The 144179-nt window shown below is 32.0% G+C and overlaps 5 protein-coding genes and 2 long non-coding RNA genes across 9 annotated transcripts; 2 read left to right on the top strand and 5 right to left on the bottom strand.

Annotated features, from left to right (window-relative positions):
- Positions 1 to 25059: 25059 nt before the first annotated feature.
- LOC143082781 (uncharacterized) lies at positions 25060 to 29751 on the bottom strand. Its single transcript, XR_012980469.1, has 2 exons — positions 29679 to 29751; positions 25060 to 25620 (listed from the first exon to the last, which is right to left on the bottom strand). It is a non-coding gene; the product is annotated as an uncharacterized LOC143082781 (long non-coding RNA).
- A 702-nt stretch (positions 29752 to 30453) lies between these two features.
- LOC143043234 (uncharacterized) lies at positions 30454 to 36854 on the bottom strand. Its single transcript, XM_076215662.1, has 3 exons — positions 36813 to 36854; positions 32077 to 32146; positions 30454 to 31567 (listed from the first exon to the last, which is right to left on the bottom strand). The coding sequence occupies exons 1-3, from the start codon at positions 36847 to 36849 to the stop codon at positions 31045 to 31047; spliced, it is 630 nt and encodes a 209-aa protein (XP_076071777.1). The 5' UTR covers positions 36850 to 36854; the 3' UTR covers positions 30454 to 31044.
- A 2173-nt stretch (positions 36855 to 39027) lies between these two features.
- LOC143043111 (uncharacterized) lies at positions 39028 to 50155 on the bottom strand. Its single transcript, XM_076215591.1, has 3 exons — positions 50026 to 50155; positions 46971 to 47028; positions 39028 to 39640 (listed from the first exon to the last, which is right to left on the bottom strand). The coding sequence occupies exons 1-3, from the start codon at positions 50078 to 50080 to the stop codon at positions 39088 to 39090; spliced, it is 666 nt and encodes a 221-aa protein (XP_076071706.1). The 5' UTR covers positions 50081 to 50155; the 3' UTR covers positions 39028 to 39087.
- A 1411-nt stretch (positions 50156 to 51566) lies between these two features.
- On the bottom strand, positions 51567 to 56975 carry LOC143042994 (uncharacterized). The gene is made up of 3 exons (XM_076215527.1): positions 56845 to 56975; positions 55810 to 55879; positions 51567 to 52738 (listed from the first exon to the last, which is right to left on the bottom strand). Exons 1-3 carry the CDS (start codon positions 56891 to 56893, stop codon positions 52216 to 52218), a joined length of 642 nt encoding a protein of 213 aa, XP_076071642.1. The 5' UTR covers positions 56894 to 56975; the 3' UTR covers positions 51567 to 52215.
- Positions 56976 to 64326: 7351 nt separating this feature from the next.
- LOC143042928 (uncharacterized) lies at positions 64327 to 65327 on the top strand. Its single transcript, XR_012968159.1, has 2 exons — positions 64327 to 64396; positions 64885 to 65327. It is a non-coding gene; the product is annotated as an uncharacterized LOC143042928 (long non-coding RNA).
- A 30057-nt stretch (positions 65328 to 95384) lies between these two features.
- On the bottom strand, positions 95385 to 109220 carry LOC143082754 (L-threonine dehydratase catabolic TdcB-like). Of its 3 annotated transcripts, XM_076258617.1 has the most exons (7): positions 109179 to 109220; positions 103350 to 103542; positions 101875 to 102071; positions 99992 to 100122; positions 97505 to 97653; positions 96521 to 96610; positions 95385 to 95807 (listed from the first exon to the last, which is right to left on the bottom strand). In XM_076258617.1, exons 2-7 carry the CDS (start codon positions 103525 to 103527, stop codon positions 95566 to 95568), a joined length of 987 nt encoding a protein of 328 aa, XP_076114732.1. In that variant the 5' UTR covers positions 103528 to 103542; positions 109179 to 109220; the 3' UTR covers positions 95385 to 95565. The 3 variants fall into 3 exon arrangements, with proteins under 3 accessions (XP_076114732.1, XP_076114722.1, XP_076114713.1); XM_076258607.1 differs by lacking the exon at positions 109179 to 109220 and having other exon boundaries at positions 103350 to 103568; XM_076258598.1 differs by lacking the exons at positions 99992 to 100122; positions 109179 to 109220 and adding an exon at positions 98704 to 98834 and having other exon boundaries at positions 103350 to 103567.
- A 96-nt stretch (positions 109221 to 109316) lies between these two features.
- On the top strand, positions 109317 to 119521 carry LOC143082770 (ER membrane protein complex subunit 3-like). The gene is made up of 7 exons (XM_076258627.1): positions 109317 to 109501; positions 112892 to 112949; positions 113521 to 113614; positions 114914 to 115018; positions 116012 to 116093; positions 118677 to 118756; positions 119260 to 119521. Exons 1-7 carry the CDS (start codon positions 109353 to 109355, stop codon positions 119460 to 119462), a joined length of 771 nt encoding a protein of 256 aa, XP_076114742.1. The 5' UTR covers positions 109317 to 109352; the 3' UTR covers positions 119463 to 119521.
- The last annotated feature ends 24658 nt before the right edge of the window (positions 119522 to 144179 follow it).

Below are 144179 nucleotides of genomic sequence, written 5' to 3'. Positions count from 1 at the left end.
ATATCAAGACATCCAACGATCTACTAGTGGCATGAGCAATCAGTGGGAAAGCCAGTGACATTGAAGAGCTTCTTCCGGTGGTCACGCGTGAAAGGGGACATAATCTGAAAATTTCAAGGTGGCGCTGTACCCAGCGTGTAAACAAAAACGTTGCCTGTGCTTCAGACAATAAATTAATTAAAACAACTTATCATCCATCAGTATTAGAGGTTAATTTTTCATTAGAATAGATTTTTTCACACGACTGCCAAATTAGGTATTAAAATAAGTGCTCCGTTACTGGAATATGATAAATCAAAAGACTACCTCCGGTGATTTCCAAAAAAACACGGGTAATCCCCCCGTCTGCAAAGAACTGACACAAATGCATCCTAAAGCTTTTCATTGGTTGAGATATAAATAAATGTGACCAGAAACATATGGGCACATGACTATGTACAGGATTCCCCGTCACTCTGAGTCTTGTTTACATAATTAATACTTCAAGCGGAGGTCAAAATTCAACATTTTTCAGACGTTTTAGGAGTTATTTCGGTGCAAAATTAAACAAATTATGTCATATATAACAGCTTTTATCCACGAAACTGATTGAGACAATTAAGGGTGATGATGTTTCAAGGATTTTGAATATATTTTACTCAAAAATGTGGATGGGTTGAAGGCTCTACACCGTCATTTATTGATATTTTCATGTTGCTCAAACTCCTCGTATCACATTTTCTGTAGTTATTTGATTATGCTGCAGTGTGAAACAGACTTATGTAGTACATTGAAACTGGTTTAATCTCTGAACGAAACTGTCCATATGAATGACTTCAGTTGTCTGGAAGTACCCCACTCTTTCCCCAAACTTTTCAAGAATTTTCAGTAAGTCACATCTTATTGACTGAATAAAAAGCCTACACAAGTGCAAAGTGTAAGCACTGGGTTAATCTTTGTTTGAAGCCATTTTTTAGGGTAATGGTTACAGTCATTCTTTGATTCTGTAAATATTAATCTGAAATGTTTCAACTTGTCAATTTTAAAAAGTACCAATCAACAAATATTGCCTGCCTTCCACTGTGGTACGATAATCTGATGCATCAATAATGTTCACTTGATTTTTAGTCGTTGTTCTTGTTGTTTATATAAAAAATACTAGGCAAGTGGAAGTTAATACTCGCACATGTTTATAAATGTCTGTCCTTATCATAGATATAGGAAGATGTGGTGTGTGTGCCAATTAGACAACTCTCCATCCAAATAGCAATTTAAAAAAAGTAAACCATTACAGGTCAATGCACGGCCTTCAACACGGAGCCTTGGCTCACACCGAACAACAAGCTATAAAGGGCCCCAAAATTACTAGTGTAAAACCATTCAAACGGGAAAACCAACTGTCTAATCTATATAAAATTTAAAAAAAAAACGAGAATCGAGAAACACGTATAAATTACATAAACAAACGACAACTACTGTACATCAGATTCCTTACTTCGGACAGGTGCAAACATTTGCAGCGGGATTAAACGTTTTAATGGATCCAAACCTTCTCCCTTTTTCTGAAACAATAGCATAACATCACAACATAGAAAAACAGACGATAAATATCAATTGACAGGCTTAACTCAATCAAAAAACGTACATTAATAATTAAGCAACCTGATGTACACTAACCATTCATGTTTCACTGTGTCTGGGTCCTGGGGCATGTTTAAATCTTGAAAACTTGGGATAAACATTTAATAGGAATGCCCAATGCCTAGTACATCCAATTATTAATACAAGTTATATGACCATTTAAAGCATAAACAACAAAATGCTATATCACTTCCAAGGTCTACTTTGAAGATGGCATATGAATGTCTCACTGATTTGGGTGATCCTGTTTTGTTGCATTGATATTAAATGCTTGACCCACATTTTTATTTTAAACCAATCTAAAAGAAAACAAAGCTTGGACACAGGATCTATAATTTAATCAGAATCATACCATTCCTATATCTGTGTGCTGATTTTTCTGCAATAGAATACTTTTTCACACATTTTACTCCATTCTAATAGCTCACAATTGCAATAATTTGCAAAATCATGTGATTACATAATAGGAAAAGGGCAGCAAGACATCTCATTCCTAATACTACACAAGGAGCAGGATCTGTTTACTCTTTCAGAGCACCTGAGATCAATTATATGTTGTGGGTTAAAGTTGCTCAGTTTTCTTTTTTCTAATTTGTATATTAGTTTAAACTTTTCATCAAAAAGTCTGAAAAAAGAGATATGTATCTACTAAAAACGATTTATTCATGTGCAGGGGTTACCAAACTTCCAAATCTACCTGGACGCAAAACAGTGAAAAGTCATGTCATGATAGGCCACTTGAGAGAATACCTCACTACGTCTAGGAGAAGTGAACGATTCCAAAACCTTTTTGTATAAGTCCTTTACACCTAATGAATTATTAAAGACCATCAAGTTGACTTTTTATATCTTTGATTTTTTTATGTCTCAAATACTACAGGACGTACCCGTATATGTTGTTGTTTTTTTTTTTTGAAAAGCGGGGGGGGGGGGGGGCTGCTGACTGACTTATATATATGAGGGGCCCGCTCCAGTGATTCCCTATTTAATCAATCAATTTTTTTTCTACGAAAGGGGGCCCTATTAATATGCTAGCTTTGCATCTATGTATCTCAGGTTTTTCAATTACATTAAGTTTTATTGTTGTTTCATGTACATTTACCCCACGTTATCAATATAAAATGGTTGAGTGTTTCACATTGAATATTGAAAAATATATAAATGTTTAGAAATTAAATTTTATTTAATGATCATTAATAAATACAAACTGAGTCATGATAAAAATAATGTTAAAATGAAACATATGTAAAAAAAAATTTAAATAATTTAAGAGTAAAACTATTATTGTTAAAAAGTCCAAGTTAAAGTAAAATCAAGTCAAATAGTCCTCTGTCCCATACATGTAAATCATCAAAATAGAAATCCTGCTCTTCTTATTCCTATTGTTATCTGAAAATATATAATTTATGCAGATATTATCAAACGAAAATAATTTCAAACTTCTCTAGAGTTGTTATATGAAATTATAATATATTTTAATTGTCTACTGATTTCTATGTGGTCCAAGAATGAGAAGATTCACATTTAAATTGGAGTTGAATGTCTCTTATTTGAATATCACTAATGGAAAACTAAAACGATAATAAAGACAACAACACCCATCAATTAACGCATGGTAAGAGTTTATACTGGTCGACATTTTCGGTTTTTTTTATTTTTTTTTTACATAAATAAGGCCGTTAGTTTTCTCGTTTGAATTGTTTTACATTGTCTTATCGGGGCCTTTTATAGCTGACTATACGGTATGGGCTTTGCTCATTGTTGAAGGCCGTACGGTGACCTATAGTTGTTAATTTCTGTATCATTTTGGTCTTTTGTGGATAGTTGTCTCATTGGCAATCATACCACATCTTCTTTTTTATATGTTTCGCCAACAAGGAAAACTAATCTGATGTGAATAATTGCCAATGAGACAATTACCCGAAATTGGAGTGGATGTATAGGCAATTTTATGCTACACGAAAGCCTTCAGACATGAGAAAATCCCATAATGCATATAATATGATTGTTTTCAGATGTTTGTTATCATTTATTTTAAATTGAAAACATTCTTATCTTAATCTTGAATAATCAAAAGGATGTTTATATAATTCAACAAAAATAAAGAAATTATTTTAGACTTTTTGTGTAAATAAATAATTTATTTTTAATGACTTTATATTATATGTCAAAGAAGGGGGTTTGGAATGTTGCAGGGGTCCTGGTCCCGAAATCCTGGGCTAAAATCATGTTCTTCCGAGGTCCCGAATTTAAAAAAATTAATCTCGAAAGGAAATCCCAGATCCCGAAAGGGTCAATCCTGAAATCCTGAGCTTAAAAACAACCAATCCAGACATCCCGAAAAAGGTTATGCCCTCCCTCAAGAAAAGTTATAATCATATTCAGCAACAGATGTTTGGAGAAATTTTCCATTTATTAATTCATTTACATCAGTATCTTAAATTCATCACCATAATAACATATCAATCTTTTAAATAGATATAAATAATGTTTAAATAAAGTATAACTTAATATGCAACATTAAATTATCTTACATGTATCTGTTATTTAAAAGGTAACTTTTCATTCAATCATCCATATCTTTAATTCTTCATACCAGTAATTGATATTAAATGTATCTACCACCAATAAAACCAGTCCACAACACTTAGCCAATACTGAATGTGGCAACAAAATTCAACAATAAATCACATAATTTGTTTTTTTTTTTAGCATGGAAGGAGGGGCAGAATTTATAATTTCCTACTGGTTAATATTTCATATACCTGAAATCTTTACAAGATATTTTACATGCCCATATGCACTATTCAGCAAAAATAATAGTACTGTTGTTCACATAAACAAGGGTCTGGATGGGGTGTTCTCTATTTCTTTATCCTTTAATCTTTAAGTTCATTTCTTTCTATTATTTTATACTTTTTGTCCATCATGTCTCTTTTCTCAATACATAAATTAGCACATCAATAGTTCAAATAATTATGACGTTTGGCTAGGATATTTTAATTTTTTTCTGGGATTCGTAGGAAGTCATCCCAGAAAAAAAATAAAATAGCCTTGTCAGATGTCATAATTATTTGGTCTAGCATGTCATTTGCTCTATTACTTATTTTATAGTCAATTTTCTCTATTCTTTGTTCCTTTTGTCATAGTTCTCCAATTCTGTAGACTTTAATCTATAGTTCCCAGTGGCGGATCCAGGGATAGGATTCTGGGGGGTTAGAATTCCTCCCTTTTTTTGGACGATCAATGCATTTGAATTGGGACATATAGTTGGAACCCCCCTTTATCCTGGGTAGGGAACCCCCCCTTTTTTAAAATGACTGGATCCGCCCATGGTTCCCTATTTTGTGAACCGTGTACAAACTGTAAGAAATGATGGGTAGAAAGAGGTTTAGGATAAAATTAAACTATAATTATGTAGTTGTTATATTTTTCTTAAAATTTTATTTTGTTTGTTTTGTTTTTTTTTTGTCACATACTTTTTGGGTTCAAAAATAAAAATATAAAACCATGCATATTAAACTTTTTACTATTCGAGACAACCAAACAAATCAGCACAAATGCTTGACACTACCGCAATAATTTAATTAACATTTAAATGCTAACATTGTCATGCCAAATTCAAGTTTTATTCAAAATTGAAGTCTCACACTGAGAAGGGGCGTTTATTTACATGTGGTCTGTGGAATTTACTGGATTTCAGCATCGAAAAGAGGCAAACATATAGCCATAACCCGATCTGATCAATAAATTATGTTATGGATAGTGTGTTCATATCTTTCTACTACTATTAAAAGTAATAATACTAGAATTTCTTGAGCTCAGAAACCTTGATCTGTTGAAAAATGGCGTCGATTTATGTGCTTCCTTTTCGCAGCCTCAGTTACAATTTGACACGGAGTGATGGGTATTTATGCAAATATTTAGGGACTCTATCATCATAGATACTATTTTTGGTCATTTTTTACTTAAATAGCCAATGGGATGCGAATGTGTCAGTTATTTTCAGAAGGGGAAAACACCCGCCATATTTTTATCTTCCAAAATAACAACGTCACTTGCCATTTTTAGATGTTTGTTTCTTGTAAAATAAAATCTCCTAAGAAGAAAAAATAGCATAGTCACCTGTAAAACTTACCTATATAACTAATTGATGATGAAATGACACAAGTTTAATTGTCTTTAATAATAAATTTCTTGAAAAATCACACGTACACGATGTAAACAAATTACCGAGATGGCGCGATACTGTCGCCGTCTATGTAAAATTCGTGATTGTCGCTCTTGATTTGTTGGCCGTTACATCATATGGAGACGCAGGACCACTTTCCCACTGAATGCGTTTACCATATTATCATATAGCTTAAATGCCCAGTAAACAATAAACCTAAATATGTGTATTGAGAAACAATATTAATATTGTTAGCATTAAACACAAATGGAAAATTTGATCTAAATACAGACTGTGTTCTGAAATGTACTATTTTTGATTTTTCTAAATTAACAGTATGGTTATTAGTACAACACCATATACTCAGTATTCAAAACAGTGTACATCACTCTCATTCTCAGAAATGAATACAAGATCGTCTGCAATAACAACATGCTAGCTTTATGATTTTCAATGTGTATATCTATGTTTAATTTCTGAATCTCATCAAGAAGATCGTTTATATAGATATTATTAGATAACAAAGGCGAAAGAATACATTCTTGTTTTAGACCACAATTTACATCACACCAATCTGTTAAGTTACCATTTACTTTAACACAAGGCTATAAATCATTATAAAGAGAATAGAGTGACTGTAACATTTTTGAGATAATACCAATTGAATTTAATTTACAAAATAATAAATTTCTATACATCCAATCGTAAGCTTTTTTTAAGTCAATGAATGCCACATATTCATGTTGAATGTTTGCGAAGTTTTCTAATTTCTATAAAAGTAGACACTGTCCTTAAATGGTCGAACGTACTACAATCTTTTCTGAAACCATTTTGATCGTCCCATAAGAAGTCAATATCATCAAGTTTAAACGTTTGACGTGATTTCAATTCACCACAGAACAATTTGTAGAGATATTGGGGCTAAAGTAATACCACGATACGACAAAGGATCCCTTGGAACTGATGTTGAGCTTTTCGGAATAGGCGTTATAATTCATTATAATCACACAAACGGATTTTTTTCATTGTCAAAACAAATATTAAACTCTACTGCCTTTAACATAGTTTGGTTCGTGTACAATTATACAACTAGTATTTCGTCGTATCCAGGTCATTTACAGTTTTTTTTAAACATATCAAAACATTTGAAAAATACTTCTTCAACATATATTTCACAATCTAGCATATCAACATATATAAAACATCTACATCATTTTCACAGATATTTACATCACTATCATGATTTTGATTAAACATGATATAGAAATCAGACATCCTTTTTTTAAGACTTCATCGTTTTCACTAGAAATTTGACCATAATCTAATTTTACTTTCATTGTAATATAGTGTTGGCGCTCACTACCTACACCAATTTTTCCTATTTTTCGCCAAAACTCTTTCATGTTGACGTTATGACTTTTGAACTGCTTCATCAAATAATTTCCTTTTGTTAATAAATACTTGACGAAACAACTTCTTCTAATTTCTAATTTTACATTTAAAGTCATGAAATCTCAAATTAAAAAAAATACAGATGTTTTTTTATAACTAAATGGATACTTTTCATTATAAAACTTATGTACACATACTTTTTTTCGAAAGAAAATTCTTTAATTTGTTCATATTTAGAAGAAGTTTACCTTATTTGATTTGCTTGATTCCAGGAAGCAATTCGCCGATATATTTTCCGTATGCAAATTGACCTCAGCGTGACCCTCTTGTAAAAATCCGGTGATCGCAATACGCATGGCTCTGTCTTTGAAATAAACTATTATCTGATTGTACATGTTATAACATAAGCAACACGACGGGTGCCACTTGTGGAGCAGGATCTGCTTACCCTTTCGGAGCACCTGAGATCACCCCTAGTTTTTGGTGGGGTTTGTGTTGCTTATTCTTTAGTTTTCTGTGTTGTGTCATGTGTTCTATTGTTTGTCTGTTTGTCTTCTTTCATTTTTAGCCAGGCGTTGTCAGGTTTTTTTTCGATTTATCAGTTTGACTGTCCCTCTGGTATCTTTCGTCCCTCTTTTAAACACGTGCTCAATATCCACTTTTAATTGTTGATTGTTTACTATAAGGTGTCAATCGATAAACTTCGGCTTCTAAACACGACATATAAGTAGCTGCCATATTTTCACTTCATTACAGACAGAGAGAGAAAAAAACTTAAGATAATACTCAGATAGCTTCGATGTACATGCTAAATTATTATTTTTCTGGTGGACGTTTATCTCAAAATCCTCATTTTTATTTTGATAATATTGAATTAGATGTTGTCAAAGAAATTCCATATTTGGGATTGACTTTTTCAAGGACAGGTAGCTTTGCAAGCACTAAAAAGATATTAGTTACTAAGGCATACCGTGCCATGTACGATGTACTTAAGAAGGGGAGAGTTCATAACCTTTCGGTGAGATGTCAGTATGATTTGTTCGATAAGATAGTGAAGCCGATTTTACTTTATGGGTGTGAAATTTGGGGGTTCAGTAATATGGATATTATAGAGAGAGTACATTTGAAATTTTGCAAGCTACTACTGAACTTGAAAAAGTCAACTCCAAACTTTATGGTATATGGTGAACTTGGTGTGTATCCCATGGTAGTCTATGTTAAACTGCGTATGTTAAATTATTGGTGTAGAATTGTCCACGACAAAGAAAATAAGTTGTCACACATTTTGTATAACTTTATGTTTTTAAAATATTCACAGAATAATTGTAAGTCTGAATGGGTTATGTTTATAAAAAATATTCTTGATACATGTGGTTATAGTAAAATCTGGTTAGCACAAACTGGCTTTAGCACAAAATGGCTGAGTAATAGTTTAAAACAGAAGTAATTTGACCAATTTCAACAAAACTGGCGTTCAGATATATGTAATTCGCCAAAAAGTTTATCATATAGATTATATAAGGATAAGTTTGAATTCGAAAAATATTTAGATATATTACCAGATAGAGATAGAGTTACATTTTGTAGATTTAGAACTGGTAATCATAGATTACCAATTGAAACTGGAAGATGGATAGATTTAGATAGAGAAATGAGATATTGTAATTTATGTCAATGTCAGGAATTAGGTGATGAATTTCACTTTCTTTTGAATTGTAGATCCCTAGACGACTCAAGAAAACTGTTTTTGGATAATTGTTATTGTAACAGAGTAAATATAATTAAATTTTGTAAATTATTACAAACAACACATAGAAATGAGTTAAAAAAATATATGCAAATTTATAAAGGTTATAAATTCAGTAGCAGGTCTTCCTGGTTAGCCTTTGTCTATTTGTTTTTCTATTATAATAACTTCTGGTATATATATTTATATAAATAGTAATTGTATCATACCTATCTTGTCATGTGCACAATTTATTTTGTATACGATGTATTATTATTTCATTCTTTGTACCAATGTGTATACAGTGGTTTTAAAGAATAAAATTGTCTCGTCTTGTCTTGAGACGTTGTAAGTCGGTCCTAGCTTTATCATAATTTCTGTCCTAAGAATATCTTAAAGGACCGATCTTAAGACAGTTTCGATAAACAGGCCCCAGTTCTCATAATGAAATTATGTAACAAATATATTTTGATAAATATGGATAAATGTCTTTTATTTACTCTCATTTATAATTTAGGCATTAAGCTTAATGCCTGCACACATTTTTCAGGATTTACTAGTAAGCTTAAATCCTAGGATTTAAGACTAATGCCTAACATCATTTAGGCAATAGACTTACTGCCTAGGCGTTAGCTTATTGCCTAGGATTTAAGCTTAATGCATAATTTCACTTATTGCCGCTAACATATACATGCATTGGTTCAAGAATTGGATAAACATTATTCTTCACCGGTCACTCGTTTCATATGACTTTAATCCATATTTTTTCGGATGCACAAACGTCGTTCCATAATTCAGTTAGCTCCTCGTTCCAACAAGGTATCGTACATCTCCTTCTATTAATATTGTCGGATAAGACAATTACTTTAGATGTTGATCTTGGAGACATCTCGATTTTAATTACTTTCACCTTTCATCATACATGTTGTTAAAGAAGATGGACGAAAGATACCAGAGGGACAGTCAAACTCATAAATCGACAATAAACTGACAACGCCATGGCTAAAAATAAAACGGACAAACAGACAAACAATTGCACACACAACACAACACAGAAAACCAAAGAATAAACAACACGAACCCCACCAAAAACTAGGGGTGATCTCAAGTGTTAATCTTCTTTTGCTTTACATTTGAAACTTCTAAATTTTTCTAAGATTAATGCTATAGATTTTTCTTATAGTGGGTTCCGAACTGAGCCAGTCTTCTTGTATATTATTTGATATAAAAACGTTAGCCATACATTTGCTACTACACGTCAGGAATTATATGGAAACGCGCGTCTGGCGTACTAAATTATAATCCTAGTACCTTTAATAACTATGGAACCTTAATTGGAAATCAATGCAATTGATACTTTTTTTAATTTTAATAATATTGTTCATATCTTATTAAATAAATTTAAACAACAGTAAAAGCACAAAATAGTATATCTTAGACATTTTGTATATGTATTTATTAAAGTTGTACAAAATCGAACATGTAAACTGTTGTTTGTTTATAGTTAACACGTGTTTGGTTGATTATAGTATGGTCGGTTCGATTAGGATATTGAGTTCATGCACGAGTGAACTCAGGTGGTTTAAAGTCATTCGAGCCATTGCTGTCAAAGTGTACAGAAGCATTTTATTAGTTTCTCTCCAACTTGTACTTTTCGTAATATAGCAAGTTCTGAACGTGAAGAAAGTCACCTCTATGACATTATGATACTGACATAACAGATAGAGACATGCTAACCAAAGTTGCAGACATAACCTTTGAACAATTTCTTAACATGTATTACGATTTACGGTCACCAGCAGGATTGGATACAGCGAAAGAATACCTGTCATGCGAGCTTGCTTAAGTTTCCGATGATGAGAAGAAGATTAGGTCCGCTGTAACACGGACCTTGACGCACCAAGTAAAACAAGTAACAAGAGCATTTTAAAGATCAAGATGATAAGTATTGTTTACATAATGTATGGTTTTTCATCATATTGAATATAAAACTTTATTGTATAAAATGAATATTTAGATACAATTCAGTACATGCAATTTGAATATGAAAAAGAATCCCTCTTCATGATCTGTTTAGGGAAATGAGAAGAACATTATATAAATAACACATAGCTGAGAGGGTGATAGAGCAGATTGTTACCCCGAGAAAACATTGTCAACCGCGGCGAAGCCAAGGTTGACAATGTCTTTTCGAAGGGTAACAATCTGCTCTATCACCCTCTCAGATATGGGTTATTTAATTTATTATACTGAATGTTCTGTTATTACTGTCGATTAAATTTTAAATTCAAAGTAATAAACTATGACACCTTGTACATAACCTTCCGTATTTAATAAAGCGCACACTTGATCAAACGTCTCCGTGAAGGGTAATAGAGTATTTGCCAAAGGATAGATTCGTATTTAATAAAGCGCACACTTGATCAAGCGTCTTTGTGAAGGGTGATAGAGTATATGTCATAGGATATAGTCGTATTTAATAAAGCGCACACTTAATCAAGCGTCTCCATGAAGGGTAATAGAGTAAATTGACACCCTCGTATTAGCCAATCAAAATCTGGCATTTTGACATGAAGTATAATAAAATTATATATTTGAAAGATAATGATACAAGTTCATTCGTTTTAGACAGGATTGATAATGTGTCAATATTCTATTCCGTTTATCACGATTCAACCAGTTATACTGTTATATTTAATAAGAACTATATAAAAAGGCTGAATTTGTTTCAGAAGCTAATCCAGAGAAAGGATTTGTAAAGGGGATCATTTTTGACCTACATGTAGTTAAACAACACGTTTGGGAATAAATAATTCAGTTCTTCTTTTCATGGTATCCAGTTCAGTATACATCAGATTTTTAATGAGTACTAACTATTGAAAAAGTTAATAAAGGATAAAAAGATATCAGACATGTGCAGCAGATAAAGTATATAGTTAACATGAGCTTTACCTAAAAAAAATAATACAGTACCCAAGAGTTTCAAATTGATTATTGTTGCCTAATTTACAACTGGGAATGATATTAGTAGATTTCTTTTAAGTTTAGTACTTTTTTAGTATCTATTTTTCTTAATCACTGGGCTGATTGATTGTTAAATCTACTGATAGTTATATTAAGGCACTGGGCTATTAATAATTTAATGCACTGGACAGGTTGTTATTGAAGCCGCTGGATTAGTTGTTAATGAAGCCACTGAGCATGTCGAAATATAAGCAATTTGGCTATAGTTATTCAAACCGCTGCACATGTTGTTATTGAAACTACTGGGCGGGTTTTATTGAAGTCACTCTTCGTGTTGTTATTGAAGACATTGTACAAATTGTAATTAATACCACTGGGCTGATACTTTACTTTGACGCCACTGGGCGTGATGTTATTGACGTCACTCGGCTTGTTGTTGTTGACGCCACTGGGCGTGTTATTATTGACGCCTCTTGACGTGTTATTGACACCACTGGGCATGTTGTTATTGACGCCACTGGGTGAGTTATTATTGACGACACTGGGCGTGTTGTTATTGACACCACTGGGAGAGTTGTTATTGACGTAACTGGGCGTGTTGTTATTGACACCTCTTGGCGTGTTATTGATGTCACTGGGCGTATTGTTATTGACGCCACTGGGCGTGTTGTTAATGACGCCACTGGGTCGTTGTTATTGACACCACTGGGCGAGTTATTATTGACGCCACTGGGCGTGATGTTATTGACGCCACTGGGCGTGTTGTTATTGACGCCACTGGGCGTGTAAATATTGAAGCCACTGGGCGTGATGTTATTGACGCCACTGGGCAGGTTGTTATTGACGCCACTAGGCGTGTTTTTATTGAAGCCAATGGGCAGGTTGACATTGAAGGCACTTGGCAAGATGCTATTGAAAATAGGACCGAGGAAAGGATGGTTACGTTAGAGAAGACTTTCCAGTTATCTGTTCATCGAAATTCAGAAATTAAATTAAATATTCAATGCTATTTTCCCGTTCTTTGTGTTTCGAGAGCACTTGTCTCTGCAAGTGGCGTCTCTCATGTAAGAGTTTGTGGTTATTTGATAAATATTTTATGTTCGTTTGAGTTTACGAATTAGAATTTAAATTTATTTAAAATGTATAAAGTAGATAAAGAAGTTTGCGGCGATAGACTGCTCTTTTCAATCTAGAAATTTTTCATAATATCAATATTGAATTCCGCTGAAACCTAAAATGTCATGTTTGTTTTAGTATGATTTGTTTTTAATTTTAAACATAAATAAATCAAAACAACAAAAAATATTAATATTTATTTATTCTCTTCATATTGAAAGATGGGTTTTGGGTTATTGCTTTGCTTATTTGTTCCATTGATGGAACACCTTTTGTTTCATCTACCACTTTATGATATACAATTTTACTGACAAATTGACTAAAATAGGTTGCAGTGATCCAATTACTATATATTATTCATCTCACTGAATGATCTAAAGAGAAACAGAGAGAAGTTTGAACTGTTGACTTTTCAAGTAGAACTAAACAAATGAGCCTTGTTGAAAAGGTTCGTGACTAGCAATTGATTCTTTGAACCAATATAATGAATTGACATAGGATAACATAAACCACCACTTGCTGTCAATACTTCTCTATGACGTTTTCCGTCAGGAGAGATAACTACAACGTTGTGTGAATCAAATCCTACCACGTACACATTACCATCGTTATTTACATCAATACTCATTGTGGAATGTTCATTGCAGTTTACCTTGTAGATTATAACACGTAACTGTATTTGTTTCACAGTTTGTATGATATATTTTGTCCCTAAATGTTGCAATGTAACAGTCATTTGGCATTTTGTCTTGAACTATATCACTTGTAGACTCTTCGTACAGATTGATCATTCGTATACCTTTGTCTTCTACGGAATAAATCAATCGATTATCTTTCAGTGATATGCCATAACTGTCAGAATCAAGTGAAATGGTTTTCTTGATTTGTTTCCTCTCCACGTCTATAATGGGAATACACTCTGATGTACCAGATGTAACAGCTAATGTATTGTCCTCGCTGATGTGTACTATACCATACGGGATAACGGGCAACTTCACCTCGAAGTCTTTTAATCCTTTGTCGCTGAATACGTTTACTGTCTGTTTAAAGTAGAAAGTAAACGCCATTCTACCATCCGACAGCATGCAACATCCGTATATGTATTTTACTAGGTTGTCAATGGTCTTGTGTATCGTAAACTTTATATTATAAATGGATCTTGATTGTATCATCATTTGAGCTTGTTTTGCCTTTTTCTCGACTAGAACAATATCGTACTGTTTCGCTTCAATATGCACTTCTCCAAAACTTTTTATATCGGGCATGACATTTTTGATAGAGGCGTTAATCTTAAATGAAAGAGAAAGTTGCCCCTTGTTTTCTACCAGCGAGTGTAGGAATTTATCTTTGCTATTTACGTCTTTTTCTATCTGCTTCATCGAAAGAAACAACTGAAAGTCCGTCGCATGTTGCTTAATGTTCGAAATATTTCTCTGGCATTCTGCTATTTCTTTTTCTTTGATCTCTAAGGATGACACTAACTGACAAATTTTCGAGTTTTCTTTTTCTTCGACCTCATAGAGATGTTTCATCAAATTTTCTTGTAGTTTGTCGAGATGGTTGTTGATCTTTATTCTGGTATTCTTTATTTCTTTTTCTATTTCCATTCTCTTTTCTTTCAAATTCGACCGATTGTCCTGTAAATGCTGACGAAATTTTTGTAGATTTTCTGCTACTTCAACTAATATCTCCTCTATCTCGGACAAGGCATAGGAGGTTTTGGCATTATCAATGACGTCATCTAAATTTACGATATCCCGGCATTCTGTATGACTTTCCACTATGCACTTGCTGCAACAGGGACATTCATGCTTCTTACAATAAGTTTGAAAACTGTCATCGTGTTTGCTACAATACTGAGTAATTTTCCGGACATCGGTTGGTAATTTCTGGTATTCAACGATAGGTATCACCTCATGCCTTCTCGATGCTTTAGACACACCATGATGTTTCTGGCATTCTGTACAGAGTCCCTCGTCACATTTTATACACCAGACTATGGATGGTTTGTTAATGTGACGGACGTCACAAACTCCACAGCTTTGAGATGATGTCGCCATTAAGAATAAACTACAAAATATTGTTCAATAATCAATAATAAGTCATAGCATTAGATGTGATTCTAAAGTTAACAACCTGTTAAAGACAACAACAACCCATCAATCATCACCGTGGTTGCTTCATTGGTAATAGTTTATATTCCGAAAAAGAAATTATTCTCACTTATCTAATATCTACAAGTATTAAATTTAGTAATTCAAAATTATTGAATGGAAAATAAAGGCCGTCTTTAATCAAATTGAATAATTAAATATGAATTAAATTTGATGCAGCCTGTGAAACCTTGAATATCAAATATGTTGAATTGATATTAGTTAGGCATTTAAAACTTTTCTAAAAGATAGTAGGAAATTGAAATGTAGGTTAAGATATTCAGTTTAAATTCTAATTCGTAAACTCAAACGAACATAAAATATTTATCAAACAACCACAAACTATTACATGGGAGAATCCACTTGCAGAGACAAGCGCACATTTTATTATAAATATGAGTATAATATTGTTGAAAGTTCATATAAATACACAGCTATTATGCAGCTTGTACTGGTTTCCCCATACTTGTGGTCCACAAATCTGAAAATAAATAATATGATTAATAATATTATTTATTTGGCAAAATACTACTGTACACTTTGTAAGCAATGGCTCGAATGACTTTAAACCACCTTAGTTCACTCGTGCATTTACTCAATATCCCAATCAAACCTACCTTACTACAATTATCCAAACACGTATTAACTATAAACAAACAACATTTTACATGTTCGATTTTGTTCAACTTTGATAAATACATTTAATTATGTTCGTCATAAAGTTCATTATCTTTTGGTTCCATATACGGCGATTGTTATTTTGAAACACAGATTTATTTCTGGAGAGCCAATTGTGTCCATCTATCATCTGGCCTTGCAGTCATAATAATTTTGAGCACGATTACCGTACTCAGAATCAGAAATCAACCAATCAACACACTGAATTTTGTGTTAAGAACCGTGTTTTCTCCAAGTACCGAGTTGATTTATGACCGTGAGCCTCGATTTCTAGTATAAGTTGGAAAATGTTCATTTATTATTGGTAATCTTATTTAAACACCACCAAACGTAATCGTATGTTTCAGTACAATTAAGGAAGACAACGATATTTAAAAAAGTTAAAATAAATCACTTAAACATTTAAGACATTGAATTATTATTTTCTCTTGAAATGAAAAGAGAATAAGCTCAATCCGGTTCGGATATAGGTACTTGTTTTTCGTGTTATATTTGTACAGAATTAGAATAAAGGATAATCGTCACTGACATTATTTTGTAACTATCTAAACATTTGCTAAAACAATTAAACAATTTTTATTTCAGTCGAAAAGCTATTTTTAGTCTTAACTGTTACTTCACTTTTTGTGTCTTTTGTGAATGTTTCTGGGTATAGCAATGGCCACTTGTACCTTTTTCTGAGCACAGAGATACATATATACCTACATGTAGTACAATTTTGCTCGTACATAATCATGAAGAAAGGAATAATCATTCTCTTACATATACTAATCTCATGTGTACACCAGTTTTAATTACCTGTACATGAAATATATTGAGTTCGCATGCGTAAACTTCATAAGCAATGTAATGCAATGTAAATAATGTAAGCGATCACTTGACCATTACATAGAATTGAATGAATATCTTTCAGTTTATTCCTATTACATTTAGACTTGGTAAAATTGTGTCAGAATTTAATCAAACTACTATATATATATTTTCTTTAGAAATAAAGTGTATGAAATTTCCTACATTAAGTTTCAAAAATCAAATTAATGTTACTGTATATTTTGAATAACAACTGTGTGTTTGTCATTGTTTGCACCCCTACCCCTCCCGAAGAAAACAAGAACCATTGAAACAAATGCTATGGTGTTTTCCTTGGAAAACAAGTGAAGTGTGCCTCGCATGCGACCATACGAGACAGAGGGATTGCCTTTTCGTTGACGGCTCCTGCGACGGCGTCAATAATTGTTTAAACGAGTTCTCCTTTAAAGTTAGTTTGATAGGTTTACTAGTGATAGGTCAATGATATTTTGTATATAAAGTCGCATTACTATAAGTACTTAACAATTTGACGACTATTTTGGTGATATGCCACTAAAGTCATGGTCATGCGAATTGGAATTAATTAGCATTTTTTTCTAATTCAAAGTTTCTTCTTAATTTAGTTTGATAAGATCTATTTGTGATAGATCAATGACATTTTGTATAAAATCACAATACTATCGATCAGTACAGGTTGACGACTTTTTTAGATCCTGCTCTCAGGACATGGTCCAGTGACTTTGAATTAAATTAGCAATTTTCAATTTTAAGAGACAATAACAATCAAAACCAAGGAGTAAACAAAGACTCACAAAACCAAAGGACATTTACATCAACAGTTATGAATAATAGATAAGAAACAACACGAACTCCACTAAAAACCGGGAGTGAAATCTGGTGCTCCGGAAGGGTAAGCATTTCCTGCACCGTATACAGCACCAGTCGTGTTATTTCTTTGTTCAGTTCGGTAATGATGGAAGGTTATTATGACTGAGGAAGAATATCATATATGATTTCTGACACACTTTTGTCATAATGGCCAATCAGCTCATGATGGCGACCGTAAAATTTCTTAAGTGATGACCCTAATTTGATTGATTCATAGCCCTGTCTTAGCAACTTTTGAGAAATCAGTATTCCTCGTTCAACAAAATCAACGTACATTGAGATAGTTCTAGAGTAACGTATCATTTGAGACACATATACTCCATATGCTGGTGCCGCTGGGATGTTGCTACACATAAATGAAAAGTTGCCTATAGGAAAACTAACATTAAAAGTTTCTTCTGCTAAAGTTAGTTTGATGAGAGATATATCAATGATAATTAATAAAATGTTGCATTACTATCAGTACATATCAGTTTGCCGATTATTTTTATGGACCTGCCTGCTATTACATTGTACAGTGACTTTGAGTTAGCAATTTTCAATGTTAATTTTTTCCTGCTTAAATTATATTTATAGAAACTACTTACAATAAACAACCATAAATGACTGTATGAACATCTTAATTTGTGTAAAATTGTAGACATATAAAATTGAGAAAGGAAATGGGGAATGTGTCAATGCGACAACAACCCGACCATAGAGCAGACAACAGCCGAAGGCCACCAATGTGTCTTCAATGTAGCGAGAATTCCCGCACCTGTAGGTGTCCTTCCGCTGGCCCCTAAAAATATGTATACTAGTACAGTGATAATGGACGTCATACTAAACTCCGAATTATACACAAGAAACTAAAATTAAAAATCATACAAGACGAACAACATTTTATTTTTTATTTTAGATTGCCCCCACCCTTTCCTTTAATGACAATGTTCATTAAAAAAGGATTACTGTATTTTAAATCTGTTTCGTCTCCAAAAATTGCACATAATCTAATTCTGATCGAGGTACCGATTTCATCAATTTATTAACTTCAATGGGTATATAAACATGTTTAAACATTGAGTTATTTTGTACCAGAAGTGGTACTTAACATACAAGTGTAGCTGATTGCAAAGCTTAATTTCCATCCCTATCCAATGTACAAAAAAGAATATACCCTTATCTTCTCGCGAAATGTCCCTACCTTGAAAGCAGTCGAAAACCTTGTTAATTGTTTTTGGTCATCCTGAACACGAATGGAATATTTTCTACTGGACGTAGATCAAATCGCATTTAATCGATTAAAGAACCATCTATTTATTAATGAATCTGGTTGATTCCACTCAGTAAAGAAAGTCCAAGAGAATGATATGATTGATATTTTGAGTCCGAAAAGGGATTTGTAAGGAAATTTAATCGTTGTAATTACTGGGCAATATTTTGAGTCTCGGACAATTAAATTGCAAATAACGTTAATATCTTCATCATCAATTTTATTCAATTGATGTTTTTTCCTTAAATATGCATAATAAATTTCACATTCTGAATATCTAGTTTTATGTACACTTAACCCATGAAAGGCCTATATTTACTATCGGCTGCATGTAATAAAAACATGATTTTACAACATGTGAACATTGATATTAGTAAAGGGGAACGAAGGAATGTTTAGATTGCGTGTAAAGGACGAATTCAGCTCAAATTGACATTGCATTGTGTGAACACTTCTTAAGCACAGAACAAAAGTTGAAATAATACTCTTTTGTCGATGCCACTGCTGGTGGAGTTTTAATTCCCCGAGTGTATCACTAGCCCAGTAGTCAGCACTTCTAGAAAATACTAAGGCTTTTCTACCTCAGAAATAGATAACCTTAGCTGTATTTGGCAACACGTTTAGGAATTTTGGTCCTCAATGCTCCTCAACTTCGTACTTTATTTGTCCTTTTTAAATATTGTAGATTCCAGCGTGACTGATGAGTCTTTTGTAGACGAAACGCGCGTCTGACGCAAATACAAAATTTAATCCTGGTATCTATTATGATTTTAATAACAAATTTATTTAGGTAATACTTATATTAGAGAAAATGGAAATCGTAATCAAAGAAGAATTAATCATTGAAATGTCAAATAAAATAAGTACCTGTTATGCTGAAATGTTGAGTCTTGTTTACCTGAAAGGTTATATATCACGCGACTGAATAAGAAATTGATGAATGACGGACCAGTTCAAAATCCATCTACACAGATAGGGATGTTACTATTTTTAATATTTTTACTACGGATCAGGGTTCTGTGAAAGGCTATAACCAGTATTCATAGAAACATTCCATTGACATATTGAGCTAAATACAGTGTAACTGTTTTATCAATGATGTCAAGTCGTCTACAAAAAAAAAACATTTGTACTAAAAAAAAGTGTAAAACTATATTTTTATATATGCAATCATACATTCCATTGTACAATGTACATGTATGTGCGTATCTATGTGTATACAAATAAATCTACACCTGGCCATGATGATCGGTTTTTTTGATAATCGCTTATTTACAAAATTCTAATCCTGACGTTATATAAAATGACTAGATAATTCCCTTTTTCATTTCGGGTTATTTATAGAAAAGAGTATCAGTGAAATAGTAATATATGGATGTATTTATTTTCTCTTTCATAAAATTATACGATATGAAAGATAGAATAAATACTTTCACATAAACATGTTTAATTACGGCGCAATCTGTCCAAAGTCAGGAGCCTCTGGCCTTTGTTAGTCTTGTATTATTTTTAATTTTAGTTTCTTGTGTACCATTTGGAGTTTAGTATGGCGTTCATTATCACTGAACTAGTATATATATTTGTTTAGGGGCCAGCTGAAGGACACCTCCGGGTGCGGAAATGTTTGGCTGCATTGAAGACCTGTTGGTGACCTTCTGCTGTTGTCTGTTCTTCTATGGTCGGGTTGTTGTCTCTTTGACACATTCCCCATTTCCATTCTCAATTTTATTTCAAATTACTATTGTACTGATTACATTTATCGAGCAAACTTTGTAATGCCTTAGATAGAGCAATTAAAAGAAGAGCCAGTGTTAACTGTGTAGTAAGATTGTGCATCATTGGTACTAAATAAGGAGCTTGTGATTGATAATATAATGAAACTATATATATAAGAAAATTATTAAAAGATAAAAACGGTTTCAATGCATCACTTTTTTACTAGTACTTTCACTGCTTCCGCAGATCTTCAGGTAATGTGACTTGTATATAAATAAAACAATTGATTGACGTTAACAATAGTATGACGTTAACAAATACAAGGGAGACTACTAATGTCATTTTAAGACTTTAAAATGTTACGTTAAAATTAGAATATCATTTATCATTTAATCCCGGGTTGAGAATGTTTATGAATAATTCTTCCTTCTTCCTCCGGAGAAAATCATTTTGACGATTGACCATATACAATGGAAATATTTTAAATCGTCCATTAGAACAACGATGGAAATGGTCGTTTGCCCTGATTTAGTTTGCGGACTAGAATGACTTTACATAGACAGCAAACCAACCATGAAGATTTAACACTCATCAGGGCAAACGACCATTTCCATCGTTGTTCTAATGGACGATTTAAAATATTTCCATTGTATATGGTCAATAGTTATCAAAAGTACCAGGATTATAATTTTATACGCCAGACGCGCGTTTCGTCTACATAAGACTCATCAGTGACGCTCAGATCAAAATAGTTAAAAAGCCAAACAAACACAAAGTTGAAGAGCATTGAGGACCCAAAATTCCAATAAGTTGTGCCAAATACGGCTAAGGTAATCTACTCCTGGGGTAAGAAAATCCTTAGTTTTTCGAATAATTCAAAGTTTTGTAAACAGAAAATTTATAAAAATGACCATATAATTGATATTCATGTCAACACCGAAGTGCTGACTACTGGGCTGGTGATACCCTCGGGGACGAAACGTCCACCAGCAGTGGCATCGACCCAGTGGTGTAAATAGTTATCAAAAGTACCAGGATTATAATTTTATACGCCAGACGCGCGTTTCGTCTACATAAGACTCATCAGTGACGCTCAGATCAAAATAGTTAAAAAGCCAAACAAACACAATCGTCAAAATGATTTTCTCCGGAGGAAGAAGGAAGAATTATTCATAAACATTCTCAACCCGGGATTAAATGATAAATGATATTCTAATTTTAACGTAACATTTTAAAGTCTTAAAATGACATTAGTAGTCTCCCTTGTATTTGTTAACGTCATACTATTGTTAACGTCAATCAATTGTTTTATTTATATACAAGTCACATTACCTGAAGATCTGCGGAAGCAGTGAAAGTACTAGTAAAAAAGTGATGCATTGAAACCGTTTTTATCTTTTAATAATTTTCTTATATGTTACCAGCATACGGACTTTCCTTAACTTTTTCTTATATATATATATATATATATATATATATATATATATATATATATATATATATATATATATATATATATGAAACATAACTAATTGTGTTTATTATTTTTTCAGTCTGTGCTTGAAAATTTAATCGCAAAAACAGATTGGTATTCAAGATATTGTAAGCAGATGCTGTACTATCATGAGCAACACAACAGTTGCCACATGTTAAGCAGGATCTGCTTACCTTTCAGGAGCACCTTAGATCACCCCAAGTTTTGGTTGGGTTCTTAGTCTTTACTTTTGTATGTTGTGTTTTGTGTACTACTATGTGTCTGCTTTTCTGTTTTTATTTTAGGCATGGCGTTGACAGGTTATTTTCAATTTATGAGTGTGCATGTCCCTTTGGTATTTGTTGCCCCTCGTTTAGATCTTCCGTCTCCCGGACATATACTTCCCTTGTCCTTGGCTATTATTAATTTTAGCATCTTGTGATTCAAAGATTTCATCTGTTTATCTGTGTCATTATCATCAAATTAATAAGCGAGAAAAATATCTTTGTTTCTTTGTTTGATTTTTTTTTATTTCAATTGCATACCTAAAATTACAAATCATTATTTGGAAAACAGACAGCAGATTGCGGTGAATAGAGAGAAAAAAACCAATGTCGAATATATACAATTAAGTTTTTTAAAACGAGGATATAATTGTTGCAAGAACGTCATATGGAAAATAGCCGTTGTAATTTTTAAAAACGATGTTCCATTAAGGACACCAAATATTAATTATTATCATGATCATTCTTTTTTTGTTTCCTTTAAACTTTCGGAAAGGATGACTTGAACTTTACAAATGAGAACAGTTGGTCAAAAAGATTCTTTCTAAGTAACAGACCCTTTTACAGAGATTAAGAACGGACATTCAAAACCTGGAATATCGTATTAACTGGTTCATTGGATTTGTTGTGTCTCTAGAAGGTTGATTCTTAAAATATATAATTATGCAGTTGTCCTCTGCATACAAATATACACTTTTGTTCTGGGTTACATATATTACACCGAATTCGGTATAATAAAGGGAAACCCACTCAAAGTATACCACACTACAAAAAACAACATAACAAACACATTGGCCAAATCAATAATGTTTATTCTTTTATTTTCGTGCGTCCCATTTTTGTGGTTTCAGGAAATCTAGCATTCTCGTGGATATGAGATTCCGTTGTTTTACTTAAGTCAGCATATATGGAAAAAATATATATATTTGAAAATTTGAATTCTGTTTCCCTGAAGCAACAAAAACTACGAAAATTGATACCCGACGAATAATTACGAATCTACAGTATTAGAAAGCATAATTCATATTCGATTGAAAATATAAGATGTAGCTGTTTAAACAAGATTCTCGTCTGTGACTTCCTAATGACACATTTGAAGATTTTTATTTATAGTGGACTTTGGTGTTGATTGTCATTTTTTAATCAATTCACAACTTTAATTTTACAATCAATTGGGATACTTCGTACTTTGCTTGATGTTAAGTATATACACATCATGATGTCCGTGGATATATATCAAATTGGAGCCCAATGGAATTGATTTTTCTATTTCAATACTTGTGTTCTTATTCTACGAAACTATTTAAAATAACAATCAAAGTGCAAAAGGTATACCTGATCATAAATTGGCGATTTAACATATTTAAACACATGTCAAAGCAGTTTGCGACCATAGACTAGTCTGCCGCTTTCAATCTAGAACTTTTTCAAAATGTGAATCGTATTTGCGCTGATAGAGACACTGTCACATTTTTATTTTGTAAAAAATTATTATCAGTATTTATCGTATTATGTACAGATATTAGGTTTTTGCTTTGTTTTTTAGTTCCACCTTGTGTTTCAATCAAATACTTATTTGTAATATAATTGACAAAATAGACAAAACAGGTTTCTGTATTCCAGTTATTACATTAAATTTTGTACATGTATATATGAAATATCTCAGATGAGATAATAATCTAATGAACTGTTAACTCTTCAGATAAAACTAAACAAATGAGCGTCGTACCACCAGTTCGCGACTAACAACTGGTTCTTAAAACCACTATAATGAATTGACATAGGATCTCCTAGACCAGCACTTGCTGTGATTATTTCTCTATGGCGTGTTCCATCAGGGGAGATAACTACAACGTTGTGTGAATCACTCCCCACTACGTACACATTGCCATCATTGTCTACATCAATACCCTCAGGTTTCTGCAGAACGCCTTTATTTTGAAATTTCCATTGTAGTTGACCTTGTAGATTATAACACGTAACTGTATTTTTTCCACTATTTGTGTGATATAATTTGTCCTTAAAAGTTGCAATGTAACAGTTAGATGGCATTTTGTCCCGAACTATGTCACTTGTAGATTCGTCGTTGAGATTGATCATTCGTATACCTTTGTTTCCTACGGAATAAATCAATTGATTATCTTTTAGTGCTATGCCATAACTGGACGAATCAAGTGAAATGGTTTTCTTGATTTGTTTCCTCTCCAAGTCTATAATGGTAATACACTCTGATGTACCAGATGAAACAGCTAATGTATTGTCCTCCCTTATATATACTATATCAAACGGGTGAACGCGCAAATTCACCTCAAAGTCTTTTAATCCTTTGTCGCTAAATACTGTTACTGTCTTTTTATAGTTGAAGGTAAAGGTCATTCTACCATCCGGAAGCATGCAACATCCGTATATGTATTCTCCTTGAGTGTTAATTGTCTCGTTTAACATTAGTTTCAAATTTTCAATGGATCTTGATTGTATCATCATTTGGGCTTGTTGAGCCTTTTTCTCGATTAGAACAATATCGAACGGTTTCGCTTCAATATGCACTTCTCCAAAACTTTTTATATCGGACATGATATTTTTGATAGAGGCGTTGATCTTAAATGAAAGAGATAGTTGCCCCTTGTTTGCTACAAGCGAGTGTAGGAATTTATCTTTGCTATTTACGTCTTTTTCTATCTGCTTCATTGAAAGAAACAACTGAAGGTCCGTCGCATGTTGCTTGATGTTCGAAATATTTCTCTGGCATTCTGCTATTTCTTTTTCCTTAATCTCTAAGGATGAAACTAGTTGACACATTTTCGAGTTTCCTTTATCGACCTCAAAGAGTTGTTTCAGTGAATCTTCTTGTAGTTTGTCGAGATGGTTGTTGATCATTATTCGGGTCTTCTTTATTTCTTTTTCTATTTCCATTCTCTTTTCTTTCAAATTCGACCGGTTTTCCTGTATATGCTGACGAATGTTTTGTAGATTTTCGGCAACTTCAACTAATGTTTCCTCTATCTCGCAGAGGGCATTGGAGGTTTTGACATTATGAATGACGTCATCTAAATTTACAATATCCCGGCATTCTGTGTGGCTTTCCACTATGCACTTGCTGCAGCAGGGACATTCGTGCTTCTTGCAATAAATTTGAAACTTTTCATCGTGTTTGCTACAATACTGAGTAATTTTCAGTACATCAGATGGTAATTTCTGGTATTCATTAATAGGAATCACTTTATGTCTTCTCGATGCTTTAGACAAACCATGATGTTCCTGGCATTCTTTGCAGAGTCCCTCGTCACATTCTGTACACCAGACTATTGATGGTTTTGTGATGTGACGGAGGTCACAAACTCCACAACTTTGTGAGGATGTCGCCATTCAACATAAACTACAAAACAATTTTCAATCATTAATGATAAGTGACAACAATAGTTGTTTTTAAGTTTAAAATATGTTTAAGACAACATTATCCGACTGATAACATCATCTATGGCTTCTTTTGAAATAGTTAATATTCCAAAATTGACATTAATCTCATTTATCTCTAAACCACACGTTCTTCATTTCCAGAAATGAAAATGTATCATATTAGTTGCAGCTTGTGTAACGTCCAACATTTAGTATAGTTGTTATCTTATTGTTCGTTTCTATGTATGTTGCATTAATATTGTCTTTCTTTTGGTTACACGTCAGTGTTTCTGTTGTTTCGATATTTTCCTTTTCTAGTTGATGTGTTTCCCTCGGTTTAATTTAGTCACCCGGATTTGTTTTCTATCATACGATTTATGACTTTTGAACAGCGGTATACTATAGCTACTGTTGCCTTTATCGACAGTGGAAAATTGAAATATACACTTAAATATTTGATAATTTAAATAACAAGCTTACTACATTTATCTTAGGGTTTCAAAAACGTAGAGTACTTGTTTTAAACACACAGTTATCTATCGCATTAGCATAGAGCCAGTCATTTCCATCAACCATATGGCATTGCGGTCATAAATATTTTGAGCACGATTATCGTAGTCGGACTCATAAGTCAACCATTTATCATTTAAGGATTTGAGTTTTCTAGCACAAATTTTGCCACCTGAATACAAGTAAAGACCGAGAGTTCTTATTATAGTAAAGTTTAATAATGTTGATTTATAATGTATTGTTAATTAACTAGACAAACTAATGTAATTATAAATAACTTAATGCATGTAACAGTTCAATCGGACAAATAGATCTATTTATTTACTTTTCTTAATCATTTCATACATATATTCACAATAATAATTTTGTTTGCACTCTAAATGACTGTTAACAAAATTAATATTGTAACTGTGTGATATATCTCTTATTTTTTTGCCAATTTTGTATATAAAATGTCTTATTTACCGAAGCTAGTCAACCTTTAGTACCCATTTGTTCATTTTGTTTTATATAGCCTCAGATGTTTGGTTTTTTTTCAATTTCTTTATTTTACATAATATAGGCATGCAAAGATTCATTATTTAGCTAAATATTTTATTTTTTATGCAGCATTTGATGTTTAAATATATTTTATCTGTAGTTCAAACTACCTTGATCCTTTAATGAAGTTAATTGATTTTCACATATAATAGTAAAATGGAATAAACTTATGTCCAGTAAAAAAAAATACAGGTTAAACAAATTTGTAGCTGTGTAATGATCATGTCCTACTTTAATCAGTTTTGTTATCAAATGCGGCCTGTCGATAGATTTATTTTCTATTTCTCGTTGTGATCATTTACATCGAAAATCGGAAATAATACCCCTTTTTTATTCGTTTGATTTAGGCAATTTAAGGTGAAGAGTAGTCAATATAAAATTGGGGAGACATTATTGTATTTTTGCCTTTCGCTGATTTTATTTTGTTAATACCAATCCAGTTTTCATGGACTTTTACTTTTGGCCAAAAAAGTGGTCTCCTGTTTGCCTAAGATGCACCCGAGCCAATTACACTCAACTGCAGATTCAGACTCGTAACAGGGGAGAAGAAGAGACAACTTGACTAAAGATGGTGGATTGCCACGTCATGAAATACTTTCGATGTCTTACTTATTTGGATGTGTTTTCTACATATAATAACAATACTTTATTTCTAGATAGTGAAACATTTTAGAGTTGATTTAAAGGGACTATTGTGGCACCGTTAAAGTCCACAATTCCTATAGCGGTTTTGTGGACTTTAGAGGAAATGTGTACTTTAACGGTGACACAACTATCGTCATCTGGGACCAGTATATTTACTATTACCTCATGCTAAAGTAGTTATCAAAGGTACAAGGATTATAATTTAGTACGCCAAACGCGCGTTTCGTCTACATAAGACTCATCAGTGACGCATGATATTTTTTTCTTTCTAGATCTCAATACTTTTGTTTCACTCAGTTTTGAATGAAAAACATGATAAATGGCGCATGCAATATTTTTTTTTATAAGTTTTACGGATCATGTTGATAAAATGTTAGAAAACCTTTTTTTTGTTTTTTGTTCTTTCATGATCAAATTTTTTTTTATACATTTCAGTCTTTCTCCACTTTTATAGACCGGTATCGGGACCGTTCTCCCTAATAACATGTTCGCCTTAGGTCCGTTCGCTCTGAGTTCGTTCGCCTTACTATAAAAATATTAATAATCAGGGCATTGAAGTTGAAACAAATTATTCAGATATTTCTATGGTATATATATCATGTATATTCTTGAAAATGGAAACATTGAAATGTTTTGTTAACAAATATCAATAAAGATAAATACATTGTATTCCAATATTCTACTCTGCAAATCAAAGGGAAAATGATAAATTGATTGCGGCAATATAAATATTCTGTCAATTTTTCAACAAACTTTGACATATTTTGTTCAAATACTTAAAATAATGCGACTAGACAACAATTACAAAAAAAATAAAAATCAGGGTGAATGGACCCTGGGCGAACAGGTATCAGGGCGAACAGGTACTAGGGCGAACATGAATCAGGGCGAACGGACCCGGATTCTTCTAGACCTACTATGAATAAAACATTTACAAGCGGAAAAGGATGTACTTTTCTCATACACAGAAATAAACAACAAATATAGCAAGAAGTAAATGAATCACGTATCTGAAAAAAAATATACTAATTGATAACTAAAATACAAACGCAAATAATTGAATAATTACCAATCTCCCCTTTACAACGTTTTTATACATATAAAAATAAATTATTTGTAAATCTCTCCATTTTTTATTTAAGACTTTTATATTTTGTAATTCACTTTACAATGCCATCATGGCTGCACGTTTAAATTACCATACGAAATAATTTTCTTATTCCATCATGTATGAGACGGCTAGTCCAAATAATTATGACAACTTGAAAGGCTATTCTATTTTTTTTTTTTTATTTGACGCCTTACATCAGTTGGACTTTGAGAGAGGATATTTACTACTTTATCAAAACGTTTTAGCTGATTTATCCCTAAGATGCTTCATTTGGGAGTATAAAATTTATGTTTTAACCAAACACGGTAAAATTTGACGGACCTGAATTTCCGATTAATATAAAACAAAGGTTCCGAAAATTCGGGTCTGTTAAATTTTACAATTTTACAATTATATAGTCTCCTAAAAAGAATTCAAATAAACGTTTTAAAAAAAGCAGTCGACAAGTTCCCGCCTCGGATGGAATTGTAACTTATCTTATTATTACTGTAGGGATTAATTGGAAGTATTTTGCACAAACAAAAACATGAAAGGTAAGAATTTTTAAATATGCAAAATTTTTTAGCTTTCAATGAAAATTTTATGGCTAAATTGGTCTCAAAGTTGAGAGCAAAATATGCTCTGAAAATCCAACCGAAAATGGTGACTCCAGCATTATCACGTCGCAGGAAGGCGTCAAAGAAAAATTTAAAATAGCCTTCCAAGACGTCATAATTATTTGGACTATGAGACGGCTAGCTTTTTAGAAAAGCTATCACTTTTATTTGAACACATTACACAATTAAAATAGAAAGTTACTGTTCTTGAATTTTTATTATATCTAATCAGACAATTAAACAAATCCTTTGTTTGGAGAAAGTCTATGCTAAATGGTTACTCTTACTTAATTTTTGTGTTAAGGAGGTACCCAACACTACAGGGAGATAACTCTGTAAAATCAGCTAAACATTTTAAAAACGTTCAATTCGACAATTGTTAATACAACATGACATATACACCAATGAGTGATTACAACAAGTATAGTTTGAAAGATCGGTGTTATAAAAATTCTTGTATATGACAAAGACATCATAAATGAAAAGAATAAATGGAATATATAATTATGCCATAGCCGGCTCAGAACGAAGGTTGAAATAATACTCTTTATGACATAGTTTACATCCTTAGACCAGACTTTTATTCAGTGAAACGGAAAACGTAATTAAGGAAGAATTGATAATAATTTACTTTACCTTTTTAGTATACAATATTCGTTCCCGTTTTGTTTACCAGGAAGGTTATTAATCATGTGACTGTATAAGAAACTGATAAATGCCGGGAATTTCAAATTCAATCTACACACTAAATATTACGTTTGTAGGGTGTATTATACATAGATTCAACTATTCTAAATGTTTCAACTACAGATCAGTGTTATGTGTAATAGCGTAGCTAGTATCCGTGAAAATAATACATTGACAAGCTAAACAAAAGACAGTGGTCTTGTTTTATCAAATAACTTACTTGTATCAAAACTATGTACAAATAATATATATTTTTACAATGAACATGTGTGCGTATCTTTGTGTTTACAATCATGTATATCTTATACATGTTTATTGATTCGAAGCTGTAATAATCATTACTGGAAATGTTGTATTGCAGAATAAGATGCATTGAATCACGTATTTGAAATAAGTGATTAAATTGATTGATTAATTAATTGATTGATTGATTGATTGATTGGTGTTTAACGTTACTTTCCATGTGCTTTCCATGGCGGCTAGTTTTTATTTGTGGAGTACCGGAAGCTGGAGTGCCAGGAGAGAAAACAACCGACACCTTCGGTAGAACAACTGACAATACTTATCAATTAAGATTGAAGTCGAGTCCTCATACCCCGCGCACGATTCGAAACCACTACATCAGTGTTTGAAGGCTAGTGATACAGTAGTTTGACTTCTTAGACAAATCGGAGATCGATGACATTTCATTAATTGTATTCAATCAGTTAAACTAAACTTTGGATATGTGGTAGGATATTTTTGAGTCAACAAATAACAATACATTAATACACAGAATATACAGAGAATAAAATGTTCTGTGTATTACAGATCACGCTTAAAATATCTTCTTAATTCTGTTAAAATTAGTATCATTTGTACGGAAAAGGAGGGATTGGGACATAATCTAGCACAGGTATCCTTAAGTATGTGCATGCCCACAAAAATTGAGCGCTAACAAACGTGTTTAACCTCGTCACATGTCTAAAGTCAGGAGCATGTAGATCAGTGATTGTCGTTGCGTCATGCCTGTCATAGTTGGGTTTTTTTTATAAAATAAGGCCATTAGTTGTCTATATTGAAATGTTTCATTTATCTCATACATTTATCTGTGCCCCTTTAAAAAACCGACCATACGACGTGGAGTTTTCTTATTGTTGAAGGTCGTACGGTTCCCTATAATTGCTTACATATTTTGAGCGTTAGTGGATAGCTGTCACCTAGTCAATCATACAACATATCCTTACTTTTATATATAATGATGTAAAATGTAAAACTATTTTATGAAAATGACACATATTGTTATTTCTCTTTGTCAGTTTAACATGCATACAGTTTACTTCTTTTTCTTCCGTTCGATTTCAAGTTGGGCTTCTAAGTCTTTGATCTGCTGTCTTAACTCTGGTAATATGTTACGTGCTATATTTTCGGAAGACTCTTTAACTTGGAGTTTTCCTTTTACATTATTATATTTAGATTTGAGGTCATCATTTTCCGCTTGCAGTTTTCTCACTATTTCGTCATGTAATTGTTGTTTTTCGTCGCTTTGTTTCTGTAGTTTTTGCAGACGCTTCCTTAATTGTTTAAGCTGTTGTTCTTTAACTGCAATTTCTTTCTCTTTCTCTTTTATATGCCTTTGTAACTCTGCAGTTCCTCCTTTTTGTTTTCGAGCTTCATTTTGTAATTTTTCTAACTGTTTATTAAGTTTTTCAAGCTCTTCTACTCTTTTATCATGTTGTTCTTGAACATCTGGAATGCTATCCCCGGATAAAGTTATTTCGACGGCCTCCGTGATAAATTTTTGAAATTCGTTTCTGAGTTCACTCACGGCGGATTTTATCAAAGCTTTACCCATTTGACTGAAAATATATTGAACACGATTTAAATTCTAAATCATACAGTTACCTCAAGATGTATTTTCATTTCTGTGTTTTTTTAGTTGCTGTTAAAATAGTTATTATGTATTTATAGCATTCCCTTTATTTGTTGTAAAATAACAAGCCATAAATCTTTTAAAATACAGGTATGATTTAAACGAATTATTTTGTTTCGAAACCTCCAAATCATACATTATATTTCAAAATGGAAGAATCAGTCCTAAATTTAACGTTGAAACTGCCCTTCCTCCAGCTAAACTTACAGACGAACTTATTTGCTCCTCCTTTATCGATTGATATTGGAAAGTGTTTGGGGTTTTTATGTTGTTTTTTTGTTGTTGTTGTTGTTGTAGTTGTTGTTGTTGCTTTAACTTAAACGTGTTGAACTGTAGTGTACCTAATGTAAGTGGTTCCGAAAACACTTAAATCAGCATTAGTATATACATGTGTTATATACTGAAGAAGAAAAAACTAGTGAACAGTTTACTTACTTCATTTTATGCATTTCGGAGGCAGTTAAACCAATAGGTTCGTCTAAAAAATCAGAGCTTGTTTCTGGGTCTGTAAAACATATTTAAGTGAAAAATGAAAACATAATGCACTCGTTTACCCCTCAGTTGTTAAAAGCTAAACATTTTATAATATAATCATCAACACTAATATATGTTTACCCTTGATACGTAGTTTTTGACAATATTTATGTTTTTGTGACGAAAGAGGTAGGGACAATTTGTCGGCAATTTGTTTCATTCGATAAGATAGGTAAATAATGTTTTAAATAGCCCGATAGATGCTATTTATAGTACATAAAAATACGTCACATCATTTATTTTCATACCTTGAACAGGTATTCCTACAAAAACAAGGCCATGATTATTGATTTTTTAATATTGATTTTATTTTTTTATATTAACATCCTTTATGCAAGGTGCCATACCATGTAACTTCTCAAGGAGCCAAATGATATCGAACTAATTCAAATCGTGATTTTCTCATTCTGAATATGTATATCTGTTACACAGTATTTGTCCTGGTCTTTTAAGGTTTTATCGTCTATAAGATTAGACAAGAAAATACATGTGCATGTATATATTTTAACCGCAGAACATCTTACATCAGTTGGTCATAAATCACCCTGTGTTACTACTTCATGTTGTATTGCCTTTTCTGTAATTTTAACAAATCGACCCTTCGTTGTGATACAGATGCAACAGTTTCTTGATGTTTTACCTACAATCACGATTTGTAGTGTAATTGATTTGTTCTGTTATGTTGTTTTATTTTTCTGATGAGTTATGTACCCGTGTATAGACGGTGGTAAAAATTTCAGTACTAGTATCTTTACAGTTTGTGATTTGGCGACAAAATTGTTGTTGACTGCATTTGTTACATATAATACCATGTTCAAAAAAGGTTTCGACGAAATGTGTTTTGTTGTTATGAAAATTGTATACAATGGCCTTATTTTAAGTCATGTGTATATTACACCCGCAACATGTAGGCTTAATTTCTATAGAATTAATTCTCGTGTTATTGGTTATGTACAGGCACCTACATCAGTTTGACGGCAGTTGTCCCTTGGATATATGTAATAACGTAAACACATGAATAGAAAGTAATTCAAGAGTATGGACAGTCATAGGATTGCACACAATAAGCGATACATTGTTTTTTCTTTGATACACGTAAAATTATTTACTAGTACACTTAACTGAATAGTCAAAATGAACCAAAATGACTCTATGAATCAACCAAACAACCGACAAAATATGATAGAAACTTTAAAATTTAATATAACAACACAAAAAAATGCAAAAGTTCTGAGCGAGGTTCGAACCCTTTCTTCAAAACCGTCATGTATTAGTAGTTCTGTGCTCTACTGGTGGAGCTACGGCGATTCTTATCATTATGAATCTTATTTAGAAACTATATTGGTACAATTTATCGATGTTACAATTTTTTCTTTAAAAAGTTGTTTTTTATGTAATAAGGACACACTAAACCAATTTCAAACAGTCATAAAAAGCATAACTTTTCTTTGGTTTGAAATGTCCTTCTTGGGGGATTCCCTGTTTTTTCCACATAAAAACACCCGAAAATCCGGATATTGGACTTTCATCCTTTTTTAGGGTTAAATTAACTATTGATCACACATATCATACTATATGTAAATCGAGATATTGATCAAAAAGCATTTTTATTTTTGGTTTTTATAGGAAATTTTACTCTGTTGGCACTTTTTGAAATTGGCCCTTCTGTGAAAAAAATCCTCGGCATATTGGCCCTACCTCTTTGCCTTACAATTACGAACCAGATGAATAATGTTAGAAAATTAAGCATGGGCATTTACAGATACAATTAATAACAGTATTGTGAATTAAGATCGAGAATACGTGTATATAATGCACTTACAATTTCCAAGGGTAAACTCACGAGTCGTGAATTATAGTCACCTATACAGCAGAAAACACTATGCTAAAAAGGGTTGTCTGTTTGATTGCGCATGAGGAATAATTATAAATACAACCCATTAACAATTAAAGTGTTGAATTCGATTATATGGAGAATACAAAAGTCTATGAACTCTCATAACAACTGTTTGCAGGAACTGTCGGTAGTTAGTGTCAATTCAAAACGACGAAACCTCTCAAACATAGTGTTATCCTTGTGTTTGATGTGGCAAACAAAGTTTTCAGCCTTTCATCCCATTTCAACCAAATTCTAGTCCCTAGATTCAACTATTGTAAGCTTGCCTTATATTAATAACATGTTTGCCACTAGACAACAATTTACTACATTTGATCACTGTACATTAACATATTATAAAAGAAATTATATGCAGTTTAAATTACGCATTCCCTGAATTCCGTTTAAAAAAAAAACATTAAGAAATATTGTTATATAAAAATCGTTTTATAGCGAACCCTATGATAGTTTTCCATAGATTCACCTGCAAGTTACCTGTCGATTTAAACTTTTGTAAGTTCTATTGTCCCATCTAACAAATACAACAGGTATTGTTCTCTGTATAGTTCATTCACCAGGACCTTTAAATTTCTTCTAGGAGAAATATATCACTCATTGATTAATTTACCTGACCAAAAAATTATCTTTTTTTTTTTATTGAAATACTTCTATAAACTCACATAAACTGTATGCAATATTGTATTTATTCAATCTATCATTAATATATTTTCAATCTGTTCAATATAAAATCTGATTTAATAATAAAAAGTTTATTTTAGACACATTTTTTAGTATTTTCCAATGAATTTGCATGTTTTTGTTGTTGTTAATTTATAGACTATGTTTATGAAGACCTTAATTTAAAAATAATAATATTCAAATTTTTATTTATCAAACACACAAAAATATTGATTATTTAATCAGAAATCAACTTTTAATTTTTAAATCAGTATTAATATTGAACACATTAAAAACGAGTTTTTGATATTAAATAAATACAACACCACATGAACATCACATGCAGTTTTGTGAGTCCTTTCTTAGTATTGGTATAAGTATTTTTCCATCATTGACAGTTCAATTTTTTGTTCAGGTAAATTAATCAATGAGTGATAGATTTCTCTTGGAAGAAATTTAAAGGTCCTAGTGAATAAACTACACAGAGAACAATACCTGTTGTATTTGTTAGATGGGACAATAGAACTGCCAAAAGTTTAAATCGACAGGTAACTTGCAGGTGAATCTATGGAAATTATCATAGGGTTCGCTATAATTATATTGGTTTTTTTTTTATAGAGGAGGTAACTGTTCTTGCTGTCAAAACTATCTTAATTTGACTGAAGGAAAATCGAAAACTACATTTTTTGTAAGTTCAAACATTTTAACTCCGTCACTTTACGCGTCGCTTAGTTTAATTGATTAACAGCAGTAAAAAAAAACTACAAGTCGACAAAAATCATCTTACAGATTTAAATAAAGTACAATAACTTATGTCCAAGCATCATCGTGCTTCAAGCTATAGGATTGCAGCTCTTAACACCAACAAACTGCAAAATACCAATCAATTGGAATCGGGAAATGGATTTTTTATAGTATCAACATGGATCATATATCATATTTGGTTGATAGGAAGGTATCTTAAAGTCATATGAAACCTCAAATCAAAAAATAAAATGGTGCAGATGTTTTTTATAACTAAATGGATAGTTGTCATTATTAAACTTATGTACATAATCTTAGCTATCTTGTGCTAAGAACCAACACTTTAACCAATGCAAGTTTGTTTTATAGTTTGTTTAATGTTGTGCTGTAAAACCACTTCTTGGCAAATGAGATAGTTGAGCATTCTCAATTCTGTATATATGTCTGTTCCAAACAAGGAGCATGCAGTCTAGTGATTGTCGTTGATTGCCGTTTTAATTTTATTAGTGTGATTTCTCTTTTGATTTTTTTTTATTCTCCTTATCTCGTGGTCTTTTATACCTTATTATTATCATGATGTTTGTTTTGTTCTTTGGTGAAGACTGTGCGGTGACCTGCATTTTTTTTATATTCTTGTTCCTTGGTCTTAAGTTGATTGTTTTGGTCTCATAAGCAATCATACCATATTTCATTATATTGATTTGTCGGGTAAACTGCACCTGAATTGATTTCCCACCAAGGCTATTTTAAGAAAAAATACTGCCATTCAAATGAATTCATAGGTTCGCTGCTTCGTTCATATAAGATTACCAGATTCTTGCAGAGGGACTATTGTTCTCATCTGCCTCTCCGCCCTCCTCCACCAATTAAGTATGCTATAGCTTAAATAGGAATGTTGACAGTTGTGCTAACCACCAACAATCAATCCATCTGCATTATGTCCATGGCCATTGTAACGATCATTTAAATGGTTCATTGGCTTTTACACCGTTTCATAGTTAACGTATTAAACGTTTGTGCAGTTGTATAATATTTCTCACATCTCATTCCCGAGGAAATCACATGGTTTTTCTCTTTAGAAATAGTCCATTTTTTACCATGAAACTTTCCCCGGATATCCTGTTGTGTTTCTACCAACATTGTTTCTTTTATGAATTTAATATCGGTATGATTGAACGAAAAGAACTTCATTAGTCATGAGTTGTTCAATTAATAAACTTATTCGAAATAAATATCTCCTCAGGCATCCTAGCTCATGTAACAGTGGAAAATATCAACCTGATAAAAGGGGTAAAATATTTTAATATTTTATCTTATAAAGAATTTCAAATTGTCTTACCATCGTCATGAGGCATTGAAGGTTTTCTCTTATCCATTTTCATTAAAACTAAAGGGATAACTTCACATTTATTGCATGTACTACCTTAATTTATTATTAGTCGGAACAATAATGCTTCATCTACAATCTTTGTGAATGACTTGTTAAACAAAATATTTAGATATAAAAGAATGATATTGAGAACCAATACAATCTTAAATCATAAACATTACAATATTATTATAACTAGTATTTAAATGGGTATACTAAATGATTGTGTGGAAAATATTTAACCAGTGTTCATTCTTATTTGACCTTGCAAATAACCTTATTTGAACAGAATCATTTAAATACGGTCATGTTTGTTTACTTCCTAGTTTTTATTCTATGTTGTAGCATTTTAGAATCTAATACGTCGATGCGTGTAACTCAATGCTGGTACCGCGATGTATACTAATAAACACATCATGATAAAATATACATATAAATTAACAACAGATGTAAGTACATTAATGAGAAAAGATTGCCTCCTAAAAAAAGAAAAACATAAACAATTATCCTTAACTAGTAAATTTTAGTTCAAGAAGATGCGAGCAACTGTTACAGATTGTCGCAAAAAGATAGCCAGGATTTGTGGCAAAGCATATCTTGTGTAATGTTTTTGCTTATATCTAATAAATATTAATGACAATATCTCAAAACATGAGATAGTTCAGCTAACTAAAATCTATCAATCCATAAGCTGTTTTACCGGAAAAATATTGTTTTAGATATATAGTTGTATTTAACATACTACCACAAAAAAAACCAAGATACCAGGCTTATAATTGTGTACACAAGCCTCACGTTTCGTCTACAAAAGACTCTTCAGTAACGATCTTATCAAAAAGTTAAAGAACCGAACAAAGTAAAAAGTCGAAGACCATTAAATGCTAAAAATTCCGGAAAAACTGTTTAGTAGACATGTTTATCATTTGGATCTTTTCCTTTTCGGTCATAATATTGTAAGTATTTCTAAACTTTTTAATTTTTCATTATTGTCCCGTTGGTACATATACCGTCTTCCTCTGTTTTTTTCTGTACTTGTCAACACGTACAATTAAGAATTGATTGGTTCTTTTTGTAAATTATTTAGAATTTCAAAGCGTTGGCCGAAAGATATTTTGTATGAAGGGCGGAAGAGTGTCATCGAGCAAGCGTCATACAAAAAATGTGCGCACAGTTAGCGCTTTAATGACCCTGTGAATTTATGTAAATGTATTAATTGCATAAAAATTATCTGTTTAGAGTGTGCGGTAAGTTACTTGGTTTCAATTTACCGGCATTGTATAAATGTACAAGAGTATGTTTTATACGAAAATCTTCTCTGTTGCAACATTTAATTATATGTAACTAAGCAATCAGTGATAAAATTTTAAAAAATGTGAGCTGAACAATCAACATATATCTGATATCGGCTTACCTTTCCAGAGCACCTGAGATCACGCCCGTGTTTTGGTGGGGTTCGTGTTGCTCAGTCTTTGGTGTTTTATGTTGTGAATTGCATACTGTTGTTTGTTTATTGGTCTTTTTTTGTTATTTGAATTAAAAAATATCCTTATCATCAGTTAAGCATCAATATAAATCATAAACCAATAACCATCTTGTAAAATATGACAAGATTTAAATTAATGTTTCATTTACTCATTCAGATGGTTTTTTTTTTCATTATTCAATGTTAATAATGACCAAGTGAGCAACATAACTTCTTGTAAACTATTGTTTTGCTAAATATCTTTATACTTTGACAGTAAGTGACGGGGGAATAGGTAAACATGTTATCTCAACTAATGATAGATAGCTGGGGTAAGAATAGCTGATACAAAAGTGTTACCGCCATTTTCACAAAATATTTACAATCTTAGCAACATTGGATTACTTATTCTAATGAAATTCAATGCAATATTTTCTCATCTCTCATTAATATATATATATATGCAGCCAGGGCAACTGACAACTGAAAAAAAGTTGCACGGGTTAAACGATGAATCTTGACAATGGGAATAAAAATAGCTGCAGCAAAGACGTCAATGCAAGTAAATAGAAAGAATTATAAGCATGATTTTCATAGTTCAATGTTTAGATTTATGATGTAAAATAATCAATAAGCAAGCAAAATATTTCTCTTGAAAATTTTTAATATCAACACATAAATTAGATACAATGTTAAAATAAAACTAAATGAAATTGACAATGGCTATATAATAATACACGCTGTGCATAAATAATATCTAAAAATTGATATCATTTGTCTTTTTCATTGTTTGTTAAATTTTTTCTGTAATTTTCTTTTCAATTCTTCATTTTCTGCCTGTAGTTTTTCATTTTCTTCACGAATTTGGCTAAGAGCATGCTTCGCATTATTGTCACTTGCTAAATTTACAGCAATCTTTGCTTTTAGTTTGTCAATTTGTTTTTTCAATGATTCAATTTCCGTCTTATGTTTCTCTTTTATTTGTTCCATTTCAGTCTTCTCTTTATTTAATTCTTTTTCCTTTGCTTGTATTTGTTTTCGTAAAGCTTTAATACGACTTTCAGCTAATTTTATTTCAGTTTCTTTTTCTATGAGTTTTAAATCTAACTCATTCTTGTTACCGATCTCATTTCTCAATTGTTCTTGTAAAGCTTTCTTTTCTCTTTCAAGTTGACATAATTCTTTTTCTTTTATTCCCAATTCCTTTTGAAGTTTTTCTACATCGTCTCCATATAAAACTTCCTTGGCTGCAATTTGTCCACCTTCTAAAGCCATATCTCGCAACATTGGAGCCATTCTCTCCATAGCAAGCTGAATCATTTGCTCTCCGAATTCCCTATTTAAAATTAATTTTAAGAAACATTAGTCATACCCAAGGTAATGCATATATTTTCTTTCTGTGAGATGTTGTTATATTGTGGTCTCAATAATGTTTACTCCAAATTTTTCTGACATTTAAAGTTTTACCTATATAGTCCTTGACGCTTTCAATTAAACATATATCCATGGCTTTATTAATTGATTGGAATTGGCGTTCCTGATGAAGATTTATCATGAAAAGATCTTAAAAGTCTGATTTTACTTTGTTATCAATTAATTGAAACTTTGTGGATACATCTAGTTGACAGGTAGTCTCAAAAGATATCATTAGTCAGTAGTCTAAGTCAATGCTTTGGAACCGAATTATTAATACTTGTCTTAAATCATCCTTTTATAAATTGATAAGTTTCGGTAGGTAGAGTTCTCTATTTTATAGGTACGGTAAACTCTTCAGTAATTCAACGCCTTCAGTATTCCAATTGTAATACATCCCTGCCTTCCTGGTATTGTGGGTTGAACGTTCCTGGTGACAATAAAGCTTTGAAATAGCTATTGTATCATTGGCTTCTTGTATTTGTGAATTTATATTCTCGATAAAACGTTTATAAAGAGGAAGATCCAAGGTGATATCTAGGGATTTTATTATTCATACTATTAGTTCCAATAAACTCATATAAACCGAATAGATGGAGGAACGAAATATGAAAAAAATATATGTTCTGTACCAATCGATCAAGATCCACCAATATTTTAACCATATGAGGAATGAGGTTAATGATTCTCATCTGTCATTATAAAAGAGGGACGAAAGATACCAAAGGGACAGTCAAACTCATAAATCTAAAACAAACTGACAACGCCATGGCTAAAAATGAAAAAGACAAACAGCACACACGACACAACATAGAAAACTAAAGAATAAACAACACGAACCCCACCAAAAAACTAGGGGTGATCTCAGGTGCTCCGGAAGGGTAAGTATAAGTTAGAAGTATTTTAAGCTTTTTATTTTATTTGCTACCAATGTTAACATTGTTCTGCAATTACGTTCATCAAATATAGGATAGAAGTCCAGAGTTCCAGAGATTGGAATGACGAAATAAAAAGCGTACCAGGATGACAAAATAGGGAGGTAAGAAAAAACCAATCTAAATTACCTAAGGTAAATAAAGGCAACAGTAGTATATACTGCTGTTCAAAATTCATAAATCGATTGAGAGAAAACAAATCCGGGTTACAAACTAAAACTGAGGGAAACGCATCAAATATAAGAGGTAAACAACAGAAACACTTAAGGGCAACAAAAACCAAATGACAATGTAACTAATATAAGAGGAGAACTACGAAACAACAGAAACACAACATTAAAATGTAACACACACATAAACGAACTATAATATAACAATGGCCATTTTTCTGACTTGGTACATGACATTTTAAGAAAACAATGGTGGGTGAATCTGGTTTTGTGGCATGCCAAACCGCCCGCTTTTATGACAATGTTAAATATAACATTAAAATGCCAACATTACATGACAGGACTACAATACAAATAAATGGGAGAACATATAGGACAGAGAAACACACGAATAATAGCTAACGAAAGGTACCAGTTTTAAAATTTAATACGACAGACGTGCATTTCGTCCTCACAAGACCAACCACAACCAGCGACGCCCAGATGAAAAAATGCCGAAAGCCAAAACAAGTACAAAGTTGAAGAGCACCGAGGATCAAAAGTTCCAAAAAGTTGTGACCAATACGGGTAGGGTTATCTGCCCTGGATAATAACATCCTCATTATTAGGAATAATTCATACTTTTGCAAACTGTAAATTTGATAAAATAACTATATAATAGATATATATGATAAAACCGAAGTGATTTACAAAATAAGCACAATTTGGGCTGGAATTTGATTAAAAACATAATTTAAAGATCGAGGAAGATGCAACTGAGGGCAATAAAAATAGGTTAATAAAGACACCAGAAGTATAACGCTGTTCGAAAGTCATAAATCTATTGAAAGAAAATGAATCCGAGTTGCAAACTTAAACCGAGGGAAACACATCAACTATAACCCTAACCCTAACCCAACATACACAGAAACGAACTATACGATAGCAACTGCAATTTGTTCTGACTTGGTGCAGGACATTTTAAGAAAAAATGGTGGGTTGAACCGGTTTTTGTGGTTAGCCAAAACTCTCGCTTTTAAAGAAGGACAGCAGTCCACAAAACCATACGTTGTAACGGAGAAACAACAGCTTTAATTCTTAAAGAGGGCCATAACTTCATGAACTTCTTTTCAAAAACATTAAAAAAAAAGTTATGAATGTAGAAATTGGTCCATTGAATGATAAACTTTGTTGTTTGATTCTAACGTAATAATGTTTTATTAATGATACTTCTTGCTATAGATGGGTGCAGTCCACACGTATACAAAAGTTAACCTTGAGCAGACTGCTTTCCAAATAAACTTTGACCTGTTGATACTAATGTTTATGTTTTTTTTTTTATTTAATGTTTACTTATTCAGGGTTATTACTCGTCTATATACCAGCTTAGATAAGTTTTTGGTATTACTATACATTTTCACGTCATCAATACTTTGAACCAAAATTTTATTTATTTTGTAAATGTATTTGCATTCTCAATTTTAACGGTATACATGTAATAGTAAAAGTTCAATGATAAGTTAATATTGATATTAAAAGACCTCCGAACAAAAAGGGGTGTTCAGATCCACGAGCCCGACGGGCGAGGGGATTTGAACAGCCCTTTTTGAGGAGGTCTTTTAATGTCAACATTAACTTAATCATTGAACTTTTATTGACTTACAAACCGTCAAAAATATAAGAAAAGTACATAAAAAGCACTTGCAGAAACCTTATTCTCCTGAAGTGGACGAGTCTAAAAATGTTAAACTTAAATGATAGTTAAACAGTACTCAGACTCATATATACAATCAACAGTTACCAAATTGAAATGAAAACGGACCGATTTAATGGCATTACATGATATAACTATTTATTTATGATAAAAAAAAAATTAGCATCTAAATAACACCAAATGATAGTTTTACAAAATTAGGGGTTACATTTATATTTTTTAGCCAACTTTTCAAAATAACGATTTCTTATTTAATAAATCAGGCAATCAAAAACCCCATACAGACCTCATTTATAACTGACCAATGAATATTATGCCCAACAACTTCGTGCTATATATACTTGATGTTTTTGATCTGTCAGTAATCATGAAATAGACTCGTAAAGATCAGACCTTAGAAAACAGTAAGTAAACTCTTCCAACAATTAGCTTTTTAAACAGCTTGTTTAAGAACTACTAATCAGACAGTCCTAGATGCATAAGGTCCTTCACAATATTCATCCGGTAAAATTAATGTTCCTTTTGTTTCTGATTTGGTAATTTTTCTACATTAAGATACATGCGAATGCAAAATAATTAGTTTTGTCTATTCAGTCCAATTAATTAATAGATTTTGCTTTATTTGTGTTTTTTTTTAAATAAAAACTATGCATGCAAACTTCAATGAATAAAACCGTTTTAAACTAGTGCCTCGTTCACACGTACCTTTAATTCGAATCGAATTCGCTAATCGCGTTGACACTCTTCTTTTTTAATTCGAATTGATTCGAATTGGCTAATTAGAATTAACTAATTCGCATTAGAAATACGTTTTTGTTAATCCGAATTAAAAGTTAACGTCGTTAGTACAGTAAAGCGAATTTGACGCGCATTCCAATTCGAATTAGAATTGACGTTAGGACGTTAAACGTTTCGAATGCGAATTAAACTAAAATTATAGCATTTTACAATATCTTGTTTTTGTGTGCTAAATACTAGTACTGTAACCGAGAAATTAATAAAATTGATTAATTGTTGTTTGCTTTATGCCCAGTAGCAAATATTTCATGCCTGTTAATGACTATAGCACATACATTTTTTAAAAATACAATAGGTAAGTCGTACAGTAGGAGGTCGAAAGTGAGGTTGGGGTGAAACTTTAAAATACCACTAGAAAATGAGGGTATATTGAATAAGGACAGAAATCATGACTTGAAACAGCAGGCAATATTCGGACCACTCAAATAATAGGTGTAAGAGTTTTTAATTTGATCCATAAAATCTACCCTGAAGTCGATCATCCATGTTTACGTGTAGTTTACAATATCATTTCACGCATCCAATTTAGGTTAGATACTTTTAGCTCGCTTAAGTAACCGTGAGAATTCTGTGAAACTGTATTGTGTATTGTACTTTAGTTTTGGTATGATATTCTGTACTACCGATCACTACCGCTCTCCTGGTTGGTCTCGTGTGGGGGCGTTCGCCTCGAGAGCGGGAGGTCATTAAATTTGTTCGAATCCCGAACGGGTCAAACAAAGACGTTAATTAAATTGGTGTTCTATTTCAACGCTTAACACGTGGTATCATAGAGTAAGAGCACGGACTGGCCGGCTCAGAGTCGGAAATGTGTCCGGGTCGGGTGACTTTTCTTCCTGCGAACTAATATCTTGTGAACTTACACGATAAAAAAACCAACTCAGCTTGTCAGTCTAGTAAAAAACAGGGTTAATACTCTTATTATATTTACACGTAATCGTCCTGAATATTAATTTTATCGCCGCTGGTCGTCATCCATTATCATTATTTATTTTACCGTTTTATTATACAGTGAAGTGTTTTTCTTTTACTGGTATATATTAAAACTTCTTAAATTTTCACCAATCAAAATTAAAAAATGGCAGGTGAAATTTTTCAAACACAATTATGATTGTTTGGATTATTATCTTTGACGGTAAATAATATTAAATCAAATGTGCCTTTTCGGACATATAATATTTGACGGAAAATATTATTGAATTAACTCCGTATAACTATTATTAACGAGTCATGGGTCGGTTTTGAGCTTATTATTCTGTATACGGAATGTTTTATATAAAAAAAAGACCGAATGTTGACTCTAAATATTTGTATTTATCTGTATCTTTGGGTTGCTGTCGCATTAATGTATACCTTAATCTCCTTTTATTCAAAACCAAGATTCGCTTGGGTATAGGAATATTGACATCTCTAGACCTCTCCCGTCACACAGTATACCCTTGCTAAATGGGTGCGTTCGTTTGGCTTATTGGTTATATAAATACGCAGCTTTGTCCGATCAAAATATAATAGGAATGTATATCAGATGCCTGGTGCAGTGAGAATTCCACGCTATCTTTACCTTAAAAAAACATTAGAGGGAAAGACGATCTACGCACGAGTTGAATGATTGAAATGTGTAAACAACAAGAAAGGTCAGCTTAATCTTTTTAAATAAGTCGCATGGCTGATTTTAACAACATTTTTTGTGTCTTTTGCTAGAACAATAGTAGATGAAAAAAATATATATATAACAAAACCGATCAGCAAGACAATGTAAAAAAAAAATGAAACGCTCAAAATAAGTTGAATCTTTTTATAAATTGTTGTCAACCTTATTTTATCATTTGTTTTTTGTTTTTTGTTTTTTTTTTTTTTTTTGTTGCTTTTATGATATAAATAAACTTGAAACAGAAAATGTTGTCACCTAGACGAGACAGGCGTCATTTTACGCTTCAATATATGAGTTATTGCCACTCAATGAAGATTGTTTTTCTGTTCTAGTCCCTCCCCTATTAGTTTTGCTGGAAATTATACAATGTAACCCCTGATATGTACTACGACAACGTTTTTTTAATATTAAAAAAAATTATATTAAATGCAAAGAGAAAAGTGGTGGATGAAATGTTAAGATTTACGCATAAAAATTCAAATGTAAATAAAAATGAAATACTTGTATATAAAAATTGGAAAAATGTTTGAGACTATAATCAACTGAGGACAAATGATTATAAATCACTAAATAAAGCTGATTATTTTATTGCTCCTTTGTGTCCAGTGGCAAATATGTCATGCATATTCACGACTAGATCCAAAGTTGATCAATTTGAAGCAAATGTTTACAAATTTAGAGTGGCACTTTTTACAATAAGGCAGAGCGTTCGCTAGAGGTAAAACGTATCCCGTAATAGAATAGATTTGAACCATAATGATCGAACTCGTAAGTTAAGCCCTCCTTTTCTCTTTTTTCTCCACAATAGACGAATGCCATAAACAAAACGTCATGAATTTACAATCAATAACGGCCACTATAAGTAAATTAGATATGGACTTGGTATAAATTAATTCCTATTGCAGCCAATATATCCCGGTTTTATTCATTTGATATTCAAGGTATTTTGCTGGGTGCTTTTTCCAAATCCTATTTGGGACCCCCTGATTTTAAGAGGGCGTATCTAATTAGTCATGCCCGATTAACTTTAATTGAATTGAACCTCAACTTAAAGACCTACATCGGGTAAATAAGTTCGAGGTACAATAAGTAGACAATAGAAATCCTTTGTGAAATAAGATCGTCCCAGGTATCTTAGAAAATAAATTTCCGTTGAATAACAATGAAAAATGCTAGAGCAGGTTTGTAAGTACCTTTAATCCTGGTATCTATGATGAGTTTATTTACAACAAAATCATTTTTATTTCCCTGTGTATATTTTTGTATTTGGCGGCTTTTTGTTCAAGGTTATTGTTTTTTTTTTTCAAATTGTTTAATATCTCACAGCGGTATATTACTGTTACCTCTATTTTTTCACCCCATATTTTATTTTATTGAATTTGTACTTACATTGTAGCATAGATCAAATTTATTTGTTCGGTGTATGTTCACTTGTGTTAATATGTCTTTTGATTGGGTAAGTTATTTCAATCGATGTTTTATAGTGTGTCTTTCTATGTTGTGATGTTACACTATTTTTCTGATAAGGGCGAATGTTGGTACCTATTTAAACGTTTAAAGCCGCTGCATTTGTATGCTCCTGACCTAAGTCAGGAATCTAATGTTTAATAGAATAGTTGCCGTTTGTTGATGTGGGTCATAGTGATTCTCGTTTTTTATACAGATTATACAGTTGGTTTTCCCGTTTGACTGGTTTAACACTAGTCACTTTTCCCTTTATAGCTTGCTGTTCGGTCAAGGCTCCATGTTAAAGACCATACTGTGACCTATAATAGTTTGCTTTTACGAATTGTGACTTGGATTGAGAGTTCCCTCATTGGCACTCATACCACATCTTCTTATATCTAATTAAGATTTGGTTTGCCGGTATGCAAATTAACTGAATCGGTTGTAAACCAGAACTAGGTCTACTTTTGTAGGACTGATACGACATAATAGTTTAGCTTTTTAAATCGTACATTTTTACAAATGTGTTTCATGGGGTTAAATATTTTGAGTTATCTTACCTTTTTACTGTTTTACGGAAGCTTTCAACAAAGTCAGATCCATTTTCTACATGTTCAACTGCAAGGTATAAATGATTTATATTTTATGATTTCATAATTGACGATATCGACTTTTAGGTATGAAATAGAAATATCACAAAAGATATTACCAAAATCAAAGTAAAACAAATGAGGATTCAAATGAAAATATAGATATACGAACACGGGTGGTTGGATTAATTTCTGAAACATTATCTTTACAAGGTAATCATCAAGAACTGTTATTTCAAATAGATCATTTTTAAAGCAGCACTTTTACTCTTTAAGGTACAACAAATGGAAGTTTTTAACGACCTTGACTGGCTATACAGCCCTTGCACGGTCGGTTTAAGGTACATTCATGGTATACTGCCATCTTGGATTGTACAATTACAGTAAAAAATCGGTCTAGTTATTTGCCCAAATCAGCAAATTTAGAAACAGATTTGCAATTCAATGGTTAGACTGTTAATTAATATATTGAAACTTGTTAATTTGATATATTACGCAAAATATTTTAACAAATATCAAACTTTTGGTTTTTAAAACCATTTTTTTTTTCAAATAAGCCATTTAAGGGGAGATAACTCTTTAAGTACAAAATTTATACTGGGCTTATAGGGAAATTTTTAATTTTTACTTGTTGCCAGAAAACAAGTTCGGTGACACCATCTTTTCTTTTTATTTTCTTAAAACATATTATGAAACCTTTCTTCTCACAAATATTTCAAAATTCTATCTCATAGATTTTTTTTATGCACTCTTATGTGCTTTTTCATGAACAAACTAACCAAATTTAGGCAATTTTTAACGACTCATAGCTTGAAAAATAGCACGTTGACCCACACTTTTTATTATATTTTTTAAAAAAGCATAGTAAAATCTTCATTTTAGCAAAATATTAGAAAATTCTGTCTCAAAAAACATTTACTTATGATCTACCTTATGTTGATTGAAAAAAAAACAATACGATTGAAACTGCATACACTATTTGGTCCACTTCTTCTTTGACATCTAATGTCACGCCTCCGTTTGATTGTACTGCACAATTTTCTTTGTATAATTACTTATGTGATTGTTACCCCCTTATAACAAAGAAGAAAATTTTTTAAAACGTAGTCCCATGAGTTTTCCAAGTCATGAACTTGAAGTCATCCCTTCGTAAGATTTATGGACGGCATCATGAGTTGACCGTTATTGAATATCTGTTTCACTGATGATAAATGATATGTTCGTAATGTCTACGATAGGTACAATCTCGTACCCTTTTCCCGAATTTGACCTACCGAATTAGATTATTTACCGAGTTTGTAATAACACGAGCACCACGATGGGACCACATGTGAAGCATGAAGGATTTGCTTACTTTTCCCGAGAACCTGAGATAATTCCCAGTTTTGGATGGGGTTCGTGTTGCTCAGTGTTAAGTTTCTAACTTGTGTTTTGTGTACATTTGCTTGTCTACTGGTCTTTTTCTCTTTTAGCAATAGATTTGTCTGTTTATTTTCAATAAATGAGTTTGAATTTCCCTCTGGTATCTTTCGCCCCTATTTTAAAGTGTGTGCGGTATTCGCAGCCAAGTACTATTTTATTTCTAAATTTTTTGTTCCATGTTAAGCGTTTGCGTAAACATCAAATTTCAACCTTTGACATCGTCTTTCGAAATTTGAGCAAAACAGATTTGATAAGAATTTATAGGGGACAAGGGTTTTCCATTCAGTTGTCAATCTCATGATTTTGGTATGCATGTATGTTATAGATCGATATGCAAACATTCAAAAATTAATTTCATAGCAAAAACAATATAGATTTAAAAATAAGCTTGATGAGGTTCAAATTTTTTTTAACATCTTAAACATTTTTAAAAACTAAAACTTAAGCAACAAAATAAAACAATTGGATATTTTTTCTTAACCACCATGAATGGTTTGAATTACGAAGCTTAAAATTAGATGTCAACACTATATATACATTGTAAAAAGTATATTTTTCACATACAAAAGTATGATAAATTTGCTGACCTATATTCAAGTTTGAATGTTCTGATTGAATTTTCCGTTTTCAAAGTGTGTCTGAGTATTATATGTATGTGTAACTGTAACTTTTTTAAGAGAGTGAAAACTAAAATGTAATTCCTTAAATGTTTCCAATTGTCGCTTTATGTTATTTTTCCAAATGTTTAAAAAGTTATACAACGTGACCCATCTGATTCCAAATTCAATGCAAAAAAACAGCAGATAACTCTTAATATATATATATATATAAAAATAAACAAACATTTGTCACCCATTTCATTCAACAACGATACCCATACAACTTTTTTTCTATAACTCATGGCATTGGTTTAGATGATTGGTAAACATCTGTATACTGACAGACGGGATTTAACAGTTTAAACATCATCACCAACTAAAATCTGTCTTATGGTACTTTTTGTTTTGCCTTTTCACTTTCACTCTGTCATTTGGTAACTTGCGCAACATCTAATATAAGTATCGTGGTTGCATGGTCCGATCTAATATCTAGTTTTTCTTATGTTAGCACTAATGAAGACAACCTCGTAGCATGGGGTTTCGTGCTGTGCAGATGGTATTGTGTTGAATTTCCATTTAAAAAGGTTGCATTTTGTGGCCCTTTATAGCTTGATGTTCGGTGTGCGCCTAGGCTCCGTGTTGAAGACCGTATCTTCACCTATAATGGTTTACTTTATACATTGTTACTTGGATGGAGAGTTGTCTCATTTACACTCATACCACATCTCCCTATGTCTGTATAGTACGAATTTATACGACGTACGAAAACATGATCTGACCATACTATCAAACCTTTACATTTTTCTTTGACATTATTTTTATATCGCGTTATCTTATCCTGCCAATCAGAGTAATTTACACTAACCACCTGATTTTACTTGATCGAGAAGCATGAAATGATTACCACTATTTGGAGATTTCTGGAAGATGCATGCTTTGTTATAATTAGATTAACTTCAAAACTTTTATAATATAAAATTTTAGACAACAACTACTCATCTTACCCGATTCTTCAACCTTTGGCTTTCCCTTTTTATCCATTTTTTTATTATCAGTCATGATGTAACGCAAGTGTTTACAAATATTAATCTTTAAGTACAGATAAAACTTTATACCGGCCGCGATCCGTTATATAGACAAATATATATAAACGACAGAAGAAATAAGAATTGATGAACACTTAGATAACATGGCATTCTTCCGAACACATAACGTTATTCAATAATTTTAAAGTAACAAGACAATTGTGATGCTTTAATTAGTACACACTGTATAGTAATTTGTAATTTAAACATAGTAAGGTCATTTATCTTAACAAAGGATCATCCGCCGATCTTTTCATCCTACTATAAAGGCCAGTCTGTTATCTGCCAATACGTCGGTGTAAATGGGATGACTGACAATGTTGTTGTATTTCAAATAAAGGATACAACTTTAAAATGTTTAAATGGGAAAAATATCTGAAGTGATGTTTTTTTAAATGTTATGAACGATGACTGAAATCATGCTACAGTAATTTGATATTTTTTACATGACTTTTTCAACTCAAATTGGGTTTTTTATTAGAAAATAGAAATTAAGTAACAGCCATTATTTTGATTTCAACTGGGCTGAAATGTTGTATATATTTTTTAATTAAATGTCGTTTAATACCTTGCCATGAGCACGTTTCAAGCTTATAACCTCAGTGTTGACAGACTTGTAATCATTAAATATCCATATGCCACCTAGTCTTTATCTGAAAAAATATATCGCTGTTTCAGCGTAGACGAATTGCATTGTTAATCACAATGTACGGGAATACATATTTCTACAAAATCATGTTTGAAATTTTTGTTTTTCGCATAAAATCGCATGTAGGAACTGACTTGGATTGTCTCAAACTAATATCAAAATGGGTATTGAAAAAGTAAAACAAAAATATTTAACTCCCAAGCAAATTCAAAAAATGGAATTCATACTGAATTTTATCAACTCCCATATAGGGGATAACGTTTTTAATGTATAAATGTATATTTTTGTTTCAGTTACAACACATTTATCTGCACTTAGAACATATACATGTATCAAGGGTTGAATTTTTGTCTTTTAAAAAAATTACGTATTTGATTAATCTAAAATAGTTGAAATAGCTCCTATTGCATGCTTTTGTGCTGGTCCAAAATATGAATATCGTCATTTCTTTTTGTTACTCATACGGATATGTTTGTTATTTTTAAAATTTAGTTCTACAAGAATATAGACAAATTGTTCATATGTTATCACGTGTATATTAAATAAAGGCAACAGTAGTATACTGTATATATTGTTTGATTATATTGTGACTACATTTTATTTTATAAGTGTTCTATTTGTTTTGTTTAGCATAACTGTCTTTTGGGCGTATCCACTACATTTCATTTGAAACAAATTAGAATTTAATGTTGATAAGCTATTTTCTTATATTCATTGATGACACACTATCTGATATCTTAATGTGTGTAGCATGAAATTTGCTCTGAAAATGCAGGTCATTCTGCATAGAAGCTCTTAAAAATCTGCCTGTTCTAATTTGATTTGCATTTTTTCCAAATTCAAGATTATTTGACTCCTGAACGTTATACTAAAATAATGACTGACATAATATATTATTCATTAAGAAATTTGACAAAGAAAACATATATTTCTATCATTTAGTTACAATATATATAGGTAATATGGGTGCGTAGGTTAGTTTTTTTAAAATAATTCTACCAAATATTGCTTTGATTGGTTCTAGACATAAAAGAAATTTTGTAAACTGTCACCAAAGAAGAGAGAATTCTCATGCCAACAATAATATTTCAAGATTGTTATTTTCTTCTGATTCCATAGGAATTGTACTTAACGTTGTGATTTTTTAAACAAAGGGTGCAGTGCAACACCAATGACAAAGGCATACTAACAAATAATTTTTATGGTACTCTTTATAGGAGTTGGCTACATTTTTGTCATACAAGTACACACAGAATAGTGGTAGCAAAGATTTGTTCGTTCTCTTGTCATAGACTCAATGAATGATACTGACTGATACGAAATTCCACTACTATATAAGCTGCAAAGCAAAATTAGTAGAAGAAAAATATACCTGGAAGTCTTATGGTTAGTATTTCATTAGCTATATTTTACTATTTCAATTTGTCTATGTAAAAGATAAAAAGTGTCGGACGCATTATTTACTTCTTTTTCATGCGTTCTTTTTTCAGTTGGTCTTCTAAGTTTTCGATCTGCTCTCTTAGTTCTGGCAGCTTGTCGCGTGCTATATTTTCAGATGACGCTTTCACCTGAAGTTGTCCTTTCACTTTGTTATATTTAGTTTTTAAATCGTCTATTTCTGCTTGCATTGCTTTAACTTTTTCTTCGTGTATTTGTTGTTCATCGCTGTGTTCCTTTTGAAGCTTTTGCAGTCGCCTTCGTAGCTGCTTCAGTTGCATTTCTTTAAGCTCAATTTCTTTTTCTGTATCTTTTATCTGCTTCTTTAACTCTGAATTGTTCCCCTTTTGTTTACGAACATCATTTTGTAATCTTTTTAACCTACTATGCAGCTTATCTAATTCGTCTTCCTGTTTGTCTAGTTGTTCTTGCAGATCATTAGCATTATCACCGCATAAGGCCATCTGGACGGCATCAATTGCAAATTTCTGGAACTCGCATCTTAATTCTTTGACGGCTGAATTGATCAAAATTTTACCAAACTCACTGAAAAATAATCCAGAATTGCAATTTACACAAGGCCTGACAAAATTGATAAGCAAACTTTCTTTATAAGATTGCATGTCAAGGGTAAGTTTATTGACAATAGTTTAAGCATATTTTTATTTAATCTTAGTAGAAGTGTGTTTCCTATCAAAACATGATTTGCTGTACATATTTAAATGCTTAAGTTTTTTTTATATCATTCGGTTACGTTAACATCTGTGTTATACGTCTTGGGGTGGGTTTTTTTAACCATCCGGGAACACGTGCTTTCGTTATCAAATATATATTTATTCAAATTCCCACTTATTGGAAACATTTACGGTTTGGCTGTTCTTACTAATTCCCGCGTCACACTGTCCCGATTTTAATATACGATGGACACCCGAATGCGAAAATTGTAAGTTCGTATCTCGTTAAAATACCAAAAAGTGACCGAAGCAAGTACGATGAATAACGAAGTCTATGCGATGGTGCCGAAATTATAAACGATAGCAAAAGATAGACATACAAAGGTTAACCGAAGACGGGTATTTAAACTTCATATCTACACGATGGATCAAGAAGGCTACACGATGGATTACGATGATGGCGCGATGGCCATACGATGTCTAAAAGACGTCGTGTACAGCTTACGATGCATTTAAATTATTTGATCAATATTGAATATACATTATATTGTACATTTAATTTCTGGTTTAATCATAAGACGGAAGACCGTGGGCTTGAAGGGTAAAACTTGACTCTGAGTCTCGGCATATAATGCCACCAAAATATGGACTTGTTTTTCTCTTTGAAATAGCATAATACACAGGAAATTGGTTGCTCATTTTTTTACCTGCTGGTTCTAAAGACAATATTAAAGGGTTTTCCAGTTACTGAATGTTTTGGTTGATTTCTAAAAAAATAGTTTATGTATCAAATATGCATATTCAATTTACCATTTGTGTCATATACAAATATAGTGTCCATATTTGTCCCCAATATGTTACATACGAGGGGATGACACGCTCGGCATTGCCTTGTTTGAAATGTAAAATGTGTGCACTAGTCTGAATAATCACCCATAATTACACCCATGTTCAGAATAATGAAGAAAAAGTTGGTTTCCCTATATACGTGTACCTGCAGTGTTGGTGTACGAGGCGCGTTTATGATTTTCATTATGTTACTTGATATGAAAAATTGACAAAATATAATATTTTACTTGTAAAGTAAATCCTGAGCCAGAAATAGCTGCTCTTCTTGTTCCATTTGAATTAATAGAAAAAACAATGTCGCCTTTCTTGTTCTCATAGAATCATATGATATGAGCTCCATGTTTTGTGAACGTCTTTCTTAACTGTCGTATTAGACTGACCAGTGCATATCGCGCATGGCACTTTAAATGTATTTTAGCGCGAAAATAACTTACATTTAGCTGGATTTATTGCCGTCGTAGTTCCATCTTGTCGCCCTCGTACTTTTATTACGATGGTGAAGATGGTGATACGAACTCAATACGAACCCTCAACATCGGACGCACCTTCGGGGATTTTTTAACATGTTAAAAAATTTAGAACCCTTCCCGAAGTTGTCCCCGAAGGCTAGAAAAAGTGGCAGATGGTTCTACGGTGGTTAAAGATGGCACTACGAATAGCCCGATCTGGATACGATCAGTCCCGATTTTGAAAATTTCCATAATCGTGTTGCCATCGGCGTAAAAATCGGGACAGTGTGACGCGGGCATTAAGGGTATTATCCACTAAGTAGCCAGTGCCTCGGTATTGGAATTTTTAAATTGGTAAAAGCGGTGTAATTTTACTTTGTAAAACGTTATTATAGAAACCAAGGTTACAACACACTCAATCGAAGTTGACAACAGACGATATGGCTGTCTATATGACATTTTCTGTTTAAAAGAGTATTTGTTGTTTTCATAGTCATGTCGACCTTCAGCGGGGGGGTGGGGGGTGGGGGGGGGTATTCAGATGTTTTGTACTCGTGCACCATAACCAGTAATTTAACTGCTTTATTTTTGTAAGTCATGCAAATTGCAATATTAAACTTTCCATATACTTTTATGTATTTTTTGCACTTCAAATATTTTTCCAAAGAACGGACCATGGATAACTAGAAGTATTTCAGCGGTCTGTCGATATAACAGTTAATTAAAATTAGTGAAATAACTAAATAAATATTAACAGGAAGAAATATGTTGAGGTTTTTCGAATTCAAAAATGATATAAGAAACAAAATTCAATCAAAGTTGTTGATGTAATGATGCGTGGGATATAGGGAGATGCATTTTCCTGTTGAACACGCATTATCTCGTTTATTTATTTTTCATACTGAAAATTGAAACAGGTAAGGCATTTATACCAAAATGTATTTCGACCTATCACACTATATGATCTCTGATGTTTTCCTTTTCAATACAAGGTTTTTACAATATCTATGAACAAGATGCATGAGCAGGCTCATCACGACGAGTGCCATATGTGGAGCAGAATCTGCTTTGTCGTTCACAAATTCAAGTATGCTCGTATTATTAAACTTGAAACTGTGCATTTTTGATGGGATAAAAAATTGTTTAGCTATCTTTCAATTTCAAAATTTCCGAATAATGTTAATTCCACTATTAAATTAGATACAATTATATACGCTTATGGATGTTTTCAAACAATTAACACACTAAGAAGATGTGGTATGATTTCCAATAGAGCATATCTCCATCAGAAACCAAATGTCGAAGCTGTAAGCAGTTATAGATCATCGTACGACCTTTAACAAGTAGCAAATAAAAAATTAAAACGAGGAACTAACTGCTTTATTTTCTATACTATATATTTTCTGATATCTTGTTTAATGCTAATTACAATTTGAGTCTCTGAATAACTTCAAAATGCACAGGAAGGACTGATCTTGTTATACGCCTTACAGTTGTTTTTATTATTATCATTAATATCATGCAAATTGAGTTTTTCGCTTTTCTTTTGAGATAATTGATATACATATATACATTGTGATCAACAACAAAATATAAAATAAGTCAAGCAATTATTTCTGCATTAAAGACTAAAAAGTTTACTTACTCCATTTTCTCAATTTCCGAAGCAGATATCCCAATTGGCATTCTTTCAATATCAGAACTACTGTGTATATCTGTTAATATAATTGAGACAAGAATTTTTTATTACAAATACAAATTATAGAACACCATTTATTCTGTCGTGTAATAAAGAAATTTCCGTTTTAAGTTTCACTTAAGGTTCTGTAGTTTTCTTGCTTTACTTTTTTTCTTTTGTCTCTTTTACCTTTATGCAACCGACTTTCAAAACATACTGATACCATCTTGATGACTATATTATAATTTCCTGTTGCATCATAGACCAAAAAACAGCATTAAAAACAAAAAGAAAAATTGACAACTTTTATCATAATTCTGCGAAAATAAACAGTCTTTGTTTCTTCCAATTTTTGCGCCATTTACTAACACAATATAGGTCCATATGATGCTAGAACAATTGAAAATAAAGAGAATTTTGAATTTTTACTTTTCCCAACGCATTGCCTAGTAACATTGAAATCAAATGCTATGTAACGATATACAGTTCCTGCTCCGATAGTGACATCCATTGTGATTATAATGTCAAATCTGGTAATTTCATCAACAAAGAAAGGATGATTTTGATGAAAGCTACAAGTATAAGAACGTCTTAGAACATATCAATAGTTATCAGTGGCATAGCTATTCCGAGAAAGTCAACCAATCCAGGATTACTACCAAAACCTTTAAAAAGTGACGGCTTAATGTTGACCTTTAAGAACCCATTGCTTAATAGCTTTCATGTAAGCAGCAATATTCTGTAATGAAAAGTGTGGTAGAAAAATTGAAAATTTAAAATAATGAAACTATTGATATTTTAAAAAGAAAAGTCATAGAGGAATATAGAATCGATCAATATCAAAATCAAACTTTTGCAATATTCAACATGCCATTCGTAGAAGTTTTTAAGATTTTTCCAAATGAATATATGACATTTGATCACCAGGAAACTAAAGTTTCAACTACGGTTTAAAAATTATTGTCAACATAAAATTACATAAAAACTTTTATAATCTCTTACCATCTTCATCTTGACTCACGCTTTTTTCTGACGACCTCCGTCTAGCCATTTTGCAGTGAGACTAAATGGAGAATTCACAGTATTTTCGTGGAAAGAGTTATTCATTTACAAACAATAATGCTACATTTACGCTAAACTTGTGAACGATTTATGACAATGATATATGTATATATAAATATAGAATATACAAGATATAAGTATAAAAGAATATTGTTGATACATAAATATTTATTGTCCAAAAACAAAACATGACTTTAAATGTGTTACAAAAGATTTGGGTTAACAAATATAACATCAGTATCCAATCTACTTCGATCTTTTACGTAGCCCAATCAACATTTGTACAATAAAAATCTTATAAATAACATTATGTAATATAGGTCTTCCCAATATCTCTTCTTTGTTGTGGCTTCGGATGCAAAATTGTATGTAAAGTGTTATATAATTTTACTCCCACTGAGTCGATACCGCTGATGATAGGAATTTAGTCCCTGAAGCATTATCATCTCAGAGGTCGGTGTTCAGGAACTTATATGATTTAAAACATACGTTAGCAATTACATTTTTTTTTTTTGAAAAATTATACCCTTTTGTGTTTCTTTTATACATAATGACATGGCTCTTTTTTAGAAGAAATACACAATAAGCATTTAGACAGGCGACAAGAATGAAAGGTAAACTTCTAACTTACATTCTACAGAGGATGCCTACAGAACTATGGACTATACTATTTTCATACTGTGAACGACAAAATTATATCTCTACCTGTGTGACGTTTACTGGGCGCCACCGATGAGTCTTATGTAGACGAAATGAGTGTCTAACGTATTAAATATTAATCCTGATACTTTTGATAACTATTGATACCTGTGCCGATAAGAATATCATTGAAAAGATATTCACTTTAAACTTGCAGTTTTTTTTTAAAGTATTAAAGCAAAAAAACAGATATGTCTTTACCTATGCATAAATTGCCATAGACATTCCGAGAAGCCTTATCACGAACTATTTTGAAATTAATTGCTTTGATGACTTGGGTTATCTCTCTTTTTGCTCACTGGGCATAAGTCCATTTTTAAAAATTAAAATGAATATTTTGATATTTAGAAATATATGTGGCTGGCTGACAACAACCTTTTAAATTATAGAAAATTCTTACATGTTGTAAAGACTAAATAAAATTTCCAAATGTAACTCCAATTTGGATCACTTGTAACCATTTCAAACTAAATTATTCACTTTTATGTGTTGCACGACTTGGTTCTGGTGTTCATGCAGTTTTAGTATAGCATGATAGCATGTTTTAAAATTGATAACGTACAATTCAAACCGTATGGCTTCCTCTTTTTTATCAACCACCCTCTTCCAATCTCAATCAGTACACAGGTATAACGTATATCATTATATGTACTTTTTGCTCCTCCGCTTAGCAAGAATAAATTCCCGTTTGAAAAGAATACAAATGTAAATATGTTTTAATTCACTGATGACAAAATCTATATTTGTGCCAAGGTAAATAAAAGCAACAGCAGTTACCGCTGTTCGAAATTCATAAACGATAGATGAAACAAATCCGGATTTCAAACTAAATCTGAGGGAAACACATAAATATGAGAGGAAAACAACGAAACGACAGAAACACTAAAGTGCAACAAAAAAACAAACGACAATGCAACATATACAATCAAAGATCTTAATTACAACATGCCAGTTTTCCTTTTACGTGAAACTGTGTTAAACAAATAAATCCTGTGCATATAGTTGCTTTAAACTAAAATCATATAATTAAATAGATAAGTAATCGTCTTTACTTTTACATACAAAGAGAAAATAAGAAATAGAACGAAAACTACAAACGATACGACATAAAACAATATCCAATCATATTAACAAATAAAAATTAAATCACAATATACTGAATTCCAAGGAAAATTCAAATCGGAAAGTTCTTAATCAAATTGCAAATTCATAACTTAATAATAAAACATCATGAATATATACATGAATGTTGGATGTACAAATACCGAGTCACGTCTTATACCAATGCGTATCCACACTCAGAAAAACAGCCATAGTCTGGATTATAACACGTTCGGTACTTTAAAGACCAGACGACGTAGATGATGCACTACAATCTGAAACGTGGTAATTATGTCCTTAGTTAGTTTTGACACAGACACATCGATCGTATCGGTCGACCAATTTGTGATGGTGTCCATATAATTTACGGAGTGTCATTTTTTTATATTTCTCATAACTTTGTTGGAGCAGTTTCTGCGTAAGGAGCACACTCCTGTATATGAAGTATGTAAAGTGTGAACATGTACGAGCATGTCGTATCTACTGAGATAGGTAAACACCATACGATTGGGCATTGAGTATGTTACTGCTGAGAAATGGGAAATTGATAATTAGGAACTTGAAATTGTTCAGTTTGTCATAGATTTTAGTGTAAAGTCGTCATAACACAGAAGACAAATCATCTCGACAATCTTCAAATCTTTCTGAAACAAATTTGTTTTATACTACCAACCAAAGTATTCAATTTATACAGTGACATACAGCTTTTCATATTAGTCAGAATGTTGCACTGATCTCAATCGAAGAATATTCCTTTTCTGCCTGTATGTGTATCATATCTATTTCTGTTGAATATGTTTAATAAAAAAATGTTCTGCTATAAGCTATCTGACAAACGCTTGATGAAGTTCGTGCTAATTTACACTATTTAATTGTTGCAAATACTTATGTATTATTCAGCGATTAAGTGTTTCACCAAAGTATTGATGAATTATTTGGTATTACAATCAATACAATATTAATTTCAATATAATAACAATTGATTAATCCGTCGTATTTAATATTTTATAGTGTTTGAAAAGTGATATAGACATATCTGCCTGGAGTTTTAATTAATTTTTAAAATTTTTAGATATAAAATCATCGATTTCATCCATTTTCATTCGACTTTGGATATAGGATATTTCAACATGGAATCGATATCAAATGTGCGTCACTTGAAACATGATGCAAGCTGTCATATATAGAACTTTAAGCTGAATTCAACATTTGCTTAAAACGCTTATTTCAAGAAATTACTTCCAGAAAGTATCCATTATGTATGGGAATGAAACCTGACACATACTACGTAATTATATACTTCATGAAGTTCAACAGCATTAGTCTTTTCTTTTTTTTGTTAGAAAATATGCTTGTACAATTAAATCTATGCGGTGTTGGTATTGGTATCAACGGAAATTAACTCATAGTATTCCCCTAAACAACATATTCTGCTCTGTTAAGGATGTCCTGTCTGGTCTATTGTAGACGAAACGCGCATATCATGTACAAAACTATGAGCCCTTATCTTTGATGAGTAAGTTTTCAATGAACAAATCAGTTTAATGAGTTTGTTAATTATAAATATGATAGGTTAATCGACACATATAATTGGTACTAGGATGCACATAGGTTACTTAATGTATTAGAGAGAGGGAAAAGATTAAAAATCAAAATCACAAGTCGAAAATAGACTGACAATATTAAGGCTAAACAAGAAAATGACAAACAGACAAACCACATTACACAAAACACATTGCAGAAAACTCTAAACTGAGCAATACGAACCCCACCATAAACTAAATAAAAATAGTTCAATAAGAGGACACTTCAAAGCACCCAAGAATACTCTTTGGTATCGTTTGCCTCTCTTATGCATTAGGTAACACAATTAAAAATCTGCTATTCACGATTGCAAATATCATTCGATTGCGGTGGAAATTGGAATGACAGAAAAACATATGGTGTACACGATAGAACAACATACATACACAATATATTTAAACAATTGTTTTAAATGAACATCGATAACACATATCCTTTTGTATTTACTGTAATGTAGTCGGTTATAAGGTCAGGTACCGTTTTCATTTTTTCTTTAGTCTTGACTGACAGTAAGGAAAGTTTGCCTTCAAATATCCTCTTTTGAACTATTTGTATTCAACAATATTTTGAGCGCTGCAGCATATATATATATATATATATATCTTAGATGGTTTATCCTAGAGATTATGTTTTTCCATCAGGTGTTCTTAAGGTGTTAATGTTAAATCGTTTGAATGTAACAGACGTCTTCAGGACTATTGACCTTTGAAAAATATCTGTGTTACAGATTCCCACAGATATCTGTTTCAGTCATCGGTAGTTAACATGATTTTCCAGACAACACAAATCAATTGTAGATCTATCTAAAAACTACTATATTCGTCTAAATCTATATAAGCATTCTCAAGATGTAATATCACTTCTCTATACTGTATTCTTATAGTAAGGTAACTGAATATTGAAACCATAATAATGGTTATTTGCATAAAGCTCGAAAGCAATCATGTATGTCATTATCTACTGGACAGCCATTTGATTTTCTTGGGATAAGTGAATATTTTGAAAATAAAGCAGTGACAAGTTTAGAAAATAACTAAAGGTACTTGAATAAGAAAATATGTAAATGAATATTCTGCAACATAAAATGCAGGAATCAAACGTGTACATAGTGCAAATTATTTTTCGCCATTGGAAAAAATAAACATGCGTATATACGTAGCAACAGATGAAAATGTATAGTCAATCTGCAATACAAAAAAACATTCCTTCTTTCCCACAAATAACATAAAAATAAATGATCGTTCCCTTATGATCCATCACCAAATACAACTTATTCAAAGAATCGTGTTCCTCATGAATAACTGTGTAGGAGCTGCTTGCTCATTTGGAAGGATTCTTGTTTCTTGTTTTTCAAATTTCTTTGTTTCACGATTGTTCTTTGTTTGTTTATCTTCTTTTTTCTCGTCAAATTTTTAACTGGCCGATTACTGCTTTTGATTTTTCCTGTTAGACTGTTTGTGTAAACTAATTCCCAGCTTCTCAAACTCAAAATGTGTGTTTCTTGCTACTAATACAATTCAGTCAAATATTTATTTTTATTTAGAAAAAATGTTTCAGATAAACAAAAGTTAGTATTTAGTTGCTGCTCTGATATTTCTGTTTAATATTTACCTTTTGTTAAATAGGAAGGAACAAATAAAAGTACGCAAAACACAACATAGAAAATAGTGACTGAGCAACAAGAAAACTACCAAAAACTTAATAAAAATAAATTAAAAAGAGGACACTCCAAGGCACCCAATAATCTTCCTTTGGTATATTTTTATGAATTTCCTGTTTACAAAACTTTCAATTTTTCGGAAAACTAAGGATTTTCTTATTCCAGGCATAGATTATCTTAGCCGTATTTGGCACAACTTTTTGGAATTTTGAATCCTCAATGCTCTTCAACTTTGTACTTGTTTGGCTTTATAAATATTTTGATATGAGCGTCACTGATGAGTCTTTTGTAGACGAAACGCGTGTCTGGCGTACTAAATTATAATCCTGGTACCTTTGATAACTATTTACACCACTGGGTCGATGCCACTGCTGGTGGACATTTCGTCCCCGAGGCCAGGGTATCACCAGCCCAGTAGTCAACACTTCGGTGTTGACATAAATATCAATGATGTGGTCATTTTTATGAATTTCCTGTTTACAAAACATTGAACTTTTGGAAAAACTAAGGATTTTCTTAGTCCAGGCATAGATTATCTTAGCCGTAATTGGCACAACTTTTTGGAATTTGGAATCCTCAATGCTCTTCAACTTTGTACTTGTTTGGCTTTATAAATATTTTGATTTGAGCGTCACTGATGAGTCTTTTGTAGAAGAAACGCGCGTCTGGCGTACTAAAATATTATTCTTGTACCTTGATAACTATTGCCTCTATAATGCATAAGGTAACGCAATTAAGAAATTGGCTTTTCACGATTGCAAAATGCATTGTATTGCGGTGGCAACCGGAATGACAGACACACATATGCTGTTCACGATCGAACACCATAATTACACGATAGATTAAGACAATTGTGTTAAACACAATTCTATTTCTGACTGGAATTTACTATCTGAAGCATTAAGTATGACTGACACCCTGGAATCCTGCAAAAGTGGCATATCGTCGCTGGGCTTCCAAAATGTCGCATATGACTTTTTGGGCTAAAAATACTTTTGAGCACCAATGGTCTGGGCGGGAGGAAATCTTTGGTATTACAAAGTAGCAAGCAGTTAGACCAATCAAAACGTTTAAAATAAGACATATTACAAAATTGCCAATGTCAGTTGTTTGTAAGTTTTACTTCCAAAATGTTGTATGAAACTTGAAAATCGTTGTATAATGGCTTTTGGAATAAAATAATCATACATTTCTTAATTTCTTTGAAAATAATTTAAATTCTTAGATAATCCAGAAATGTCAAAGTTTTTATTTCACTGCTATTTACAAAAATCTTTAAGTTCGCATACGACATTTTGGAAGCAAACATTTTGTCAAAATTTTCAAAGCCTGTTTGTGGGATATTTTTTTCTTGAAAAAAGACATATTACAAAGCCTGTTTGTGGGCTTAACTTGGAAGCCCAGCGACGATATCCATTCCAAGAATCCACAACAACTAAAACAAGAACTATCTTTAAAAAAGATATCCGACGTATTTAAATTTGAGTCTATGTTTAAAACTATCATTTCGATAACCTTCAGAAGCACAATGACTTAAATCTGCATCTGAATGTAACTACAAGAAATTCTTTACCATAAGTCTGGTTATATTAAGGGAATAATATATAAGAATATTGTGATGATACCTAAAAAATTTATTTGTCAAAAAATCCAGTGCAAATAACAAGAAACAAATATACATTTACTAATGTTTACATTAAACTAACGTTTTCTCTATTTGTGTTCGGTATTCTCGGTCCTCGTATCTTTCTGTTTACATTCACCAAAACCCCGCGGAAATATCACATGCGTAAGTGCGTTCTAAAAGTCATGTACGTTCGTACAACAATGTTTACATTAAAAATTATATAATTGTCCCGAATAAACAGCTGTCGTGGTTGTAAAGAGCTATTGGAGAAACAATTCCAATTTCCTGTTGTATATATGTTATTATAGACTTTTTTCTTTATTTATATGAATTTTAATCTGTACATAGCACACAAGTTCCAGGAAGTTTTGAACTCCGACCTAGGAGTATACTCCCGTATTCGGAAGAAAAAAATGAGCTAACAATATATATGAATATAACTTTATTGTAGAAAATTCTATTATATCATTTTCAATATTAGAAAAAAAATTCTATAATCCATAAATATTCTTATAGTTTAAATACAATTTGGTCAGGCCAAACAGAACTTACTGGTTAGACGTTTTAAGAAACCACGTTAAGATCTTAATTGATCGGATATATCTAAAATAAAATATAAAATTCAAAGCAGAAAAAAAATCAAAACAACAAAAGTACATGATACGACCAATAAAAGGCGTATATGTGATAGTATTGATCATCATTGCGTATTTCCTGGACAAACTATATACAACCTTGTTTGTGTAATCGACTTTCTATCTGAAATTGTTTGGTGATTAGGCTAACAGTTGAGTAAATAAATAACGGAAAAGAAAATTAAGGTAATGTGGTTAAAGGTGAAAAGCAAACATTAGAAAATAACATGGTCGAGGAAGCTAATATTGATTCAAATTAGAATAGTTTCAAGATCTGAGCAACAAATGAAGTTAACTGTGTATAAAAATGTGTTTAATTTGTGTCAACATTGCTTGCTGGTTTTCAAATCAAATCTTACTTCCTCGTAAAGACAGATGTTATACTTTAAAATAAAAAAAGGATACCCTGGTTTGAATTGATTCATAACATGGAAATACACTAATTTTATAGCAATGTAAGATCGATAAAATGATCTTACCAATGGGCAAATTGTATAAATTGTGTGAGAATTATACATTGACACTAAAAGCGGAAAGTATACCATACGAAAACTTAACCGGGATAATTTTAGAAAACGTTACCGAAATGTACGAGAATACAACCTCAATAGAAAAAGAGGGAGACTTAGGAGCTGTGTCTTATATAATAGTTGTTTTACTTTTCTATTCAACAGGAATAATAGTTATGATAATAAAGTATTCCAAAACAAGTTCAAAAGAGGTGGAAGAAGAATTGGCCTTGGATATTTTCTTTAAAGGGATGCCTATGGGCAAAAGTACTAAGGAGCACAATGTTAATAATGTTGCCATACGTGCTTTCAATGCTCTGACTGTGGTGGATTATAATCACAAAAATGGGATACTACCTCGGACGATTCTAGAAACTGACGTTTGAGATGAAAGTAGATGTTTTAGTTGACATTATTAAGTATTTTTTTTTAATTTACTCAAAAGTAAGTACTGCAATTGTTATACTGGTATCACGTTTATTATTGTATGTGTGCAGCGCCAAGTCCTATTGTATTAATGTTTTGTCATGATTGCAAAGTAAACATTTTCACTTTTTACATCTAGTGTAATTTCTTTCAGATGTATAAAACATGTTATTTATATATAATATTAGTCTTATCCTTCATCAGTTAGCATTAGTTTTAGCATTAGTTTATCATTTGGAAATCGAAGGAATACCATCATACTTTTATTTAATTTCAGTGTTGCTTACCATATCGAGCATTTGTAAGGTTACGTATTATATGGCTAAATACTGATTTGTCTTTAAATACACTACAGGTGTTGCAAGTCATGCATTAGTTGTCAGTTTTGCATTTTAATATGTCTTGGTATCCTACCGTAGTCTAAAATCGGTTATCTTGTTAGTTCGTTTAGTATTTGTGTTTGAACTTAACACACGGGGTAACTACGCATTGACGTCACTACGCTACTTCCAGCGTAGAAAATGTGTGTAGAATACGTTTTTCCTACTCTTTTGAATAAAAAAAAAATGTCTAAAGCTAAGTTTTTATTGTTATTCTCTAGTATTACTCAAAAATACCAATTTTCTAATCACCATTTCAATCCCGACTTCCAAATGTCTAAAAACATTCTAGAACTTCGCAAAATCCCACTTCCGGCCTCCATTGCTTTGTGAATTTCAAAATGACATGCTCCTTACGTCTTCCGCGATTTTCCCGCGAAAAAAAGTCCAACCAAAATGAAAGGAAAACTACACGAAAAAACGATGTCCATGCCATAATTTTGTGCAAAAAAATAAAGTAGGTTAATAAGAAATAATTTTACATTTATTTTTCATAGAAAAAAAAATTGATTCATTATAAAAAGATCGATATTCTGACCATCATGACTGTAGGTAAATATTCATACAAAATTCCATTGATGTCGAAAGGGATGGCAAAAAGGAGGTTTCCTGTTGAATAAAACCCCAAATTATTGCAAACTATTTTAAAGCAATATCCCGCAAACAAATAATGTAATTGCCGTAGACTGAAAAATCGCCTAATTGACAATAGAGCAATTTGATTGGGTAGAACGATTTTACATCACGCGATTTTGACGCCATTGGAATTTGAATGTAAACAAAACAAGGTCAATAGGTTCAGTATGGGACAGCATCGTACATTGAGTTACTAAGAAACAATTATGAGTTACCAAGCTTGATAATGCATGGTAATTAAAAGCTAAGTCTATACAGAAAAAATAAGAAAAAAATGTCCTTAGGTGAACGACTTATCAACATAGCTGGATAAATTTGGATATTTCTTCTATAAAACACAATGTACTTTCTGACATAGCCCTTTTAATAATACGGCATATATATTGGAAACTCGTCATTAGAGTATGATAAACATAAATTGAAATAAGGCAGAAGATTCCCGATCGGCAATCCTCGGGTGAATCCGCTACTCTCCGTCAAAGGTACGGAATTGGGCGAGTTGTGACGAATGGGAAGCTACCAAAAGGAGATTTGACAATCATAAGTGGGAGGGAAACGCCATTGCAAAAATCGAAAGACGACGAAAATACAAACAAGTTCACAAAACAGTAACATAAAAACTAAAAACAGAGCAACAACAAACCATTCAAAAGTTTGGTGATTTCCTGTGGGGTTTTTTTTTAAGTAGGCAGAACTATCTTCACTAGTGGCATCCACCATATTGCGCGTTTTAAGTACACATTGAGTGATAAGTCTCATTCAGTAGTGTCACAATCTAGGAAAGAGGATATCACTGTGATGGTTACGACAATTGGAACACATCCGTGGCAAATTGTGGCAGATAGATAACGTTCAACCAACGCCAGATAGCTTCATTGAAACAAGAGATAACTTGTTTATTTTATTGCTTGAAATCTGTGGTTTAATAGCCTAGCTTCCTTATAAGATGTCCGAATTGGTTTTTGAAATAATTTTGGTTTTTGAAACAAACTCGAATAAGTAAATGAAAATGAATCACTGTGGGAAGTATCCATCCAAAATTGTCACATACATAGCTTTTTTATATAATGCAAGAGAAAAGGAGATATAGAAATGGAGCTTTAATGGATTCCAGCTACACATTGAATAGATGTAAAACTCAAGTCTTAATTCTCCAAAAAGCAAATGCTGTAACGTTTTTGCAGTACGTAACGAATCTGCAGAAACCGAACTAAAAACACTTTACTTATAATCCATAACAATCGATTATTATCATTCGGAAACCAAATATTACACAGACCGACGCATTCAAGAATGCAGATGCAAAAAGTATAATCACAAAAAATACCGAAAAATGCCTTATCAAATAGCAAAATCAAAAGCTCATCATTCAAAACGGAAAGTTCCTATTCAAATGGCAAAATCAAAAGATCAAAATTCAAATCGGTAATATCCAGAATCAAATGGGAAAATCAAAAGCTCAAACTTGCAAACGGAAAGTCCCTCATCAAAAGGCAAATGGACATGGTGACCACTGTTATCTTATGAAAGGGAGTGTTCAAATTTATATACAAAAGTTGGTTTTGTTCTACCATGAGCTGATGGTTTTTTTTAACTCAGTCAGCGTCAGCTTATATCACTAGTTGAAATATTTGTCCCAAAATAAAAAAAAAATCGGATCTTGTTGAAAATATATAATTGAAAATCAAAGAACACATCAACACATCAACAATTAAAATTCTATCATGAAACTAATACATAATATATCAAATAAACGGATACATAAGTTCATTGATCTTTATTTCTGGATTTCCTGGACAAACTATATACAACCTTGTTTGTGTAATCGACTTTCTATCTGAAATTGTTTGGTGATCAGGCTAACAGCTAAGTAAATATATAACGGAAAAATAATTAAGGTACTGATGATAAAGGTGGAAAGCAAACACTTAATAAATAACATGGTTGAGGAAGCTTGTATTGATCAAAATTACACTAGTTTTAAAAACTAAGCAACAAATGATTTTAGTTGTTTGGAAAATTATGTTTAATTTGTGTCAACCTTGCTTGCTGGTTATATAATCCAATTTCATTGGCTTGAAAAGACAGATGGTGTGCATCACATTGAAATTATTTAGTTTAGGCTGACTCCAAGAATGGAATGTAATAATTATTTTTGGAATGGAAAGTAAATAAAATGTTTTTACCGATGAAGATTTTTTATAAATTGTGTGAGAATTATACTTTAAACCTAAAAGCGGAAAGTTTAACATACGAAAACGTTACTGGGATAGTTTTTAAAAACGTAACCGAAATGTACGAAAATACAACTTCTACAGAAAAAGAGGGAGATTTAGGAGCTGTTTCATATATAATAGTTGTTTTACTGTTTTATTCAACAGGAATAATAGTTATGATATTGAAGTATTCTAAAACAAGTTCGAAAGAGGTGGAAGAAGAAATGGCTTTAGATATTTTCTTTAAAGGAATGCCTATGGGCAAAAGTGCCGAGGAACACAACGTTAATAATGTTGCCATACGTGCTTTCAATGCTTTGACTGTGGTGGATTACAATCATAAAAATGGGATACTGCCTCGGACTGTACTAGAAACTGATGTTTGAGATAATATTGGTATTTTTACTTAGATATATTTTTTTTGTATTTGACTTAAAAATCAGAAATGCAATTGTTATTTCACTTTTATCCTTATTCATATTTTTGCAACGCCTTATTCTATTGTAGTTTTAATAAATGTTCTGTCATGAAAGCAAAGTAAATATTTTTCACATTTTACATCTAGCTTGATTACTTTCAAATCGATAAATTATGATATATTCTGTTTTTGTTTTATTTAATCGCTTAAGGACTAGTTTTAATACTTACCTATGCGTGGATTTATTGACGTTATTTTCACTTTGTTTTCTTTTTTCAATAATGCAAAACTACACAACTTATGAGTTTTCTCAATTTAAAGACCGATTAGAAGTCACATATGTAAAATCAATGCTAAGAAGAAAAGTTAGGAGCTTACAAATTCATTTCATTGCTCTCCATCGGTTTTTCAAACCCATAGTCTCCCCCTTTTGAAAGTTAAATGACTGACGATCTTTGCAGAATATGTTTTATTTACAATTTGGAATAATACTAAAAAAGGCATACAATCTACAAGGAGGGTACATTTTGCCTGTTTCTCGGATCTTAAGTATTTGTTTTTGTTACTTTCTTAGTTTCGGGAACGAAACGCGATGAATGCTTGAAATTGAATATTTTAACATGGGAAAAACACTGGACTAAGAAAAATGCGATGGTGTTGTTTTGGAAAAATACCGGAAAGTCTACTGAGACTCTTCTTTATCACACATCGCTTAGCAGAAATGAAGCATGAAAGAAATGGTGATGTATCTTTCTTTCTTGGTTCCGTTTGAAATCTAGAAGACGCAAGACTTTAAACTAAATTGAAACGTAATTCAGCTCTAAGAGTTAATATTATATCAACCAATTTTATTTTTTTTTTCAATGATGAAAAAAATTGAATGCATTAGGTTATCATTGTCAGGTCAAATCGGATTTTCGAATTTGTATTTTTTTGCTTATACGATAAGCAAACACCATTTAGGAGTAAAAACAAAAGTTACCTGATTCTAAATCAGCTTAAAATTTCAGAAAGTGCGAATTGACATCGCGGGTCTATTATTTTTACCAAGGGAGCTACAACGTGAAAGTTCTAAGTCAGCGTGTGGGTGTAAAAGCACTTCTTTTATCATATAATCGACCTTATCATCCATGTAAGACTCACCACTGAACATTCGAATATCATTCATCAATTATTTGATTAAACTTTAAACCACCATTATGTCAAGCCTGGGAACTGATTTGACTGCCTGGAAACATGATAAGAAACTAATGTATCAAACTGAACTCATTTTACAACGATTTAAAAGTTGTTTATATCTTCATTTATTCATCCCAAACCTTGATTACATTAAAAGATAATACTGATAATATGAGACAATTCGAATTCATTTGATAAACGTTTTCTATTAAAATATAATATAAATTAAAGTCTATCTATCTAAAAAAAAAAATCTACGAAATTAACATTCGTCGAGCTATGCTCCTTAAGCTCTATAAGCCTTAAAAAAAATCCATTGGAATTACATTCGAGCTAAGCCACATAAAACAGAAAATAAATGCCACGAAAATTGCATTTGAGTTAAGCTCCAGAAAGCTGATTAAACATAGGGAATTGATCATCCAAGACCTCCGACAACAATGTATACCAAATTCAAAAATACCATAGAAAGTTATTTAATTTCTATTTTGAATGAGTTTCTATTGGAGCTTATTAACTGACAGATTTTGATATGTTCTTTCGAGCTCGCTCGATAAAGAATGTGTCTATTTATTTTTCCTTTAAATCTCAGAACTCATTGGCCAACGGCATATAAATTTATCTATGATGTATCATATATTTAAAGAGATATGTTTTCAAGATACAATTATTATCACGATCGCTACATAATTATAAAATAATCATCAAAAGAAAAATAACGAAAGCAGAAGCTGTTAGCGGTAATTCAATGAATATCAGAGCAATGGGCTCTGAGAGATTTTTTGTTTTGTTTTTGTTTTTAGTTTTAGGAGTTCGCATTACAATCATATATCATATAATTCTATTGTAAAATTGCTATGTCGCTAAAGATGACGAAATGCTTTTTCATTTTTCTTATTAATGCCAAAAAAAGGTTTCATGCTTTAGATGAGTAAATTGATGTTCATTCTAAAAATTACAAGACTCGTCCAGTCAACCTCTGATCACATCTTAATAACTGCATCTTTATAAGAAAACATTGATTGATAAAGCCTTTGTTGACCGAAATGTTTTTGATACTGTATTTGGTAGATGACATCTTTATTTGATACGAACGTCAATCATTTAACTGATCTTCTCATTTAGCAACAAGATGATATAATATGTCTGTAGACTAAATCAATAGGGAGTATGGATGATTATATCTTCAAAAACATTGATGAGATTCTAAAATCTAATCCTCGACGAAAACGACTGTAAATTTCAACGGGGGTTTTAATGTTATAGTATGTACATACATCTGTCGGATGAACAAACTATGCCAATCCTTTTAAAAGAATTACGAGAAATTCTGAGAGACGAAACAAATTAAATGACCACATAAGTACCGTCAATGTTTTGAAGAATGTCCTGGAATTGCTATTTTGTCTGTCCCTTCAATCTCCTTAATTACAACCAAATAGTAAATAGATCATTTGAAGATGCTGAGATTATTTGATTGTAACATCATGATCAATAAGAGTGACAATCTCTACCACAGCAGTGTATCACACAACGATGAAGTCTTTAACGTAACTAAGGGACGTAAATCTTCAACTGAAAATGCCAAAAACAAAAAATGTTTAAATTGATCTGTATTTATTTTTTTTATGTATGAAAATATTTTGAAATTAAAAAAAATTGGTCCGACCGTAATTTAACCATTTTCCGGAAAACCAAACTAGTACAATGTAAATCCCTCTTTGAGCTATTTAGATGCACTGGATAAGGTTCGGAAAAAAATGAAAAGGGTTTATTAAGGGTAAAAAGAGTAAGAGAAGTCGAGTTTGCTTTAACATTTTGTCAAGAATAGATCTGTCAAAGATTTATTGCAATGGATTGAGGAAACAGTGTTGTTTCCCAAAGACAGATTATCAGAAAAAAATCATTTCTGACCGGACATTATTTCATTTTATACATCACATAAGTTACGATCAAGAGATGATCGTTCAAAATAGTTCTCAAGGCTAGTAAGAAGAATACAGGAGACCATAGTTTGTGTATTTACAATTAACCAACATAGTGCACAAAAATACCCTATTACAAGTTATTATTTACAGATTTTATTTTTTTTACTACAACGTATACGTAGTATTGATTATAAAATCACATTTATGTTCTAAAACAATTTTTTATTATGAACATCGTTATTAAGCCTATATTAACTTTACGACCAGATCGTGTCCAATTAGATAATGTTTCAACGTAGCTGGGGTTTTTTTTACGAAGCGTAGCTTTAATGTTTGGTTAACTGATGATAAATCGAAAGCAGGCAGCAAAGATTTTGATCAATCCAATTAAATCATTAGCCTTCTAAAGATCAATCGAATCTCTAGGTTAAGGATATGTTATACGACTAGTTATAACGATGATTTGTTATGAAAATATGATCAATTAAACTGGAATTTGTTTATACTTTGATCTCATTTTCTCAGTTTTCTCGGAAATAAAAAAAAGAAATAAATGATATTCTCTAAATAATCTTCATCACATATTTTCTTGTGATAATCATATCACAGTATTTCTGACAAGTCATGATTTCAACAGTGTTTATCGGTCTATTCAGATGATAATTGGGCAGAAACCGGCATTGTTAACATTTTCAACAGAAGGGTCCATATAGTCCCTCTCTGGAAACATCCGCACCAGCCACATTCAATTTTAAAGAGCTATGGTTAATTTACGAGAATTATTATTTTATGCTTATGTGATAAGAATCTGCCAATTTGCAGTGTGAGCAAAGACTGCTTGACTTTAAGGAAGCTGGCTTGTCATGTTTTTGATTTTTTGTCAGATTTTCGGAATCCTCTGATTTTATCCATTGGAATGCCTTGGAAAAAAATGCCCGGTGACCCCCATTTTTTCTTTTGAAAATCTTTTACATGTATAATGATAAGTCATCTGCAAAAGCTTTATAAAATTTTAATTACTTTTTAACAGTTTTTGAGAACGTCAATTGTCAATGATGTAGCTATGAAAAGTCAAGAGAGAATATTTTCCCGCCAAAATTTCAATGGCTCATATCTCCAAAACAAGCACGGTGACCTATATATTTTTTCAGCTCTTTGGATTCCTTTATTGATTCCCTATCAATAGAAACTAGTGTTTTGAAAATTTAATTACTTTGAAACAGAGAAGCGAACTCCCTTAAGTCTGCATAAAATTAATAGTCACGTTAACAATGTTCGGTATTAACATATGTTCAATTAAACTGCAATTCGTTTGCTTCGTTATGTTTACAGTTAACAATTTAAGAAACAAAGTCTTAAACACAAATATATTTTAGGAATTAATTATTTTATATTATTAATCACATATCTTTTTGTGATAACAATATTCTAAAACTTGTGAAATTGGAATAGTGTTTATTTGACCATCCAGTAGATACTAAGGCTGATTTCGGCATCCTAAGCAGTTTTGACAAGAGGATCTGTATATAAGCTCTCGTGCAACATCCTCATTAGCTCTTTTTCAGTTGAGAGAGCCATGTTTAATTTACTAGAGTAACTTGTGTCAGATCAACATGGATAACGTAACCACATTTATTAACAATGCCGTTGACTTTTCATGGTGTAAATAATGTATACCCCATCAGAATAACAACCTCAGAGAATATATTTGATACTCTTCGGTAGTGTGCGGTGATTCACATCATGCTTGTATTACAGCTTACGATGATCGACACTGGACTACTCAATTTTATGTTTAAGTAATTCAGTTTCAGTAGTTTAATAATTGTAAAATGTTGCGTTGAAATGCCATCGCAAATATTCCTCTTTGATTTCCACTTACAGTGATCATGTTATAACGATTAGAAAATTAATAATTCATAAGGTTATCTATAAAGTATTCAAAGCTTTATTAAATGTACATATTTGTTTAAAGGTAGCGATTGATATGTTCAATATTGATTGTTGACCGGATTACACGAAATATTGCTGATTCCAAGAAGTGGGTGTAATAAAGAAAAAGAACACAATAAAATAAATTAAACAACCTGCTATGTTTTGTGTTGTTATTAAACAAAATGAAATCTCTATTCATTTTATTGACACTGTGTATCCATTCTCATTTATTTAATTGACCTGTTAATTTCCCGTGATGTCGTAACTGTTATGTTAATCGTAAGACCATCATAAGTTATATGGCCAGTTGTCTAACGTTTACGATAAAAGTGTTGACAAAGTTTTACATGCGACACTTTCGAAAAAACATATCATTCGACTACACAATGTACGGACACGTTATAAAACCACCAAAGGACATGTCTTAGTCATAAGATACTTTCAAAAACCCGGCCCCTGGTTCTCGCGTCAAAGTTAGTTAATCTCTACCAAACAAAAATACGATATTGACAACCTGGAAAATGTAAACCTTTATGAATGTCCAAATTTCCATAGGGTAAAAATTTCATAATAGAATTCACTGGGGAAAGTATAAATGATACGTATGAACTCTTAAGATGTTATAAAACATAAACGTAAAATTGAAAATAACGCCTTAATAATGATTAAAAAATGTAAAAAGATAAATTGAATGTTTATTTCAAATCTAATTCCAGAGATTTTTTTATTTTCTAAGTCAGTTACAAATGTATTCAAATATTTGTATACATGATAAGTAAGCCTGATTAATTAATCATGCTATTCAGTTTATTCAACCCTACCTACAACATACCCACAGAGCAGTAATGTCAACGGAATCTCCTATTTCTTTTTCATTGTTATTGCAAAAAGACATGCAGGACTTTGTTTTAAAGAAACATTCCAGACATCAACATTTGAAAGCGGCATTTTTTGTTTAGGTACAACAATTTTTTTTCATGTAAAAAATCATGGTCATTGCAGATATTAGCTTGTTTTACTATATTGAAAATAGTGGAGAGCTTCATTCAATCTGTTTTTAACATATAAAAAACTTACATAACAGAAATGTATGCCTTTGTCATTTATAACGTCTAGCATAATAACCGTAAGGCTCGGCAAATTCAGACATTCTCGAAAAATCCACATACTTTCTTGAAAAAAATCGTATTCTTTCACAGGAAGCTAGGTTTCTTATGTTATCTATTCAATAAAAAGATTGTAAAATGACCATGTTTTTGTCCTATATAATGGGTTCATTGACCTCGAGATAGCTTTTTTGACTTTAGTGCTGGGGGTTTAACTTTCCAACAAGTCAACCAATAACTTCAGAATTCAAATTTTCTGCTTCTCAGCCAAACACACGGCAATACAGAAAAAGAGTACATATATAGGTTCGGAGATTAATGTATCTCCGTGTAAAGTGACATGGATTCCTATCACTTTTTAAATTTCACTCTTTATAAGGCATCGTCATTCCATATCACGATATAATATTTTGAGCTAAATGTAAACTTATCATCTATCAAACAAATACAATCGTTATGAAGCTTTGCTTGATATTTGTCCCACTTAAAGTCGCTGTTTCAAGACAAACGTAGGCTATCATCTCCAAAATATCCATTTGTCACGATGAAGCTTTGAAATAAGATATTTGTTAGTTCACCTATCATCAACGTCAACCTTACTTTGAATGCGGTTTGCTCGACCATTCCTTTGATGTGAAACAGTAAATGTTATTTCAACTGTGACTGTGTCATTAGCATTGTTACAACATCACGCACTTCTAAACTTTGTTTCAAAGAGATAGTTGATTGAATAAAAGTAGCCATATAAGTACAAATAAATTACAATTAATACTTTATAATAACAAAATAAGAGTACATGTGAAAAAAGAAAAAGAAGTAGGACTAGTTTACTAGTTTTGAAACGACGTCGATCAAAATAAAGAATACAAGCCACACAAAATATGTTTTTATTTCACATGGTATGCAATATGTAAGATAGCATAGTTGCTTTATAACCTAAAGTTTAGATACCCTTTGTTTTATTTGTGTAATTGAGTTGCTGTCTCATTGAACAATATATTCTAATATTCAGAAAAAAAAATCGTAATGATTTCAAATACTTCTTATCCCGACATAATTTGTCTGCGAAGACCAATGTGAGAAATATTTTAAAACTCATGATGCCTTGAAAACTTATATTTTTTAACAGTTTGGAGCATTTTTGTATTAAGTAATGCTTTTTCTTGTATTAAAATGTTTCATTAACAATGTTGTTCCTCGTTTTTTAAGGTTTTTACTTCATTAACTCCATGAAAGGTCAGAGTAATATAAACAAAACTGCCAAAATTTGGGGAGTTTTTTGCTTGAAATATATTAATCATACATTCTTGTCAATATAATGAAATTATATGTGACTGTCATACACATGAGAGGTTTCTCTAGCTAGAAAACCAGCTTCAATCCACCATGATCTACATGAGGAAAATGACTGTAACAAGTCAGGATTATGACCGATGTTTTCAATTTGTTTAGTGTGTTTGACTTTTTGATTTCAACATTTGATCAGGACTTTTAAAATTTTCTTGAAATTCGGTACAATTGCTATTTTCCTTTAAACATGTATAGTTATTCTAGTGATCAGGATAAAAAGTAAAATCTCAAAAATACCGAACGCCCAGGAAAAATTAAAATGAAAAGTCCATAATCATATGGCAAATTCAAAAGCTCTAACACATCAAACGAATGGATACCAACTGCCATATTCCTGACTTGGTAGAAAATGGTGGTTCAAACCTGGTTTTATAGCCAGCTAAACCTCTCACTTTAAAAAAGCAAGGTATCTAAAACATCTAAGTTAATCCTACAACATGTAATTTATGATTTAACGTTTTAGTCATGTCTGAATTGTTTCGGGAATAATATATTGGTTGGTTGTACATGTTTAAAGGTTGTTACAATATTTTGTTTTTTTAAGACTTTTCACGATTTAAACCTGACAAAATGTATGTACACTTGTCAATTGTTAAAGACATTCAAATGTCTTTTGGCTATTTGACTTCTCATATTCTTAAAATATGAAAGCTAAACGTTATATATTTTTAGCGTCCGACGAGTTTTTTTCTAAATTTACCTTCATCAGGAAGGTCAAAGCCGATTAATTGTTTAACTTGTTGATATAAGAGGAAGATTTGTATCAGTGCCGTCAAATTTATTAAACCACAATTCTAAGATAATTAGATCCAACAAACGTCAACTAGATCGTAAGTGGCAGTATCGCGCATGTTGTTATGGTAATGACGTCTCTTAATATTCAACTGTTTTTTTCATCACTGTATACTTACCCTTATATTGGCCTTGAGTATTTTGACTGAAAAAACATCAGATTTTTTTTATTTGTAAATATGTTTATAATTAATATTGAAGTAAATGACGCTGCTGTTATTACTAATAATTGTATACTACAATTATTTTGGGGTATCGTTATAGAAGGAAATTGCGGGCTTTGGTCCTTTCACAAGTGAAACAAACGACTTTGAAACAAGTTTTGGTTGCTGTTATTCTCCACTTCTAATTTGGTATATTACTTTGAAAGAGCAAAGATTGGATGGCATGGAATAATGTAAATATCTCTTCCTGCAGATGCTACAATTATAGTTAACGTTTATAAATGCCATTCGAGGCAATGTTTCAATTTAGTTATACCACAAAACATGTAATCGCATTCATTATGCCAGAAATACATATACATAGACATGAACTCAATAAACTTGTTGTTCAGCAAAAATTATTCTGTCCTTTTCTTCATAATATGGTGTCTGTGTCACATCATCATTGGTGGACAACTTGTTTGGAAGTCGGATGATGTTTAGATTTCAATATAACTTTGCCGCATATGCAACGTTAAATGGTTACTGACTTGTTATTTGTTTTCCACATCATTGTCGTTCTACCATATCCATCTTTTCATTTGTATGAAAAAAAGTAAAAGCAAAAAATACTGAACTCCAAGGAAAATTCAAAACGGAAAGTCTATAATCAAATTGCAAAATCAAACGCTCAAACAAATCAAACGAATGGACAACAACTGTCATATTCCTGAATTGGAACAGGTAATTTCTTATGTAGCTAGCTCTCACATATATGACAGTCGAATCAAATTCCATTATATTGCCAACGATGCGTGAACAAAACAAACAGACATAATAGGTCAAAAAATCAATAATACTGCAGTCAACACTGTGCTATAATCCTAATCACTAAAATAAACATACAAACATGTAACAAAGAATCACAAAATGGCATATAGTAAAAATTAAAGCAAAGAATACACAAATTAACAATAGTACAATAAAACAATGACGGGATGTATAAGTACAGAGTCCCGTCAAATATATAACGAAGAAACATAAAAAGGCATATAGACAAAGCACATAACAAAAATGAAAGACGAGCAACAAGCATGTTTTGAAAGTATCACCAAAAGGCTACAGAAAAAGCGCAATGTCTTTTGTGGTCTTTAATCTCAATAATGGGACTCTTTAACACTCACATACGCCTTAACCGTTCAGAAAGAAGTGTCGAATCAATTACTAGTACACGATTTCGAGTCCACAGTAGTGACAATGCCGTATTATGTAATATAACTAGTTCTTTGAACACGACTTCAAAAATTGATTGTGACACCTTCTAATGGCTTTGTCTTTTCGAATGAAAGTATGCTCATTTTAACATTCACTTAAAGCAGCTGAGTCTCAAATTTATGTATAGATCACTCGAAACATATTGTACTTCAAAGCAGAATAAATATCAATATGGCTTATGTTTCTGGTACTTTTATGTTCTGAAAACCATTTAAATTGAAACTATCTATTATAATGATCAAATATCAAAGATGCATCCTAAAGTCTTCTTATAGCATATCGAAGGGAACTTAAACGCTTTAATGACAGAATATATTTCCATTTTTAGTTTTATTAAGCTAAGGAAACAAATACAAACGATGCGAACAACAATTTGTTTATGATGATCTAGATAGTCTGTTAAAACTGCTGATAACAACACGGCAATATTGCCTTTAATCTACATTCAATATTTAGTAATTAGTTGTCAAAAGTACCAGGATTATAATTTAGTACGCCAGACGCGCGTTTCGTCTACATAAGACTCATCAGTAACGCTCATATCAAAATATTTATAAAGCCAAACAAGTACAAAATTGAGTAATAACTTTTTATCGAATTTCTCTCATAAGTTATATATCTCATTTTTCTCAAGAACTGTTATGAGAAACAAATATACGTTGACAAGTTCAGCTAGGTGTTGGCTTATAACTCCATGCAATGTGACCATCGAAAACCCCGGAATGCTGATTGCCGTTAAATTCAGTCAAACTTATCACTTTATACATTTTATGTATTAAACTGGACTCATCAAGAAAGGTCAAAGCCAAACTATTTGAACGCCAAAAACCAAAATGCTATAAAGGGACATAAGAATATGGCAAAATATGCAAGTTGCTGTGTGAATTATATCATTTATTTTCAGATTAAAAACAAATTGAAATAAAGTGACCAGAGGAAAAGTGTAGAATTTCATTTTTTTATGTAAAACCAGTGAGAGTAGAAAATTTTGAATTATTATTGGTTTCCCTCAAATTCTTCATCGAGTTCATACAAGCTATGTTTCGTCCATCTGCACTTCTTGTGGCAAGTGAAATGATTAATCGACCAAACGTGACCTCGTATTCATACAAACAACATAATCAGTGATGCCCCCTAAAGCATTCTTAAAAAAAAGAAGCAGAAGAAGTTAGAACACTGTTTAATTTAAATATTACACACCCTTCGGGTGCAAATATGTATAATATTAGGTTTATTTACAAAATCTATATTTATTTTCAGCGAATATTTATTGATTTGAGAAAACACATTAATGATCTGAGGCAAATTATGACCACGAATAATATGTATTGTAAGTGAATGATTTTATTAGGCTGTATTAACAGTAATGTTTAGATCGTGCAGAATTAATTACTGTTTCTTGTAGTTTCTTGGAGCATTAATGTTGTGTGAGCTAATGATGTGCATAGTTCGGTATATTCCAGTGTATGCATTTCTTTTCACAGGAACAATCTTATCTTTATGTGCTAGATTAAAAGCTAGAATGATGATGTCAACGATGGTGTTTATCCATGACAGCGAGTAAACATGTGCTCAATTAAGCTAATTTTTGGTTTTTTTTTTAATAATGACTTAAGATACAAAGCATTTATAATAATTATATCAGTTATATATTTAACACTATTGTTATTGAACATTCTTATTTCAGACATTTTCTTGGAGTTGGGGGGAGGGTCTTTGTTTGTCTGTTTGATTTCATTTATTTACCTGTTGTGTATACCATATAAAATTATAACAGAGTTACTAAGGTGCTGCTGAATAGGTGTTATTACGAATAGAATCATCCAATCATGAACCGAATGAAAACACTTTGGGTTAAAATGACTTTGTAGCATTGTTCTTCGCAAGACGAAAAGAACTGTAACAACACCAAAAACACAATATTGTGGTTTCTATATGTATTTTATAACAAGAGGTTGTTTGCTGACGAAGACCATGTGTCTGCGTCAAAGAGCAGTTTTGAACACATTCAATATATTTATGTACGTGGGGGAAGAATTTTATCGTATGACAATTCTATTAATATAACAATAGAATTGTAACAGGTTTTATGAACCCGAGTGTATTTAAATACGGTGGACTCGATTTGAAATTATCGATAAGGGCGTTGACCATTCGCATGTACACACGTAGTTTTTGTTAGTTATACTTAAGCACATATATATTCGAAAACAGTATTAAATACTTTTTGTAACATTTTTTGATTGTTTTTTGTAGATTGTTGAGGCGACCTTTTTTAGTTTATTTAAACAGAGGACTTATTCTGAGATGTGGACTGTAATTACACAATTACAAACATTTGTAATTTGTTATCATTTGATAAACATGTATTGAAATTATTTTATATTATATAAAAAAGAATGGTCATCGTGCCTGACAAGTTCTAAAACTAGTGTTTTAGTTATTTATATTATGAATGAGATAAGAAACAGATTGGGCCGAGGGATATAGAAATTATATAGTCTAGTACATAAATAATTTATGTTCGTTTGAACGAAGAGAATTTAGAAAATAATCACATTTACAAGCTAGCTGGAATGAGGACAAGATATAACACCAATACCATCACTTTTTCTTATTTGGAACCATAGGTTGTCGCAGGTCTCAGTTCTTGAACCTAGCCGTCTTCGTTTTGTTTACGAAAAAAAAGTGTTGCAAGATGAGTATCATAGTTGTGTGTGTTTTCGGTAATAAAAACTCGTATTGAAAGGTTTGAATGCTCATTTTAAGAAAAGCTTTAATAAATAATGGTATGTGTATTGTTATCTATGTCTTAGTCTTATATATGCCCGCATTTATGTTTGTAAAGCTTTCTTTTCATTTCAGTGGCATACACCAATCAAAAAGGTTGCACTATAATCCTTTAACAACATTTGTTGATTTCAATTCATGTCACAGTTACTCATGAGGTCGTATTGTTTTAGTTAATGAGATAAACTTCCTCTGACTAACTACCTCAGGGGTATAGCTAATAGTTTTCAGTACTACATGTATACAGTCAATGTCATCAGGTTTGACCAAGATAGCTTACGATTATCAACACTGGAATTCACATTTTCCTTTTCGAGTACATTTTTGTACTTCTTTATCAATAGTTATTTAATTGAGAAAACAGGCAATGAAATGTCAACTCAAATGTTCCTCTTTGATTTCCACGTGGGGTAATATTGTTGTTATGGGTTTAAAAATGATATTTCAAGAGGCGTCATGAATGTATTTATGTACATGATTTTTTTTTTTATTACCAATGAATATAATCATTGTTGATCGTATTACAACACAAAACATGGTTTCCCCCGAGGAGAGGTACTAAAAAGGTAAATCAACCTTGCAAAGATTATTGTGAAATAGAATTGATATTACCTTCATTTACCATATTTCTTCAGAAGTAATTTGTTTTTCACAGAACTCTATACGAAGATGTCAAACTTGGATCAGTTCTGTTGAATTTAATTCAATATAATAATTGTTATCTAATGTTAGAATGATACGAAGATTGTTACACATTTTTTGTGCTATTTCATCTTCAAAACCATAAGATAATCTCAAGATGTTAACTCATGTTTGTTGGTTAATTTTAGTTTGCCATTCTATCGTCGTCTTTCGCTATCCCTCTTTTTGCTTATAGATGGTATCAATCTTTATAAGGGACTTAACTCTCACTATGGGAACATTTTCATACAATTAAGTCTGAAACGGTTTGAAATGGATTTGCGAGGCAGTTTCGATTGTTTGTCATCAGCTGTGAGAGTGACAAATGATTTTTAATTTCTAGTTCTTTGAATACTTGAATGAATTGCGATCCCTTGTCGTTAATACTTTTCGAATGTAGATGTACATATTTTATACATTTTAACTGGAAACAGCTGAGTTGCAAATATGTAGAGATAAAACGAAGCCCATTAAAACTGGTACACAGCAGATTTACTGCAAAGTGGTTATGTTATTGATATGTTTAATTTCTAGAAACGGATGCAATTGTGTATGTTGAATAACATGATCAAATATCAAAGATACCTCCTGAAGGCTGCATATAAAATATAGAAATCATAAGAACTCAAAGTACTTTTATTGTGGAATATATGTCTTTTCAATTTAATTCGAGCTTTGAACGCAAATCATTCAGCAATAAACAATACAAATAGCACTTTGTTCATATCATAAAATCAGATAGTATGTAAAAGGCAGCAGCATATCATCATTGTAATATCATCATCCATAATCTACATTCAAATGAGAAACTGATCTGGAATAATTTGAAACTGTCGTATCAAGCTACATATTCAGCTATATAAATGATTCGTATTTTCTTCGAGATTTTCAAATCATTTAAAACTGTTATGTTGTTGGCATCAGAACCAAGTTTTTAAGTATTTGCAAGTACCAGTATCAAGTATGAAGACAGTGATAACTTTTTTTATTTATGCATTACTCCCTCTGTGTTATTGACAAATATATGTAGATAAATGAAATTTTTGTTTTTAATACTCTCAATGAGAATATGAATCGACCCTGGCTTTTGCAACGTTTTTTAATTCAGCGTCACTGATTAGTCTTTTGTAAAAGATAACGTGCGTTTTTCGTTCAAAGTTTTCATCCTGGTATCCATAATGAGTTTATTTAGAACTATTATTATTTTGTCAAAATGCATGTTTTTAACTATTCTTCAAGTGAAGATTCAAATCAAAAATATTGCAAATCACGGTGCGCTGACGAATGTTACTTTCAACTTATTACTATTTATTGTATACCAAATTGGATAAAGAGGAACAACAAAGTGTACAACGAAAAACAAATTTGGTGAAGGCTTATTTTGAAACTTTGGCAAAACAACATATCAAAAAATTTTGAAAATGAATGCTTTCACCAATCTTCGTAAATTGGTAACCACGAAAATAGATGAATCCATAGTATTTAATTACTACATTAACGTGCATTCGAACAATAAACATGTAATTTTAAATCATTGTTGGAAAAATAGTATAACGAATAATTTGGAAGAAGGGTCACAATGCCAGTAATTCGCCTTTTGTCATTCTTATGAAAACTGTTTAGGAACTGTCAGTGTGCCTACAGTACATTTACCTCTTTAAAATATGCAATGTAACAGGACATTATAAATGAATAATTATGTATTATTATATGTTATTACATTACACACCATATTTCGGAAAGGATGTACAATTGTTACAATGATTGACTTCCTTTAAACTGGAACGACTGAAATGAATTCACCCGATATACAAGAAGGCTATTATTGTAATTTTCTATCGAAAACAAATAACTTTATTCAAGAATATTTTATTGACAACATGCTTTGATAGCATAATCTTTGTCGAAGATAAATTTAGTAATGTGCATTTGTTCAAGCATAGTTAAACATGATTGTATTTCAGAAACCAACCGGACATCTGTGATATGTCAATGACATTGACAAGCAAGACTTTTAAAAACATCGTTTAACATATCTCAAATAGACAATCCAACATTTTATTCGTTTTGTCTCAAAGGAAATATCTACTGAATGTCATGTCTTTTAGTTACACATTTATCTCTGATGACTGCTTACGAAAGATGTAATTCAAAATTTCTACATCTCATTGATGAGGGTTAATTACTTAATGTTACACAGTGTGCTATTGTCCTAATACGATAATTTATCGGGTCAATACAATTCATAAAGAATAAGGCGAGGCCAAACCCGATATGAATTTTATTGACCCGATAAATTCCTTATTAGGACAATTGCATACTGTGTAACGAATTTATCCTGATTTTGTTATATTTCATATTAATATATTCAAATTCTATTATTAGGACAATATCAACCAAATATATTGAGATATTTAATATAAAACTGTGAAAAATGAAAAAATATTAGGACTATTAAAAGCAACTAATATATATATATATATATATATATATATACATACAACTCTTCTAAACATCAACCCAACAATGTTAGATCTGTAAATTTTCTTTCGCAAATTTTTTGTTCTTCCCTCGCCGGGATTCGAACTCATGCTACTGAGATATCGTGACACCCAATCGCCTGCACTGTAGCCGTCCCGCTAGACCACACGACCACCTGGGCTTCATAAAAATGAAGCTTTCGGTGGCCGGGTGTTACCTTTCTACGTCTGTTTTAATCTAGCGTCGTACTACAGTACATGATATATAAGGTATTTTTTACAGATCAGCTAAATTATCTATAGTAAAGGATCCTACAAATTAATGTAAGATACTGTGACTATATATATATATATATGTATATATATATTAGGTCAATGGTATAAAGGATATTCCAATTGACGTAATACAAATTGTACTGAAATTTATAAAGACAATATAAGCAAATCAAATTGCCAGAAAATACTCTAAATCGGGATAATATGATTTTATCATTCCGTACTGAATATGTCTTTGCGTGTTATCCTTTTACATAAATCAAATTAAAGACCATTATCTTTGCAAGCATTTTTTCAATATCCCAGACATTTTACTTATGTCACAATGACCAAGCATCTAAAAATAAAGTCCATGGTTCTATCTTTGCCATACAGAGAATGAAGTTTAGTGAAGAGTACTTCGATGCTCTTCAACTTTATGCTTGTTTGGCTTTCTTACTCTTTTGATATCAGCGTCCTTGGTGAGTCTTATGTAGAAGAAGCGCGCGTCTGTCGTATTAAATAATAAGCCTGGTATCTTGATAACTATTTACTTGAAGACACAATTTTTTTATGCATTAAGACCTGTAAAACAAGAATATCTAGAAAGCACTTTCCAACATATGCAATTATCATGATATCCTTTCTTAATCCTGAATTTAAACCTATAAAAATTAAATGTAATGGGCAGACTGATGAACTAGAAGATGAGAAACCAGAATTAATCAGTTGTATGAATTGTGAGTCTATTCTAAGTCTGTTTTATATCCACATCATATTATAAGTCTTTAACTTTCAGAAAAATCTTATTTTGAACTGAATGTAGATTTGATCAATTATTTTATTGAATAGATCAGATCAAAAATTGCAAATAAAACATAAACAGCTATTGAGATTTCTAAAATAAATAGGCACAATCGGATTACCGAAGTAATTTTTTTTTAATTTAAAATACCTGCACGACCTGCTTTTTGGTATTCTCACTGTGATACAGACGGCCAAGTCGTTGAATTGTTACATAGACAGTACGAAATTTACTAATTGGTTTGCACTACAGTTTTCTTTATATCAATGAATCTTCTTCAATATCAAGAGTATCTATTCATCATTTAAAGTTATAAAGACCTATCTAAAGTAACAGTGCCAGGCTAACAATGTCATCCGTATATTGCATTCCTCGCGAATTGTTGGGATTAATCAGCATTATGGTGCTGTGCTCGATTATATCCAACGTCCGTACAAATCGTACTCCGCAAACCGTAGACAGATTTAAAAGTATATGTACCATTCGATGATTTAAAAAGAAAGGTGCAATACTATTTGTAATATGACAGTTATTTTACTTTCGTTTTGTGTGTTTGAGCTTTTGGTTTTGAAATTTGACAAACAACTTTACGTTTCGAATTTTCCTTGTAGGTCGATATTTTTGCTATTTTACTTGTATTTAGAATAAGCTTTTTATAGGTTTTCCTTTTTACGCTTTTAAATTGGGACTCTTACAAAAAATAAAATTGAAAAAAAACATTCTACAGTAAGCAAACATTTTACTCCAAGTATTATTCTTTACAACTAAAGTAAACTAGATTTTAGACAACAAAAGACTTTGATGGGGAAATTGCAAAAAAAAAACGCACAAACTGAAACAGCGACAGCTTCGCCTTACACCTGTACATTGTGTTTCAAATGTACAACGATGTATCATGAAATTCGTCATTATTATATTTCAGTATTATAAAAGCTTAATTCAGTCCTTAAATAACCTGACTTTATATAAATCAATATTTTCTGTGTTATGTATATGGCTTGTATTGTTACAATTTCGGATACCGTTACTATTTCTAAATGCCTGCCATGTGTTCATATAACATTTAAAAGCAGACGAAATTATACGACACATTATTTTACACTCAAAAACGGCATTAATCTTTGAAATCAGAGTTATTTCAAAGTGTTTTTCTAACTGCAAAAATTCATCCATGAATATAATTTACCAAGATGTCACCACACTGACGCCATGACTATGTCATAAATAACAAAAACTGACACATTTTTAAATAGTTCCGATAAAACAAACAATACCATCGATTCAATCTTTCTTGAAAAGATATATTAATCACATATATATCTTAGAAAATAACATGTTGTTGCAAATTACAATTTATAGTAAGTCTGCTGCACATGACGTTTACAAATGAATGACAAAACGAGACAATATTTATTGAATTGAAAGAAGACTATTATAAATGTAATTATATAACAAAATAACGCCTTTTAATAATGTACGACACTTTCTTGATTTCTCAAAAAGTCCAACTGTGCCAGTATTAGGATAATAATCATTTTCAGTAAAGCTGTCGTAATTATCTATAGAAAGCATTCGTTTCTTTTGAAACATTTCCGTATTCCTCGATCTTTTAACCGTTCCGCTTATGCAATAATCTGAATTGTCGAGATACTCAATAAAATTACCAAATCGTTATAGTAAACAACACAATTAAACGATGATCTTCTCTGAACCTTCATTGATTTCACTGTATTTCTTTTCTCGTCAATAATAAATACTTCATGCGTTCAATTAGAATAATAACCAAAAGCAAAAGCATTATTTGCGATGATGATCCTCATAACCTTCGTCCGATTCGATGAATTTGATAACTGTTTTATTTATTATCATTACTTTTACTGTTAAGTCTGTATTTTTTTTATATCTATTTTACGTGGCTCTGTATTTATAGATCCCGTCATACTTTGAACGACAAAATTATTTTATGTCTACCTGTGCGAATTTCAAACGCGCAATTTTACACCAGTACTTAAAACCTTCCATCCTTTATGGGTGGATTTTACATAGATAAAAAAATCGTATAATATAAGCAAATTGAAGATGTTAAATTTGATGTATGCCTTTTTGTGCTTCTTCGTTACATTTGTTGTTTTTATAGTGATTAAGATCATAAAAACAATGTTGACTGCTGTACCCCTATTTTTGGTATTTTTACCTATTGTGTCTGTTTGTTTTGTTCACGCTTCGTTGACAATATAATGGAATTTGATGCGACTGTCATACAAGTGAGAGGTTTAGCTAGCTATAAAAACAGGTCCAATCCATCATTTTCTACATAAGAAAACGCCTGTACCAAGTCAGGAATATGACAGTTGTTATCCATTCGTTTGATGTGTTTGAATTTTTGCTTTTTCCATTTTATTGGGGACTTTCCTTTTTGAATTTTCCTCGGAGTTCAGTATTTTTGTGATTTTACTTTTTATTTCTTTATTGGACATCATTATGACTCTTTCATTGCGATCAGATAAGAAGTTTGCATCCTTTTTGGTCAATTTCAATACCTAAATGACAATAGACTGGTTTGCTTACTTTACAGTCTTTACAGTGTGTTTTTATATATCTGAGTAAAAGGTTTTCCGCAAAATTGTCCATCATCATTAGTTTCAATCCGCCCAGAGATCTTAATTTTCTGTAGAAAAACTATAACGTAATAATTTGTAAAATGGAGTCATTTGAAGACACAACTTCCGTAAAATACATGCACAGAATCTTTTGGTAAAATTTCTGTTTGCAATCCGTCTTGAAAAGATGGCCGCTTGAAGTATAAACTTGACGTTTATAAATAATAATAATAAATGATCCTTTCAGTAATCTTATCTTTATCACTATCAGATTAATCTTAATCATTACAAGATAAATATTTATTAGAATAAATATATGCCACAAAACATCAACTTTTTATAAATTCAACAAACCAAGATTAATGTTTCACGAAATCTGCAAACCTCTGGAACCAGGTTATGAATTCTTTGGAAGAGTGGTTCTCCTATTTTTTTTAAAACGTGTTTTCCTTGTGCCGTGTGGAATGATAAATGGGCTCCTGCTGTGAAGATTTTGTTCTGCCAATAAGTTGATCACCGGTCCATGAGCCACTGACAAATTGGAAGCTGTCCCTGTCATTGGTGCATTGTATAACTTTTATGGCGAAGATACGTTAATTAAATTGTTCTATGATCTTTACACATCCATACATGTCGAAAGAAGCTGGCGGTGTTCCTCGTGTTGATGGCATCGGATCGTATGGTTGGTTTACCTTTTAATAACGTCATTTGCTGGCCCTGACAATGAAAATCCTTTCCTGGAGGATTACCTTGTCTCTTCGATAGTTTCATATCAAAATATTGGAAAATGACGTGCGGATGTCAATGATTTTTACGATTACATTTTTTCAAACTTTAACAAATCTACAAGAGTGGCTAGTTCAAGTAATGCTGAAGAGTCATGTGACGTTGATTAGCGGGAAATGAGAACCGGATCCGAATGATGCAGTAATCATTTCTCTTTCATTAAATTGGTTTATCGTATAGGGAAAACGGTACTATTACATTTTCCCAGCATTAGGTTGGCCTTTTTGTGTACCCAAGACAGATGATAGAAGTCAACTTGGGAGGGGTGTGATTGGATGTAAGGGTACAATATTTTTTTTTCTTTATCTATGAATAACTGCAGTGTGTAAATTTACAATATAAATTTTAAAACCTATTGAAATATTTTCTAGAGAATTATTCGAAAAGGCTTCCAAAATTTCATGAATTTGGTGTAGAATGACAGTTGGCATGGATAACATAAACAAGCTCTGTTGGAAATTGGTCATGATACTATTTGGCTTCAATTTTTAAAATAGAATAGTACTAACACCACACATAACTGTTTTATCCAGGTTTTTATTATAAATACTGGTAAATCTAGAAAATGTCAGTATTGTCGCCTATGGCAGAATAAATAGTACCGTTGTCCCTATGAATGAGATAAACCGTATTATATATACGGTATAACAATCCCATTAATGTTGGGACACTGTGAGATTTGAAAAGCGTCTACAACTGTTCTGTGTGTAGGGGAAATTCTGACATTAATTCAAATCCCTTTATTGACAATGAGGGGTTTCCGTCTGAAGTATTACACTTTTAGTATTAAAACCTCTGTGGAACATAAAAATACTAGTTTATTATGAAAATTATTTTCCTATTTGGCATATTTATTACATACAACATTAATTCAAAACTGAAATGTACCGTCAAGTAATTAGTAGGACATTACGATTTTTACAGTATTGTATGACATAATAAAGCAAAGTAGATAAAGTACCACATGGATTGGTTTTGTTATAATTACAATAGATATTCTCACACGTTGAATGTGATCATTAGCAGAAATTTAAACATGGTGAACATTACCATCAGTCACAATAAATTGACGAAGCTGGAATCTTCAAAATTAAATGGTTGCTGATTTGTAATGCATGAGTAGCGCATAAACGGTCGTTTACTTTCAAAAATGTATTTTCTGCACTGTTTAATATGTGGTGTGTCAGTCTTGTACTGACTCGTCGGTTTCTTTTTATTGTTTTATTTTAAATTCCGTCACTTTGGTATTGTAGCTCTAAAAATTAAGTCTTAGTTGGAGAAAGATTTGACCGCTCATAATATATTAACCCCGTTAAATTCTCTATACTAGACCTAAGTCAGAAGGGTGTAATTCAGCGTTTGTTTTCACCACTTCGTATGTGACGTCATTTTTATGACTTTTTGCGTTGAGGCCTGGACGAAGTCGGGTGTGTCTATTTTCTGTATTTTTTGGTCTTTGTATTATGTATTCGGGTTTGTTTTCTGTAATTAGTTAAGACTTCAGTTTTATCATGTTTATCTTTTATATTCATTTGATAAAATTTACTGCAGTGCTGTACAATTTTGTACCCTTTTTTTTACTTTCGAACTTTTATATCTGGGCGTCACTTGTAAGTCTTGTGTGGACGAGGCGCGTTTTTGGTGTATTGAATTTTAAACCTGATGCCTTTTGTTATCTATTATTTATGTGTTTCTTTGCCTAATACGTTCTCCTATTTATTTGTATTGTAGTCCTGTAATATTATGATGTCATTTTAATGTTATATTTAACATTGCCATTAAAGTGCGAGGTTTGACATGCCACAAAACCAGGTTTAACCCACGATTTGATTCTTTAAAAATGTCCTGTACCAAGTCAGGAAAATGGCCATTATTATATCATAGTTCGTTTCTGTGTGTGTAACATTTTTACGTTGTGTCGTTTGTTTTCTCTTATATTTTAGTGAGAATTCACATTACTATGAGACGTGTCACGGTACTTTTCTATCCCAAATTCCGATGTATTTGGTTTTGATGTTATATTTGTCATTCTCGTCGGATTTTGTCTAATGCTTAGTCTGTTTATGTGTGTGTTACATTTTAATGTTGTGTCGTTGTTCTCCTCTTACATTTAACGCGTTTCCCTCAGTTTTGGTTTGTTACACCGATTTTGTTTTTTGTCCATAGATTTACGAGTTTTAAACAGCGGAAATCTACTGTTGCCTTTATTTGTGCTGTCTTCCACATTTATTTTTCGTTGATCTGTTTATAATCAATTTCGCGGTTTGCCTTCTCATATCAAGTGTTTCACATATTGTCATTCCGGGGCTTGTTATAACTTACTGCCCGGTACAAGTATTTGCTTACTGTTGAAGACCGTACTTAGAATTTTGTAATTTCAGTATCTCGTATATACTCGTGTCAATGGCAATATACCAGCTATCTTTATTTTCTATTGTTTACGATATCAAACACACCCAAACATTTGAAACAAAACGATTTTTTTTTATAACTGAATGATTTGATTTAGTAAGGAATTAAAAAACAAGATTTGTTTCTACGGAAAATTAGCGAACAAAAAAAACCCATTGATATTTAAAAACTTTTCTTGTTCTATATGTTCTATATATCACAAAAAAACAGAATGATTTTGGTATAAGTTGGTTGTCCAGAAGAAAGAACATGCCCCACGATAAGCGGTCGGTGCCATATATTTAAAAAAAATAGTTTACATATACAAATACTGGTACATTTAAAGACCATTTTGGAAAAAAACTATTGCATTCATAATATTTCAATATGATTAGATAGAATCAAGTCTTCCATCCACACGACACAATCAATCACTTGTCCCAAAAGTATCATACATCATAATTAACACAGGAGATGGTAATGAGAGACTCTGTTATTCTGTCACATCAAGTTATGATATCATACCGAGAATGTAATACAATTAATTCTACTTACTTCGATATCTATTATTAACATCTGCAACCATAATGGATTCCCCAGATATTTCATTTAGTATTCCCTTCAACGATGTTCAGATATGACATAAATTTTATTACGACATATCTGTAATTATATAACAAAATCGTACAGTGTCTACATTCTGAAACTTACTATCCGAACCAAGACATGCTTGCAAAATAAAACGAGTCGAATAAAACCCTGTTTTTGATTACATCTGAATGAGTTTTTCTGTGTTTGCTTTTATAATGAAGACTGAAGATAAGTAAACCGGGGATTTTACTATATAAAAACGTGAGCAGCTATATGACCAAAAGCGACACACAACTATATAACTCAACGTCGCCCGAGAGAGTTGGGAACTTGGTTGTTTAATAATTATTAAAGTTACGAACGGATAGTTCAAGAAACGCGTGATATAAATAATATCAATGCCGAGGAACTGGCCAACTTGTTGGTGATATCCTCGGGGATTAACAGTTCACCAGCGGCGGTATCGGCAAGTTGAAGATGATTGAAATTATTTTTTATAGATTTGGTGCATCCGAAGCATTTTTGTAGATTTCCCATTTACAGGAATACTAATAATCAAAACCTTATATTTGAAAACCAGCAATGTATAAATACTGCAGCAACAATTTGAACAATACCGTCTGAGGTCAATTGTAGTTGTAAAAATAAAACTACTTAAAGGGACGACATCAAAAGTTCAATGTAGGATAAAAAAAACTTAATTCACATAATTTTTTCGCTGACCCCCTACCCCCCTTCTTAACTTAATTTGGGAAAAATTGATTTACCTATATGGATATATGTAAAATCGATTTTAGATTAACAAAACTTGCAGCAATGTTGATCCCCCACCCCACCCCACCCCACCCCCAAACTATTCGATTTAAGTTTTTTATCCTACATCGATCTTTTGATGTCGTCCCTAATGCTGAACTAAAAATTGAACAATTTGTCTTTTCGAAACTTTCAGAATCACCATATTCAAATGCTGAGTTTCTTCTATATTCCAAGAGGGATAGGCGAAATCGTATAATTTCTAAAAATCCTATTGACTTTGGTACAGAGAAACATATACAAAACTGCACGTTTTGGTGAATTCATATAAAATATTCATTTTGACATTTATAAACCTACTTTGAAGTCTTTTAAAGAGACGGGACATTTTAAGAAAAGGTTTGATCATCTTTGGACATTATTGGGGAAATATAACGCTTGTTTTATCATTGACAGGGCATAACATAATACAGTGGTCATTATTAAATGCAATTTGAGTGGTAAAGATGTTACGTATTATTTTAGATACAGTACATATACGTCACATCTTATTGTAGCCCATTTTCTTTTGATAATCACAAACCGCATAAAAAAAACCTTTCCTACTAAAAAATTAGAGAGCGACGTAGGTCTTGCTTTCCCCTCAGGGTCAACACTCAGAACCAATAATATTTACTTTAAGAAAAGAGAATGTTCTGCATTAATATAGTATATTTAGATGTTTGCTGATGAAAGATATATATTGTTGAAAATGACATTATCTAAAATGGACGTTTCAAAAACCATTTTATAGTGGTGTTTTTATCTAGAATGCCTTTGATCTTAATCATTATTAGAAGCATCTGCTCAGGAGTCATTTATAAACTGATATTGTATTAAATAAAACTAAGGTTTCACCTCCCTCAGTTAATAACCATAGATGAAGATGACTTTATTTAAATTCCCTTTTTTGATACATAGTTTCTCGGGTTTATAGGTATGTATACTGCAAGACTTTCATTTGTTTTGGTTTCATCGTTCCAGATTAAGCTAAATTCGTAAAAGCGCTTCGGATGAACGAATACTATTTGGTGTTCTTTTAATTTACAACAACTGGGTCTATACCAAAGATCTGCTAGTCACTGAGGATATCATCAGCCCAGTAGTCAGTGTATGAGTTTAGTTTAAATATATTTTATGTGCTGAATTTAAACAAAATGGATTAGATGTATCAGCACTTCGGTGTTGACATGAATATCAATTATGTGATCATTTTTATAAATTTTCTGATACAAAACTTTGAATTTTTCGAAAAACTAAGGATTTTCTTGTCCCAGGAATAGATTACCTTAGCCGTATTTGGCACAACTTTTTGGAATTTTGGATCCTCTATATGCTCTTCAACTTTGTATTGTTTGGCTTTATAATTATTTTGATATGAGCGTCACTGGTGAGTCTTATGTAAACGAAACGCACGTCTGGCGTACTAAATAATAATCCTGGTACTATTGATATAACTAATTAGACACAAGTAAATCATACTTATGAAGTCTTCATCAGTGTATGAGTATCTGATGTGTTTTTCTATTTATGTATTTCTATGTCCTGAGTGATCTTGTATGTATTTGTTCTGTATTCCTGTCATGTAATGTTGTCATTTTAGCGGTATTTTAAACATTGCAATAAAGCGCAAGGTTTGGCAAGCCATAACCCAGGTTTAAGCTACATTTTTTTGTGAAATATCCTGTATCAAGTCAGGAATATTGCAATTGTTATTAAATATTCGTTTTTATGTATGTTGTTTTTGTTGAATTTTAGTGTTAAGCCCAGTAGTCAACACTTCGGTGTTGACATGAATATCAATAATGTGGTCATTTTCACAATTTCCTGTTTACAAAACTTTGAGTTTTTCGAAAAACTAAGGATTTTCTTATCCCAGGGATAGACTACCTTAGCCTCATTTGGCACAACCTTTTGGAATTTTTTATCCTTGATGCTCTTCAAATTTATACTTGTTTGGCTTTTTCAATATTTTGATATGAGCGTCACTGATGAGTCTTATGTAGACGAAACGCGCGTCTGGCGTACTAAATTATAATCCTGGTACCTTTGATAACTATTTCTGCTGTTTCGTTGGTTTTTCTCTTAAAGTTGACGTGTTTCCATCGATTTTAGTTTGTAACCCAGATTTGTTTTCTCTCAATCGATTTATGACATTTGAACAGCAGCATACTATTTTTGCCTTTATTTGTACATATCTATCGTTATAATTCAAAGTTAATGTTGATATGAATTATGATTTTAACAAGAAACAAAGTTTCCAACTCCCTCAGACAAAGTTAATAACCTAAGATAATTTTATGTAATATTTTGATGTCCATTTTGTCATATATCGTCAAACGTTCCTTCATATTTATACATCCTGGTTTTCAAATGTTGATGATGAAAGTGAACCAGAGCGCTTTAACGTTAGATATAAATGCAGTGTGGATTCATATGGCAGGTGATGCACGAATAAAAGTAGATGCTTACTCTGACGACGCATCTCAGTCAGAGCGTTAGTTGGTGTTATTGGGAAAAGAAAAGAACGTGGTGGATTAAGATAAAAGTACCATATCCAATCTGACTCCATGTTTGCTTGAGACACACATATGTCATAACGGTTAACAAACTTCGTCCGTACAGTTTATATTTTAAAAGTCAAGATGTGAATATAAGGCTCTGAATATTAAAACAACCTCTTTTTAATAGTAATACAGCATGGCATCAATAAAAAGATAATAAAATTCCTTTATTAAAAATAGGTTAACAATAAACTTTTAACAATATAATAATGTCATGTATCACCCGATTCAGCGTAGGTTTTTTCTCCTTATATTGTTCAGTTTAACCTACGTTATTCCGGATGCTAGACAGTGGAATGGTTTTCGTATGTCATTCAAATATATGTCCTACTGTAATAAGGACACCATTTCCGATGGTGAAACATTCCCCCCTGTCACAAACACAACAATTTTCTTTCCCTCAATATCCGGCACGTGTCCACCTAACAAAGCCGCCATTGCTGCACAACCTGATGGCTCCACCACAAGTCCTCTTTTATAAAACTGTTGCATAGTATCTAGAAGTTCTTGATCGGATACAAGTATTACATCTTTCACATATTTCTTACAATGTTGGAAAGTTCTTGTACCTGTAAATATATAATATTGTAATGTTTTTTTTATTTTAACTATGTTATCCCATTGTTCATTCTTTTTTCAAGTTGGAAACATAAAAAATATATAGAGTAATACAGGATCATTCAACTATTACTTACGTTAAGTAATAGATTGATTGAACAGAAAATAAAAGTGTTTCGATGTTTGGTCACGGTGATATATCCTTTTTGGTTGATGCAGCTTAAATCAACCACCAATCTATCGATCAATCTAATTTGGTTTTTAACAGCACTATCATAAAACAAATTTAGTCAATTCATGGATAACTACAAACACAGAAAGAAGTTTTAAAAGTTTGGACAAAAAATAGCTGCGGTCATCTATACATGGGAACTGATATTACTCCAAATAAACAAGACAATGGAAGTAAAAATGCTCTCACCAACTATTTACGGATGCTATACAATATATACAATAATTTAAACTATTCATAATCAAGAGTATAATACATTCAGCAAAATTCCTAAAATGACAGTAGTAACAATTGATAACATTCCTGATAGATAAATGAACATTTCACAGGCTTTAACCTCTTTTTCATAGCTCAAATAAATTCAAGCATAGGATGTGTGTTGAAAGTTGATATGCTTACATAATATAACATTAAATTCATTATAGTTTATATAACTGAAACACTTGCGAAGCGTTTGTGGAAAGTAAAAACAATAACAAGAGAGTTACATACCTGCAAAGGGAGGTGATAAACCTCCAGCTATCGATTTAACTCTCATGGTAACAGGACTTCCTTTTTTATAACTTTCATACATGGTCGGTGCTGAAATGAAAAAAAAAGTAATAAATTTGCATCATACTCTAGCATTCTATAAGTTGAATTTAGTTCTGGTACATTATAATAAACGAAAACATAGCAAATATCGAATGGTTAGAAAATAACTGTAAAAAAATTTCCCCCTAATAGCTACAGATAAAACACAACTATTTCATATCATAATAAACAACTGTGCCATGAGCGCATGATACGCCCGTCGTCTTGTGTGTAAGTTCTATGCAATAATCATAAATAGTTTCTGAGATACAGCGCGAAAAATTCAATAACACATAAATAAAATTTTGAATCATCACCAAAAACAGATCTTAAGATTAATGCAATTAAGAAGAGTGTAAAGTTTTAAGCAATATTCATAACTGTTTTTAAGATACGGCGCGACATGTATAAAACCCCTCCCCTTTTTTTACAAAATACTCAATAACTCAAATATAAAATTTTGAATCATCACCAAAAAGTATACAGATCTTTAGATTAATATAACTGAGAAGTGTGTACAGTTTTAATCAATTATCATCAATCGTTTTTGAGATACGGTGCGACATGTGAAAAAAACACCCCCTGTTATAGTTACAAAGTCCCGTAACTCAAAAAGTTGTTATCTAATTTTCACCAAAAAGTATGTATACAGATCGTTTGAACGTCATAAGAAACAACTATATTAAGTTTCATGCAATTTGGATAAGTAGTTCTCAAGTTAGGGTGAGACATGTGTACGCCGGACAGAGAGACAGACAGACGGACAAACAGACGGACAAACAGACGGTCAGACGGACGGACAGATAGACGGACGGACACCGGACATTTGTATACAATAATACGTCCCGTCAAAATTTTGACGGTGGTATAAAAACACTAGAGAAATTGTAATCCGATACATACACCCTTGAGGTTCAACAGCGTATATCCGACAGTCTTTCAGTCCTGATAGTTTGAAACCAGAAGCTACCCCTGACACTAGACCGCCGCCTCCACAACATACCAATACAATATCGGGCTTTACATCCTCTTCCAATATCTCAAGGGATGCACTGTTAATTAAAGTATTACATTTAATTTATAGCCATTTAAACGTATAAGTCTATTTTTCCATTTCAGTATTTTTAAAGATCATAACACGAAATAAATATATCAGTGTGGACGCTGATATATTAACTATATTAAGGTTATACATATAGATAAATCTTGTAAGAAGCAACAACAGTTAAAACAAAACAAGGTGTACTTTGTCTTAAATATTGTCTCAAAAATCAAATAAATTTACTGTGGATTCCTCATTAATAATTCGTTGGATACAATTTTTTGGAGGATTTCATGGGTAAAGTGAATTTAAATTTTGAATTGTGTACAATTTATCCATGTGTGTATGCAGACTTAGTTAAACCACGAAATCAAATATCAACAAAAATAATATGCTTCCGTAAACCTTGAAAAAAAATGGTTTCCAGGGGGAAAAGATCCACAGTATGCCATGTTATATATTTAATACGACTAAAAGTTAATTGCCTGGTTGTATATCGGGGTGTGGTCATACTTGTTGCTAATTGTTCTTTCCTAAAGATTTAATTATTTGTCTTGTCCATTATTGACTGACAAATGTTCTAAGGAACAGTATTTTTCTTTGTTCCATATAACATCTGTCCATCAACTGCAAACAAACAAAAAGTTCAATCAAACTGAAAAAGAGGAGAAGTGTTGCAAATGGATGTCTATTCATAACTTATTTTTATATTCCTTTATATATGAATCAAAACTTCTTTACATAAAAATGAAGTAGTAAATTGAAATATTTAAATATAACGTACATTACCAAATTATTTTAATTTCAAATTAAAAAGAAGTTGATTGCTTTAACAAGATTCACAAGTTTTATTTTCACTTCATAATTAAAACAAGAATGAATGCAATGTTGCAACACGTTCAAACAACATAAACAACTAACTTCAAGGGAAGACATATTGGCTTATGTTAATAAATGTTCAAACAGTATAGTTTAAATGAAAACATAAAAACGTGGCAAGATAAAAGCTTCATACAACATGTACATCTTACAAGACCATGATACTATAGTCATGTTTTACCTGGCATATCCTGCTATAAGATCTTTATCGTCAAATGAATGCAATACATGGTAACCATGTGTTTGTTCATAACGTTTCATTGTATGCCTGATTTCGCTGTGTAGGTATGTCTCAACCACACAGCCAAGATTCTGTTAAAAACAAATGGCACTGATATGAAATATCTGAGAATTTCCTCAAGACAATAAGAACCCTACAGCTTAAACCATATCATCGCTAGCAGAAAGGGTGCTATATACCTATATTCATAGGAGGGATTGAAAGATTTGGAATTGATAGTTCACTCAAAATTATCTTAGGAAAACACATTGTCAAGAAGGACAGCAGGATACATATTGCTAAACAAACCATTAAAAAGTATAAAGATAGCTTTCTATACAATCCAAACAATTTTGTTCCTTCATTTTTTTCAGAAATATCCAGTCCTGTCTTCGATAATTCTGAACAATTTTCATATCCACATTTTACGTACAAATGAGAGAAAGATCATCAGTACATTTCTAAATCATTAATGGCTAGATTGTTAGAAATATTGAATAGCATGTCCTTGATAATTTCAAAATACTACAAATAGGTTCCAAACAGGAATACTAATAATACTTTACCACACTGGTCTACCTGGTCGGTCTTTTGACCATATTTGGTATATTATCTTCAATCAAATGATTACAAACTGACCATACCAACTAACAACTAGCTACAGACATGAAAGTTTGACTACAAAAGAAGAACTTCACGAATGATACTACTTAAGACTAGCTGTAGGAAGCAATGAATATACAGGGACTAAGCTAGCTAGTATTTAGAAAGCTATACGGCACAACATATGTGTGGTCAGTAATGAAAATGTCTTGACTACATGGGCGTGCCATGGGTAAAGTATGTACAGGAAAGCAAAGGCAATGAATCTGTCCAAATAATAAATACTCTTTCATATTACAGATACAATTGTCTGGTGAAGATATTGTTCAACAACATAGCAAATAAATATCTCAATATTTAATAGAATTAGATTTTCAAGTTTGGATCTTCTCCATGGATACTGGTAGGTGATGTGAAGACGATATTACCAAAAGAAAAATACTGATCTGGTTAATAAATAACAATCTATATCAAATGTATATGCAAGTTTTTTAGTACACACTCAAGCTATGAAACACCATTCAAAACAATCAACTAATTCTAAGTTATAAGAAGAGATAAAACAAAAACATGAATCATGCGGATCAGCATCACTGTCTGTTGTAGTTACCAAGAATGTTAGTCACAGTTTTCACCAGTTATTTACCTTCCATAGCCTGCAATTAGATCTAAATCATCAAAAGAATGAAGAAAGACGTAATTTTTCTCCTTGACATATTCATCAACTGAAGACTGTAGCTGGGATGTCGTTGATTGTTCTACTTTAATTCCATATCCCTAAAAACAGAAAATCAGTCTCTATATCCTTGATATCTGAAATATAGAGAAAGAAAGAAAGGAAATGATTTTAACTAAAGACTACACTAATGCTAATAGTTCTAGTAAATCGTAGGAAGGAAAGGGAAATGTAACTTTTGTTACTTATACTGCATGAAAATGTTTATGACCACTCTTCTCAAAATAAAGTATTTGTTGTTAATGAAAAATATAGAAACAAAATTAAAATCGTGCATGGAATCCCTGTAATATATATATCTTGTGAAGTTTAATCTCTAATCTAAAGTCATAAACCAGCACACCATCAGGTTACCAGCTGAGAGATGAAATGACATGAAGTCACTGATTAAATCACTTCACAGACCATTCTCCTTACTAGTATTATCTTTTGGTATACAAAAAGTTGAAAATCCTTAGAAGTGTATTAAATCAAATAAATAAATCATCGAAAGGTAATGCCTATTGAGTGGAAGGGTGGGGTAGAGGATTTGAATCAGATCCTGGTCCTGAAAATGGCAAACACAATGCTGAAATCCAATATAAATGAAAACAAACATATTAGACAATTCATTGAATATACTGAAAAATAAATAAAACACGGCATGTGTGAAGACAATACCAGGCATGGCCATTTTTGCAAAAACCATTAAAATATACTCATTTTACTAGAAACTATTTTTAAATATACAAAAAACAACGCAATAACGTTCCATCTTGAAGACCAGGGGCGGATCCAGCCATTTTAAAAAAGGGGGGTTCCTAACCCAGGACCAAGGGGGGTTTCCAATTACATGTCCCCATTCAAATTCATTGATCGTCCAAAAAAAAGGGGGGGTTCCAACCCCCAAAACCCCCCCTCTGGATCCGCGCCTGAAGACGTTACAAGCATTATTCATCAATCATTCTATCAAGCATAATTGAAGAGACATATATTGTCGTAATTCCCATCTGGTGTAGTAAAATTTATACCGTTTAGGTCATCAAAATCAACAATTTTGAAATCTTTCAGCTTGAAAAGGCACATTTCAAATCTCTGTTTAAACATAATATCTATACAATATTGGACTTAATTTACCGTCTCAGAACTAATAGCTAAATATTCAATAAAATAATAGACAAAGTGATGTCTTTTGTTGGATATTATACTGTCATAAATCTATAAATCAAAGTGAAATATTGCTTTTATATAGATTACATCTTCATCTTACTAGATGACTAAAATTTTCCGAATACTGCATTTAATTAAGAAAGTTATTCAATGACGAAAAATATATATGCAAGGAGACGTTATGTCAATAAAAGGTGCTATCCAATAAATTGCATTACCAAGATTGCAGCTAAATAATGAACTGGATTTTGAGTACTAAAAGTATTGTTAAACAGAATTTCATTATCTTTCTACGATCCTTTTAATTTTCAACGAGTTAGTAATCATCCTTCCCGATGTTAATTCTAATCTATAGCCAAATAAAAGAAAGAATGCCATGGTATCATGATGTATGTTACTGAAATGAAGTGCATTATAATTAATATTGCAAATTGCAAATCAAGCGCATATAAAATTAAAGTGCTTGTAAACACAGAAGGGTAAAGATTGCGTTAATTTATTAGTGAGAAGAAACATTAAATATTGAATTGTCAATAAAGCAAAGGTTGTAGTTTTATTCAACTGCAATTCTAGACAATGGGAGATAACTCAAATTTTTAAGATGACTTTAACAATGACATCATTTAATCCGCATCAAATATTACCTTGATTAATTCCACTCTGCTTTGTGGTGCTGTAATTGGCATTAAACATAATCCTGATAATTTATGTTTTTGCAAAGCATAAGCAAAGGCTTTCCCATAATTCCCTGCTGACATTGTTATTAATTTCCTTTCCCCATTTTTAACATCGTCTGGTAAGAATTTCATTTGATTAGCAACTCCTCTTATTTTGAATGACCCTGAAAATGGAAGAAAATATGTTCTTATTCACCTCATACCAAAAGAGTTAAACTCATATAAGAATATATAAATTGTATTATGAACTTATTGGAAAAGCTTAGCTCTTTCATATTACTACTGATTGACCAAGAATTTGCAGATTGAAAACATTTCTTCAAACTGATCAACTGGTGATTTTTTGTTTGTTTTATTAATAGTAATGGTTGTTAGTATTAAGCAAATTCAGTGTAATAAAAAATATTCTTACCTGCTTACCATCCAGTTTGGCCTTCAGTCATTGACTTTTGTTTCTTGAATAGGTTGGAAGAATTGGAAACTTAGTTTTCAGGAATATTATTTACTAAAACAAGTATGACTTGGATATGCAAATTTCCTTCATAGTTCCAATTTATAAGGAATTAAAAGTATTCTTTCACATAACACCTAACATAACTATAAATAGCTTAGTTTTTTTTTAATTTGAACAGTCTGTGTTTCAGGAATATAGATACAGGAGTGTGATACAAATCTAAGTGGTCATGAGTCACAATTGTGTTCCTAGAAAAACCTACATCAGGTTAATTCAAGACCATAAGTTTGGTAAGCCAATAACATATAATAGTTCCAAGGATCAAAACCAAATGGTGCTTACTGTAAAGACAACTTTACCAGAAGAATTTGCTATCTTTTGACCAACTGAATAGATGTTTTTGTTCAGTTAATTTTCATGTTTTCTATAAATCTATGGTATTAAAGTACAAGAACTTTCAGGTACTGACTTTTATAATGAATTATTAACCAACTAAGTGCATTATTGCCAAAAGTGACTGTTTATTAAAAATTACATATTTTCTGTAATGGCCCTGTTTTTCTGTAATGGCCCTGTTTTTTTTCTGTAATGGCCCTGTTTTTTTGTAATGGCCTGGTTTTTCTGTAATGGCCCTGTTTTTCTGTAATGGCCCTGTATTAATGCCCAGTTTGTCTGTATTAAACTAAACTGTCATTAAAAGAGTAAGACAGTACACCAAGTTAGCAGCAACACATACACTTTTGTTCAGTTGGTTAATAAATGTATTAAGAAATGGGTGTTTTTATAATGGCCCTGTTATATGTCCTCGGTCAGTAATAATGGCCTCGGATGTCTGTAATAGCCCTCGGCGTTGCCTCGGGCCATTGCAGACTTCCTCGACCATTATTACAGACCTTCGACATATGACAGGGCCCTTATAAAAACACCCATTCATTAATACCATATAATTGTTTGTATCACTGAAATTATTATCATCTTAACTTCTTACCTGTTGTTTGTGTATTTTCCAGTTTTAGATATAAATCTACTGATTTAGGCAGCTGTGGAAACATTCCAGTAACATGCTTCAGCAATGGAGTTTTGATAACACCTAAATCACTTTCTGCTAAATTCTTCCTTGCACCTTCAATTTCTCTTAAAGTTATAAGTCCATCTTCAGAAGGCATTGTGTTGTTATTCTACTGAAAACAAATCATCAATAATATCAAAATTTCATTATGAAATGATAACAAAAAAGGTCAAACATTAAGGGATGTTCAAATTCATAAGTTGAACAGAAACAGCCAATGGCATTGCACAAATGTTACAAAAAAATGAAGATCTTTAACAGTACCCAGTAATATTTTGCTAGCATAAACACATACTGGAGCTATAGACCTGTTTGATTCTATAAGGTTTGTTTTTTAGTTCAATCAATTTGATAGGTGCATGCATGCATGATGATAACTAGATTTTATTCATAAATGTTACACTATCGTTTGATTCTGTTTTGAATAACATTGAATACATAGAATAAGTCTACCATGTCTATGTTTGAAATGAGCAGGATTGAAATAACCTGAATCTAATTGGATTAATGACTCGAATTTATTTATTTGTGGATTTTTAAATTTGTGCTCTATTGATTGTTTTGAAACAGTGGGAAAGTGACCAAACAGCACAATAAAATTAGTATAGTCAATGTAAAAGACATCTTGAGGTCAATGTACAAGTCATCTTGAGGACAATGAACAGCTTTCGTCACTAAACATGTGTCAATTCATAATTAATAATTATCCTATATATTCTGGTACCATATATTCTACTGAAGTACAAAAATGTATGGATAAATGTTTACAGAATAGACAATAATGGGCAAAAATACAAAATAATTAGTAAAGGCATCTTGAGGTTAATGTAAAAGACAGCTATTCCCCTGGCCAATGAACAGTCTATAACAATTATGACAATAAATGAGTGTCAAATCATAATTAATAATTATCCCATAAACATTATGGTGTGGATGGTGTTTACAGAATAGAGAATAATGGGTAAAAACAATACCAAAAAAATAAGTAAAGGCTTCTTGAGGTCAATGTACAAGGCATTTAGAGGTCAATGAACAGTCTTCAACAATACACATTAGTGTCAATTCTTAATTAATAATTATACCATATAAAAACATTATGGTGTGGATGGGTGTTTACAGAATAGAGAATAATGGGCAAAAAACACAAAAGAATTAGTAAAGGCTTCTAGAGGTTAAAGGATAGTTTTCAGTAATAAATGAGTGTCAAATCATGATAAATAATTAGTCCATAAACATAAGGGTGTGGATCAGGCATGTCAGGGCTTACAGAATAGAGAATAATGGGCAAAAAATACAATAGAATTAGTAAAGGCATCTCAATGGTCAAAGTACAAGGCAATTCTTGAGGTCAATGTCTTTCACAACAAATGAGTGCCAATTAAGAGATAACTGTATTGTATTTGAAGCTTTAAGGACGTCCATCGGTAGTTTTACTGTCGCAAATTTAGTTTACCTGGCGAGGTGTAGCGGAGACAGGTAAACGGGTATTTGAGACAGTAAAACTACCGATGTATGTCCGCAAAGCTTCTAATACAATACAGTTATCTCTATTCTAATGCAAAACAAATTCACAATTAAATTTCAATCATTATTTCAGTGTAAAATCTCCATTAAAGAAAATTCCGCGAAAAAGCTGTTATCTTCTTTGGTCCCTACACTAGGTGATGTCATAGGTATGCTTCCGGCGTCAAACATAAACACATGGCTTTTTCTTGCTTCTGTGCCGCTTCAGAATGTATTAAAATTTGATAAAAAGAAGATTTTTAGGTGCAACATGTGAGTTTTTTGGCTTATCATTGTAGAAATTACATGTCAATACATTCAGCAATTCAAAATGTCGGCTTCCTTAGTTACAGACAAGGAGATAGAGAATTGTACGCTATCTGTCATCCAATCAGAACCATTGATACAAAATAATTGCATTAGAATTCATAATTAATAACTATGATATCCCATATATATACATTTAGGTGTGGGGTTTACAGAATAGAGAATAATAGACAAAAATGATATAATAGAAAATGTACAAGGCATCTAAAGATTAATGAACACTATTAACAATGTATAAGTGTCAAATTTAAATTGTTAATTATCCCAACCATGAGTTTACAGCAGAAAATCTAAAATTTTATATCTGACTAATTGGTCATCTTCTTATCACGGAAATAATAAGATTACCAAGGAACTTAGTATAGGTGTACATAAAATCTCTAACTGTTACTTGTTAATTAATTATTAATATTACAAGCCATTTGATATGCTAATAAAAGATGCTTTTGACAATTAGGCCACATTTAAATGAATGTCTGTTTCCCCTCCCCCGGGTCTACCCTTTGTAAACATACCATATCATTTTTTTTTTCCAACCTGGTCACATGAATGGTTTGACTTGTCCAATCCAGGCCACTTATCAGTTGTTTGTGCTCAATTTGTGTGTATTTATTTAGATCATCAATCCTTGCTTTCAAGCACTTTTCAAAAATGGAACGAATTATTTTCAGGATTAAAAACATTTTCATTTTTTTGTGGAAAATAATTTTGATCCCGGGGCTTATTTGTGGGTGGAGGGGAAACAAACTTATTTTTAATTTTGGCCTTAGTTATTATATTTCAAAAACAGTTGTACTCAAATTTCACACTTAATGTTGGTTCAACTAATTGCATAAATTAACCTAGAATAATACTAATATTTAAAAAATTGCACTAGTTTAAGTTCATTAACATGTTAAAGATGTGCCCCTAAGCATATTTGATGGTTAAAACATTAATTTATCATTGAAGACATTCTTTAGCTAGATTATCATGTACCTCAACATAAAATTATCATAAAAATGACCAGCCCCTGCTTTCATGATATTCATGTATTCATGAATAAAGTAGAATATTCATGAATATTCATGAATATTCCACTTCCATTCATGGTTACTATTCCAGTGTCAAAATTATTCATGAATATGAAACATGAATTAAGTGGAATATACATGAATTCTTAATAACTGTTTGGAGACAACAAATAAATGTTCTTAAAATGCTAGTCACTTACTATATCATAGTATAATCAAGTTTCCTTCATTCAAAATTGTTTTTTTGTGGTAATAAAACCCTTTTTGTCAATATGAATAAACACATCTTCCTATATCTATGAATAAGAATGAATGTTTGGACTTAGAATTTTTTTGCATACATTTCATGAATAAGAATGAATAATGAGGAATAAATTTTGGACTTAGAATATTTTTTCCATTGTGTGACAAACATGAATAAGCATGAATAAAGCTGCATGATAATGACTCAGAACTATTTGTGGTAAACGGCATAAAAATTGATAATGAAATTTGTTCTAGGACTTTTGTATACGTATATTTTTACTTGATTGTTGATGCGGAATAACATACATGTACATGTATGTATTCCACAGTTAAATGAAAAAAATATATGATAATTTTAATAGATAGCTCATGTAGGTGATATTCATAACATCTTCATACAAAACACTGAGATGTCAAGAAAATAATAAGCAACAAAAGTGACTTTCAGTCATGTGTCATAGATGTTTTCCTGTTCATTTTTGGAGAAAACTAGCGGGTTGGGTAAAGTTAATGAAAGGAAGAAAAGCCAATGCAAAGGACGACGTCAAGCCAGCATTAGATAGGCCTACATAAGAATTATTGACAATAACAATTTTTGAACAATTCCCAGATAAATGAGAAAAAATATCATTGCATAATTACAAAATGTTCAAAAAGCTATCCGACTAAACAGGTTTGGATTAAATTCTAGATTAAATAGTGGACAATTTTGCTAGCTTTTAATGAAAGTGATTGTAAAATTCATATTTCACAGCTATCATGATTAAAAAATATTTTAAACTTAAATGTCTGTATTTGCTTTTGGTTTTCAAAAAACCTCTCAAGGACACTTATTTCAATATTCATGGTTAATCTAGAATATTCAACCATTCAATATTCATAGTTATTCTAGAATATTCAACCTTTCAATATTCATGGTTATTCTAGAATATTCAACCTTTCAATATTCATTAAATATTCAAGGTTATTCTAGAGTATGTATTTAGCATTCAAAATTGGGATAGATATATATTTTTCATTCATGGTGATTCTAATCATGCATTATTCATAGACATCCTATTTCATGTTCATGAATATTCTACAGATAATTATTCATGTTTAATCGTGGTTATTCAGTTCATACAATATTCATGTATATTCAAGCTTATTCAGCTCATACAATATTCATGTATATTCAAGCTTATTCAGTTCAAACAATATTCATGTATATTCAAGGTGCCATTTAACATTCATGAATATTCATGAATATTCATGAACTGTTACCTTGAATATTCATGAATATTCATGAATATTATTCATGAATATTCATGAATTGTTCATGAATATTCATGAATAATTCAAGGTCAGGAAAGCAGGGGAATTCATTTTGCTGATCTTGGTTCAACCTCTCAAATCAGTTAAAGCAAAAGTAACATGCAATAATATTGTAAACAATATAAAGGAAAATTACCATGAAAAAATAAACTATTACATAGCAATGTGTAGAACTTTTAGATTGTCCTTCGCATTTGGTATTTATAAATTACATGCATAAGTGTTTAAAATAGTTTCTTTTTGTACATTTTTTTAGCAATTAATTCCAGGAAAATGTCAACACAGAAGCAATATTAATTTAGGTAGATCAAGTAATTTCCATCATCTTGGATGGATTGTAAAATAGCAGAGATCTTTAATTAAAAGTGCAAATATTTAAATACGAATTTAGTACAATTGTTCAAGTTTCAACTAAATGAAAAAAAATATACATGTTTAATGATTTTTTTTTCAACAGTTTTTTTACAAACAACTTTTTTTTAGTTTTGATTCAATTTGTTTAAACTTTGACCAATAAGGGGAGATAAATTTAATAATGTTACTTTTATAAAGGAAAGTATTATGAATTTAAATTATTTGTTTTGTTGCAAGAAAATAATTCCTGTGACCCCAATTTTTCTTTTTGTTATGTAAAAGTAGGCACTATAAGAGCTATCTGCTGATACTATATGTAAAATTTCTATTGTTTATTTTTCTTTTTATAAGTGGGGATAGGACCTTTATCGGGAGTTCGGGATCAGGTGTTTTTAAGATAGGATTTTCAAGATTGACCCTTTCGGGATCCGGGAATTCTTTTTTCGAATTTCGGGATGTCGGAACTTAGATATCTTTAAATTCAGGACCTCAGGATTTCGTGTTTTTAAACCCAAGATTTCGGGATCGGGACCTCCCATCTTTTATTGCATAATTTATGGGTTTTCATGATAATTTTGCACAACCCTTTACTTGTTTAAAATCTGTTTGGACCATAACCATAACAATTTTTATGAAAAATCAAATAAAAAAATATTTGAAAAAATTCTATATTAATGTTTGATCAAATGATTTATCCACAGTAATTGTTTATGCAACAATATTTTTTTTTACAAAAGGCCATTGTGAATACCAATGGTATCTTTTTATAATTCTATGGCCAGAGACATTTCACTATTTTTATTTACAATCATATATAATGTTGACCCTAATTTTTGACTCTGATGATAAGAACTCTTGAACTTTTTAAAAATAACACTCATTATATATTTCAGTAGTTTTTTTTATGTTGTAAACCTAAATACACTAACTTATTTAATTCAATAGCCAATTACATTAAAAGCTATGAAGTTTTAACTTTTATAAAACTTACTAAGAGATTCCCAACTGTACTGGATCAGAGTTAATTGAAATGTCCTATATTTTGAACTGTATACGTCACCGATTCAAGGTACATGATCGGAATGCAGTGACACAATTTTTCACCTTCTCTTCATTTCTTCTCTAGACTCTTCATCAGTCCCGAGATTATCGAAAATTAACAACCATGGCGGAATTATTGCTCGATCCAGACATTAGATTTTGGGTATTTTTACCTATAGTGGTGATCACATTTTTCACAGGAATCATTCGTCATTATGTAACTATATTGTTGACATCAGAGAAAAAGACAGAACTTCAGCAAGTGACGGATAGGTAGTTTTTTTTATGTATTAACGATAGCACAAAAAAAAATAATTTCATGAATAATTTTTCAAATGCTTATATGTATATATACAACGCATCTCAGAAGCTAATTCGGGCTAGGGTATCCCACACCTCCTCCTCCCAGAAAGAAAGAGGAAAAAAGTATCAAATTTGAATAAGCAGCCTTTTAGTGTCAAAATTAGGACCTCATTAAATATTCCTTATTTAAATTACAGTAGTAGGTACGAATGTAGGACAGAAAGTCACAGGACAAAAAGTCACAGACAAAAAGTCACGGACAAAAAGTCACAGGACAAAAAGTCACAATTCATTTTTTCTGATTATTTTCTTTGAATAAAAAACGCTTATTTCTACAAAAATATTTTTGTATTTTTCTTAAACTATTGTATATAAACCAACTTTTTAAACAAAATATATCAAAAAAATATCAAAGATTATCAAATAATTGTTAAAAAAACAAAATGTCAAAGTGACTTGGCACTTAAATGGCTTCATGGTGCCAAGAAAAACATCTTTTGCATGATTAAAATTAAATAAATCTTCATTTTTGAAGTATAATGACACATTTCCTAAACTTTAATATGAATATATGTATTTAAAAGTAATTATTTCAAGATATATTCTTATATATTAAAACAATTGTCAATAAATAATTTGTGACTTTTTGTCCTGTGACTTTTTGTCCTACCAAATTTGTGACTTTATGTCCTGTGACTTTTTGTCCTGTGACTTTCTGTCCGTTTACCGTAGGTACATGGGGGGGACATATACTTGCCTTCCCATGCCGTTAATTTATATCTGCTTAAGAGCAATAAGAACACGTCTATAAATTTGCCATAGTATGTTTATTCCGAAGAGAGACATACATGTATATATAACATCACATGACAAATATGCATCATTATACAAAGGGACACAACTTTATATATATTTACCATAAAACACATACGACCATACATATCATAACAGGAGTGTCCCTACACATGTCCAATTAATTATGGCATCTTAAAAGTTGAATTTTATAGGTTACAATCAGATTTGCTCATTGTTGAAAGTCCATATGCAGGGTTTCCCCAGGGTCAATTATTTTTTTCGCCACCTCTTTCGCCAAAACAATATGTTTTTCGCCACTTTGTTATTTTTTTTCTCCAAGAAACATTATATATTTTTCGTTTATTTTTTTTCCTTTTGTTCTCATCCCCACCCCCTCCCCCTTAAATAAGATGAGTTTGCCCATTCGTTGTCTATAATATAACAAAATTCTTGGACATGTTTTTACCATAAAATACAAAGAAAGATGTACAGTTCTTTGGGAAAATTTCTTCAAAAGAAAAATAGGTGCCCTTTTCATACTTTTTGTCTACCTTTTCTATGATTATGAAGTGGTTTTTACAACAAAATAAAAGCTTTCATCACTTGGAATAATTGATCAATTGATCCCTCATTTAAGGTGTAGGTATACATTGAAGGGTTACTCCCTTTCTAGGGGTTTTTCCCAATCTGTTGCAAAGATTTCTTCATAACGACAGTTTTTTTTAAAGTTTAGACCATCGTAAATGAAAAAGTTGAGATGTAAAACTATGCTTGAAACATGTCGTATCACACAAACGACTTTAAAGTACTCTTGAAAATCAATTATCTATATCAAAGTCAAAGGATAAAGTTTTAAATCAGAGATTTTACTTGCTTTTAATATTTTTTCGTCATAACAACAGGTTTTCGTTTCTGGACTATCATTAAAAGAAGGAGAGGAGACGTCAAAAGTTTGCTTCGAACACGTGCGTCGCAAAGTAGTTAATAAAAAATCATTTTGTGACATGTGTTGGACGCCATTTAACCATATAATTTTGTAAAACAATACAATCAACACCTTTATTAATTAGTCCTTTGTTGTCAATATCACAAAATGCAATCAGCTGATTATTGATTTTCTGTCAAAATCTAAACGAGTTCAAGGTGAATTCCAAGTATATTAACTAAAAATTCTAAGAAATCCGAAAAATGTAAATAAAAAAGATGGCTGAAAATAAATCGTATAATATATTTCTTTCGCCAAATTCTTTCGCCAATGATGAATTCTAATCGCCACAATTATTATTTTTTTCGCAAATTGCGAAAATGGCCACCACCAGGGGAAACCCTACCATACATGTATGTACAGGGTTGGCAAAGTATTACCCGCCCGGGAATTCCCGGGTGGGAAAACCCGGGTTTTCCCGGGCTGGGCAATACTCCCAGAAATGGGTAATACTGGGCATTACTGGGAAATATGATTTTTTAAGCTTATTTTAACACATAATTGTAATAGTTAAGACTTGGTGTTATTTTTAGTATCACAGCTAAATATATACTTTTTATACAGATAACCATTGAGTCATTTCTAGTAGAATGAAAAATTCAATTTCATTCTGTTCTTCATTTATCATGTTTATTCTATATGTAAACAGAATACAAGATTTGCACATTTAAGGATACCTTGTTTATCAATAATTCCAAGCATTGTTTCAATAACCCAAACTTTGATAAAAATGCATTTTTTAAGTGAATTGTTATTTTAATTGTTGTACATTCATATTGCTAAATAAACACCCTAAGGGGGTCATGCCATTAACATTTATAGAATTGAAAGGGCTGATTATTGTTACATAAACAAATCTGTGTTCTAATCTAAATAATTACTTATTAATTAGTGACAGTACATATACATTATTTAAATGTATTTTTTTCTTACTTCTTAATAAGAGTTATACTTATTTGAAAACTAAATTTTTTTTTGCTTTATATTTACAGTTTGACCAATCTAGACAAATAAAACAAGTTATATATATCTCAAATATATTACATTTGTGTTTGATCACTGAATCCTCTATAAAATTTAGACCAGTATTTTATATAACCCATTATTGCCCAGTATTACCCACTAAAACCCAGTAAAACCCGGGTTTTCCCAGTATTTCCCACTGGGCTGGGCAATACTCATAAAACCCGGGTTTTTGCCAACCCTGTGTATGTATACATGAGATAGTGGTCTATAGTTGTTTTCCTCCTTGTCTTTTTGTCTCCGGTGAATAGTTGTCTCATTTGCAATTATCATATCACATTTCCGTATTTTGATATGCTAAAAGTCTTATACATGTATTATATATCAAAGTTCTCCAACTTTAAGTTTATCTGAAGATAGCTTTTCACTTTACATGATACATACATATGTCATGTGCATTGCAGTCCGAGTCAGTGTCATATACAGTAACTTATGACCATATTATCAAATGAAGTACTTGGTTTGTGTTATTCATCTCAATGTTGAAATCTTCAAAAAAAATGTCCTTGTACCATATTGCAAGCTTTAAACATGTAAATCTTATTTTATATTTTTAGCCATGCTTTGATAAGAAGCAGACTTTTGAGAGAAAATGGAAAATACATACCTCAAAAAGTAAGTCACAATTCACTATTATTTCTACATGAAAATTGCATGTAAAACATTTCTTTTTTTGTATCATTCTAATAGAAAAAGACACCAAAACATTTATGTCAAAAGAAAGGGCAGTTGCCATGGTAAATCAACGTCCAGTCTTAATTTAAAAGACTATAAAAAAAAAGGATTTAGCTACATTTGTACATGTAAACCTAAAAAAATCAATGTGGGAAGACCTAGTGATTATGCCCCACCTACGATAGTAGAGGGGCATTATGTTTTCTGGTCTGTGCGTCCGTTCGTCCGTCTGTCCGTCTGTCCCGCTTCAGGTTAAAGTTTTTGGTCAAGGTAGTTTTTGATAGTACACATGTTCCCTATGATATGATCTTTCTAATTTTAATGCCAAATTAGAGTTTTTATCCCAATGTCACGGTCCACTGAACATAGAAAATGAAATTGTGAGTGGGGCATTCGTGTACTGAGGACACATTCTTGTTTTGTCATGTTTTAGTAAAAATATGACTAAATAAGTTTGTGTTTATTGTAATCACTATAATGAATAACAGCCATGATATTATTTGTATTTCAGAGTTTCTTGATGAGGAAGAATTTTTTTAATGATTCCAAGGAGGGATATTTTAAAAGAGAAAAAAGAGAAACTGCAACTAAAAATCCTATGACAGGTATATCATAAGATTTAAAATTTACAATAATGTTAATTCAATTTTATCTTGTTTGTTAAAACAACAAAATTATTTTGGTTGAAATGTAGTTGCATATATATATATTTGAATCACAACACAGTTTGAAATATACATGGATTCAGCCAAATGAAAAAGTTAATCTTCATAAATGCTTACCTTTTCAGAGTACAATGTATTTAAATGAATATGAATTGCCAAATTTATATAGATCAAGGATATGTATATTTGTATACAGTTTGAACAGTTGGTGAGGATGAAGATTAATACATATCATTGAAAAATTTCAATACACACAACATTATTTATTTCAAACATACATTCCATGCCATATTCTGAACATGATTATATAAAATCTTTCACATTAAGTTCTATAATGTTCATTTTTCCTGATCTTTAATCCAAAGAAAATACATATACCTTTAGTACATTATATGGGTGACATTCATGTACATGTAAATATTAATTTAGAAAAATAAATTTAGAAAAATATAAGATATACATTGTACAATACATAACAAAGGACCCATGAACATGACATGGTCCTATTTGACCACTTTCGAGTTATGTCCTTGACTAGAAAGTTTGTCAATTATGGGTGCCTTTATAACATCTTTTACCAGAAAAGGAACTGCCTGTATCTCTACACAATTAAAGTTCATCAAGTGTCTTCATGATCACCTTTATGCAGTCTAACTAGTAACTGATACACAATTAAAGTTCATCAAGTAAAATTGAGAATGGAAATGGGGAATGTGCCAAAGAGACAACAACCCGACCATAGAGCAGACAACAGCAAAAGTTCACCAACAGGTCTTCAATGCAACAAGAAATTCTCGCACCCGGAGGCGTCCTTCAGCTGGCCCCTAAACAAATATATACTGGTTCAGTGATAATGAACACCATACTAAACTCCAAATTGTACACAAGGAACTAAAAGTTAAAATAATACAAGACTAACAAAGGCCAGAGGCTCCTGACTTGGGACAGGCGCAAAAATGCGGCGGGTTAAACATGTTTGTGAGATCTCAACCCTCCCCCTATACCTCTAGCCAATGCAGAAAAGTAAACGTATAACAATATGCACATTAAAATTCTGTTGAAGAGAAGTCCGAGTCTGATGTACAAGTCAGAAGATGTAACCAAAGAAAAAAAACAAAATGACAATAATACATAAATAACATCAGACTACTAGCATGTCTTCATGATCACCTTTATGCAGTCTAACTAGTAACTGATATATATGGTCATGACAGATACGTATATTTATTTTTTTAACAGATCCAAGTATGATGACAGACATGTTGAAGGGAAATGTCACTAATGTTTTACCTATGATAGTTATTGGTGGATGGATCAACTGGGCATTCTCTGGATTTCTTACGAGTATGTAATTAGAAAAGGAAATATAGTTTTAATGTTTCTTTGCTATAAATAAATTGTCTCAGTTGTTTCTGAAACACATTCATTGTAATGTGATAATATATATTTAGAAATAGGGTATATGATTGAATTTTTAATAAGAGGAGATGTGGAATAGATGTCAAATTAAAAAAAAAACATAGTCTTCAATTATAGATAACTGTATAAAATGTCCAGCATCTTATTTTTTCAAACCTTTAATATCTTTATAAACTAATTAAAGAGAGGTAGTAGTTCCAAAGGTACATTTAAACTTGTATATAAGTCTATATCAAACTGACAATGCCATGGTAAAAAAAAACAAATGACAGTCTACAAACCATAACATAGAAAAAACTAAAGACTGAGCAACACCAACCCCACACAAGATAATGTGTTTTAAAAGGGTACGCAGATTCTGCTCCACAGATGACACCATTCATGCTGCTTATGTAAGTTGGACAAACATATTAAATTTGGCATACTATTTGAATTAGTGATGTTTAAATTTTCATGATAAAATCTGGTATTTTTTTTGTTTAATTCAAGTTAAGCGAATTAATATTCAATAAGATCAGGTTAAAATCATCAACATCAAAATAATCATTGTTGATAATAGACAATAAAATAACTTTTGCAATATACCTTTATACATACCTATACTATACCTGTAAAAGCAGAAATTTTCGTGGAAAATTTAATTTCCTTTATTTTGTGGAAAGAATATATCCATGAAATGAAAACCCCATGAAAATTTAACCTCTATATAATACCACTTTCATTTAAGGAAACCACGAAATTAAATCCCCAGGAAATCTTAATAGTGAGACAACCAAGAAATTTTATTAAATTAATGTTACCACAGTAGTTATTCTTTTATATGTTTTATAAAGTAATTTAATATAATATTCCAAATAATGAATTCATATAAAAATGTGTATGTTCTAATGTTTGTCTTTTTATATATTTTTATCACAGCAAAGGTGCCATTTCCTTTAACTCTTAGATTTAAACCAATGTTACAGAGAGGAATAGAGTTGAATTCCTTAGATGCATCATGGTTAGTATGAATTTCTTCACATTTTATCAATTGATTTCTCCTATACAAGAATGGAGCCAATATTAGAATATTTGTTCATCCAGTGATATTGTTTGCCTTAAATAAGTGGAGAATAAAGGCTTTTTCCCCTGGAGAAGAATCCCAATTTAAAAAAAAATGGCTTAAAATTATTCCCAAAAAGACAACTTTTTTCCCAAACAGTACAGTACAGTAGAAATTGTGCATGAATGAAAACTGAAAACACTCATTTAAACATTTTTCATGCCTAAAATGACTGTATGTGCAGATTTGAGGGTCTATTTATGTATAATCATTGACAAAAAGGGGTCTTATTTCAAAGCCAGGGCTTTCCATTGAAGCCGGTAGCCGGCGGAAATCCGCCGCTTACGGTGGTTTCAAGTGCCGGCTACTTCACTGCCAAAAATATAAATTCAAAAAGAAAAAAATATCTTTTTCAAATGTTTACAGGCAGCCGAGAGACGTATATTGTCGCAAAGTCGCGGTCACGATAAACAAGGATGAAAAGTCAATGTTTACCTTGGGCTAAATATAGTTCACATGAATTCAGGTCACTGATTGGTTGTCTATGTAAAGTCAGAATGCATCGTTTCTTTTCAAAGATAACAAGAGAGACGTTCCGGTGGTCATTGAAGGATAACAATAGAGACGTTCCGATGGTCATTAACTCGTTGGCTTTTTTTGGCTTTTAAAACGTGAAGACAATCAGATAGGATGACAATCTTATGTTATGGAATAATATTAGTCAAATTAAAGAAAGTGTTGTAGATCATATTGTTCAGAATCTGGAAAACAGTATCTTTTGAAGTTCATTTTTTCAAAGCCCACGTGGTGTTCAGAGAATCAAGGTCAAAAACGAAAGTAGAATATTGTCGACTCGACCTCAAAAAAATAACATTTCCAAATGATTTATGTATCCGACTTATTGAACAGTTTACACAAAAAAAAGAGAAAATCAGAGGATATGTCATTTTTCTGTCAATGCTTGAGAAATAATTGTATGATTTAAATACGCGTAACAGTCTTTAGAGAGAAAAGGGGGGTCATTTGTTTACAAATGCACGTAGTTATGCAAAATAAATCGATCAAGATTTCTAACAAACCGGATGATTATTTAATAAAACTTCTTTAAAAGTACAGTAAAACCTGACTAAACCGAACCCTTTCGGGACTTGGGATTTTGTTCGGTTTTGGCAGGTATTCGGTTTCATCAGGTTCACAATGCATAAAATGTGATATGATTGGTCTTCAGAACAAGTTTGGATTAGACAGGTTTCCGGTTTATTCAGGGTTCGGTTTAATCAGGTTTCACTGTAAATGAATTTTAAGCATAAGGTAATGAAAATAAAAAACTGACGTAAAAAAAAAATGTTTTTTTTTTTTCTTTCTTTAATTGCCTACATAAAAATGGTCATTTGAAAGATTAAATTAGGTGCCAGGAGATTGCGAGAATGCAGGATTTTGCTCTATTTATGCCAGAGCTTCTGGGGGCCTTGAGCGGCCCCCAGACCCCCTGCCGTAAGACACCAAGCTTACAGCTTGGTGGGCGTCTGGCTTCGCCGAACGCATGTTATAGCCGCCTATAATTTTAATTCAGCCTTTAACTTCCATTTCAATGGAAAGCTCTGCAAAGCAGGGGTTGACTCTTGAAAGGGAGTCCGTAAATTGAAGTTTCAGTCAAATTTGTGGTTTATTTTAAATTTCCCAAGTTGATGAAAATGACGCATATTTTCCCAATAAAAAAAGGGTAGAGATAGTTTTGAAAAAAGCCAACAATATCACTGTCATCTGTCAATTCCATCAGTGTAACAACCATAGGTTTGTAATAGTGCAGACACTTGCATGATAATGTTCAAGAATTGTTTGTGTTGAGGAGATGCCAAACCACTGCATTTTTGTTTAACAAGATTATCTCCCCTTATCTTATTTAAATAGGGGTATAACCACTATTGTGTATTTCTTTATTAAGCTTTTTGTTGAATATCCATTTTTTCAAAATGCTGAATTTATACAATTACCTTTTATTTCAAATAAAGAAATACTAGGCATTGGTAGTCTTTAATCTTTCAATTACATGTGCAACAATTTAAATTTCACTCATTTCAATACATAAAAGGAAGTATTCTTCTCTGGGTATAAACAAGACAATTTCTCAACTTTTTTCTTTGTGTTAGCTTGCATTAGATGAGTAGGCATGTTTCCAAAATATTTTATAGATTTGTAGGAGCACCAAATATGAAAAAAAAGAATGTTGTTTATAGAACACATTATAAGACCTTTTATTTGTGGTGTGTGTCAATAAAGTCCCAATATTAAATTGCATTTCTTATGTAGGAATTCTGTGTAGGATAGTCTCAACTGAGGAAAAAACAGCCACTCATCACAAAACAAAATCTAAAACTTTTACTATGTTGGAGTTTTGTCCTTTTATAATGTTATATTCAAGCAGGGAGTCATCTGTGTACCATGGACATATTCTCCATTCATTTAAGACACAATATTTGACAAGATTAATCAATTGAAGAAGAAAGAAAAACTAGCTGATCCTTCATGTTTATTTTATAGGGTTAGTTCTGTATCCTGGTATTTCCTCAATGTGTTTGGTATCAGGAGTATGTACACACTTATACTGGGACAAGATAATGGTAAGTAAACATATATTTTAATGTAGAGGTGAAATATTTATAGTACAAACTCAAATGAAGTTTCATGCTTACAAGTGATACAACTTTTCAGTCAAAATATCCAGGAATTAAACATCGACTCCAACATCAGTTGATTAGAATTTCAGGAAGTGATGCACTGTGATTGTATTATAATTTATCATCAAATGAAAATATTTTTAATTTTTACCTAAATGAATGGCAAATACATTGTACATTCCATTCTTAAAATATAAAGAACTACAGTGGATTCAGTACTTTTAGTGGGATACTTTTTCAGAGATTTTGTTTAGTAGCGAGAAACCACAATTTTGATTGAAAAAAAATCTAATTTTTCAATGTATTTCTTTTTAATATTGATTTTTATAAATAAAAGTTGCTTCTTAAAGTACTTTTTATATACCTGTGGTGATTAAAAAAAAGTTACTTGTGAAAGTTAATATTCCTGCTTCGTAAATTGTGAACTTGAATTTTGTATATTACAGCTGCAGATCAGACTAAGGCCATGCAGGAACAAATGTCTGGAGCAGGAATGATGACCCCACCTGACCCCAACAAAGCATTTAAAGCAGAATGGGAGGCATTGGAGATTGTTCAGCATAATTGGGTCATTCAGGGAGTAGAAGATGAACTGATTGAAAGCCATATACAACCAGAAACTATTTACATCAAGAACAAATATGCATAATCTCAATATTTTTATAATTTTTTGTATTATGTGTTCAGTGTAATAAAATTGTAAATGAAGATTTTTTTTTGTAAATGTCATCTTTTCCCTTTATAGCTCACCTGGAACAAAAGGTGTTGACATCACATGGTATCAGGCTGTCACCTGTCGTCTGCTGTTGTTTCACATTTTCATCATCATCTTATGATACCTAGGCAACATTTAATCTAACCTTGTAATAACAATGTATTTTACATACATTATTATGTCACCTGATAAAAAAGCTGTATTAACACTTCTGTCATCTTAAGAAGTTGATTTGTCAATTTATAATGGTTCATGTTGCATCAGTTTGCTATTTCACATAGCACACCTTCAATGTCATAGTATTCAACTCTGGTTAAATGTATATTGGGCAAAATCTTAGACTAAATTACAAGAAAACATGGCAGAATAATACATGTATGAAAAAGATTATAGGAATCACCAAATATATTGTACAACTGACCATACCATACCAACCACTAATGAGGCCCCTCAAGGGTGTGTCTTAGTAATCACATAATCACAATGTATTTTTTTGCCAATATATTCCATAATTATTAAAAAAAAATTTAAACAAAATACTTTGGATTTGTTTATTTTCATGGATACTAAATTTAGTGGACCCAGGAAAAATTGTATTTTCGTTGATATTAAATATGATTGTTTTGTCAAAGTTTGCATACAAGCATATAGAAAATTTGAATTTGTGGTTATTTTCCAACCATGAAATCCACAAAGATTGGTATCCAACGAATATTCTAATATGACGTCCTTATTACGCTTTGTAAACAAAGCTGTGTTCTAATGAGCACAAAATATGTTTGACACATGTGCACGAACTTACTGTTTATATCAACGTTATTTCAATCGTTATCCATAAAAATATATACATTTAAGCAGCTAACATAAACTTTTATTGTATATTTTCATAAAACAACATATACTTTCCCTGCATGTAGTTTTTAAACTTATCAAATTTGAAATGTAATGTACAGACTCCTTGGGGAGGAAATGGGAATAGCCAAAGATTTTTACAGTATTTTTGTACGCTTCAACCTATAAAAATACAGTATTTGTCCTATTAGAATCGAAATAATTCCTTCATGTCATGCTCTATGCTCATTTTAACATGGGTAGGCATTATATTTGACCACATTTTACACCTCGCTAACGCTCAGTGTAAAATATCGACAAATATAATGCCTACCCATGTTAAAATGAGCATAGAGCATGACATGAAGGAATTATTTCTTAAATAATGAATAATAATGAATCCACAGTAATCAAATAATCGTAAAATATTTTGTCTGGTTATCAAATAATCACTCTAAAAACGACAACAATAAAAAAAAACCTTGAGGAGGCTCACCAAAAATAAATTCCGCCTATAAAATAGATGTAGAAACAAATACAAACAATAATAAACAACACATGGTCCAGATAGCTTGTACAGGCACAAAATGTGGTGTAGTAAATATTACAGATAAAAACAGATTTACAAATTCACATAGATTATATGACATGGAAGTACCGGGGAAGCAAAAATAAAAACCTGTACAATCCAGCTACCATCAAGAAGAATACTACCTTAGAACTAGAGGCTCTTAAGAGCCTGTGTCGCTCACCTTGGTCTATTTGCATATTAAACAAAAGACATACATGGATTAATGACAAAATTGTGTTTTGGTGATGATGAGGTGTTTGTAGATCTTACTTTACTGAAAATTCTTGCTACTTTCAATTATCTCTATTTATAATGAACTTGGCCTATTAGTTAGAGGAAAATATTTTGTAAAAGATTTACAAAAATTGACTGTAAAGGGCAATAACTCCTTAAGTGGTCAACTGACCATTTTGGTCATGTCGACTTATTTGTAGATCCTTTTTTTGCTGAACATTATTGCTGTTTACAGTTTATCTCTATCTATAATAATATGAAAGATAATAACCAAAAACGGCAAAATTTCCTTAAAATTGCCAATTCATGTGCAGCAACCCAACAACCGGTTGTCCCATTTGTCTGAAAAATTTCAGGGCAGATAGATCTTGACTTGATAAACAATTTAACCCTATGTCAGATTTGCTCTTAATGCTTCGGTTTCAGAGATTTAAGCCAAAATCTACATTTTACCCCAATGTTCTATTCTAAGCCATGGCGCCCATCTTGGTTTGTTGGACGGGTCACCGGACAAATTTTTTTTTAAAACTAGATACCCCAATGATGATTGTGGCCAAGTTTGATTAAAACGGACGACGGACGCCAAGTGATGAGAAAAGCTCACTTGGCCTTTAAGGCCAGGTGAGCTAAAGCGAAATGAAAGACAGTACATAAATTGGAAAGAAGGATAAAAAAGTGTGTTCAACTACAGGTAGCTACAGTGTATATGTTATTGGTTGCCACAGTTATTTAATACTATCTCTGAAGAATACAAAAACATTAGAAACAATCCCTACCGGTTTCATGAATTCTTTTGATGTGTTATTGAAATCACCAGTAGTATTAGCTGTAGAAGCCAGTTACTATTTAAAATCGTCAAACTGTCACAGAATAGAAGTTCCTTCTAATATAAGTTCTAAAAGGAAGACATATTCTGGAATATTATTTCCACATGAATACATATTACAGTATATGTTCCTAACGGGATAAATAGTATAGAATATTTGTTCCAACAGGAATAGGTTTTATGACATTATTTACTTTAGTATTGACCATTTGGTATATGGTCGTGTTCTTAGCGAGACGTACATAAAGGTCATAAATTAATTTGTTGAATGAAATTAAATCTGTATCTACTAATGTGTGCCGTAGGATGTCCACCGCAATTTTTAGCTAAGATTGTTTGGCATGATAGCATTTCTTTTTTTCTATTAAGTCATTTGGTCTTCTCATCTGCATTTTCTCACTTTATTATACATGAAATAACATCTTTAACTCACGCATGTTTGAAAATATATAGTGTGCAACAAACAGATTGTGGGGTAAACGTCAATGAGACAGCAACCTAGCGACAAAAATATGCAAACGACATGTGCACGCTGAACGGAGAAAAGGAGATGCGAATTTTCCTCAATAAGACATCATCCCAACGACTACAGATATACAGAATATGAATGACATATTCACTTTGCTGATGCTACCATTTGTTTGTGTTTTTTTATGCTATTATTTTTTTGCCGATAAAAAAAACTGTCCGCAATGAAGAAGCCAGTAGTGATGAAAGTGGCATTAAACACCAAAAAAGCAATAAAATAAATCGGGGTTTATCAAAGACCTTTCCTACACCGTATTTGGTTTGGTAAACAAGAATCTGTTGAAGGGATTTTAAATTGACTAAAGCAATGTTTTGCAACACATACATGTTACTATCTTCTTGTATTATGACTAATATATGTGTCGCTGGACATGAAGCAGATTCATCGATGAATAAAAGTTCTTCTTGAATGCTTTGTAGGATCTATTAACTGGAGTTTTAAATTAACTAAAGCAATGCCTTGCAACACATATAAGTTACTATCTTTTTGAAATGCGACTGATATATTTCCCGCTGGACATGAAGCAGCTACATCTAATAAAATGTGTTCATCAATGCCTTGTAGTATTGATTGATTTATTGAGAAACATAAATACTAGTGTCAGTTTGTACTTGATGCAAACAAGTATATGACTAAGAAATGTAAGAAGATTTAAAAGAAAGGTAGGAAGGGTACAGCATCAGTATTAGAGGGCCTGTGTTCAAAGGTCTTTGTGTCCATCACAATTTTAGTGTGGAGACCGTTAAGTTTAAACTTTATAAAGTTTTAACTTTATATTTTAAGTCAGTTCGTTGTATAACTTTAGGACGACACCTTTATGTATAAAAAAAAAATATTCTGTATAGAAATTTTTTTTCTTACTACGAAAGGGTGTGGTTTATGACCAAGGATTGCCAAATTTCGGAGAATGTATCGCGCAGTCATTATTTGGATGCATCATTCGGTAGCTAAGTAGACATGTCGTTGGGAAGCACAACTGTGCTTCACTGACTGTGTCTGTAAAGATTATATGCGCAAAATGGTAATAGAGTTACGTCCCTGCTAAACTGAAGTCTGTAGGTTTCAGCTCGGGAGTTCCCAGTGAAGACATATTTTTTTTTTTTTTTTTTGGCAAACACACATTTTTAAAAGATTTACAGTTGCTAAATAAAACAAAACTTGAAATCTGTAGTACATCTAAACACACACTCGTGTGCTTACTTATTATGAACTGCTTGATGCCATGAAATATAAAGTCATAAGACACATGGAAAAAGTCGCACTTTTAAAACTACGATTTTTACGCTGATTAAGTAGACAGAGTTGCTTTTCATACACTTTTGACACTTCATCCCACAATGCAATCCGAAAAACTAGCATTTGGTTTTTTTTTCTTCAATTAAGTCCTTTGGTTTTCTCTTCTGCATTTTCTCACTTTTTTATACATGAAATAACATCTTTAACTCACGCATGTTTGAAAATATATAGTGTGCAACAAACAGATTGTGGGGTAAACGTCAATGAGACAGCAACCTAGCGACAAAAATATGCAAACGACATGTGCACGCTGAACGGAGAAACGGAGATGCGAATTTCCCTCAATAAGACATCATCCCAACAACTACAGATATATATGAATGACATATTCACTTTGCTGATGCTACCATTTGTTTGTGTTTTTTTATGCTATTATTTTTTTGCCGATAAAAAAAACTGTCCGCAATGAAGAAGCCAGTAGTGATGAAAGTGGCATTAAACACCAAAAAAGCAATAAAATAAATCAGGGTTTATCAAAGACCTTTCCTACACCGTATTTGGTTCGGTAAACAAGAATCTGTTGAAGGAATTTTAAATTGACTAAAGCAATGTTTTGCAACACATACATGTTACTATCTTCTTGTATTTTGACTATATATGTGTCGCTGGACATGAAGCAGATTCATCGATGAATAAAAGTTCTTCTTGAATGCTTTGTAGGATCTATTAACTGGAGTTTTAAATTAACTAAAGCAATGCCTTGCAACACATATAAGTTACTATCTTTTTGAAATGCGACTGATATATTTCCCGCTGGACATGAAGCAGCTACATCTAATAAAATGTGTTCATCAATGCCTTGTAGTATTGATTGATTTATTGAGAAACATAAATACTAGTGTCAGTTTGTACTTGATGCAAACAAGTGTATGACTAAGAAATGTAAGAAGATTTATAAGAAAGGTAGGAAGGGTACAGCATCAGTATTAGAGGGCCTGTGTTCAAAGGTCTTTGTGCCCATCACAATTCTAGTGTGGAGACCTTTACATTTAAACAAAACTTTATATCTTAAGTCAGTTCGTTGTATAACTTTAGGACGACACCTTTATGTATAGAATTTTTTTTCTTACTACGAAAGGGTGTGGTTTATGACCAAGGATTGCGAAATTTCGGAGAATGTATCGCGCAGTCACTATTTGGATGCATCATTCGGTAGCTAAGTAGACATGTCGCTGGGAAGCACAACTGTGCTTCACTGACTGTGTCTGTAAAGATTATATGCGCAAAATGGTAATAGAGTTACGTCCCTGCTAAACTGAAGTCTGTAGGTTTCAGCTAGGGAGTTCCCAGTGAAGACATATATTTTTTTTTTTTTTTTTTTGGCAAACACACATTTTTAAAAGATTTACAGTTGCTAAATAAAACAAAACTTGAAATCTGTAGTACATCTAAACACACACTCGTGTGCTTACTTATTATGAACTGCTTGATGCCATGAAATATAAAGTCATAAGACACATGGAAAAAGTCGCACTTTTAAAACTACGATTTTTACGCTGATTAAGTAGACAGAGTTGCTTTTCATACACTTTTGACACTTCATCCCACAATGCAATCCGAAAAACTAGCATTTGTTTTTTTTTTCTTCAATTAAGTCCTTTGGTCTTCTTTTCTGCATTTTCTCACTTTTTTATACATGAAATAACATCTTTAACTCACGCATGTTTGAAAATATATAGTGTGCAATAAACAGATTGTGAGGAAAACGTCAATGAGACAGCAACCTAGCGACAAAAATATGCAAACGACATGTGCACGCTGAACGGAGAAAAGGAGATGCGAATTTCCCTCAATAAGACATCATCCCAACGACTACAGATATATATGAAGGACATATTCACTTTGCTGATGCTACCATTTTTTTGTGTTCTTTTTATGCTATTATTTTTTTGCCGATAAAAAAAAAACTGTCCGCAATAAAGAAGCCAGTAGTGATGAAAGTGGCATTAAACACCAAAAAAGCAATAAAATAAATCAGGGTTTATTAAAGACCTTTCCTACACCGTATTTGGTTTGGTAAACAAGAATCTGTTGAAGGGATTTTAAATTGACTAAAGTAATGTTTTGCAACACATACATGTTACTATCTTCTTGTATTATGACTAATATATGTGTCGCTGGACATGAAGCAGATTCATCGATGAATAAAAGTTCTTCTTGAATGCTTTGTAGGATCTATTAACTGGAGTTTTAAATTAACCAAAGCAATGCCTTGCAACACATATATGTTGCTATCTTTTTGAAATGCGACTGATATATTTCCCGCTGGACATGAAGCAGTTACATCTAATACAATGTGTTCATCAATGCCTTGTAGTATTGATTGATTTATTGAGAAACATAAATACTAGTGTCAGTTTGTACTTGATGCAAACAAGTATATGACTAAGAAGTGTAAGATGATTTAAAAGAAAGGTAGGAAGGGTACAGCATCAGTATTAGAGGGCCTGTGTTCAAAGGTCTTTGTGTCCATCACAATTTTAGTGTGCAGACCTTTAAGTTTAAACTTTATAACGTTATAACTTTATATTTTAAGTCAGTTCGTTGTATAACTTTAGGACGACACCTTTATCTATAGAATTTTTTTTCTTACTACGAAAGGGTGTGGTTTATGACCAAGGATTGCGAAATTTCGGAGAATGTATCGCGCAGTCATTATTTGGATGCATCATTCGGTAGCTAAGTAGACATGTCGTTGGGAAACACAAGTGTGCTTCACTGACTGTGTCTGTAAAGATTATATGCGCAAAATGGTAATAGAGTTACGTCCCTGCTAAACTGAAGTCTGTAGGTTTCAGCTAGGGAGTTCCCAGTGAAGACATATTTTCTTTTTTTTTTTTTTTTGGCAAACACACATTTTTTAAAGATTTACAGTTGGTAAATAAAACAAAACTTGAAATCTGTAGTACATCTAAACACACACTCGTGTGCTTACTTATTATGAACTGCTTGATGCCATGAAATATAAAGTCATAAGACACATGGAAAAAGTCGCACTTTTGAAACTACGATTTTTACGCTGATTAAGTAGACAGAGTTGCTTTTCATACACTTTTGACGCTTCATCACACAATGCAATCCGAAAAACTAGCATTTTTTTTTTTTTTTTCTGTTAAGTCCTTTGGTCTTCTCTTCTGCATTTTCTCACTTTTTTATACATGAAATGACATCTTTAACTCACGCATGTTTGAAAATATATAGTGTGCAACAAACAGATTGTGGGGTAAACGTCAATGAGACAGCAACCTAGCGACAAAAATATGCAAACGACATGTGCACGCTGAACGGAGAAAAGGAGTCGGAATTTCCCTCAATAAGACATCATCCCAACGACTACAGATATATATGAATGACATATTCACTTTGCTGATGCTACCATTTGTTTGTGTTTTTTTTTTATGCTATTATTTTTTTGCCGATAAAAAAAACTGTCCGCAATGAAGAAGCCAGTAGTGATGAAAGTGGCATTAAACACCAAAAAAGCAATAAAATAAATCAGGGTTTATTAAAGACCTTTCCTACACCGTATTTGATTTGGTAAACAAGAATCTGTTGAAGGGATTTTAAATTGACTAAAGCAATGTTTTGCAACACATACATGTTACTATCTTCTTGTATTATGACTAATATATGTGTCGCTGGACATGAAGCAGATTCATCGATGAATAAAAGTTCTTCTTGAATGCTTTGTAGGATCTATTAACTGGAGTTTTAAATTAACCAAAGCAATGCCTTGCAACACATATATGTTACTATCTTTTTGAAATGCGACTGATATGAGGGGGGGCAAGGGGGGTCCCAATAACAGCAAAACAGCAAATTGATTTGGCTCATAACAGATAACAAGGAATTAAAATGGACAAAAACAGATAACAGTAAATGAAATATTAAAATAATTCGGTCTTTGACAAATCAGTATTTCTTATTACGGATATAATCCTTTGTAATGCATTCCATTTTTTATGACTATGTTTTTAGTATTAATTTATGTATCTAGAATGTGTTTAAATAACTACTCAATAAATACGCTCGTTTACGGAACGTATTATGGTATACTGTTGTCCGTCTGTTGTCAACATGTCGGACATTAACTCACAAACTCCCTAACCATTTGCATTAAACTTTGGGAAATTGTTTATATCTATTGACGTGAGCTCCCTTTTTTTATAAATAGATTTTAAGTTTCTGGGTAATGGGTTTTTATTCAATAAAATTGGTGTTTTTTTTTCAGTTTTCTAATAATATCTCAAAAATGCTTTCACAAAGCAAGGAATTTTGGTGAATTGTTTATATCTATTAACATGAGGTAACTTTCAATTTTTATAAATTTTAGATTTTACGTTTCCGAGTTAACGGGTTTTATTAATTAAAAAGGGGTGATTTTCCAGTTTTCAGACATTAACACAAAAATGTTTTCAGCAGTTCTCATGAAACGTTGGTGTATTGTTTATATATATTGACTGAAGCTCCCTTTGTTGCTAATCAAAAAAGTGACCTAAAAGAGTTTGAATATTCTGACGTTTTCTAAATGACCATTTAATGAGGTGTGTGAATTTTTCTTAATAAAACTATGAGGCAAAGGGGTAGAAAAATCAAAAGCACCAATTATAAGCATGCAATTTATCAAGTACTTCGAACGAATTTTGACACTCTAAAAGCAATTTATTCCACTATTTTCAAAGGCCTTATTTGAACAATTGTTTATCAGCTGAGGTTTTTAATTGTACCAAGTGTACTAGTAAGTAGAATACATAGTATAGTACTAGGGAAACAATGGCTTGAAATGAAATAAATCTTTGTTTGTAATGAGTTATGTGCAGCTTCGGACCCCAGTACATGGTTGGAACTTTCATTGTACAATGCATTTGGTTCTGCTTTGAAAAGAATTACAGACCTGAGTCTATGTACCATATTATATAAAAGGTTAAGTGGTTGTTAGGACCTAGTCCTTAATTGAGATCCTTGTCAGATATTCCTGGCCATATGTTTTCCTTTTTGTCATATTAAGAACTGTTTTAATTTAATATGTTCGTACGGAAAACAAGGAACATTATTCTCATACAAAAAATTAAGATAATTCTAAATACACATTCATAAAAAAAAATGGAATTTATTACAAAGGATAATCATAAGATATACTTGAATTGTCCTGGACCTCACTTCTGTGATGGGTATATGTTAATGGAATCCTTCTCTGAATACGGGACAAACATATTAGTAGTGGTAGACCCCAATGGCCAATGATCTTCAATTTATACCGAATATTGACTGTCAAAAAAAATGCTAACATTCCAATTTTCAATAACAGTTAACAGCAAATACATTATCACAATAACAGATAACAAAAAAACTAAAAGCCCAATAACAGCTAACAAAGAATAAGACAATAACAGCTAACAGCAAATATATTTTCAAAATAACAGATAACAAAGAATTAAATTGCCCCATAACAGCATAACAGTTAAACCCCTTGCCCCCCCTCTGATATATTTCCCGCTGGACATGAAGCAGCTACATCTAATACAATGTGTTCATCAATGCCTTGTAGTATTGATTGATTTATTGAGAAACATAAATACTAGTGTCAGTTTGTACTTGATGCAAACAAGTATATGACTAAGAAGTGTAAGATGATTTAAAAGAAAGGTAGGAAGGGTACAGCATCAGTATTAGAGGGCCTGTGTTCAAAGGTCTTTGTGTCCATCACAATTTTAGTGTGCAGACCTTTAAGTTTAAACTTTATGAAGTTTAAAATTTAGAAAGTTTTAACTTTATATCTTAAGTCAGTTCGTTGTATAACTTTTGGACGACACCTTTATCTATAGAATTTTTTTTCTTACTACGAAAGGGTGTGGTTTATGACCAAGAATTGCGAAATTTCGGAGAATGTATCGCGCAGTCATTATTTGGATGCATCATTCGGTAGCTAAGTAGACATGTCGTTGGGAAACACAACTGTGCTTCACTGACTGTGTCTGTAAAGATTCTATGCGCAAAATGGTAATAGAGTTACGTCCTTACTAAACTGAAGTCTGTAGGTTTCAGCTCGGGAGTTCCCAGTGAAGACATATTTTTTTTTTTTTTTTTTTTTGGGCAAACACACATTTTTTAAAGATTTACAGTTGGTAAATAAAACAAAACTTGAAATCTGTAGTACATCTAAACACACACTCGTGTGCTTACTTATTATGAACTGCTTGATGCCATGAAATATAAAGTCATAAGACACATGGAAAAAGTCGCACTTTTAAAACTACGATTTTTACGCTGATTAAGTAGACAGAGTTGCTTTTCATACACTTTTGACGCTTCATCCCACAATGCAATCTGAAAAACTAGCATTTCTTTTTTTTCTTTCTATTAAGTCCTTTGGTCTTCTCTCCTGCATTTTCTCACTTTTTTATACATGAAATAACATCTTTAACTCACGCATGTTTGAAAATATATAGTGTGCAACAAACAGATTGTGGGGTAAACGTCAATGAGACAGCAACCTAGCGACAAAAATATGCAAACGACATGTGCACGCTGAACGGAGAAAAGGAGATGCGAATTTCCCTCAATAAGACATCATCCCAACGACTACAGATATACAGAATATGAATGACATATTCACTTTGCTGATGCTACCATTTGTTTGTGTTTTTTTTATGCTATTATTTTTTTGCCGATAAAAAAAACTGTCCGCAATGAAGAAGCAAGTAGTGATGAAAGTGGCATTAAACACCAAAAAAGCAATAAAATAAAGTGGCATTAAACACCAAAAAAAGCAATAAAATAAATCAGGGTTTATTAAAGACCTTTCCACATGCTTGTTATCTGATATACTCTAAAACTACAAGTCCAATCGACCTATAAATTTGCAGTCAGCAGGGCATACTTGTATTAAAACTTCACAAAACAACGTGGTGCAACTACCTCCCAAAAATTTCCGTAGAGAAAAGAAATTGCAATGCCATAAAAATCGCTCTCTAGGTTTGTTTATCCCAATGAAATCCTACAAAAAATGTCTGCTCCTATATTATAATAAAATCTGTGTTACAAGCTGCTATTTAGAAATAAACATTGTAAGAAAATAATCAATAATCGTGTTTTAAAGTTACACAGGATAAATTAAATCCAAAGCATGCACTGCTCGTGAACTGTGATCGAAACGTCAAGTTCCTACAGAGACAAAAGAAATATACATCGTGTGTATTCCCTCGTTAAATACATGTTGTCTGTCTAACGTCTCCACCTAAAAAGAAAGAAATATACTATTATAAAGCCTCGTCACGTGACGCCACAACCTAGCGCGAAACAAAGTCACGCGCGGGACCTGAATAAAATAAAAACTTTCCTCACTAAATATAAAACTTAACAGTATACAAGGAGACGTGTCATCCGCAACAATAGACAGATGTCCTACCAGTATATCACATGAGTTCTGTCAGATTTATATTTATTTCCAGCCTGCAGTATTCACGTAATATATAGTAACAGTGAAATAGAAGAAGAATCGGATGTTGGTTATACGTTAATTGAACATCAGCACAACGACAGAAAATGAAACAACATCTTAATGCAGACATTAAGTCTACGACAAATAGACAGATCGACACATTGTCGATATGTCTCGCTCTGAACTATCTCGATCCAATGATAGATATATATATATATATATATATAAATTAAAACAAAAACAATCAAAGATCTGCTATTAATACTCAATTCTCTAAATAAAGGGTGAAAAGGGGGGCATAATCATTAAGGTATGATAAACGACCTTTCACGACGACGTACCTGACGTGGGACACACACAGTCATGTTTAACAAAATGTAAATGACCTGTTATTATAAAGCTAAGTTTTTGAAATGTATTTTTAACATCCCCCTTTTATCGTACATCTTAAATAGAACAAAAAAGGACTACTTGCAACTAAGATTGTAATATTTGGTCACATTGAACGTACGGGTTACACTCCGTCCCGTCGAGAGCTATGTTGACAACAGCTACATGGTTACTAGACTGCGGTTTGATAACATTGCAAGGAGTGCAAACTTTATATAATAAATGTATAGATTATTCAAAGAAAAAGTTGTACTATTTTAAATTTTTGTAAAATTTTTGTTTGTTATCACGAAAAAGCCCGAACAAAGACTCATTTTATGATTGAGTCGTTGTTTTAAATTTTTAAGGGATAATTAGATTTTAATCTATGCAGAGCACAACTTCAAAATACAAGAAAAACGCCACAAGCCACAAACGTATACTATACGTATAAAACAAGACAGATTTTTGCCAATACCTTCTCTGAGGAAACTTTGCAAATTGGGTACTATATAAGGGTTTCAAACCCATTACATTGTATGCTTACCTCTGAAAGACGAAGCTTGTTTTGTTACGAGTTATGTCTGGAAAACGATTTTTTGGTGTTTTTTGCTTTTTGTTTTGCTTTTGCATTGTTTTGGTATAAATTATGTTATGAAGAAAAGGGGGATTCCTTGAAATAGATTTTTCAAATGCTAAACATCAGCTATAAAATGCAAATTACCTTCATTGTTTAGAAAATAAGCAGCAACTTGTTGACACATAAAACAGTCATATGAATCATAGGAGATGCAGTGTATGCATCAATCAAACAGCAAACAAACAACACAAAACTGAACGGTATGGTATGAAATTCGCTGTTTTTTGTTCGTCATATTATTTTAGAAGAATCTCAGTGTTAAAATATACACTTCTGTTCACGTGCAAGTGGTGGAGTTTCAAAAAAGAGTCTGACTATTGTTGATATGAAAAAAGAAATATTCAAAAAATCCGTGACGGACTGAGTTCTTTTTTTTTTTAATTTTATTTTCTGTTTAGTCATTTTCCTCTTCGTGTAGTTTTTTGCTTATTTGTATGTGTCGGCAGAAAACTAGTAAGAATTACGTAGGTAGAGCTGTGCTAATTTTTCAAAATTGTGTGTGCGTTAACTCCTTTGTGTTTTGTTTCGATTGACACCACCAAGAAGGTATATAGATTATTTCGGGCCCGGTCACAAAGAACATACAAGAAAGTAGTACATATGTTAAACAAAATGCAGTTCCTACGAGTAGCTGTAACTTTATGTAAAAGTAAAAGAAAATGGGTAATGAACTAATATCAATTGAAAGCTCCACGTCACAGAATGACGGTAGAACCCGTGACGGAAGTTTCTCGTGAAGATATAATAGATATATGAAAGTATGATGGGGCCAATGTTTGTCTTATTGCCCAGAACGGAAGTACCAGCTCTCTTATACTATCCACTTTTCGGGAACCAGTGTGTTCTACTATGTAATATGTTGCTTTTTTCATCCCAGTCAAGTCGGGATCAGATAATTTGGCTTTGAAATAACTGCCACTTTATTCTAACTTAAGTCGAAATAGCCATCAATGCTTAAAATTGCATAGTGGTTTTATTCCAGAAAACACATTGGAAGCAAGTGCGTGTCTGCAATTCTATATCGTTCAGGGTTTTTTTCTCTCCTTCTCTCAGAAAAATACAAATAAAAGCTAATGTTTAAGTAGACTTGAGGTTAATTTCTAAAACAATGGCTTTAATTTGCATGGAATAATTGCCACTGGACGTTAAGCAAAAACAAGCAAATCAATCCACTCACTTGATGCAAAGATACACTGGCAGTGCTTAGTCTATCCGATTTATATGATATTTTTTGTCAGCAATTAGTGCACATTGAAAATTAAGTACTACGTAAATAAAAGGAGACGAGAGGTAATTGTCAATGAGACAGCAACCCAACTACAGAAATAACCAAAAGAAATCTAGAGGGAGACGCGTAATCTGCAACAATAAACAGGTGTTCTTACAATATATCTCATGAGTTCTGTCAGGTTTACATTTATTTTCAGCCAGCAGTATTCACGTAATAGTAAGTGTGAAATAGAAGGAGAATCGGATGTTGGTTATACGTTTAATTGAACATCAGCACAACGACAGAAAATAAACAACATCTTGATGCAGACATTAAGTCTACGACAAATAGACAGGTCGACACATTGTATATATATATATGTATATATATATGTATAAATTCAACAGAAACAATCAAAGATCTGCTATTAATACTCAATTCTCTAAATAAAGGGGAAAAAAGGGGGGAGGCATAACCATTAAGATATGATAAACGACCTTTCACGACGACGTACCTGACGTGGGACACACACACACATGTTTAACAAAATGTAAATGACCTTTTAATATATATAAAGCTTATTTTTTTGAAATGTTATTTTTAACATCCCCCCTTTTTTATCGTAGATCTTCATCAGAACAGAAAAGGACTACTAGCTACTAAGATTGTAATCTTTCGCCCCATTGAACGTACGGGTTTCACTCCGTCCCGTCGAGGGCTATGTTCCCAACAGACCTAGACATGGTTACTAGACTGCGGTATGATAATATAGCATGCAATGCAAACTTAAATGTATAGATTATTCAATGAAAAAGGTGTACTATTTTAAATTTTTGCAAAATTTTTGTTGTTATCACGAAAAAGCCCGATCAAAGACTCATTTTATGTTTGAGTCGTTGTTTTAAATTTTTAGGGATTATTAGATTTTAATTTATGCAGGGCACAACTTCAAAATACAAGAAAAACGCCACAAGCCACAAACGTATACTATACGTATAAAACAAGACAGATTTTTGCCAATACCTTCTCTGAGGAAACTTTGCAAATTGGGTACTATATAAGGGTTTCAAACCCATTACATTGTATGCTTACCTCTGAAAGACGAAGCTTGTTTTGTTACGAGTTATGTCTGGAAAACGATTTTTTGGTGTTTTTTGCTTTTTGTTTTGCTTTTGCATTGTTTTGGTATAAATTATGTTATGAAGAAAAGGGGGATACCTTGAAATAGATTTTTCAAATGCTAAATATCAGCTATAAAATGTAAATTACCTTCATTGTTTAGAAAATAAGCAGCAACTTGTTGACACATAAAACAGTCATATGAATCATAGGAGATGCAGTGTATGCATCAATCAAACAGCAAACAAACAACACAAAACTGAACGGTATGGTATAAAATTCGCTGTTTTTTGTTCGTCATATTATTTTAGAAGAATCTCAGTGTTAAAATATACACTTCTGTTCACGTGCAAGTGGTGGAGTTTCAAAAAAGAGTCTGACTATTGTTGATATGAAAAAAGAAATATTCAAGAAATCCGTGACGGACTGAGTTCTTTTTTTTTTAATTTTATTTTCTGTTTAGTCATTTTCCTCTTCGTGTAGTTTTTTGCTTATTTGTATGTGTCGGCAGAAAACTAGTAAGAATTACGTAGGTAGAGCTGTGCTAATTTTTCAAAATTGTGTGTGCGTTAACTCCTTTGTGTTTTGTTTCGATTGACACCACCAAGAAGGTATATAGATTATTTCGGGCCCGGTCACAAAGAACATACAAGAAAGTAGTACATATGTTAAACAAAATGCAGTTCCTACGAGTAGCTGTAACTTTATGTAAAAGTAAAAGAAAATGGGTAATGAACTAATATCAATTGAAAGCTCCACGTCACAGAATGACGGTAGAACCCGTGACGGAAGTTTCTCGTGAAGATATATTAGATATATGAAAGTATGATGGGGCCAATGTTTGTCTTATTGCCCAGAACGGAAGTACCAGCTCTCTTATACTATCCACTTTTCGGGAACCAGTGTGTTCTACTATGTAATATGTTGCTTTTTTCATCCCAGTCAAGTCGGGATCAGATAATTTGGCTTTGAAATAACTGCCACTTTATTCTAACTTAAGTCGAAATAGCCATCAATGCTTAAAATTGCATAGTGGTTTTATTCCAGAAAACACATTGGAAGCAAGTGCGTGTCTGCAATTCTATATCGTTCAGGGTTTTTTTCTCTCCTTCTCTCAGAAAAATACAAATAAAAGCTAATGTTTAAGTAGACTTGAGGTTAATTTCTAAAACAATGGCTTTAATTTGCATGGAATAATTGCCACTGGACGTTAAGCAAAAGCAAGCAAATCAATCCACTCACTTGATGCAAAGATACACTGGCAGTGCTTAGTCTATCCGATTTATATGATATTTTTTGTCAGCAATTAGTGCACATTGAAAATTAAGTACTACGTAAATAAAAGGAGACGAGAGGTAATTGTCAATGAGACAGCAACCCAACTACAGAAATAACCAAAAGAAATCTAGAGGGAGACGCGTAATCTGCAACAATAAACAGGTGTTCTTACAATATATCTCATGAGTTCTGTCAGGTTTACATTTATTTTCAGCCAGCAGTATTCACGTAATAGTAAGTGTGAAATAGAAGGAGAATCGGATGTTGGTTATACGTTTAATTGAACATCAGCACAACGACAGAAAATAAACAACATCTTGATGCAGACATTAAGTCTACGACAAATAGACAGGTCGACACATTGTATATATATATATGTATATATATGTATAAGTTCAACAGAAACAATCAAAGATCTGCTATTAATACTCAATTCTCTAAATAAAGGGGAAAAAAGGGGGGAGGCATAACCATTAAGATATGATAAACGACCTTTCACGACGACGTACCTGACGTGGGACACACACACACATGTTTAACAAAATGTAAATGACCTTTTAATATATATAAAGCTTATTTTTTTGAAATGTTATTTTTAACATCCCCCCTTTTTTATCGTAGATCTTCATCAGAACAGAAAAGGACTACTAGCTACTAAGATTGTAATCTTTCGCCCCATTGAACGTACGGGTTTCACTCCGTCCCGTCGAGGGCTATGTTCCCAACAGACCTAGACATGGTTACTAGACTGCGGTATGATAATATAGCATGCAATGCAAACTTAAATGTATAGATTATTCAATGAAAAAGGTGTACTATTTTAAATTTTTGCAAAATTTTTGTTGTTATCACGAAAAAGCCCGATCAAAGACTCATTTTATGTTTGAGTCGTTGTTTTAAATTTTTAGGGATTATTAGATTTTAATTTATGCAGGGCACAACTTCAAAATACAAGAAAAACGCCACAAGCCACAAACGTATACTATACGTATAAAACAAGACAGATTTTTGCCAATACCTTCTCTGAGGAAACTTTGCAAATTGGGTACTATATAAGGGTTTCAAACCCATTACATTGTATGCTTACCTCTGAAAGACGAAGCTTGTTTTGTTACGAGTTATGTCTGGAAAACGATTTTTTGGTGTTTTTTGCTTTTTGTTTTGCTTTTGCATTGTTTTGGTATAAATTATGTTATGAAGAAAAGGGGGATACCTTGAAATAGATTTTTCAAATGCTAAATATCAGCTATAAAATGTAAATTACCTTCATTGTTTAGAAAATAAGCAGCAACTTGTTGACACATAAAACAGTCATATGAATCATAGGAGATGCAGTGTATGCATCAATCAAACAGCAAACAAACAACACAAAACTGAACGGTATGGTATAAAATTCGCTGTTTTTTGTTCGTCATATTATTTTAGAAGAATCTCAGTGTTAAAATATACACTTCTGTTCACGTGCAAGTGGTGGAGTTTCAAAAAAGAGTCTGACTATTGTTGATATGAAAAAAGAAATATTCAAGAAATCCGTGACGGACTGAGTTCTTTTTTTTTTAATTTTATTTTCTGTTTAGTCATTTTCCTCTTCGTGTAGTTTTTTGCTTATTTGTATGTGTCGGCAGAAAACTAGTAAGAATTACGTAGGTAGAGCTGTGCTAATTTTTCAAAATTGTGTGTGCGTTAACTCCTTTGTGTTTTGTTTCGATTGACACCACCAAGAAGGTATATAGATTATTTCGGGCCCGGTCACAAAGAACATACAAGAAAGTAGTACATATGTTAAACAAAATGCAGTTCCTACGAGTAGCTGTAACTTTATGTAAAAGTAAAAGAAAATGGGTAATGAACTAATATCAATTGAAAGCTCCACGTCACAGAATGACGGTAGAACCCGTGACGGAAGTTTCTCGTGAAGATATATTAGATATATGAAAGTATGATGGGGCCAATGTTTGTCTTATTGCCCAGAACGGAAGTACCAGCTCTCTTATACTATCCACTTTTCGGGAACCAGTGTGTTCTACTATGTAATATGTTGCTTTTTTCATCCCAGTCAAGTCGGGATCAGATAATTTGGCTTTGAAATAACTGCCACTTTATTCTAACTTAAGTCGAAATAGCCATCAATGCTTAAAATTGCATAGTGGTTTTATTCCAGAAAACACATTGGAAGCAAGTGCGTGTCTGCAATTCTATATCGTTCAGGGTTTTTTTCTCTCCTTCTCTCAGAAAAATACAAATAAAAGCTAATGTTTAAGTAGACTTGAGGTTAATTTCTAAAACAATGGCTTTAATTTGCATGGAATAATTGCCACTGGACGTTAAGCAAAAGCAAGCAAATCAATCCACTCACTTGATGCAAAGATACACTGGCAGTGCTTAGTCTATCCGATTTATATGATATTTTTTGTCAGCAATTAGTGCACATTGAAAATTAAGTACTACGTAAATAAAAGGAGACGAGAGGTAATTGTCAATGAGACAGCAACCCAACTACAGAAATAACCAAAAGAAATCTAGAGGGAGACGCGTAATCTGCAACAATAAACAGGTGTTCTTACAATATATCTCATGAGTTCTGTCAGGTTTACATTTATTTTCAGCCAGCAGTATTCACGTAATAGTAAGTGTGAAATAGAAGGAGAATCGGATGTTGGTTATACGTTTAATTGAACATCAGCACAACGACAGAAAATAAACAACATCTTGATGCAGACATTAAGTCTACGACAAATAGACAGGTCGACACATTGTATATATATATATGTATATATATGTATAAGTTCAACAGAAACAATCAAAGATCTGCTATTAATACTCAATTCTCTAAATAAAGGGGAAAAAAGGGGGGAGGCATAACCATTAAGATATGATAAACGACCTTTCACGACGACGTACCTGACGTGGGACACACACACACACATGTTTAACAAAATGTAAATGACCTGTTAATATATATAAAGCTTATTTTTTTGAAATGTTATTTTTAACATCCCCCCCCCTTTTCATCGTAGATCTTAAACAGAACAGAAAAGGACTACTAGCTACTAAGATTGTAATCTTTCGCCCCATTGAACGTACGGGTTTCACTCCGTCCCGTCGAGGGCTATGTTCCCAACAGACCTAGACATGGTTACTAGACTGCGGTATGATAATATAGCATGCAATGCAAACTTAAATGTATAGATTATTCAATGAAAAAGGTGTACTATTTTAAATTTTTGCAAAATTTTTGTTGTTATCACGAAAAAGCCCGATCAAAGACTCATTTTATGTTTGAGTCGTTGTTTTAAATTTTTAGGGATTATTAGATTTTAATTTATGCAGGGCACAACTTCAAAATACAAGAAAAACGCCACAAGCCACAAACGTATACTATACGTATAAAACAAGACAGATTTTTGCCAATACCTTCTCTGAGGAAACTTTGCAAATTGGGTACTATATAAGGGTTTCAAACCCATTACATTGTATGCTTACCTCTGAAAGACGAAGCTTGTTTTGTTACGAGTTATGTCTGGAAAACGATTTTTTGGTGTTTTTTGCTTTTTGTTTTGCTTTTGCATTGTTTTGGTATAAATTATGTTATGAAGAAAAGGGGGATACCTTGAAATAGATTTTTCAAATGCTAAATATCAGCTATAAAATGCAAATTACCTTCATTGTTTAGAAAATAAGCAGCAACTTGTTGACACATAAAACAGTCATATGAATCATAGGAGATGCAGTGTATGCATCAATCAAACAGCAAACAAACAACACAAAACTGAACGGTATGGTATGAAATTCGCTGTTTTTTGTTCGTCATATTATTTTAGAAGAATCTCAGTGTTAAAATATACACTTCTGTTCACGTGCAAGTGGTGGAGTTTCAAAAAAGAGTCTGACTATTGTTGATATGAAAAAAGAAATATTCAAGAAATCCGTGACGGACTGAGTTCTTTTTTTTTTAAATTTTATTTTCTGTTTAGTCATTTTCCTCTTCGTGTAGTTTTTTGCTTATTTGTATGTGTCGGCAGAAAACTAGTAAGAATTACGTAGGTAGAGCTGTGCTAATTTTTCAAAATTGTGTGTGCGTTAACTCCTTTGTGTTTTGTTTCGATTGACACCACCAAGAAGGTATATAGATTATTTCGGGCCCGGTCACAAAGAACATACAAGAAAGTAGTACATATGTTAAACAAAATGCAGTTCCTACGAGTAGCTGTAACTTTATGTAAAAGTAAAAGAAAATGGGTAATGAACTAATATCAATTGAAAGCTCCACGTCACAGAATGACGGTAGAACCCGTGACGGAAGTTTCTCGTGAAGATATAATAGATATATGAAAGTATGATGGGGCCAATGTTTGTCTTATTGCCCAGAACGGAAGTACCAGCTCTCTTATACTATCCACTTTTCGGGAACCAGTGTGTTCTACTATGTAATATGTTGCTTTTTTCATCCCAGTCAAGTCGGGATCAGATAATTTGGCTTTGAAATAACTGCCACTTTATTCTAACTTAAGTCGAAATAGCCATCAATGCTTAAAATTGCATAGTGGTTTTATTCCAGAAAACACATTGGAAGCAAGTGCGTGTCTGCAATTCTATATCGTTCAGGGTTTTTTTCTCTCCTTCTCTCAGAAAAATACAAATAAAAGCTAATGTTTAAGTAGACTTGAGGTTAATTTCTAAAACAATGGCTTTAATTTGCATGGAATAATTGCCACTGGACGTTAAGCAAAAACAAGCAAATCAATCCACTCACTTGATGCAAAGATACACTGGCAGTGCTTAGTCTATCCGATTTATATGATATTTTTTGTCAGCAATTAGTGCACATTGAAAATTAAGTACTACGTAAATAAAAGGAGACGAGAGGTAATTGTCAATGAGACAGCAACCCAACTACAGAAATAACCAAAAGAAATCTAGAGGGAGACGCGTAATCTGCAACAATAAACAGGTGTTCTTACAATATATCTCATGAGTTCTGTCAGGTTTACATTTATTTTCAGCCAGCAGTATTCACGTAATAGTAAGTGTGAAATAGAAGGAGAATCGGATGTTGGTTATACGTTTAATTGAACATCAGCACAACGACAGAAAATAAACAACATCTTGATGCAGACATTAAGTCTACGACAAATAGACAGGTCGACACATTGTATATATATATATGTATATATATGTATAAATTCAACAGAAACAATCAAAGATCTGCTATTAATACTCAATTCTCTAAATAAAGGGGAAAAAAGGGGGGAGGCATAACCATTAAGATATGATAAACGACCTTTCACGACGACGTACCTGACGTGGGACACACACACACACATGTTTAACAAAATGTAAATGACCTGTTAATATATATAAAGCTTATTTTTTTGAAATGTTATTTTTAACACCCCCCCCCCCCTTTTTATCGTAGATCTTAAACAGAACAGAAAAGGACTACTAGCTACTAAGATTGTAATCTTTCGCCCCATTGAACGTACGGGTTTCACTCCGTCCCGTCGAGGGCTATGTTCCCAACAGACCTAGACATGGTTACTAGACTGCGGTATGATAATATAGCATGCAATGCAAACTTAAATGTATAGATTATTCAATGAAAAAGGTGTACTATTTAAAATTTTTGCAAAATTTTTGTTGTTATCACGAAAAAGCCCGATCAAAGACTCATTTTATGTTTGAGTCGTTGTTTTAAATTTTTAGGGATTATTAGATTTTAATTTATGCAGGGCACAACTTCAAAATACAAGAAAAACGCCACAAGCCACAAACGTATACTATACGTATAAAACAAGACAGATTTTTGCCAATACCTTCTCTGAGGAAACTTTGCAAATTGGGTACTATATAAGGGTTTCAAACCCATTACATTGTATGCTTACCTCTGAAAGACGAAGCTTGTTTTGTTACGAGTTATGTCTGGAAAACGATTTTTTGGTGTTTTTTGCTTTTTGTTTTGCTTTTGCATTGTTTTGGTATAAACTATGTTATGAAGAAAAGGGGGATACCTTGAAATAGATTTTTCAAATGCTAAATATCAGCTATAAAATGCAAATTACCTTCATTGTTTAGAAAATAAGCAGCAACTTGTTGACACATAAAACAGTCATATGAATCATAGGAGATGCAGTGTATGCATCAATCAAACAGCAAACAAACAACACAAAACTGAACGGTATGGTATGAAATTCGCTGTTTTTTGTTCGTCATATTATTTTAGAAGAATCTCAGTATTAAAATATACACTTCTGTTCACGTGCAAGTGGTGGAGTTTCAAAAAAGAGTCTGACTATTGTTGATATGAAAAAAGAAATATTCAAGAAATCCGTGACGGACTGAGTTCTTTTTTTATTTAATTTTATTTTCTGTTTAGTCATTTTCCTCTTCGTGTAGTTTTTTGCTTATTTGTATGTGTCGGCAGAAAACTAGTAAGAATTACGTAGGTAGAGCTGTGCTAATTTTTCAAAATTGTGTGTGCGTTAACTCCTTTGTGTTTTGTTTCGATTGACACCACCAAGAAGGTATATAGATTATTTCGGGCCCGGTCACAAAGAACATACAAGAAAGTAGTACATATGTTAAACAAAATGCAGTTCCTACGAGTAGCTGTAACTTTATGTAAAAGTAAAAGAAAATGGGTAATGAACTAATATCAATTGAAAGCTCCACGTCACAGAATGACGGTAGAACCCGTGACGGAAGTTTCTCGTGAAGATATAATAGATATATGAAAGTATGATGGGGCCAATGTTTGTCTTATTGCCCAGAACGGAAGTACCAGCTCTCTTATACTATCCACTTTTCGGGAACCAGTGTGTTCTACTATGTAATATGTTGCTTTTTTCATCCCAGTCAAGTCGGGATCAGATAATTTGGCTTTGAAATAACTGCCACTTTATTCTAACTTAAGTCGAAATAGCCATCAATGCTTAAAATTGCATAGTGGTTTTATTCCAGAAAACACATTGGAAGCAAGTGCGTGTCTGCAATTCTATATCGTTCAGGGTTTTTTTCTCTCCTTCTCTCAGAAAAATACAAATAAAAGCTAATGTTTAAGTAGACTTGAGGTTAATTTCTAAAACAATGGCTTTAATTTGCATGGAATAATTGCCACTGGACGTTAAGCAAAAACAAGCAAATCAATCCACTCACTTGATGCAAAGATACACTGGCAGTGCTTAGTCTATCCGATTTATATGATATTTTTTGTCAGCAATTAGTGCACATTGAAAATTAAGTACTACGTAAATAAAAGGAGACGAGAGGTAATTGTCAATGAGACAGCAACCCAACTACAGAAATAACCAAAAGAAATCTAGAGGGAGACGCGTAATCTGCAACAATAAACAGGTGTTCTTACAATATATCTCATGAGTTCTGTCAGGTTTACATTTATTTTCAGCCAGCAGTATTCACGTAATAGTAAGTGTGAAATAGAAGGAGAATCGGATGTTGGTTATACGTTTAATTGAACATCAGCACAACGACAGAAAATAAACAACATCTTGATGCAGACATTAAGTCTACGACAAATAGACAGGTCGACACATTGTATATATATATATATGTATATATATGTATAAATTCAACAGAAACAATCAAAGATCTGCTATTAATACTCAATTCTCTAAATAAAGGGGAAAAAAGGGGGAGGCATAACCATTAAGATATGATAAACGACCTTTCACGACGACGTACCTGACGTGGGACACACACACACATGTTTAACAAAATGTAAATGACCTGTTAATATATATAAAGCTTATTTTTTTGAAATGTTATTTTTAACATCCCCCCCCCTTTTTATCGTAGATCTTAAACAGAACAGAAAAGGACTACTAGCTACTAAGATTGTAATCTTTCGCCCCATTGAACGTACGGGTTTCACTCCGTCCCGTCGAGGGCTATGTTCCCAACAGACCTAGACATGGTTACTAGACTGCGGTATGATAATATAGCATGCAATGCAAACTTAAATGTATAGATTATTCAATGAAAAAGGTGTACTATTTTAAATTTTTGCAAAATTTTTGTTGTTATCACGAAAAAGCCCGATCAAAGACTCATTTTATGTTTGAGTCGTTGTTTTAAATTTTTAGGGATTATTAGATTTTAATTTATGCAGGGCACAACTTCAAAATACAAGAAAAACGCCACAAGCCACAAACGTATACTATACGTATAAAACAAAACAGATTTTTGCCAATACCTTCTCTGAGGAAACTTTGCAAATTGGGTACTATATAAGGGTTTCAAACCCATTACATTGTATGCTTACCTCTGAAAGACGAAGCTTGTTTTGTTACG

This window comes from Mytilus galloprovincialis, chromosome 1 (assembly GCF_965363235.1).
Source record: "Mytilus galloprovincialis chromosome 1, xbMytGall1.hap1.1, whole genome shotgun sequence".
Lineage (NCBI taxonomy): Eukaryota > Metazoa > Mollusca > Bivalvia > Mytilida > Mytilidae > Mytilus > Mytilus galloprovincialis.
The sequence above is the reverse complement of the archived record's forward strand: the minus strand, read 5'-3'. Positions and strand labels throughout refer to the sequence as shown.

Coding starts and splice junctions, on each gene's coding strand:
- LOC143043234 (XM_076215662.1), bottom strand. CDS start 36,849: ATGGATAAGAGAAAACCTTCAATGCCTCATGACGATG. Junction 32,147..36,812: donor TTCAATGCCTCATGACGATG/GTAAGACAATTT, acceptor TATGTTTTACAG/ACCCAGAAACAAGCTCTGAT. Junction 31,568..32,076: donor TCCGAAATGCATAAAATGAA/GTAAGTAAACTG, acceptor ATATATTTTCAG/TCAAATGGGTAAAGCTTTGA.
- LOC143043111 (XM_076215591.1), bottom strand. CDS start 50,080: ATGACTGATAATAAAAAAATGGATAAAAAGGGAAAGCCAAAGGTTGAA. Junction 47,029..50,025: donor GCCAAAGGTTGAAGAATCGG/GTAAGATGAGTA, acceptor TATACCTTGCAG/TTGAACATGTAGAAAATGGA. Junction 39,641..46,970: donor TTCCGTAAAACAGTAAAAAG/GTAAGATAACTC, acceptor AATTTTAAATAG/GGAATTCGGAGAGCAAATGA.
- LOC143042994 (XM_076215527.1), bottom strand. CDS start 56,893: ATGGCTAGACGGAGGTCGTCAGAAAAAAGCGTGAGTCAAGATGAAGAT. Junction 55,880..56,844: donor CGTGAGTCAAGATGAAGATG/GTAAGAGATTAT, acceptor TTATATTAACAG/ATATACACAGTAGTTCTGAT. Junction 52,739..55,809: donor TCGGAAATTGAGAAAATGGA/GTAAGTAAACTT, acceptor ATTATTTTTCAG/TGAGTTTGGTAAAATTTTGA.
- LOC143082754 (XM_076258617.1), bottom strand. CDS start 103,527: ATGCCTTCTGAAGATGGACTTATAACTTTAAGAGAAATTGAAGGTGCA. Junction 100,123..101,874: donor GCAGAGTGGAATTAATCAAG/GTAATATTTGAT, acceptor TTCTGTTTTTAG/GGATATGGAATTAAAGTAGA. Junction 95,808..96,520: donor TTTATCACCTCCCTTTGCAG/GTATGTAACTCT, acceptor ATATATTTACAG/GTACAAGAACTTTCCAACAT.
- LOC143082770 (XM_076258627.1), top strand. CDS start 109,353: ATGGCGGAATTATTGCTCGATCCAGACATTAGATTTTGGGTATTTTTA. Junction 113,615..114,913: donor AACTAAAAATCCTATGACAG/GTATATCATAAG, acceptor TTTTTTTAACAG/ATCCAAGTATGATGACAGAC. Junction 118,757..119,259: donor TATACTGGGACAAGATAATG/GTAAGTAAACAT, acceptor TGTATATTACAG/CTGCAGATCAGACTAAGGCC.